Source organism: Sinohyriopsis cumingii, chromosome 7, assembly GCF_028554795.1.
Source record: "Sinohyriopsis cumingii isolate HCF-2022 chromosome 7, ASM2855479v2, whole genome shotgun sequence".
In the NCBI taxonomy this organism is placed as follows: Eukaryota; Metazoa; Mollusca; class Bivalvia; order Unionida; family Unionidae; genus Sinohyriopsis; species Sinohyriopsis cumingii.
In genome coordinates, this window is record NC_142967.1 from 58,189,761 (window position 1) to 58,333,939 (window position 144,179).

At 37.9% G+C, this 144,179-nt stretch overlaps 1 protein-coding gene across 1 annotated transcript; it reads right to left on the reverse strand.

The window, feature by feature from the left end:
* Window positions 1-128,266: 128,266 nt before the first annotated feature.
* Window positions 128,267-129,490, reverse strand: LOC149795330 (leucine-rich repeat and fibronectin type III domain-containing protein 1-like protein). The gene has a single exon (XM_089963778.1). It carries the CDS (start codon window positions 129,488-129,490, stop codon window positions 128,267-128,269), a length of 1,224 nt encoding a protein of 407 aa, XP_089819904.1.
* Window positions 129,491-144,179: the final 14,689 nt, after the last annotated feature.

Genomic DNA, 144,179 nt, shown 5'->3' on the forward strand with positions numbered 1-144,179 from the left:
GTTTAGAGCGTCCGCCTCGGATGCGAGAGGTCGCGGCTCGAACACCGGCCAGGTCACACCACGGACTTATAACAATGGTATTTACAGCTGCCTCGCTAGGCACTCAGCATTAAGATGTTAGGACTGGTCGGCCTGGTGTCAGGATAATGTGACTGGATGGGACATGATGCTACGTGTCTGCGGCATGATGACCCATTGCCAGACATCACTACAAACTGCCACACTGCAGACATCGCAGCGATATGACTGCAAAATTGTTTAAGATATGCTAAAAATCCAAATCTCTCTCTCTCTCTCTCTCTCTCTCTCTCTCTCTCTCTCACACACACACACACACGCACGCACGCATGTGATTCGCCGACAACTGCATCACACTGTCGCAGAGAACTAGCATGCTCCCTCTCAGTGAAAGTATTGTATATCTAAACCTTTTTCCTATGAGACACATCACCCATTCGTCTTAAACCTGCTTCATATGCTTTCTAATGTTTAACTTCACGATTAACTAATTGGGAGACTCAGATTTTACAACATACTGGTGCATGGTACTGGCTTGCCAGTTTAGGCCGTGCACAAGCGAAGTGATGTCATTGTTCCGACAACAGTGTAACTGAGCACCAAGACCAGATCGACTGTTTCTGCGAGACATATACAATAAACTACAAAATCCAAAACATACCTCTGATTTTTGTTGGCGTAGTAATTTACAGACAAATGACAGTTTGTTCTTCAGAAATGTCTTTCCAAAACGAATCCTCAATCTATTCGGACCATTTCGGCTATAGTAACGATTAGATTGATCGAGAATTTGCGCATACAAAAATAATTCACAACTTCTTGGTCAATCCTTGTTTTTTCTATATTGCCGAGGTGGTTAAATTGGCTGCTATCAGCAAACATTCAAAGTATGATCCGTAGGATTGAGCGAAAAGTTGTTTATTGTAATCGAAGTATACTCTCTGCTCGACAGTAGCAATATGGCGGACAAAGGAAACTGCTAATCTCAGTCTTAATATATGATTTAAAGTAAGATGGCGGACAGGAAGTTACTATGCTTGTCGATACTCTACCGAAAACAAGAGCATATTTCAGGTTAACAATTCTTGATAAATCACCTTTTGATTGTGTTTGCGACAGATCACCTTCCAATTTTTTTTATGCCAACGAATTGCTTATTTATAATAACAGTTTGGCTAAACTTTGTTCCCACTCATGTGCTCTTTATTCCACAGGAGATATAATCCGATCCATCGAGTGAATATCACAGTACAGTTTCCTTTTCCGAAATAGAAAGATCTTGTTTAAAGTTACAATTTAGCTAGTGAAGTGAAGAGCAGAACAGGAAACGTCAAAAGAATGCACTACTACTACTACTGCTATTACTACTTCTAAAAACCAATACAAAAGAAGAAAAAAAAAAAAACGATAAGCATGGACTGATGGAATCATGACAACAATACGTTTGTACGTCTGGTGACATTGGTTAGTATTTAAATTTTTAATATGTACAATTGTTTCATTATCTTTGCATGTAATTTATGTTTTCATTTTGTAATGGGAAATTGAGGGGTTATTGGGAAGAAAAACAGTATCTTATCAGCACCCATCGATATTTTAATAAATGTTTAATTTGTATTTTGCGTTGACTTTTGTCCATTATTAAATATTATATATATTTGATTTGTGTTGAGTGATCGACCTTTATCCATATTTGAGGGTAGGAGTTTGGCCTACATGTCTAATCTCATTTAAGATAAACGCGTTTACAATGTTTGAGTTCTAGATACAGCACTGATTCTGACTTTAGAATTTCTAGAAACAAATATTACAGTTTGATGGAAATTTCCTTTAAAATGACCCTTGTCATGCTTTTAAATTGTCTTTTTATATTGAGGCTGATTATATTAGAACTACACATTTTATATCTTAACATTATTCTTAGCGGAATCAACTTTAGGTTTGTGCAGTTGAGGACATTAACGTTACTTATTTAAATTATTCATTGGCATTACACAGTGCTCATTGATTTAGGTCTGAACAACTATTTTGGAACTATTGTGAATTCATTCAAGGACATTATGGAATATATCATAGTGATACATCAAGACTGTTGGCACATTGCACATTCGTGACTATTGGCAAATCAGCACATTCAGTATTGAAATTCATTCGGAACACCTATGGAATTTTTTAGGAGTACTCTATATTTTGGACTTATGAATGAACTTTTATGACTATTTGGGATTCAATTCACAGTAGTGTAATTGTTTTAATGTTCACTTTTTATTTCTGGGGAAAAATTATTTGTAGCATTTTACAAAACTTGTTGGTTTTAGCTCTTTTCTCTAACTTACTTTAAGACCATATATTCGTACCATACTAAGCAACAAAAAACGGTTGTAATATATATACACACACATGCTCACAAAGTGATCAACACTCATTCATCCGAAGATCAACACCCATACGTACTAACCAACAAACCATTTGAGTCACCAACACCCATCCAGCTAGTGACCAGCACGCACTCCTACTAACAAACGAAAAGGGCACGAAGATACATACGTTATATTCACATAAATCAGCCATTTGAATGACCAACACTCACTCATCTGCTGACCAACACCGCACTTAATCAAAGGTTATCACGTAAAACAAGTTGGATTCAATAGAAATGAAAATCCTTATTAAACAAGCTAAAATATCTCCTACTATTCTAATTCCTTAACAACTTTGCTACCATCTCCTTTTTAGCAAAATTACCACCCGTACATTCTTATAATCTATAGAACTCTAGTAGTGAACTGTAAGTGAAGTGGGAAGGAATATACATTCACTATACACACTAACAAACTTATTTATTATCATGCATATAGGTACTGGTGCTTCCACATACACTTTGTACTATTACCGCTAAGAATGGTGGGAGTGTTTAAACACATATAAACATATTCATATACTACCATACATGGGGAAGAAATATAAATTGAGCCCATTATAAACAAAACAAAATCCCACTAACCCTATCCGCTATATCTTCCTTTCCATCCTCTTATAAACAAAACCGCCAACCCCAAGCACCCCTATAACCCCTACAACCAGAGCAATGAAGTGAAATGGGCGAAAACGGTAGGAACATGTATACACCATGCATACAAACATAATTATATACTATCACTTATGGACCCAATATTCTGTTTCAAATATTTTCTATTGACAACATATGGTCCCATTTCAAAATGGATATCTAAGGTTAATTTATTTTGACCTCTTACAGTCCCATTTGATGCAAGAGTATTCCCTCAATGCTACTGGTAGAGGTAATCTCATAGAACACGGGTCTAATGAAGAGTTCACACTGATAGAAAACGTCCGAAAGAATGTATTTGTCTTTCATTCACCCAGTATTGGAATATGTGAATATTGTGAGTTGTAAATGCACTCAAGAATAATCATACTTACTACAGAGAATACAGATGGATGCATTAAAATTATATCAATAAACATACTATTGAAACTTTGTGAGTGTTATACGGAGTCTATTTGGTCTTGAGCTGCACATTAAATAGCTTCAGTAAGATCACATGTGGTGTGTACGTGCATACGTATGGATCTTTTATACTTGCCTTTAATTATCTTCCATTTCTTTATCAAAATGTGATCAAACTAATCTGTAGTTAATACATTGTTTAACTTTTTAAAGATTTTCGAATCTGTTCATTTATCTGTATGGAGATTGTCAGGTAAGGTTATTAGCCCCACTGCCACATTTTCCCTAAAATAATCACCCATGGCCGTGATTGAATATCATGAACGCCGAATCTTGAAGCAACAACTACTGTTTCACTTCTTATTACATTAAACACAAGGCATATAGGTCCTTGGAGTAGATCTAAGGACATATCTCTCAAATGAAGTGGAAACATTTTATTGTCACGAATAACTAAGTCAAAAAATGGTTCCACTTCAAGAATGAAATATGTCCAGATGTTTACTCAGAGAAGTAGGTTTTAAATTTATTTTATGACTTGCATGTGGGTTTTTTCTCTGTGCTAGTAAACAGTATTTGAGAGTTTCGAAACAGGCAAAAGAAATCCAGTTTAAAACCACTCCCGAAAATACCAAGAACTTTGATAAATGTCTGAAACGCTCAAAGGGTTTAAATATCTTATTGTTCCTATACAGTATACAAGAACATGCATTGAGCACTGACATTTATAAAACAGTCCGGTCAAAACAGGTTTAACATCCTCATATCCCCTACACGATAAATGTCTAAAACAGTCAATCGGATGAAATCAGTTAAGACATTGCCACACCCATACGAAAACATACCTAGAAGATTGTTAAAACACAACTAACACACTCATAGCTCCTAGACCATATATTAATCTCCTGACATGACATTGACTAGAGGGGGAGGGGTAAATACACTTTAAATCAACAAAAATAATTTCAACAAGCTCTTTTATGATAGATTTGACAAATTTCACAGAGATGGTCTAATGTTAGGACTCTATGGTCATAAACTAAGTAACAGAAAGAAGCAAAATCAACAAGTTTTGTAACACTTAACAAACAATTAAATTGTCAATTTTATGAAATGAAAATTGAATTTGAAGTTTCAGTATTATGATTTTGAATCTAAAATTATCCTGAAATAGTTCTATTAAAATTCAAAGGTATGAAATGTTACGTATAAATTTCAGATCCAAGAATATACTGGTCCGCTAACAGTCCTAACGCGTCAAAATGGCGTTATATAGGATTCCTTTGAATAATTCACAATGGTTCCCAAATAATATTATAATCCAGTGAGCAACTTCCCATTTCCACTGAATAATCCAAAAAATGTCTCCTCTCAAATAACTTCTAAATACAACATAAAAATACGTCCGCAGACTTAATGTTACAACAAGAACACAAGAAATAAGAATGGGAAAATTGTCCGACAACATACACTTATATACAGACGTAATGGTAAAACCCGCATTTCGTTCTTACTTTTTATGTGAAAATTTGCAAATCTCCAATATCGTAAAAAAACTCACATGATCTAACCCATCCAATGTGAAATAACTTAACTCTTCTAAGAACCCACCTGACCCATCTGTCCAATGATAAACAGCGCGAAACTTGTAAACATATTTACTTATAATTTTATTATTAGTAACAGTAAACATGTACGTAAGCATTTATTTATAGATCCCATGCAATTTTACGTTCTTAATATTTAAACCTGTGCACGTATGAAATTTCACCTAATGATAATCACTACAATTGACAGTAATGAATTACAGGAATTACAGATATACATAACAGCTAAGACTCATCAGCATAATAAAGAAGCAACAATCTCAGTATGAAGAGATAACGTATATTTGTTTACAAGATTGGACGATTACAAAATTTCAAAGTAACTGAAAAAAGAATAAAAATACTTAATTGTCAATTTCGAAAATAAAGAAAATAGATATCATGCAATGTTGTAGAAAAAAATAAACATTGGTCACGTTTAACAGCAACCTTATACATACATACATACATACATACATACAAAACACAATATATATATATATATATATATATATATATATATATATATATATATATATATATATATATATATATATATATATATATATATATATATATATATATATATATATATATATATAAAGTATATCTAGGGGTTACAACGTCCGCCCCGGATGCTTGAGGTCGCGGGTTCGAACCCTGGCCGAGTCGAAGACTTATAAAAAGTGGTACTAACAGTTGCCTCGCTAAGCGCTAAGCATTAAGAGGTTAATGTTAGGACTGGTCAGCCTGGTGTCAGGGTAATGTGCTGGACATCATTATAAATTGGTACACTGTAGAACTGTAGCAATATGACTAAAACAATTGTTAAAGATTCGTTAAAAATCAAAATCACACACACACACACACACACACACACATTTCGTATGGTGTGTACACTTAACATTGCCACCAATTTTTAGTACTCTAATCCTTCTTTCAAACACCTGGCGTCTAAGACAAGTAGGCAATTTTTCATGACTGCTTAGATGGTCTGAAAAGAAGCATTTTGCATGTAACCCATCTCACCCATATAGACTCCGGGGACGATGGCATAATTTAACTACACATGTTCTAGAAGGTTATTGACCTCTCAGATGAGCGTTGCGTCTGTTAAGCAACTGTTGCATAATAGACATTTGTATGGCTCGTGGACCAGTGGAAACACACTTAAGTACTGAACTTTCCACTATGTACATATCATAAAACTCATATGCTAATCTAAAATTCATTCAGAGATGAATTTGAGTGAAGTTCTTTACATAGGTTATCTGGCATTTTTTTTTTAAATGCTGGAGTGTAAACAAACCAACATGCAATTGATCGCCTCTCGATCAGCATCAGTACCTCACGACTCACTGTCCATTGTCGCCGAAATACACAAAATGTTCCGATTATAAAGAATTTTTTTTTTATACTTTGAAATCAATAACAAGAATGCCTAAATCTAACTCTTGTATCACCACGAAAATGAGACGAAATTTTTTTCTCTGAAAATAGACATGGACTATATCAATAGGCATTGAACCGGAAGTGATAACTGTGATCCGAGCCCTGTCAGGCCAAATTATTTATGTCTAATATTAGTCAAAAGTTTATATTTGCATGCCACACTAATTTCAACTTTGCACACAAATTCTGATTAAATTTCAGAAAGAGTATAACGTTGCACACGGTGCTAGTTTTGAGTCAAGTGTTTTTGAGAAATCAAAACTAAATTTGCTATATTTTCCTTAATTATTGGAATTTTGTAATGCAGTAAACACATTATTGCAATACAAATTCTATCTTAACTATTTTTGAAAGTAAAAACATTGATAATTTTTTTTTTATTGAAATGTGAATAAACATGTATATTTATAAAACTAAAAAGTAATTTTGATACAAATTTTAAAATTCAAAATGACAAATTTTACGTAGCAAATTTGACTCATGAATGGCATGTAAAACAAGTGATAGCTTGGGTCTGTACAACTTATGAAAAAATCAGAAGTAATTAAGCAAGATAGTTCACAATGATTTTAGCAGCAAACTGCAATATATCTGTGAAGATGCATTAAGGTGTACACAATAAAAAAACAATGACAAGTGCTATGTTCAACATTTATTGTGTCAGGTACTCAGCCAGTTGTTAGTACAAATAATAGTGCGTTAAAAGTTCCCATTTCGATGGGATCAGTACCATGTTTTACAGAAAAAAACATTGCGTTTGAATGTCAATAACCACAAAAGGTGACAATGAAATAGGAAAATACTGCTCCAACGAGGGTCTGCCTTACGCAAACAATAGTGGTGATCTCTCTCGTGAAGACATTAGGAATTGGATCACAATTAGGACTTCCAGAACAGTACCCAGGAATGTAGTTATAGTCTAATTTTAGAACTATTTTTCCTCTCTCATTTTGGTGGTGATAGAGGTGGCGCTCACCAGATAATATGTACTTTTGAGAGAGTGACGTATGTAAGGTGAAGTAGTTCGCATTTAAAACATGCACAGTGGAGAGAATGTTTGCATACCTCTATGCTACATTAATGTAATGTGGATGATATTTCTTTTGGATATTGTACTTTTGGAAATTTTACATGATTTAAGCACACTGCTAACTAAAATGACTGCTCCCTTGTGTTAAAAAATCAGTCTGAATTAGTCTAAAGTACACTAACCATAGCAGCTATTAAAATAGGGAAAATGAATTTTGCCAGACTAGACAATACCAGCTTCTGAAAGTACAATGAATGAATTACCAAATATATAAAATGTAAAAAAAGTTATCGGCTCTTTTTTATACAATTGACCTCTGAAGTTCAGGAAGTGAAAATGACCAAGTAGAGCTAGCACTTTTTTGAAAGGTGCACATTTGAAGTAAGGCCAAGCTGTATACTCTATAACCCATAGTACACCCATCAATCATACACCAAAATAAAGGGAATTAAAGGTTCTTTGCATTATACCTAAGATATCCAAGGTCTCTTTTAAATAGCCAGTATAACCAGTGAGGAAAGCCGGGGACATTCTTTTTCTTTAAATTCCTAACCCTATGCAAAATGCGAAACTGTATAGCGCCACCTTAAAGAAAATAAAAAAATGTTTGCAATTATTTTTTTTTTTTATTTTCATATAATTATGTATGATGTTCTGAATAAAATGGTACATTCATATTGCATTTAAGCATGAAAATAAGCTAATTATGATCATTTTTCTCTTGCTTACATAATTTGCCATGAGGTATGTTTGTGTGAGTAGTGACCTTAATTATGGGGAAATTAGAAGACTTAGAATATAGGAATAGAGTCAACTTAAATTTAAAACTGTTGCAATAAGTGACAGAAATATATGGTGAAAATGTTTCTTTTCATTTATTTGCAATGAAATAAAAAAATAAATGAAGAGAAAGTGAATTCGCTTCTTCCATATTAAACAATAAGCAAATATTTTACACTTTGACCTTTGACCTTTATGAAGCTGATGAGTTACCTCCCTTTTCTAATTGTAAAATTCATTGTTGATATCTCAGAAATAATTCTGGCTAGTTTCATGTTCCTGTCATTTAGCATAACATTGGTTGCTATGTTTACAAAATGTAATGTGCATTCTTAAAATAGCTCACTTTTATCATGGGGGGGGGGGAGGCTGGACTTGTTAGAGACTCTGACACTCATAAATACTGTTCTGTGGGGAAAAATGCAGGAGAATTATTCATAAGGATTGTTTTGATGCTTGCGACTTAAATGTTTCAGCCATATAAACATAATTAAATCATACAAAAATAATACCTACATCTTCTTTATGGTGGCGCTCACCAGATAATATGTACTTTTGAGAGAGTGACGTATGTAAGGTGAAGTAGTTCGCATTTAAAACATGCACAGTGGAGAGAATGTTTGCATACCTTTATGCTACATTAATGTAATGTGGATGATATTTCTTTTGGATATTGTACTTTTGGAAATTTTACATGATTTAAGCACACTGCTAACTAAAATGACTGCTCCCTTGTGTTAAAAAATCAGTCTGAATTAGTCTAAAGTACACTATACATAGCAGCTACTAAAATAGGGAAAATGAATTTTGCCAGACTAGACAATACCAGCTTCTGAAAGTGCAATGAATGAATTACCAAATATATAAAATGTAAAAAAAGTTTTCAGCTCTTTTTTATACAATTGACCTCTGAAGTTCAGGAAGTGAAAATGACCAAGTAGAGCTAGCACTTTTTTGAAAGGTGCACATTTGAAGTAAGGCCAAGCTGTATACTCTATAACCCATAGTACACCCATCAATCATACACCAAAATAAAGGGAATTAAAGGTTCTTTGCATTATACCTAAGATATACAAGGTCTCTTTTAAATAGCCAGTATAACCAGTGAGGAAAGCCGGGGACATTCTTTTTCTTTAAATTCCTAACCCTATGCAAAATGCGAAACTGTATAGCGCCACCAGAAGAGTATTATGCACTTTTGGTAGGGATTTAAAGGTAATTGTTTATTCTTGAGAATATGAGCTCAGGGTATGGTGTTCCATGTGTATTTCGGTGACAGTGCACAGTGAGTAATAAGGCATTGGTGATGATCCGGAAGTGAAATCCGTGTTCTGTTTACATGCTGCTCTGTTGACAGTCCAGCCTCTCCAAAAAATGCAGGTCAACCTCTGACAAGAACTTCACCTTGAAGTCGTCTTTGAAGGTATTTTAAATTAACATATGATTTGTATTGATTGTCACACAGTGGAAAGGTCAGCATTGAGAAACAAATGTAGAGAACATATAGTAACATTAATTGTGTTCTATGTCCTGTCAGTGCAGTATTGGGGTAAAGTTTAAATTGGTATAAAATCTTTATTATTAATGATAGACACATGAAATTTGATTATGTTATGCATATTGACTTTGAAAATATAAGAATGAAATTATAAAAAATATTAATTTTTATGTAAAAAATTTAAATGAAATTTAAAAAATAATATACCCCCCTCCAAATGCACATATATAATATTTTTGGGAATGATATTAAATTATATCCGCATGTATATATTCCTACACCATGTACAAACGCCAGTGTTGGATATTTGTCACATTTTGTCAGAGAAAATATCTTTTGAAGTCAAAATGAGACATTCATTTAAAATACACGAAGACAAAATTATATTTTGTATTGGCCATTCAAACTATTTATTAGGGGTCCAAGCAGTTAATTTATGTGTTTATGATGGGGTCACTTCCTGAGTAACACATATCTGCTTGTATAGCCTCCAGTAATTGTTTAGAAACATAGTTATAAGGTATTTAGTGAGAGGACAGAGAAGAAAACTTTATACTAGAACCACCTACTCAAGTTCTCTACTAAATCATTTTAAACTATCTGAGAACGAAATATAGGTCAATGGGACAAACTATACTTTCCCCAGGTATATTTATTCGTGGATGTAAGAAAACAGCAAAATGTTGAACACAAAATGTATTCCATTTTATTGTTCAGTTTGGTTAAGATATTGATTGGTGTAGTGCGGCATTGTGGCCTATACAATGTTACGGGAATTCTAATGATCCATATTGCTTTATGCATTATTAATTACTAATAATATTTGTTAACTGACACTCTAAAGATTACATAAGAAATATTCAAACAGATTCTTTGAATTTAACTTTGTACAACTGATCTTAACATGGTTACTTATCCCACATGAACAAATATCCATACATTTTAGAATGTTTGGGATCAAAAGTTCACATTCAGTACATATAGGCTGACATTATACCTCTAGTGAATCTGTAAGGCACATTTCTGGCTGTATGCACTGAAAATATCCCAAAATGTTATTTTCATATGAATATGCCTATGTATGGTAACATATTTCAATTTAGTACTTTGACAGAGTGCGGTATTGTAGCATCAGCTGATATCTGATTCCATTGAATCAATGAGCTTAATAATTGGTAACCAGCACTCTTAAAAATACACTATAAATGTTCAAACAGATCATTTGAATTATGTTTGCACAATTGATCTTAACAAGTACATTGTATATGTCTCACATATGCAAATTTCCATCCTTGTTTACAAGTTTTGGGATCAGAATTTCACATTTAGTTGATGATATAAAATTTATTGGTACCTATAGTTGATCTGTGACCACATTTGGTTGTATTCACTTGCAATATCCAAAATTGTTATTTCCCTCATGAATAAGATTGCTTATAGTAATATATTTTAATTTAGTACATTGTCACTTGACTTTCCTGTATACTGGTATGTACTAATGTTTGTATCAATGATCAAACCTCACCGCCCCAACATTGCCTTAAACTTTATGATACACAGTCTACCTGATTAGTTTTTTAACCTGTAAATGGCTAAATATGCTTCCGGAAACCTCATATATATTTAGGCTGAATTTATCGCTTTAATACATGGCCATTGCTTCACATTTCTGAGTGTCACTCTGTCAAGTTTAATATTTCCCCCAATGCTTGCAACCTTAATGTTATTCTGAAATCACCATATCTAACACATTTTAACTTTATTTACCTAGATCTTACTGTTTTCTAGAATTAAGTGAAACATATTGTATCTTTTCAGGTCTAGCCTGGTATCTGGAACAAAGTGTTAGAGTTGGGTCGGCTTTGAAGCTCTACAGTATTCCTGTGGTGATAGCAAAGTTTCATAAGGGTATGTGCAGTGTACTGCCATAAGTGACCAAGACTAGTTCATATCACCACACTGATATATAGCACCTCAAATACATGGCTTAGGTCTTCATGAGAGAGATTAGCACCATTTTTTAGTATGGTAGAGCCTCCCTAGAAACTATTTTCCTATCCCATTGTCACTTTTTGTAGTTATCGACATCGAAATGGAATGCATTTTTTTGCTATAAAACATGGTAGTGGTCCCATCAGAACTCTAAATCTGAATGTGCTATTAGTTATGCAAACAACTGCCTAAGTACCTGACACAATAAATGTGGAACATAGCACCTGTCATTGTGTCATTAGTGTGAAAACCTATATGCATCTGGACAGGCATATTGCGGTTTTCTGCCAAAATCATTATGGGCTATGCTGCTTCACTAACCCTGGGAATTTTTTTTATCAGTTGTACAGACCCAAACTACCATTTGTTTTAAATACCATTTATTATTCAACTTTGCTGTCTAAAATTAGTCGAACTGTGTTTTAAAACTTGTAAGAAAATTTAAGTTTTCAATACAATTTAGTTTTTAAAATTTAAATGTTTATTTAAATTACCATCAAAATTTAATTTATCAACATTTTTAAATTTCAAACATATTTTCAGACAGGCATTATCTTGTATTATAATTAGGTTTTTACTACATTGAAAAATTCCTATAATTAAGGAAGATATAGCAAATTTAGGTTTGGTTTCTCAAGAGTACTTGGACCAAAACTTGCACCCTGTGGAACACCAGCACTACATACTTTCTGACAGGTGTCACATGTTTTGTTTGCAAGGAAATTCAAAAAGACTTCATGTATAAAGCTGAAATAGGTGTAGCATGCAAATATAAAAGTTTCACTAAAATTGGCTTACAAGTTGGGCCTGTCGGGAATCGGGTCACAATTAGTACTTCCACTTCAGTACCCACGAATGTAGTTCTAGTCTATTTTTAGAACATTGTTTCCTCTCTCATTTTGGTGGTGATAGAAGAGATATATTTATGCATGTTTGGTAGGGATTTAAAAGTAATTGTTTATTCTTGAGAATATGAGCCCAGGGTGTGGTGTTCCATGTGTATTTCGGCGTCAGTGCACAGTGAGTAATAAGACCTTGGTGATGATCCGGAAGTGAAATCCGTGTTCTGTTTACATGCTGTTCTGTTGACAGTCCAGCCTCTCAAAAAAATGCAAGCCAACCTTTGACAAGAACTTCACCGTGAAGTTATCTTTGAAGGTATTTTAAATTAACATATGATTTGTATTGATTGTCACACAGTGGAAAGGTGAGTATTAAGAAACAAATGTAGAGAACATATAGTAAAATTAATTGTGTTCTATGTCCATAAGCCGTGTCTTTGAGATGCTGTATATAAGTGTGAATGAAACCGTGGTATCCTAACCTGACTACTGGAAAGCTTCTAGAGTAATCCAACTCTTCGTGAAACCGTGGTATCCTAACCTGACTACTTTAAAGCTTCTAAACTAATCCAGTTCTTCCCCTCGATCCAGATACCAGGTTAGACCTGAACAAGATATAACGTCTCACTTAATCTTATGGATCAGTTTGATATAAGAGAAAAGTAAATGAGGTTAAAATGTGCTAGATACGGAGATATCAAGATGACATTAAGGATGCACGTACAGGAAACAATCAAACCCCCAACCCCCCCACATAAAACTTGACATAGTGACCCTCAGAAATGTGAACCAATAAGCGTATATTAAAGTGACCATTCATGCCAAAAGTATACGAGCTTTCTAGATAATGTTCAGCCGTTTACAGGCTAAATAACCAAAAAGGTATACTAATTACCATAAAAATCAAGGTAATGTGTATAATGGTGAGGTTGGATCATTTGTGCAACAACTAAAACATACCATTATACAGGGGAGATAAGTGAGAATCTACTAAATTAAAGGATATTATCATCAGCAAGCTAATTCAGATAAAAATAACATTTTTTTTATATTTCAAGTGAATACAACCAAGTATGTGCCTCACAGATCAACTACAGGTACTAACAGATCCTATATCATCATTTAAATGTGAAATTCTGACCCCTAAGACTTTTAAACAAAGATGGGTATTTGCATATGTGGGACATGTACAATGTACTTATTAAGATCAAAGGTGCAAGTATATATTTAAACATTTCTAGTGCGATTTAAAAGTGTCGTTTAACAATTATTAAGTTGAATGGTTCACTGGAATGTGTTATCAGCTCACGCTACAATACCTCACGCTGTCAACGTACTAGATTAAACTATATTGCGATACATAAGCAAATGCATGATGGGATACAGCCAGATATGTGCCCAACAGATCAACTATAGATAGAATGATATCCTCCTATATGTGAACCTCTGATTCCAAATATTCTAAAATGGATGGATATTTGTTCACATGTGGGATATATAACCATGTTAAGACCAGTTGTACAAAGTTTATTTTAAATTTGTTTGAACATTTCTGTGAATATTAGAGAGTCAGTTAACAACTATTATTAGTAATTAATAATGCACAAAGTAAAATGGTTCATTAGAATGGGATATGAACTTTATGCCACAATCCCGAACTTTGTTAATCAATATCTTAACCAAAATAAACTATAAAGAGGAATGCATTTTGTGTTAGACTTATTTAATTTTGCTGTTTTCTGACATTCAAGGTTAAACAGAAAAAATTAAATTAGTCAGTAAATAATGCATTTAAATATTATACAATTAAATTTTAAATTTTTATTTAGATTGTTCTGTTGGAACAGTCAGTATACACAATATATCAAAATTTCATGTGTCTTTAATAAATAATACACTTTTACTATACCAATTTAAACCGTAAGGCATATACCACTGACAGGATTCGGGTCACAATTATTTTTTCTATATAATCTCTTCATATATTTCTCAGTAGTGAACTTTCCACTGTGTCCAAATCAATGCCTAATTCTAACACTTGTATCGCCATCAAAATGAGAGAGGAAAAAATGCTCTAATATATTCTGAGACTACATTCGTGGGTACTAAATCGGAAATAATAACTGCAGCCCGAGTCCAAATAGGTCAATCTGAACATCCTCGGCCTTTCCTAGCATGTCGCGAAAGAATCATCTCTCTGGGTTCATCTTTTGAATTAGTTAGCCCTTTCCCCGCCCTTGAGTGGAATATATCTCAGTATGTTATACAATTTGATTGTTAATCGCTTTACCACGTTGTAGTAATATTTCTAAAGACTCGTTTCCTATTTCAAACAACGCACTAAGTTCAAAAGAGTAAACGAGTCTAATATTGATTATATAGATATGTTTCTCATTTCTGCTACATTTCTCGAAGTTTAAAGGCGATATAATAATAAGAAGACGAGATCAACACTATAAAACCCGAATTTTCGATTTAAGAAGTTACTAATGTATGAAGAGCTGCAGTTTTGGTGTCGTGTATAAAATCTTAAACTTCTGTAAATGGTCTGATTCGCTGTCGTCGGATTCATTGTTAGCATAGGCGAGTCTACTTCTGAAACAATTTCACATTTCCAGAATCAATAGCGAATATCAGCCGGTATTATTGTTTGTTGTTAAATCCGAAGGTGTGTAGTTCATACCATCTGGCGATTATTTACGGGCAAGTGACTATTTTTTAAAATTGATTTTGAATTAGAGGTAACGGGTAAGTCCTGTATTGAACAAAGAGAGCACGTGGTGTCATCGTAGAATGTTTTAGACGGTTCAAGGTGAGGAAACTAAATATGCATTGATCCAGTTGGGCTGAAACGGCTCTGAAGTGGCGTCACTAGGGGTTGAATTTTTGTGCAGGAAGGAGGTCCACTGGGGTGACACCATGAGTTACCGCACTGGGTGACACCAGCACTAGTGACGCCACTGATGTGGTTAAGTAGTAAACAGAAAGGAGTGTTTGTGTGTGTGGTTCGATTTAGATTTTTAATGTAGCTTTACAAAATTCAGTTCTATCGCTACGATATATGCGGTGATATATAGTGATGTCTAGCACTGGGGCATCATGCCGCAGACAAGTAGCATGATGTCCCACCCAGTCACATTATCCTGACACCAGGCCGACCCGTCCTTACACTAACCTCTGAATGCTGAGCGCCAAGCGAGGCAGTAGTTGTTCCAGTTTTACAACTCTTTGGTATGACTCGGCCGGGTTTCGAGCCCGCGACCTCCCGCATCTGAGGCAGACGCTCTAGCGGAAAGGACGATAGTGTTTTATATTACGTTTATAATGAAAAGAAGTCAATACAGGTTTTATTATTTTATTATTCTTTACGAAAATTTGCACACAATAAAAATAATTACGGGTAATACTTGAGTGCGTGTTATACTTCGAAGAGTGTTATATTCGCTAATTTACGTTAAATAGAACTTATAGTTATTACCGTGCAAGCGTTATCAAGTCAGCAGATCGTCAGGAGAGAGAGAGAGAGAGAGAGAGAGAGAGGAGCTGCTGCATTTTGAAGATAACGAATATATCATGAAGATCAAAAAAAAAAAAAAAAAAAAATAAAAAATAAAAAAAAAAAAAAAAATTAACAAAGTATAAATGATATCCACAATCGTTTAAAAATAGTCTGTCACATGCTGTGAGTATGCATGACGAGACAAGTTCCCCATGTCAAATAACGCGTTCTAATTTTTTTCTTCAATCTGTTAACCCGTTTGTGAATTGCGATTTAACATCTGAGATCTTAGGAATATAATGAAGAAACACATTATTAACAGTATATTTTATAGTTTGCATGTGTACATGAAGTGATTTAGCCTGATATTGCAGCCTGTGTTGCATATATTTTGGGTCGAAAAGAATTGAGTTACCTCTTATAAAAGTTGCCTATATTATGTTTTTTTTAAACAATATCCATCTTAATAAATATGAGCGCTAAAGTTTATTAAATAAAAAAAATACAGAATCGGAGGAATGTCGACTTAGATAAAAACGTGTACACCTTAACCATTATCACGAGCGATATGTGCCGTTGATAGAGATATATGGGTTTAATTAACTTCGTCTCGGAGTGTCCTTGATAGCGCAAAGATGGCGCGACTGTGTGATAATTGAATTTCGGCCTATATAATGATTCTTATGATTTGCCAAGAGTTAGAAAAGTGGTAAAATAACTTAGAAATGAACGAGGATTAATATAGTGATAACAAGCTGGAAGCCGGAATTATAGCACATCATGTAAATAATAATGTTGCACTGATTATGAGGGTTGCATAGTCACATGACAAGTGTGTAGTTATTTATCTTATCAAATATCCACAATATTAAGGCATGAAAAATATAGAAATTCCAGGATGTATAAGGATGCAAAAAGAAAAGAGCCATTTTAAGTTAGCCACATAAAAGAGCCATTTTAAGGTAGCCACATAAAAGAGCCATTTTAGCCACATATGAGGTTAATTCTTTTCTAAGTCAGACCAGAGTTTTTGAAATTGTTCCAGAGAGAGAGAGAGAGAGAGAGATGGTGGGTGAGATTGTTTCTTTGTCAATAAATATGACACTTGGCAAAAACTGTCAATAAATGGATATACTTAATTCTATAGGTATAAACTAATCCAAAATTATTTCTATATCATTTATAAATATTGGTTTATCTAATTTGGCTGAAATCCAAGAATAGAAGCTTTGCCAAAAGATAAACCACGATTCTGCGACTAGAAGGAAATCTGATAGAGGCTCTCGAAATTATATTAGCAGAAGATACAGGCAGATGTATCAAGATACATGCAGATGTATCAAGATACAGGCAGATGTATCAAGTGGATTGGTTTTGCATAAAAGGTATTTGTGGCGATAAGTCTGTGAATTATTCCATAGCAGATAGCACTATAGCTAGACATAGTTTGTTGAGTTAATCGGATCGTCACCATATTTTATTTGTATTAATATTTATAATATTAATTCTAATAACTATTTTGCTTGATAATTGCTTGATAATAAGCGATTCTGTGTAGAAATATGATAAACATGATACACATATCAGCTCTGATTGTTGGTTATATATATATATATATATATATATATATATATATATATATATATATATATATATATATATATATATATATATATATATATATATATATATATATATACCCTAGACGCTGTGGAAGAACCATGTATTATTGTAATTTCTTCTACGGACAGAGTGTCACACTAGGACACAAAAATGGTGAGTCGGAGTAGGTTACACCACTCATTCGTACGATACATGTCCGGCAGAGGCAAGGGAGTCGATTCTAGTGGAGGGAGGCGCCTTACATCCGGGATCATTTATTTTTGCTCCCAATGTTCCGCATAACAAATGGTGTCGTCTTGCCGCATTTATTTATTTTGAAAATCATATTTTGTGTTGTTTGTAGAAGGGTGGATCTGCCTAATCTATTTTGGGGGTGTTAATTTAGTATATAGTCTTATACTATCCTTAACGTTTCCGCCTTTTGCGGTGGGCCTGGTGGCTGGGTTTTAGCCACCTTATAATCCTTAATTTTGGGGCCTTACATATTAGTTGTTTAACTTTGAGTGCCACATTGTGCGGCTGGGCCTGACGTCTTTGGGCTTTTAGGCACTTTATAGAACTAATTTGGGGTCTTACTGTAAACTTAGCAAGTTATAGATCAAATCGTTCTCGCATTGTTCAGCGGTTCCTGATGGCTGGGATTTAAGCCACCTTATAATAGCCAATTTAATACGTCAGTTTTGGTTTCAAAGTTTTAAATGATCCACCTGATTACAGTTGTAGAAGAGAGAAGTAGTTGATTGTTAGGAATTTTATTAAGAGGATTCGGGAATTTATATTGTCGGCCGATTTTTCTATTTGCCTTTACACTGCTTTGCCTTTTAGATAATAATCCAAAACGACTTATGGCACTGTAGTGGGTCATAGGCGCAGGTGCAGCATCGGCCCGCGCACAGGCTGGAACACATCCTTACTTGGGTTGTAAACCGTATACCACTCCCGCGCCCATTTCCACACCCAGACAAGTCCGTAAGAGCGTCCGGGGGTTCATGTTTGTGTGAAAAGTTGGGTAGTTTGTGGGGGAAATTGTGAAGTTTGGCTACCAACCATCTCAATAACCCGTCCCTGTATTTCACTGGTTAGCGAATCGCACTCCTGACCGTCCCATGTTGCTGTGGTGGGTGATTGGTGCAGATGCAGTACTGGCCCGCGCACTGGTTGGAACACCCCCCCCCACCACTTGGGTGGTAAACCGTATACCACATCCGCACCCACTTCCCCACCCAGACCCATCCATAAGGCGTCTGATAAATCCTAGCCAGTCTTGTGTGGGAGGTATCAGTCGTATGAACCGCTTTACCTTACTCTGCTTGCTGTGTAAGTTATTGAGTCTAGCAGTGGGGTGGTGGAGTAGGTTGGGGCGGATACTTATGGGTGTATTTGAAAAGGTATGTGAGTCAGAAAGGTTGCGTTGCATTGCATTATAATTGATTGATTAAGTGTCAGCCCAGTCCAGATGTGAGAGGTAGTATTAGATTGATCCAATTTTATTCATCTCCTTAAGGAAAATCAATATGGCTTCATGAGTTAGATTGGTGTATGGGTTGGTTTGGTATAAAAATTCGGGATAGGTGTGGGGAGAGCCAATGTTCTTAAGAGAGTTGGCAAGCTTGTCTCTTGGTGTTATGTATCTAGGGCAGATGTTGAATATATGATGGAGATCATCAGTAGTGGGATAATAGGGACATTTTGCTCTGTTTTCCCCATTTGCTTGATTGTGTTTCTCCATACTACCTACATGTAGGGTTTCGCCAGTTTTGATTCGGTTTAAAATCCGTTGATTATGTTTATTGTTTGTAGTCGGGGCTTTGACCTTGCGATTCACTGTTTTTGTGTCGAATACAGCGTACGATCTTTGCTGCATAAATCCCGTTCTGCTTGCCATTTGGAGGTAATTTTTTGGATATCACGCTGTATCATTCTGGTATACTGTAATCGATCTGGAGCGGGTTTGGATCATTGAGTTTGTTCTTTGCTGCTGTGTCTGCTTTTTCATTGCCGGGGATGTTGATATGAAATGGTACCCACATGAATTCTACAGTTTGGTGTTGTTTCTCCATGGTTCTGAGTAGCAGATTTGTTTTTTTTATTTATTTTTATAGGGTTTTATCTCTCCCTTTGAATTTCCAGTTTCTAAGTTTAAAGAACGGTGAATCGCTGATTGTTAGTGTTTCCTGGAATTTTTGGTGGTTTGCCCGTTTCAGTGCTTCAAATATGGCCCGAAATTCTGCTGTGTAAATGGAGCAATTATCCCGGAGTCTGCTTCCCAATTCCTCACCTAATTCCGGGATAGTGAGTGCTGCATCAGGCCTGTCTTTACCTTTGATTTTGATCCGTCTGTGTATATTTTGATAAATTCCTTATATGAATTGTCAATTATTGTCAAGATTTTCGATCTTATTTCTAGTGGTTGATCTTGTTTGGAGAAAATGGTTTGTTGCTAAAGTGTTGATGTCTTTGTTTGCTTGCCCATGGTGTGGGGTCTGGATACCGGATGGGCTACGCTTGCAGGCAGTCGATCTTGAGTTCTTTGCATAATGTATAGATCTTTTTACCGGATGGCGGGTGGGGGACCAATCTCTGACTAGATGGAATGTTGCATTTGCTGATGATGTCTCCTGCAGGGTGACTTGGGTTATGTACTGAAGTTCTGGATGCATATCATTGGGCATGTTCTTCTCTTCTCAGTGTTAATGATGTTTCACCGGTAAGGATTTGTAGTACTTTGGAAGTGTTGTTTAGTGAGCTTGTACATATGCGTAGTGCTTTGGCTTGGACTGTGTCAAAGCGTTTGAGGAGTGAAGGTTTGGCTGAGGCGTAGATCTGACATCCATAGTCCAGTTTTGACCTAATTAGGGCTCTATAGAGGGTTAGAAGTGTATCTTGGTCTGTTCCCCACTTTAGTCATTTGATGTTTTTAAGAATATTAAGAGCCCCAGTGCATTTGCTTATTAATTCAGTAACGTGGTGTTTTCATGTGAGGTGATGGTCAAAGTAAATTCTCAGCGTGTGGTTTAACAGGATCGTAGATATTAAATATTTCAATTGAGAGTTATGCGATGCGAATGAGTAACGTTTGGTTCTCAAGGGTTACGGGGTTTTCAGACTCAATCTGAGGATTAGAGTGTTATTCAAAGGATGTATTTGGGAGTAGGTCGTTGACAAAGATGGCTATCCTCCCCCTTTTTCTTATTTTCTCTCATGATAAATTTACTGGTTGAGAAAACGGGGATTTTTGGTAGATATTTCGAATTTTGAGTAACTAAGGTTTCTTGGATGCAAATAATATCGGTTTGTGATGGGATTTCTTGAGTTTGATCATTAATTCATTTTCGTTTATATTTAATCACCGACTATTCTATTGCCAAATTATTAACTTGTTTTTAGTAGTTTTTCCCATTTTTGTACTTGGTTAATTTATATGGGCTGATAGATTCAATGGTCATATTAGAATGCAGAAACAAGGTGTTTATCGAGCAAGTCTGCTAACAATTTAAAAAAAGGAATGCATGGTATGTATCGGTTTTTAGAGAGGGTAGTGATGCCCACCAGTAGATCTTTTAAATAGTAGATAATAGTGGTGTGTGAGAAAACCTATGGTGATGGCATCGTTGTGTTACTTGCATTGCTTTTACCTTCGTCACATTCATTGCTTGTCATTTGGTATTTAGGTTTGTGGGAGGTTTCGTTCTTTTGCTGAGGTGCATCCTGATGAGGAGTTGGTGGTCTCTCACGACCACTTCCCCCAACGCATTCATGCGTTCGCAGAATGCTGTTTGATTACCCGACATGTCGCGGGACAATGTGTCCCTTTAGACCTGTATGAAAGGCTATCTCGAGTGGGATTGGACCCAACACGCACTCAGGGTAAATAAACGTCAGTGTGTCTGTATTACTGCAGGATAAGACGTCTCACATGATTGGGCACTGATCTTATGACGTCACACCGGTTCCGTGCGTACACGCTCATTGGGGCAACTGACGAGTGGGAATCGGCCCTCACACTTGCCTTTTAAAGTCCGAGCAGGCAGGGAGGGATGGAACCCGGAAGGAAGGGACAAACGTCGCCGGAACGTACCTGAAACGCCATGGCTTACTTTATGTCAAATTCTTCCCAGTTTTATTATTATTGGGATTCCCTATAACTAATTATGTGTTAGCCATAATTGTAATTAGAGTCACGCATTATTAGGTAGAATAAAAGTTTCCTATCGCCTAACTAACCGACTTAACTAGTACATAGTGTACATAATGTAGTACCCTACTCTTACGTATATAATTTGTCTAAGCGACAAAATAAAAGTTTCGTCAATATCAGGTATCGGTTTCAATTTTGAATGGTGAATAAAAGATCATACCAGTATTTGTGGCTTAATCGAATTGGGATTCCAAGACAAAATGAAATAATGAGGCATTTTGATAGCCCTTAAAAGGGCTGTTTTATAAAGGCAGTTTGAAAGTTCTACGGCGGTCTTCTTCTGTTCTGCATCCTGCCGCGCTTTGATTTTTTTCGCTGGTCTGTACAGGGAACGCCTAGTATCCGTGTAATTCTGACAAATAGTCAGCAGCTTCTATCAGACTGGAAAGAGGATGTTGTTGCCACCCCCGATGATATAACTGGGCAAGGATTCTGACTCCATACTGCCATTGCTGGGGTCTTGGCTTCCTGGTTTTTAGAGTTCGACAGGCCAGATATTGACAGCATTGATGAAATTGCCTGCCTTCTTTGTAAACTCCAGTGCTTCTCCTAGTCCCATGACTAAGAGACGCTGTCTCATTGGGTCAAATTCCTCTTCCTCTTCTAACATCTCCGGATCCATTTCTTCTTCATTTTCGTCGTCTATCTCCTCATTCTTTTGCTCTTCGATCTCTTCCTTATTTGAGGAAGACGAGATTCCCAAGTCTGATTCAACCGTTGATTCAGCTGTTTTTGCGGTTCTTCGGTGGTGTTGTATGATGGTATCCTTACTAATGTCCGTTTGTACCTCACGGTTGGTATTCTGCTTTTTTGGTGGTGTTTTGCTTTTTGGAGGTTGGGATACTATGCTGGCAAACGTCTCCAGTGGTTGGTGTTGCTGTTGTAGTTGTGGTGGTGGTAGTAATAATGTTAGTAGTTTTCCTGGAATGTGGTCCGGGTTTTCCTGGGCAGTCAAGACCTTTGGCCTGGCCCCTAAAAAAAATTTCTGCTCCTTTAATTGGGGAGGTTGTTATATGTGGCTCCGTCGGCTGCTGAGGTTTTTTTTCTTGTTGGGTCGTTAATGGCGGGCTGCTGACTGACTGGGTCTGCATATATTGCTCCCACAGTCGTTGCTGCTTTTTTCCACCCCTTCGACTCCTGTGCTTTTTCCTTTCTTCAGTTTGTTTGTCCCATATTAAGAGCAATGTTATTCTGCTTTCCTGTGCTCTTAAGCTCCAACCGGAGGCTACTAAGATGTCAAGGCCTCTTAGAGCGCTCAACGCTTGGGCGGAAATTATGTCCGTCGCTAGCTCCATTGCTGTTTGCATTATTTGCTTGCTGCTCTGTTCGCCGCAGACTGTCGGTCGGTCGTTTCAATTATAGTCGTATTCGCCCATACGGGCATGCACGACTGATTAATGCCGTTTGGGGCTGATTGATTTTTTCGAAGGGTACGGTATGGATCCACGTCCCCCAACACATTATAGCATATAAAAAGTGCTATTTGATTAGTCTGATTTTCGAGACATTGATGTCTCACGGGACTCGTGGTGAGTGGGAATGGCCTACACGCACTCACTTATACAATACATGTCTGGCAGTGGCAAGGGTATGTCAGACTAAGTGGGAGGGATGCGCCTTACATCCAGGATCGTTTCTTTTTGTTCCCCATTTTCCGAAAGTGAAATGGTGTCGTCTTGCCGTATTTATAATTTGGAAAATCATTATTTGTGCTGTTTGTAGGATAGAGGTGACATAATGGATCTTCCTAGTCTATTTTAGGGGAATTTATTTAGTCAACTAATATTTTTGGGTCTATACTCTAGTTATAAGTTTTTCCGCCTTGTGCGGGGTGCCTGATGGCTGCGTTTTGGCCACCTTATAATTCTACATTTTGGGGTCATACTTCTTAAATATATAAGTTTGGTGCCACATTATATAGCTGGTCCTGATGGCTTTCGGGTTTTAGCCACCTTATAATTCTAATTTTTAGGTATTTACATTAAATTTAACCAGTTATTGATCAAGTCGTTGCCGCATTGTTCAGCGAGTCCTGATGACTGAGATTTAAGCCACCTTATACTGTCTAAGTTTATAGGCCTGTTTTGATTCTTATATTTAAATAATCCATCATGCCTTAAGTGGAAAGAGAAAGCAGATAGAGGTTGTTAGTAAACGTGTTGAGGGCAAGTTGGTACCAACCATCTATTGCATTGCTTAGCGGGTCATACATCCGGACTACCCAGGTTGCTGTAGTGGGTGACAGGTGCAGGTGCAGCACCAGCCCGTGCTTGGCGGTACACACCCCTACTTGGGTGGGTATACTACCCCTGCACCTAATTCCCCACACAGTCATACCAAGAGGGGCGTCCGGTGGCTACAGCTGTTTTTGTAAATGAGGAGTTTGGGAATTGACCTACTTTTCTGTCTGTTGCTCCATTGCATTGCTTATCGATTCACACTCCCGATCCACCCACGGTGTCGTAGTGTGTGATAGATACAGGTGCAGCATTAGTCCGCATTTCGCGGTACACACCCCTACTTGGGCGGTAAACCGTATACTACCTCAGCAATTGGGTGATCGGTTTGGTGAAGATGGATACTTTGTAGGTGTATAGGATAGTTATAGGGGTAGTCTGTTAGTGAGGTGAAATATCAAACCGGTCTAAATGGTATAATGGGCAGGGTTAGATCTTTCCAGTTTTATCAATCTCCCTGAGGAAGACTAATATGGTCTCAATAGTTTGGTTTGGGTTATGGATATTGTGGTAATTCGGGGTAAGTACATTAAGAGCGATTGTTTTCAGCGAGCTAGTTATTTTTTTCATTGGCTCTCTATATCTCGGGCATATGTTGAATACGTGCCGGAGATCTTCGTCATCAATGCAATTGGGACATTTTGCTCCATTTTCCCTATTAGCCAGAACATATATCCCCATACTGCCTGCAAGGAGGCTTTTTCATGTTTTGATTCGGTTTATGATCCGTTGATGATGTTTCTTGTTTGTTGACGGTGCTTTGATCTTGCGACTCACTGTTTTATGAATCGAGTACAGCAGGCGTCCTTTGGGGCATGTGTCCCATTCAGTTTGATATTTTTAGGCGAATTGTTTGGATATCATGCTGTATGATTCTGGGACGCTCTAATCGACTAGGGCCGGTTTTGGTTCGTTGAGTTGGTTCTTTGCAGCTAAGTCGGCCCTGTGATTGCCTGGGATGCTGATATGGGACGGGACCCACATGAATTCTACAGTTTGGTCTTGTTTTTCCATATTGGTAAGCATCAAGTTTGTTTCTTTTAGGAGGTTTTCACACCCCTTTGAGTTGCCAGTTTCCAAGGTTTTTATTACACTAAGTTAATCGCTGATTATTGATGTTTACCGGACATTTTGTTGGTATGCTATCTTCAAAGCTTCAAATATGGCCCATATTTCTGCTGTATATATTGAACAATTATCCGGGAGTCTGCTTCCTATTTCCTTATTCAATTTTGGGATAGTAAGGGCTGCAGCAGCTCTGTTCTGGGTTGTTTGATTTTGATCCGTCTGTATATATTTTGACGAATTCCTTATAAGAATTATCCAGAATAGTCAGGATCTTTAATCTTATTTCTAATGGTTGGTCTTCTTTGGAGTCGAAAGTTGTTGCTAATGTGTTGATACTGGGTCTTTTACTTGTCCATGGTGTGGGGTCTGGTTATCGTGTGGGTTCTGCATGAAGACAGTCGATTTTTTATTCATTACATAGTGTATGGATCTTTTTTCCCGGATGGTGGATAGGGGACGAGTCTCTAGCTAAATTGGATGTTGCATTTGTTAATGATGTCCTTTGTGGGATGGCTGGGGTTGTGTATGGAGATTCTGGCTGCATATCTTAGTGTTAATTCTTCTCTTCTAAATGTTAACTATGTTTTGCCTGTAAGGATTTGAAGTTCGTCTTTGGAGGTGTTTTTAAGTGTGTCTGTACATATACGCAACGCTTTAGCTTGGATTATGTCGAGGCGTCGGAAGAGTGATGGTTTGGTGTGCCATTTTCTAATACGTATTCTTCTGAATATTGATCACCTATTCTAGTTCTAATATGTCTATCGTTTAAGAAATATTTGATCCATTTATGCATGCAGCCGTTGATTCTATAGTGATTCAATTTGGCGATGAGACCATCAGTCCAAACTACACCAAAGGCTTTCTCAAGGTCTAGAAAGATCGCTGTGAGATGTCGATCGCATTTTCGTTTAGCATTGAAATCCAGTTTAATGCGTGTCTCAAACCTCATTAATTGGTCCAGGGTAGATCTTTTATTGCGGAAGCCACTTTGGTTTTTTAAGAGAAGATTGTTACTTTCGAGGTGGTGTTTAAGTCTATTGTTTATAATTGTCTCCTTTACCTTATATATAGTGTCAGTGAGGGAGATTGGTCTGTAGGATAATAGTTCTGTTGAGTCTTTACCATCTTTTGGGATCGGAATAACTATAGTATGTTTCAATTTTGGGGCATTTGTCCTGTCTACCATGATTGATTAATCATGTGTAGTAGGAGTTCTTCAATATTGGGTGGAACGTTTTTGTATATTTCATATCCTAGATTGTCTTATCCTGGAGAGGTGGATTTCTTGTTTCTGAGGGCAGGTTTCCATACATCTAAGGTGAAAAGGTGGTTAAGAGGGGAAATCCTGGAGTCTAGGTCAGTAAAAATATGGGGATATTTACTTTCTACTGTTGCTCTGTGTGCTTGGAATTGTGCAGAATGGTTATCGTTCTTGCTCATTGCGGCGAAATATTTTGCTATATGTTCAGCTTTTTCTTTGTTGGTTGATGCACCCTTGACATTTGGGATCATGTTACTACTGTTGCCTCGCATTGCTTTTATTTTGTTCCAGACCTGTTTGGAATTGCATTGCATGATTTCAAGGGTGAAGCAATATTTTTGCCAAGATGTTTCCTTTACTCGTTTGATAAAAGTTTTCGCTTGTTTTTCTTTGGTTATGTATTCAATGTAGTCCATTGATTGTCCTGCATGACGAAATTTATTGAGGACTTTCTTTTCTCCTTGATTATAATTTTGCAGTCGTTATTACACCATGGAATGGGTTGTTTTGTATTTGATCGGGTTTCAATTCCAGTAATGGGGATGTTTTGAGTGGCGGCTGCATTTATCGCTTCAAGGATATTTTGGTTGTATATGTCCATGTCGTCTTCTCGTAAATTGGCTATAGTTATGCCGGTAAGTAGGGAATTGAATGCATGCCAGTCAGCTTTGTCAAGTCTCCATTTGGGTACTTTTGAGGAGGTAGCGACTGGATTTGTAAGGTTTATAGTAATAAGTATAGGGAAGTGGTCGCTACCCAATGTGGATCCTCTATCTACTTCCCAATTAGTCATAGATGCTAATTTGGGTGTGTAAATTGTTAGTTCAGTTGCTGATAGTGAACCATCCTCTGTGAGATTCTGGTTTTGGTACCGTCATTTATTATGACTAGTTTGTTGTTCAGGACCGATTCTTCTATCAATAAGCCTTTCTTGTTTTGATGATTTCCAGCCCATCTTTTGCTATGTGCGTTGAAGTCGCCACAAATCATATACTCACTCGTAGAGCTAGTTAATTGGGCATAGTTAAGAAGGGAAATAGCATGAGTAGTGAATGGGGGCGCTTTACGGACAATGGGAATTAGCATTAAAAACACCCCTGGGTCACTTTACGGACAATGGAAATTTAACATGGCGAAAAATCGTGGGTCACTTTACGGACAAGGGAATTTAACATGGCAATAAATCGTGGGTCACTTTACGGACAAGGGGAATTGAACATGGCAATAAATCGTGGGTCACTTTACGGACAAGGGGAATTTAACATGGAATTTTTTTTTAAAAATTTAAAAAAAAAAATTAAAAAAAGGGGTAGGCAATTCAAAGACTATCTCTTTTCGAGAAATATGGCTGGCCCTGAAAAGGGCCTTTGGGTTTTATGTTAATGTATTCATTAACATAAATGGCACCGCATTGGTCTTCTTCTTGTCCTTAGGCTGCGTCTTACTGTTGGTCCGTACATCAGCACTCTTTTCAGGCATCCTTGTCTTTCGACGTAGATCCTACGTATCCACAGGCTGGTGTTTGTCCTGTGGACAACGGTCCACTTGGATCGGACATACATGAGCAAGTCTGTCCGAAACATCATGGAAGACACAAGGGTGGATGACTCAACTGTAGTCCACATCTTGAAGCGACGAGAACAGGTGAATCAATGCATTGAACGGCGCTTATTTATAGGTACAGAAAGGATTGAAACGGATTGAGTTCATTCACCAATCCGAACACGCGTTACAGAATTCAGTCAGCTCGCATCCAATCCGAAGAGAGCAGTCTGTGACGTCACCTAGTCAATATAGATTCGCTAGCGCTTGTGTGCATTCAGTCTATGCGACAGTGATTCAACATGACGGAAACTCAGAAAACGATCCATTGGGGTGCACCAGCAGGGGAGACCGCCCAAGGGAACTCGGACTTACTTTCAGAAGAGGTGAATTGGGATTTTGTGGATTTTCTCTCCTCGCAAGAATTTGTTCCGGAACCTTCGTTACCTTCTTCATTACCGCAAGTGGAGAATTTTAGACAGAGACAGAAAGAAGAATTGGAGAAATTTATACAACGACAAAAGGAAGCGGAACAGGCTTTTCTCCTACAGCAACAGCAACAAGAAGAAGAGGTAAGAAAAAAACAACAGCAAGAAGAAGTAGCAGCAAAGAAACAAGAGGGTGAAAATCAAACGGTCACGGTACTGTTGGACATTTTAGCGGAGTTAAGAAGTCTGAAACAAATGTATCAGACTTCTTTATCACGACCGAAGAGAATACGACCTTCCCGAGCTAAACACGTCAACCCTGTGACTAAGCCTACCGTACCACCCTTAGTGATTTCAACCCAATCATTATCATCATCATCAACATTACGCAGTCCAGAAGTAGGCCTTGGTCGTGGCAAAGGCTTAAGGCAGTTAAAATTGATTGCTTAAACTCACCCCTACACCATGAATAAAAAGGCCCTTTTCAGGGCCACCCACATTTCTCGAAAAGAAATACAATTTCAATTTGCCAATAACTCAAAAAATAACTCACCCATGTTACCCTTATAGTACGTGTCTGTGTATGAGTGCGTGAGTGTAGCTTCTTATTTTAAAATCAAAACTCAAAGACTCTTACCTTATATCATTCATTTATTCTTTTCTCCATTTTTTACAATCCAATTCACAATTCACAACACAACACTTTAATCAAAAGTTCATTGATTTCTTCTTTTCTCCTTTTTTAGTCTCTCTGTTTTTTGAATTTCTTCACCGTCACACTCTTTTCCTCTTCTTCTTCCTCGCTTTCTTCCCTTCTTCTTTTTTTCTCCTGTTTCTTTTTCTTCACCTGTCTTCTTTCTTCCTCAGAAGAATCCCTCTCTTCCTCTGAAGAATCCCTCTCTTCTTCTGAAGAATTCCTCTTTTCTTCTGACTCCTCTTGTTTCTTTTTTGGGCAATCTGGAGACCAATGTCCTTTTTCTTGACAATAATAACAGGTATCTTGACTTTTGTCTTTTTTATCCCCTGTTTTTTTTCTTTTTTGACGGTCTGGACACTCTGAAGACCAATGCCCTTTCTTCTGACAGATATAGCAAGTATCTTGACTTTTATCTCTAAAGGAAGGAGAGTAGTCCGTAGGCTGGTCTGAAGAGAATTTTCTAATGACCCCTCGCAAAGCTCTGACGAAACGTTCCATCTGGTTAGTCTCTTCCATCGTTGTGCTCGGCTTGAGAGTGAAATGAATAGTGAAAGGACAAGACACACACCCTTTTATATACGCTGGTCTGCTATGACTATAAAGTAGTTTATGGTGTTTGAACTTGAGTCATTTGACTTTTTGCTTTCAAGATGAAACGATCCCATTCATTCGAGAAGAAAAAAGAAGAAGAAAGTAAGAGGCAGAAACGTGATCTCTCGCCTCGTACCAGGGCTGAAATCTTGGCACAAATTCATGCCAGTGATTTTGAAGAGGACATGAGTGAACCAGAATCCCAACCCTCTAAACCAAGTTCACCACCCTTAGTCAACCCTGAAAATTACTATTCCATTCGAGAGACGGAAAAGCGCTCCTCTAGAAAATTTAGAACCACGGCTTACAAATACACGGTGAAGTTTAAAGATTTCAAGGCTGAAGTGCCGTTAGAGAAAGCAGAAGTGTTCATCACCGAGGTGTGGGATTCTTTGCTCACTGCACTCAAGCGACAATGTCAACCCAAAGAAGACGATCGCTTGAGACTTTCCATACAACACGACGGTTTGAAATCCCCTGTTTGGATCGAGTTTAGCACCCCTGCAGAATTGACTGCTTCCAAAGTCATGGACAAGATTCAACACGTACAACAATCTAATGATCAGTTTGACATCACCGATGGTAAAGCCACACTGGACATGACCCACGTCTCTCCTCCTCAAGGGACAGGACGCAAAAAGATGTTATTGGTGGACGACCTTCGCAACACCAAAAAGAGTCTCGTCCGAATTAACAACCCTCATGACCAGATGTGTTTAGCCCGTGCCATCGTGGTGGGACGAACCTATGCCAACAAGAACGACACGGTAGAATGGAAAAGAACCTGGGACACTATTCAACGTTCCGACCGAGCCAAACAACGAAACGAAGCAGAACTCCTGTTACAACAAGCTGGCCTGTCCAAAGACACACCCTGTGGTATTCCTGAGATGCAAAAATTGCAAGATGCCCTAGCTCCACGATACACCTTGAAAGTGCACCCTCAAGAAGTGCGCGGACCTCTGTTGTTTCGAGGCCAAGATTTTAAGGACGGAAAATACATTCACCTTTATCATCACGATGACCATTTCGATACCATTACCAGTATCACTGGATTCCTGAGATACTGTTATTATTGTGAGAAATGTGACCATGGTTATAACAATCGAGAGCAACACAAGCATTGTGGATCGAAATGCTCAGGATGTTTGGCCTCTTCACCCTGTCTGAGCGAAGAACCAGTGCCTTGTTCCACTTGTCTGCGTACGTTTGTCAGTCCTACCTGTTACCAACAACATCTGAAAACGCAAGGTTCACAGAAGAAATGCGCTTGTCAACTCCTGAGATTGTGCCCTACGTGTGGACAAGGCATACGTACCAATAGTGCCAAGGCACACGTATGTTCAGGAAAAAAGAAATGTCACATTTGTCATCACATCGTGGACTTGAAACACGAATGTTACGTGCAAAAATACCAACCCCCACCAGAGAAAGAGGACGGCCACAAGAAGAAAGGCAATTTCATCTTTTTCGATTTCGAATGCATGCAAGAGACCGGCATTCACATTCCTAATTTCTGCGTGGCTCATCGAGCGTGCGAGAAGTGCATTCAAGAACCTATCTTCAGTCATTACCCTCACTGCAGCAAGATTCCCGGAGGGCGTGAAAAAATCTTTCGGGGACCCAACACGTTAGCCGATTTTGCCCAATGGGTCTTAGACCCCGTCGACAAGACGTGGAGCCAAGAGGACATCGAACGTTACGGAGATTGTCATCGTCATGCCACGGTGATGGCTCACAATTTCTCCGGATACGATGGACAGTTTCTTTTGAGGTACTATACGGAACAAGGCACCGAGCGTCCTAAAGTGACTTTGAACGGAGCCAAAATCATTTTCATGCAAGTGGGACAAGTACAGTTTAAAGATTCGATGAGCTATTTGGCCATGCCTTTGAGTCGAATGCCTAAAACGTTTGGAATGACAGAAATGGCTAAAGGGTACTTTCCACACTTTTTCAATACGGAAGCCAATCAACACGCCGTTCTACCCCATTTACCTGAGGCTCACTATTACGACCCTGACAACATGCGTACCGAACAACGAGAAGCTTTCTACGCTTGGTACCAGGCTCACGCCTCGGACCCTTTCGACTTTCAGGAAGAAATGCTAAAGTATTGTCGTTCCGACGTGGACATTTTACGGCGTTGCTGTGGAAAATTTCGAGAACTGTTCATGGAACACGGAGGGGTCGATCCTTTGAAAGAAGCTTGCACCATTGCCAAAGCGTGTTCCTTAGTGTATCGACAACGATTCATGCCTGAAAACACCGTGGCTGTCATCAGCCCTCAAACGACCCACTTTGTCAAACGTCAATACTCGGTCAAAGCCTTACGCTGGTTACATTACTTGTGCGACAAGGAAGACAAGTGGATTCAGCATGCCCGCAACGGAGGGGGCGAAAAGACCATCGGAACGTATTCGGTCGATGGCTGGGACTTAGAAAACCCCAAGATCGTGTACGAGTTTAACGGTTGCTTATTTCACGGATGTCCCGTTTGTTACCCTGACCGTGGCACTAAAAATCAGTTTTTACAACGAACCATGGATGACTTGTACCAGGACACTTGTCAGCGACGCCTAAAGTTAGAACAACAAGGATACCAAGTGGTGGAAATGTGGGAACACGAGTACGATCACCGTTTGAAAACCGATCCCGAGTTTAAACGTGCCGTGGAAAGTTACCAGTTCATGGACCCGCTGAACCCGAGGGATAGTTTGTACGGAGGAAGGACCAATGCCACCTGTTTGCTGTACCAAGCCGACGAAGAGATAGGAGAAGAAATCAAATACTTGGACGTGTGTTCGCTGTATCCCTACGTGTGCAAATATTGTCGCTTTCCTGTAGGGCACCCGCAATTGTTCACGGAACACATCGACCTGAAAAACATTCGACAATACGAAGGCTTGATCAAGTGTAAAGTTTTGCCTCCCACGAACCTATACCATCCCGTCTTACCTCACCATTGTCAAGGCAAACTGATGTTTCCCTTGTGCCGTACTTGTGCCGAAACGTGCAACCAGGACCAACCTTGCCATCACAGCCAGGAAGAACGGGCCTTGACGGGAACCTGGGTCAGCGTGGAATTGTTCAAAGCTCTGGACATGGGATACCAACTGTTAGAAGTGTACGAAATTTGTCACTTTCCCAAGACACAACAGTACCACAAGGGTGACCCTACTCAGAAAGGCATTTTCGCCGACTACGTGGATGCCTTTTTGAAACTGAAACAAGAAGCCAGCGGCTATCCTTCCTGGTGTCACACTCCCGAAGACCAAATACAATTCAAAGAGAAATATTACGAACAAGAAGGCATCACTTTAGACCACATCGAGAAAAACGAAGGCAGGCGATCGTTTGCCAAAGTGATGTTAAATTGCTTGTGGGGTAAAATGGCACAACGACCGTGTTTACCCAAGACGGAATATTTGACAGAACCTTCCCGCTACTTCCAGATGATTCACGACAAAACCAAATACATGAAACACGTGGACGTCGTCCGAGAGAATTTGATCTTGGTTAATTACGAAGAAGATCTGGACTTTGTACAAGACGACCCTTTTGGAAATATCATCATTGCGGCTTACGTGACAGCCCATGCTCGCTTAAAATTGTACGAAGCTTTAGAACTGTTAGAAGAACGCGTCCTGTACTTTGACACGGACAGTTGCATTTACATCCATCACCCGATTCAACATCACCCTAACATCGAAGGAGACCGTTTAGGAGCCTGGACAGACGAGCATCCCGACGACAAGATTCTAAGTTTTGTCAGTGGCGGTCCCAAAAATTACGGCTACGAATACCGTGACAAAGAAGGAGAAGTGCACACGACGTGCAAAGTGAAAGGACTGACTCTGAATTATCGTACCAGTCGAGTGGTCAACTTTGGGGTATTGAAAGAAGCCTTGCAATCGGGAGAGGATGGAAACTTTAAAGTGACCACCTATCAACCGAACAAGATTGTACGTTTACCCACTCACCACATCGTCAGTCGACCCTTGGAAAAAGTCTATCAAATCGTGTACCAGAAGCGAGTTCGACTTCCCAATCATTTCACCTTACCGTATGGACACGTTGGTATAAAACATTGGTTGTAAGAGGATAGTTACCCCACCAGAAAGATGACTTCGCCACAGCAAGAATCGAGTGAGAAACCCGATGAGAACTCCAAGTTCAAACCCTACCATTTTCCAGTCTTCTTACCTGACTATTGTGATTGTGCCCGTCGATTGGACACGTTTCAGAAATGGCCTACGGATAGGGAAGGATTACCTTCTTCGCATGTTTTAGCTAGAACAGGATTTGTCTACTTGGGACCTGAGTCAGGATTGGGATACGAGGTACAGTGTTTTGCTTGCGGACTGAAGTTACGAATGGATCTATGTATCTATAAAGATTCAGCTATTCTGGAACATACTCGATGGTCTCCGCACTGTCCTTACCTTTCTATGGCCTTTCCACCCATCACACTACGGTACAATGTTGACGGTACCTTAGAGACGGTACCTTCCGAAACAAGACATAAAAAACGTAAAAAAGGAAAGATGTACAAGCTGGAGACTGCATTGCGACTAGTATAAAAAGGGGGCTATGGTCAAGATCGATAGTTCATTGTGACTACCAAGACCGAGCGAACAAGATGAATACTTTGAAAGAGACATCGTTCCAGTTTGGGGATTGTAAAAAAGCTGTATCTTTCTCTAGTGTGACTAATACTGGATGGATAAGACCCAGACATTGCGACGGAAAATGTCCGGAAGGAAACTGCGATTGTCCATGTGGTTACCATTGTAATTGCGTAACGGAGTTTGCAGACGAGTGCGATTGTGAGCCTTGCGATGGGACCGATGCTGTACCTTGTGACCTGAGCGATGCCGTAAAGCATCATGGGAACTTTAGTGCCCCTACCCCTGTCATGGAAAGGGATGCTGTGCGTGTCAAACCTGTGGGATGCGAAAGCGATGCTGCTCGTCCTCTTGGACATTTTACTGGGTTTCGTTTTAAAGGGGAATGTCGACCTTCACGTTTACCTCCCTACGGATGTCATCCAGCCCTGAGCAAACTCCTGCCCATTTCACTCAACCCTCATCGAAACGAACCTGTGAAAAACGAATATTCGTTTCCTGTGCGTTTGTCGGAATACTGCGACTTTGAAAATCGTCTTCAATCGTTCAAAGGAAAATGGCCAAAGTATCTGGGAGGACCGACCCCCGAAGAATTAGCCAGAGCCGGATTTTTCTACTTGGGCGAAGGAGATAAAGTCAAGTGCTTCAGTTGCGGTGTGTCACTTCACCACTGGGAACCGCAAGATTCGGCCTACGTAGAACATGCTCGATGGTCACCGAATTGTCATTACTTACCTTTAGTGGGACCGAGACATTGAAGTAACTTTTTACCATAATCATCTGTTCATGGATACTTTACAAGAGAACATTCGTGCTTTGCCTGTGGAGTTGAGAGAACGCATTTATCGAGAACTGGTCAAAATACAAGTGAAACGTAAAGAACAATTGCATCCGATACGTCACCGGTGTTTGAACCACTGGTACCTGAAGGCTATACAAGGACTGATTCAATTGAAAGTGTTCCATCGGACAGACATTGATCAACGATCCTCTAGTTTTAAAAAGGATTGGTTTGGTATGGACGATTCTACCTACATCATTGTAAACGTACTGCATCGAATTCCAGAGGAAGAGTTAACGAATTACCAACATCTTGAACACAATGTCAACTTAGTGAAAGAGGAAACTTCTGAACGAATTGTAATGTGTAGATTAGTGACTCAACGATTTAAATTTGACACTGAAGTAAAACCATGTTTGTGCAAAGAGTACATTTCTTGTGTCAGACCAAAGAGGATTTAGTATGACCTATTCATGGATACTTTGCTAGAGAACATTCGTGCTTTGCCTGTGGAGTTGAGAGAACGCATTTACCGAGAGCTGGTGAAAATACAAGTCAAACGTAAAGAACAATTGCATCCGTTACGTCACCAGATCTTTAACCACTGGTACCTGAATGGTATAAGAGAACTGATTCGTCAGAAATTGTTTCAGTGGTCAGACCTTGTTCAACACTTTGAGTTAGTGAATGATCGAAATGTTCATTATTTTGGTTACTTCGAGATTCACCTACAGCAATACATTGAGGAAGACAAGTTAAAGGATTATCAACATATTTTACGTGGAATCTACTTAGAGGAAGAGGAAACTTCTAAACGAACTCTGAAGTTTCGGTTACAGTATGCAAGATTTAGATTCCCTACTGGAGAACGAAGATCTCTGGCTAGAAAGTACGTGTATTGTTTCCGAAACAAAGAGACTATAAAAACAGGCTGCCATGCCACGACTTATGTCACATGTCATCCAACAGATTCCGTGGAAGGAACTCAATGACCATATTCAAACCGTGGATCATTACCATCGATTATTACAAGAACTGTATCCATTCAATTTGGGACGACAAGTGGTGTGTGTCTTAGTGACTTGTTTTTTGGGATTTCGTTTACCAGCCGATTCTTTGTGGACTCTTTACGATCAGTACTTACCACCTCCATGGCCTTAAATGGTCACGAAAAACTCCTTTTGCTCAAAGCCTTGCGTTTTCATCTGGATACTTCTCGACCTCTACGGGAAAAAAAGATTCGTCAACTTTTAGCTACCCAAGACGTGTATGACGATGTGTGTGTAGCTTGTGACTTACATCCCCATTGGACAGATGTCCGTGCCTGGAAAGAATGGGATTTTGAGGCTTGGACCCAAGAAGTGGCCCAGTATGCACGAGAGTTGTTCAAGGAAAAAAGTTACTTTTCAACCCGTGTTAGTGACGGTGCCAGAAGAACCCGTCACCCAGGACAGGACTGTCGTGGACAGACCTGAAAGACCCTTTCGGGAGGACACTTGTATGACCTTACCCCCTGTTGAACTGGTTAGAACATTACCCAAAAGATGTGATTGTTGTACAGACACTTGTGTTTATTCCACGTTCATCGTTATCATGTGCCTTTTATCCTTGTACTTAAGCCTTTGGCTTTTATGTATTTTTGTCTTTCGTATTCATGTTTGAAAAAAACATTCAATAAACGTGTTCTGAAAAAGTATATAAACTCTTGTCTTGTTTGTTTTTCGTGTCACAAGTGACATTTCTCACACCATGGCTACCTCTGCTGTCTCTGCTCCCTCTTCCTCTACTGTCAAAGTCATCGACGAACACTTAGATCGTGCCAGTTGGGAGGCTTTGTATCTTCGCCATCCCTTTAACATGCTCATTGCTGGACCTAGCGGTTCGGGCAAAACCGAATTCGTCAAACGTTTGATCGAACATAAACATCATTTGATCGATCGACCCCCTCAACAAATCGTGTGGTGTTACAAAGAGTGGCAATCGGCGTACAGCCTCTTGCGAGAAAGTCAAGGCGATTCCATCGTGTTTGTGGAAGGCATTCCTAAAGAAGACGATGGCATCGTCTCTGACTCCCGTCTAACCCATTTGGTCGTTTTCGACGACATGTTAGGAGAAGACGAAGAAGAAATTAAATTGTGGTTCACGCGCAAAGGGCATCACCGTAATGCCAGTGTCGTTTACATCACCCAAAATTTGTTTCAACAAAGTAAAGCCCATCGCACCATCAGTCTCAATGCGCATTACGTGGTCTTGTTTAAAAGCCCTCGAGATAAATCGCAAGTGCAAGTCTTAGCCAAACAGTTAGGAACGCCTTGGGTGACTCAGGCGTACGACGATGCCACTCAAACGCCACACGCCTATTTACTCGTCGATTTGAAACCTACGACCCCCGAGGATTTGCGATTTCGTACCCACTTGTTTCACCACTGGTGCCAAGACGGAGGGCCTGTCCTGTACACGTCTCCGTCCTCGACTTCATTTCACTCCTCCCATGAAAAAAATCTATAAAAACCTCAGACCCTTTTTCGTCTGTCTCACACAGTGTGAACATGACGTCCCTTCAGTCTCATCTTCCCGTCAAATTGATTCGTGCCTTGTATGGCATCAGTCGAGAAAAAGATCCACAAACACGAGCCCGTGTCTTAGAAGCTAGTCTCAAAGAAGTCTTACGATGGTTCACGGTGACGGCACGTCAATTACTCCAAGGAATCATTCAGATTCCTCATCAAACCCAACGCTTTTTCGATCGAAACAAAGTCGCTTTGGTCCAACTGGCCGATCCCCGCATCGACACTCAAACCAAAAAACAAATCATTTTGAAACCTGGAGGGAGCGGTACTCTAGGAGGGGTCATCATTCGCTCACTCTTAAGATGGGATCCTAATGCCCCCAAAGTTATCCCCAAGACAAAAGTCCAACGAAGCCCCAAGAAGAAAAAGAAAAAGACCAGGTCCCCAAGAAGAATAACTTCTCCAGTGGCAGGACCCTCCTCTTACCAGACACCACCCCGGAAAAAGAAAAGAAGCCCCCAGAAAAAGAAACAGAGAAAAAGTCCTCCAAAAAAGAAAAGTCCACAGAAGAAAACTAGTCGCAAGAGAGGCACTTCGGCCAGGACGCAACCTTACACTCGCAAGCCACGACCTGCCACAACGTCTCCGGCAGCCTCACGTTTGTCCACTTCTCCGTTGATGTCACCAGGAACTGAAGAGTACTTGGAGACGTTGATTACACCAAGAACTTCTCCGTTGATGACCCCCAAAAGAACTTCCCCAGTGGCAGGACCTTCCAATTTAGCGGCAGTGGCTGCTGCTCACAAAGTACCTTCTCCCAAAATCAAAGTTCAAGAAAGATCGGGCATGTTACAAAGTTTACTGGATTTGTCCAAGCAAGAACTGGCTCGATTTAGTCCGTTACGTACCCCTGCACGACGTGTCATGCCTGTCCTCAAACTGATAAACGTAAAGACAATCAGTGGCGACGCGTTCCAGTATAAAAAAGGCCTGTGACCGAGTAGGGTATCAGTGTTTTTAGGTGCTCCTAAAGACTCAAAGATGTCACCCTCCAGAAAACCCCAAGGAAAGAAAAGAAAAGGACTACCACCACGTTTAGCCAAACATGGGGACCTGTTATCTGTCCTGTCCAAAGCTTCTCCACCCCTACGAAAAAAACTCATTCAAACAGCCTCCAAAGAGGTCATCGATACCGTGTGCGAATGTTGTTTGAACGTTTTGAAAGGCACGATCCCTTTGTCCAAACACCAGAAACAATGCTTAGGCAAACATCGTCACGTTCTTCGGAAAATGGTTCAAAAGAAAATTCCCATTCGTCAAAAAAAGAAGATGTTGGTCCAACGTGGAGGCATTTTACCTCTCTTGTTAGGCCCCATACTGAAAGGAGTCTTGGGAACCATGTTGGGAGGACTGATGGGAGCAAGATAAAAAGGCCTTCGGAAGTCCCAAGATCTCAGAATTCACCCCTGACAACCCCATGGAAGGACGAAAACTAGCTTTAGTGCCTTACAAACGATGGATGGAATACCATCGGTGGCAAGAACAACGCACCCCGCATTTACCTCCCAATCCTAATTTGAGCGAGATGTCCCAGTTACAACACGAATTGCAATCCTTGCTGGATCGCCAAGATTTGTCCGAAACAGAAAAATCGCAAAAGTACGGTCAACTCTTGCAACGACTGCAACTCTTTCACCAGAAAGCTTTAGACGAAACAGCTCTACCCACTTTGAAAGATTTTAAGACCTTGATGAAAAGTCCAGCACCATCACCAGTACCAGTACCACCAGTACAAGTACCACCAGTACCCGTGACCAAGACAGAAAAAGGAAAAGAAGAAGAAGAAGAAGGGTTTCAAACTCCACCAGAAAAAGTACGCAAGTTAACAACACCACCTACCTCCAGAATTGGATGGATTAAAAAGATGATGGCCACCCCTTCTTCCTCACAAGAGAAAAAGAAAGTGAAGACAGAAGTGAAGACAGAAGTGAAACAAGAACCGATATCCCCCGCTCAGACATCCTCCTCCTCTTCGACACCTATTGCCGGCCGCACACGCAAAGCCTTGCAATCCAAGAAAATACCCCAAGAGAAAAAGAGTAGCCTCTTCCAAGAGTGGGTACCTTATTAACACACCAACACAAAAAATGGAAAAAGTCTTAGCTAGCATTTACTACGATCCCTCGCATCCTGCAGGTTACGCAGGAGTTCAAAAATTGTATCGTGCTGCCAAAACGCGACTGAAAAGTCTCCGTTTACCTCAAGTGCAACGATGGTTACAAGAACAAGCTACCTACACTTTGCACAAACCCATTCGACGCAAGTTTGCCAGAAGTCGCACCCGAGTGGAAGGCATCGATCATCAATGGCAAGCCGATTTAGCCGATGTCTCTCATTTGGCCAGCTACAATCGTGGCTACAAATATTTGTTTTGTGTCATCGACGTCTTTTCCAAATTTGCCTGGGTCGTGCCCTTGACTTCCAAATCGAGCAGCTAGTTAGTGCGAGCCCTGCAACGGGTGTTGAAACAAAGCGGTCGTCACCCTCTTCGATGGCAAACTTACAAAGGCACCGAATTTCTGAACCAAGCTTTCCAAAAAGAATTAAAGAAACGTGACATTCATTTTTTTACCACCGAGAATCCCGAAACCAAAGCCAGCATCGTGGAACGTTTTCAACGCACTTTGAAAGAACGCATGTGGAAATATTTTACGCATCACCACACTCTGAAGTACATCGACATCTTACCGCATTTGGTGCAAGCGTACAACCAATCTTACCATCGAAGCATCGGACGTGCCCCGCAAGACGTGACTCCTGACAACGAAGTGCTGGTGTTCGAGCGCCTGTTCGGTACGTCCCCGACGAGGGCTGTCCCCAAGAAAAGTGGAGAGTTGACCGTAGGAGATTGGGTGCGCATTGGCAAAACCAAACGCACTTTCGACAAAGGTTACTTACCTAACTGGACGACCGAATTGTTTCGCGTCACTGGACGAGTGCATGGCCGTCATCCTGCCGTCTATAAATTGGAAGACATGAACGGAGAAGTACTCAAAGGAACGTTTTATTTGCCCGAGTTACAACGTGTCACCAAAAAAGAAGACGACGTGTACGACATCGAAAGCATTCTCGAACGCAGAACCCGTAAAGTGGGCAAACGACGTGTCAAAGAAGTCAAAGTACGTTGGAAAGGATATCCACCCAGTTTCGATTCTTGGATCGACGCTTCGCAAGTCATCGACTATAAAAAGGAGAAGTGACCATCATGCCCTTTCACACAGCAGCAGACGCAGCTACGTCGACCAGTCCTTCTTCCCCTAGTTCTTCTGTGCAAGATTTACAAAAACAACCCTTGTGGGTGTGGTGTGGAGAACGTGTGCCTAAAACGCAAATCGTCTTTTTCTGCCAAATCTTCGTGGTGTATTGTGTCATCGGGGCAGCCATCGCCAATTTGAGTTTGCAACAAGGAGACAAACAATTGTGGACCATTTTATTGAGCAGTTGCATCGGTTACCTACTTCCCAATCCCTCCCTGAAATTCTCCTCGAACGGGAACGTTGTGTCAAGTGCCAGTGTCAGTGCCAGTCACCACTCCAACCACAACCAGAACCCCATTTTGGGCGGAGACACGCCTCTGACATCCAGTAATATCCCCTCGGACAGCCACAGAACTCTAGAATTATGAGTCACCAAAACCAATTTTACTTAACCTTACCCAGTGACAGTTCCATGGAGGTGTTTCCCAACAACACGTTGTGCTGTTACACGGCCAAATTACCTCAAGCCATGCAGTTAGATCACGAAGCCCATTGGGAAGTGGCTTTAGTGGAAATGATTCACCCGACCCAAGTCCACAATGTCATTGCCCAGCAAAATAAATTCGATGTGGAAGTTCATGACGAGCCATTGCAAGAGTACTTGGATAAGAATGTCAAATATGACAATAAAACCTATAATGAGAAAACTAAAACGTGGACCTACCACTTCTTCATTTCCCCAGGCTATTATTTCAGTGGTCATCATTTGGTCAGCGCCATAGCCTCCAGGTTTAATGGCGTGTTTGGGAAAGCTTTTGACATTGTCAAGAACAAAAGTGTCACCCTGGAGTACCACAAAGTAGCTCGTCGCTTCTTGATGAAATTTGAGCGAAGTAAAATCGTGTCCATTCAATTTTGTCCTGAATTGTTTGACATGTTGGGCGGTAACACGGAGATGAGGAAGAAATTAGAACAAAAAATACCACCCGAATTACCCATCATTTACGACAACGTGACTTTTGGCCAGTATTTTAATAGCCCGGTAGAACTGAACCAAGGACTGAATTTGATCTTTGTGTACTCCGATGTGGTGGAATACAACGTGGTGGGACACACCTCCGTGCCGTTACTGCGTGTCATTCCTTTCAAAGTGGATTCTGCCACGAACGCTGACGAGGAAGGTGGAAACACTTACCACGTCCATCGCGAATTTGTCCATCCTCACTATTTGCCGGTCAGCAAGTCGTATTTGGACACGGTCAACATTACTATAAAAGGAGATTTGGGACAAAATATTCCATTCACCAAAGGAAAAGTCACGGTGAAACTCCATTTTCGAAAACGGTTCTCTCACGACTCGTAAGTAAGTCATGTATCCAGTGTACCGAGGGGTGGCTCGACAGCGAGGACACGGTTTAGGAGACATGTTAAAATCGGCCTTTCGTTCGGTGGCCCCAGTGTTGAAACCGATGGTGACACGCGGATTGCACGCCTTGAAAGATGCGGCACTGACACAAGGCAAAGAATTTCTCCAAAATGTCATCATCGACAAACAAAACCCTAAAGAAGCCTTCATGAGGGCAGGTAAAAATGTCTTGCTGCAAACGGGCAAAGACATTTTGGGCCGACGAGAAACACCTATAAATGCCCTGCACGCTACCGAGTCAAGCATTCAGCAAGGACAAGGCAGAAAGAGACGACGAAGAAGAAAACACCCTTTCACCAGACTTCAAGCGAGAAAGGCCAAGAAAAGAAGAACCGTTCGAGACTTAGACGTTTTCGATTATTGAAACACAGCAACAACAAAAAATGATGCACCGAGAGTCTTGCGCTTGTTCCAAGACGGAACTGGATCTGTTTGCCATGCCCCCCACCATGATGACGATGCAAGAATCCCAATGGGTGGAATTTAATCCCATCTCCTCATTGACCGATTCCGCTCCCATCGAGTTTGAAATCAAGGGGCAGCCCGAAGATTACATCGATCTGAATAGCAGTTACTTGTACTTGAAAGTCCAAGTTCTAGATAAGGATGGTAGTGAAGTAAAAGACGATGACGAAATAGGTCCCGTCAACAATTTCATGCATTCCTTGTTCAGTTCAGTGGATTTGTACTTGAATAACAAACTAGTCAGCAGCAGCATGGATACATACCCTTACCGTGCCTACTTGGAAAATCTCTTGACGTACGGAATAGATGCCAAGGATAGTCATCTCAATGCCTGTGTGCTGTGGGTAGCTGACGAAGCGGGCAAGTTAGAAAAAACAGATACATCCAATTCCAGCTTTGAGGCAAGAGCAGACAAAATCATAAACAAGAAAAGTTTAGAACTGATGGATCGTTTGCATTTGGACATGTGGTTGCAAGAGAAATATTTGCTGAACGGAGTCAATGTCCGCTTGAGACTGAATCGCAGCAGTACCACTTTCCATTTGATGGCTGCTGATGCTACTAAGCCTCCTAAAAGCACAATTTTAGAGGCCAAACTGTACGTACGACGCGTAGAAGTGTTACCTAAAGTGGCAAACGACATCAGTCAGACGTTGAGCAGAACGACCGCCAAGTATCCCATCCGACGCGTGGAAGTGAAAACGTTCACCATTTCTGCTGGACTGCAATCCATAACCGAAGATCATCTGTTCCAAGGACAGTTACCCAAACGTTTGATCCTTGGTATGGTCACGAATTCAGCCTTCAACGGAGCCTTCAATCAAAATCCTTTCAACTTTCAACACTTCAACGTAAAGAAAATCGAAGTCAGTCGTGATGGCAAGACCTTGTGTACCCGACCTTTCGAAACTGACTTTGCCAACAAAAATTACTTGAGATCGTACTTGTCCCTGTACGAAGCCACCGGTCAGTTAGGAACCAACACCAGTCACGGCATTGAGTATGACGATTATGCAGGAGGCTATGCTTTGTGGGCTTTCGATTTCACTCCAGACCAAGGCAGCGACGAGGGACATTTCCACCCTATAAAATCTGGCCAGATTCGTGTGGAACTTCAGTTTGCAGATAAACTATCAGCGACAGTGAACGTCATCCTGTATGCAGAATTCGATAATACCATAGAAATCAACAGTTTGAGAGAAGTCATTCTAGATTATTAGAAAGCCATGGAAGACTGTTATCCCTCTTTACCTAGTGGAGAAACTTTGGAGATGGAATGTAAGGAGACCGTGGAAGGAGAAGAATCTCAAGACAAAGACGAAGAAGATATCATGATGAAGTCGAGATGGCCAGAACAAGAAGCCCATTTAGTCTCCTGTTTTGCCAAACACTTGGTCGACAAAATAACGGAATTGATCAAGAAAAATTGCTATGGATGTCAAAACGATCATCCCAGTCAAATTCAACACGATAAATGCCTGATGTTAAGTCAAGAAGAAAAATTGGACGAGTATCTGGACGAAGCTTGGAGTCTCATCTCGAACAAAGACGTGTTGCACCAGTGGTATAAAGACTTGCGTGAACATTCTTGTCCAGCATTAACCACTCAAGAGATCCATCGTATCGAAGCTCTCCTGAATCAGAGTGAGGAAACAGAACGAATAACCGTTTATTCGTCAGACATTTTCAAGCAAAAAGTCAGGATCGAATTGACGACGTATTATTACCTGTGAAGAAGAAAACAAACACAAAACAATGGATACCTGGGAACTTTATTACCTTTTGAACCACAGTTCGTATACGTCTTCTTGGAATCCCGTCGTCTGTGCTAAAGATGAACTCCCTCATCGCAAACCTCAAGACCATCAAGCTTACGTGATCAACACGGACGACAGTCATCTCCCAGGAACCCACTGGGTAGCCGTCTACTTTCCTCAAGAAGGCTGTGTGGAATATTTCGATTCGTACGGATTGCCCCCTTTGGAAGACGATATCATCGACTTTATGAGAAGAAATGCTCAAACCACCCGATTCAATAACGTGAAATTACAAGGCACAGATTCCTTGGTGTGTGGACAATATTGTGTGTATTTTCTGCATCATCGCAGCCTGGGCTATTCCTTAGAACATTTAGTGACTCATTTCGATCCTCGTTCTTCTGCTAGAAACGATGTGAAAGTAGATCGATGGTTTTGTGACCATTATGCTTATCTTTTGTCTCAAGCTAGGAAACGTAGTGTCCATCAATGGCCTAATGATTTCCAACAGTGGAAATCACAATTTCATTCACAACGTTGTCAGCCTTGTTTAAAGTAGATTGTATTTGAAGAAAAGAATGTTTGTCATTTGAAAAAATTGTTTGATGTTATCATGTTGGATTATTGTTAGAGTTGTTGTTAGTTAGTGTTAAGTGATTTTTGAATAAAAAATGTTGTGTTTTGAAAAAAATGCCTTTGTGGTTTGTTTAGCTATAAGAATGTTGGATTGATGCTCTTTCATTTCTTACTATCCCTCTCATGAACGTTGCGGCTCGAAAACCGTGTGGGGGATGTTTTCCTTCACGTCCGCGCTTTCACTTTAAGAACCGGGTTGTTCCCAGTCTAGCCATCCATTGTCGACTCATCCTCCTAAGAAGATGTGCTCCAAACTAGCTAAGCTCAACGAAGCCTACGTGAATTTGCATAGGGTCAGACACAGTCTGATACCGAAACCAGAAGAAATAGAGAATGTGAGAATGTTAAAAATCACTGAAGACCTGATAGAAGAGCTCTTCAGAGAAGAAATGAACAAGGAGAAAGAAGAATGGACAGAGAAGTACAGACTTCAGAGACAGCAGCAACAGCAGCAACAACAGCAGCAGCAACAACCTGAAGCTGACAGAGGCTTTGTCGATTGTCGTATCGACACCAAAGAATTCTTCTTCTCTTTCCGAAGAAGCAGATCTATTGCCAGAAAGTCTATCCTCAGAGGACATCGCATTCTTAGAAACTAAAAAAAAGAATGCCATAGCAAAAAAACAACAAAAAAAACAGCCCTTTTCAGGGCTATCCAATACTCTAGAAAAGAAATAACCATCAATTTGCCAATGTGTGTAGGTAGAGTAGTGTGAAAATAAACACTAACTCTTTCTTAAAAATTTTGAGGGTATGTGTTTGTGTGATTGTGTTTGTAAGTGATAAAGTAGGTTGGTGTGGATAGTAGATTAAAATGATGTTTGTTTTTTTGGGCTGCTTGAGGTGTATATTTGGGGTTAGATTGGATTGCTTTGCGTATGTGGATAGTCTATTGAAGTGATGGGTAGCATAAAAAAGTAAGCGAGTGTTTCTTTTAGGTCCGCGCGTTGTTGTTGTTTTTTTGGTCATGATCTAGGTAAGATGAATTTTATGTTTTTAGGGGGATGTTTTCCTTCACGTCCGCGCTTTCAGTATAAATTGAAACCCGTTCGGCAGTCCAGCTACCCTTGTTGATTGATCAACACCAAAAATGAACACGAGACTGGAGAAACTGTTGGAACTTCATGTGCATCTGGAATATGCCAGGCGCATATTAAATGAACTGGCCGCTGAAGCCATTGTCGAGGAGGGAAGGATAAGAGAGGAGGAAAGAAGAAAAAAAGAAGAGGAGGAGAGAAGATATAAAGAAGAGGAGGAGGAAAAGGAGAGAAGAAAAAATTTCAGAATCCCAGAGAGTGAAAATTGGGATTCTGAAGCGACATATCCTGCCTCTGCTCTCTCCCCCAAAAAGGTAAAAAGTAACTGGGGGATAAGATGCGTATGTGGCGCCAGGCCTGGAAGGTGCCACCATTAACCAGGTGTCCATGAAGTTCCAAACAAAACAGCCCTTTTCAGGGCTACCCAATACTCTAGAAAAGAAATAACTATCGATTTGCCAATGTGTGTAGGTAGAGTAGTGTGAATATAAACACTAACTCTTTATTAATAGTGGAAGTGAATGTGTTTGTAAGAGCTCAGGTATGTTTGTGTGAATAGTAGATTATGGGTTTCTTAGCGTATGTGAAGAGTATAGTTAGGGTTATATTATATGAAAAAAGTAGGGGGATGTTTTCCTTCACGTCCGCGCGTTGTTGGGCCATGATCTAGGTAAGATCCATTTTATGTTTTAGGGGGGATGTTTTCCTTCACGTTCGCGCTTTTCGTATAAGAACCCACAGTATTCGTCGTTCAAACCATTCTTCATAGAAGATGGCTTCAAACCACCTGGATAAATTTCAATCATTGCAAGACGTCCTTGACAATTTGGGAATGATAGAACAAATGCTCGTACGACTAGTTGAAGATCACTATTCTTATAGTCCGCATAGAGTAAAAATGGAAATTAATAATTTAAGAAAAGCAAAGGATATGATAAGTGCTGTAATGAAGGAAATAAAGGAGGAGAAGGAGGATGAAGAAGAAAGGACAAGGATGAGAGCATGGAATGAAAAAATTGAAAAAGAAGAAGAAAATGAGAAGAGGAAGAAAGAAGAAGAGGAGGAAGAGAAGAAAGAAGAGGAGGAGAAAAAAAAGAAGAAAAAGAGTGTAGGTGAGAAAATAAGAAGTTGGTGGAGGAAAAGAAGAAATTAGAAGCAGAAGAAGAAGAAAACCCAAAGGCCCTTTTCAGGGCCAGCCATATTTCTCGAAAAGAGATAGTCTTTGAATTGCCTACCCCTTTTTTTAAATTTAAATTTAAATTTAAATTTAAAAAAACTTTTTAAAAAAAAAAAATCCCATGTTAAATTCCCCTTGTCCGTAAAGTGACCCACGATTTATTGCCATGTTCAATTCCCCTTGTCTGTAAAGTGACCCACGATTTATTGCCATGTTAAATTCCCTTGTCCGTAAAGTGACCCACGATTTTTCGCCATGTTAAATTTCCATTGTCCGTAAAGTGACCCAGGGGTGTTTTTAATGCTAATTCCCATTGTCCGTAAAGCGCCCCCATTCACTACTAGCATGTGGTTTACCAGGGTCATATATATTAAATATTTGAAATGAAAATAGATCACTGTGGATGAGTATCGATTGATACTCAAGAGTTATGATACTGTCGGGGTCCATTGGAGATTTGGAGTGTTGTTAAAATGTCGTATTTGGGAGAGAGTCGCTGACAAAGATGGATAAACCACCCATTTTCTCATTATCTCTCATGATGAGTTTACTGGTGGAAAAGCCGGGGATTTTTGGTATATGTTTCGAATTTTGGTGAATTAGAGTTTCTTGGATACAAATTTTAGTTGGTTTGTGTTTGGATTGTTGGAGTTTGATAATTAATTCTGGTTTGTTAATGTTTAATCCCCGGCGATTTCATTGCCAAATTATTAATTTGTTTCTCATGATTTTATCCAAATACATATCTTTATAATTAACGTATTTATATAGATTCTAGTGGTCATATTAGTGTGTGGGGTCAAGGTGTTTCTCCACTAAGTCTGACAGTAATTTAAAGAATGGAATACACGATATATGGTGGTTCTGAGAGAGAGTTGTAACTCCCTCCGGGAGGTCTTTTAGATAGTATATAATGGTGGTATGTGAGAAGACCTCGAAGGAGGGCGTCCTTGTGTTATCTACATTGCTTGTGCCTTTGTTACTTGCATTACTCGTCATTGGTTTGTCTACAGTCTTGCTTTTTGATTGAGTTCGTATCTCCCGAATGAAGGTTGATTGATTTGATGGTATACCTATTAGCATTGCTTTCATTTTTTAATGGGTCTTTTACCTGTTTTCTATTATCGCTTGAGGGCAAGGAGGAGGGTACCTTTGCCAGCCGTTTCTGGGGATTGGGTTGGGCGTTGGTAGGGGCAGGGTTAGGGTTGGAGATAGCTGAGCGTTGTAGCGTTGGCTCCTTTTCCTTCGAGGTATTTTGCAGGTGCGTTAAAGCTTTTGCTTTTGGGTATGATAATTTCTGTTCAGTCATGAGTAGGATTATTTCTTCTTCTTTCCTGGTGTATGGGCAGTTATTGGAGATGGGTTGATGGGGGTCCGTTGCAATTTGCACATTTCTGGCCTGTGAATGTACATTTGCTACTGAGGCTACCGCCGCAGGTATCATAACGGTTCCTGTTCTTTCACCTGTTAGCGTAATGTCCCCATGCTTTGCAATTACTGCAAAAGCGAGACTTATTTATGTACTCTAGGAGGGGGTAAGAGTAACCATCGAAGTAGACAAATAATGTGGGGTTGGGGTTGTGTTGAATTCCAATAGTATTTTTGTGGTCATCTGTCCACGACTAGTACTAAACCTGGAAGCCCTGGAGATGTCAGCTCCTTGGGTTATTAACTCTAGGGCGAGGTCATCATTGCTTAGTGAGTTGTACTTCGCATGAAATTTTATGACCTTTTTGTAGGCTACAGTTGCTTTGAATACATATGTTTGGGTCGGTCTGGTCTTTGTTGTTGGGGTTGTATCAGTGTTTTGCTCCTTTTCCTTGTTCTTGGTCATGTCCTGCTGGGTCTTGCTCGAAGGGTTTGTTGTGAGCGCACTGTGTCTGGTTACTTTAACTTGGATTGGTCCAATTTGTTGGATTTCCATTTGTTTTGCCACCTGTCTGAGGGTACTGCACCTGACTATTATGTAATTAGTTCTTGGTCTGATGATTTCAAAGGCTCCTCGAGATCGACGCTGTGCTTTTGTTGCTGATGCTTTTAAAGCTTCCGCAGGTGATAAATATCGTGTGTTCATTACTGTGGTATTTATTTGTTCCTGTGGGTATCCTCTTGTTGTTTGGTCATCCTTTTCAGTCTTTTGTTTGGTTCCTTCTTTCGTAGAATTTGCTGCTTGTGGTTAGGGGGTTGGGTATTCTTTTGTTGATCCGTGCGAGTTTTGGTTCACTGTTTTGGAGCTGTCTGTTTTGGTCTTCTTCCCTTTGGGTATTCCATTCATTGGTGTTTTACCATTTCTTTGGTATGTTTTCTCATCTTGTGATGTAGTCTTCTTCTTAGCAGGTGATAGCATATGCATGAGTTTGATCTTCTGCACTTCTTCTGTTCCTGATCGTTCTGGTGTGTCCTCTGTACATATTTCCTTGGAGGAGTCTGGTATTTGGCTAGAGTGGATTACTTTTGCCTTGGAGTTGGTTTTGCAATTTGTTTTGGAGTTGGTCGTCTGTCCGTCTTGGTTTTTGCCTCATGGTAATGGTGGTATGTGGGACATTTGATTTGGTTTGTCATTCCTACCCTGGTTATTGGTGGTAGTGGGAGGGTTTGGGGCGTCTGTCACATAGCTTACCTGTTGGCTTTGGTGATTTGGGGGTGACGGGTTGTTCGTGAGCGGGGTAATGTAGATAAGCACTGCGGATGATAATTAATTGGTGATGGAATAGAAGTTGATGGTGGGTGTGTGTTGCACGTTGAATACGGGATGAGAGTAGGTGGTTCAGTTGAGTTAGAAAGTCGTGCTCGTGTTGATTGGGTTTCTGGTTTGTCTGGTAATCTGGGTGTGTTTTGTGTATCCCATTTTGTTTGGTGATCAGATATCTATGGTAAAATGGGTGGATATTTCTGGTGCCGATCCTTTTATGGTTGCCATTGAATTCTAATTGAAAGCAAGTTTGATGGGGGTTTTCCTGTTGGGAGACAAGTTTAGCATTTCCAGGATGTGTAGGGTTGACATGGTTGTTTGGGATGTGATGTTTGCTGGTGTGCCCCGATTAGTCAGTCTTGGGCTGCTTTGTATGGGTGAGGGCATTTAAAAGGTTTTGATAATCCCTTCTGTTTCCGAAAATTTGTCATGGCCTGGCGTAGTAGCTGTATTAGTATCTGTAAGATCGTCGCATGGTATGTGCGAGATCACGTCCAATGGTCGTTGGATAATTAAGCATGATGTGGGGGTGGATTTAAATTGTCCAAAGTTTGTCGGAATTGACCTGTTACTACTGTCAATGCTAGTTGTGATTTCACCAACCTTGCACGTATTATTTGGGCTTTCTAAGGGGTTGCTAATGGAACTATTGAGTTTGTTAACCATACCGAGGATGTTGTTTGTTTTCCTGACTGTATATCTATTGGTATTCATCCTGACTTGGGACATAGTCACTCGTGACATTTTTGAAAAAGGGCGCCAAGATCTGAATAAATAGAACTGGGTCGGAGGTTGGTATTCTCTATATGTCAACTACTAAGTTGGTTAAGGATAAAATAATGTTAGTTGTTGAGCAAAAAGAGAAGTATGAAATAGAAAGTATAAATTTCCAAACAGCACAGATAGATAAGTACCCGAAGGTCTAACGCCAAATGTATAAAATTTATCTTTTGATTCCCTCCCTGATCATATTTGAAAAATGGCGGTGTTAGCGTAGTTTGGATATCCCCTGTGTGTGCAGCTAGGCCTCTTCTGCAGGTCGAAATTGCTTGGTGGGCTGGTAGGCCACGTCTGCAGGTCGAAACTGCTGGTGGGGGGGGGGGGGGGCTGCGAATAGAGATGTCATTGTTTTTGTTGATTGATGGTTGATTTGACAGTTAATGTAGCTTGATGACCAACACTTCCAGCAACAATTTTTGAATTGTGGATCTGACACTTCTTACGAGTGACAAGACTCAATACGTCACCTTTGCTCTGCGTCCAGTCCAGGTATGCCGCAGTCTGAATTAATAAGAATTATAGTCGCCTACGTAACTAAGTACTTTCGCGACTGGTTAATTCCTGATAGTTAGGATTTTTAATTGGTCGACGTTGTAGGAATGGGGCCGCTACAACTCCGTGTTTATGTGTGAATGTCACACTTCTTACTTAGTCTGTCTGGACGCGTCAAGGTACCCAGGAATGGCGCACGAAACCAAACAAATAATTTTCAATTTGCCAAATAGTAAAGAGCGTTTTGGTTTTCTCCATGTCATTCAATTACCATTTCCAATTAAATTTAACACAAAACATTTCCAGCTAAAGAACTGAACAACTAGATATTAGCCATATCTGACCATTGCAAGTTAGAAATCAACCAAAATAATCAACTACCAATCAAATTGGAGTTTACATAACTAACACTACCAAGTTAGAAGACTAGCCAAAGAATACCACCTCCAATCATATGCAGCCTTTCATAGCAGGCATGTGCAAGTTAGCCCAAGTCAGAAGAGTAGCCAAAGGATTCAACTTCCAATCAAATTTGATTTTCATACCTGTCACAACCAAGTTAGAAAACCGGCCGAAAATTTCAACTGCCAATCAGATTTAGCTTTAGATAGTCAATTCGTAGATCTTGCAACTTGCAAAGTTAATCAAAACACCGAACTCAATACACTTGCATCCCCAAAGCGCCAGGTCGTATTTTTAATTCAAATTAAGTCCAGTTATACTAATGGACAGTAAATAGACCCAATAATGTGTAAGCCACCTGTGCAATTATGTCAAATCAATCCAGTCTTAAAATTTTCCTTCATCCTAACTGTTCAAAATAATTCTAGTACATATTGTATGTTGTAAATACCCTAAAAGTTATATTCATTAATATGTCTAAGCGATTTAAATTAGATTGGTCACTATGAGGTGGAGTGAGATTTTAATTTAGAAGCGGTTGATAAAGGGTCGACATTAAAGTGTAATGGTGTTATCGAATGGTGATTCCAAGCCAAAGTGGATTCACTTTTATAAAAGACAATTTGGAGCCCTGATAAGGCAGACTGGTGACTACCTCGCTTTATATGGTTCAAGCGCGGACGCGATAGAAAACATCCCTACGAATTGTTTTGGGTCAGAACGCTATGATAGTTGATTTTAGGGTGAGGGATAGAGAGAAGTCAAAAGTCAAAGAGCATGCATAATGAAAAAAATTGAAAACAAACGACAGACACATTTGTCAAAACACAACATTATTTTTATTCAAATAACTAACAACCAACAATTAACAATAAAACAAACAATTTGCAAACAAATAAACTATTTTTGACAAGGTTGACAGTGTTGTGAAGTGAAATGAGATTTCCATGAATGAAAGCGATTGGGCCGTTGATGTACACTACCTTTCCTAGCTAAAGACAAAAGATAGCCACAATGGTCACAAAACCATCAATCTACTTTGGCATCGTTTCTAAAGAGTGACGATCAAAATAAGTCACTATATATTTTAAAGAATATCCAAGACTGCGTTGATGAAGAAAATACACACAATATTGTCCACACACCATGAAATCTGTGCCTTGTAATTTCACATTATTGAATCGTGTCGTCTGGGCATTTCTTCTCATAAAGTCGATGATTTCTTCTTCATCTTTAGCGCATACCACATGATTCCAAGAAGCAGTGTACGAACTGTGGTTTGATAAGGTAATAAAGTTCTCAGGTATCCATTTTTGTCTTGTTTTGATTTTTCTTGATCTTTCGCTTCGTCGTCGCACTCTGAGCCAAGAGAGCTTCGATGTGATGAATCTCTAGAGCAATCAGTGGAGAAGAATGATCACGCAAGTCTTTATAGCACTGATGCAACGTGTCTTTTTCTGAGATGAGACTCCAAGCGTCCTCCAGATACTAGTCCAGTTTTTCGTCGTGACTCATCAGACGTTTATCGTGTTGAATTTGACTGGGATGATCGTTTTGACATCATAGCAATTTTTCTTGATCAGTTCCGTAATTGTTTCTGCCAGGTATTTAGCAAAACAGGAGACTGAATGTTGTTCTTGTTCTGGACTTCATCAATATGACCTCTTCGTTTTTTGTCTTTGGGTTATGTTTCTACCGCATCCTTCCATTCCGTTTCCAAGGATTATCCACTATTCAAAGAAGGATAACAGACTTCCATAGTTTCTAATAGTCTAGAATGACTTATCTCAAACTGTTGATTTCAATGGTATTGTCGAATTCGGCATACAAGATGACATTCACCGTGTTGTTTACGGATATTGGCTTTGCAAACTGAAGCTCCACACGAATCTGGTTGGATTTTATATTGTGTAAATGTCCCTCGTCGCCGTCTTGGTATGGAGTGAAATCAAAGGCCAACAAAGTGAAACCTTCTGCATTATCCTCCTACGTAATGCCGTGACTAATGCTGGTTCATAACTGTCCAATGCCTTCGTACAGGGACAAGTACGATGTCAGTCATTGTTCTTCTCGTCACTAAAGTCAGATTCGAAAGGCCTGGTGCACAAGGTTTTGCCATCTCGACTGACTTCGATCTTGGACGCATTGTGGTGCTGAAACTCAAAAGGATTTTCCTCGAAACCTCCAATGAATGCTGTATTTCTGACGTTACCAATGATCAAACGTTTGGGTAACTGTCCTTGGAACAGATGATCTTCGATCATCAGATTGATGTCCAGCGGGAGTGGTAAACGTTTTCACTTCCACGCGTCGTATCGGATACTTCGCCGTCGTTCTGCTGAAAGTGTGACTGATGTCGTTTCCAATTTTGGTAACACTTCCACGCGTCCCACTTAGAGCCTGGCTTCTTGAACGACTGTTTTGTAATAGGCAGACTCAGCTATCAAATGGAAAGCGGCACTGCTGCGATTCAGTCTCAGCCGAACATCCACTCCGTTCAGCAATTACTTCACTTGAACCACATATCTAATTGCAAACTATCCATCGGTTCTAAATTTTTGTTGGGTCGTTTGATTTTGTTTCGTTGAATCTCAGATTGTGGTTGGGTTCTTTATCTGTAATCAAATCGGTATCGTTGAATTTGCCTGTTGTGTCAGGTTTCCGTACCACACAGGCATCCAGATCGGTAAGGGTAAGTGTCCGTGCTGCTACTAACCAGTTTGTTCTTCAAGTACAAATCCACTCCACTGAATAAGAAATGCATGTAATTGCTGACGAGGGCTACTTTATCTTCGTCCTTTATATCGGGACCGCCCGTCGATGTGTCGATCACTTTCACTTTTAAGTACAAATAGCTGCTATTCAGATCAATGTAATCTTCGGGCTGTCCTTTGATTACAAGCTCCATGGGAGCTGATCCTGAGTCCTTTACAGAGGAGACGGAATGAAATTCTACCAATTGAGATTCTTGCATCGTCATCATTGAGGATGTGGCATGGCAAACAGATCCAGTTCCAACTTGGAACAGACACAAGACTCTCGGTGCATAATTTTCTTTCCTTCGTTGTTCTCTCTGTTTTTTAATAATCAAAGACGACTAGGTCTCGGACGGTTCTTCTTTTCTTGGTCTTTCTAGTTCTAGGGATGTGAAGGCGTCAGGGACGCAGGAATGCCTGACTCGGTAGTGTCCAGGGCATTTAAATGAGTTTTTCGTTGGCCCAAAATGTCTTTGCCTGTTTGAATCAATACATTTTTGCCTACTCTGAAGAAATTATCTTTTTGGGTTTTGTTTGTCGATGATGATATTTTGGAGAAATTCTTTGCCGTGCGTCAATGAAACATCTTTCACAGCGTGAAATCCTCGTGTTAACATCGGTTTCAAAACCGGGGCCACCGAACGAAACGCTAATTTCAGCATATCTTTTAAACCATGTCCTCGCTGTCGAGCGACGCCTTGGTACACTGGATACATGACTTACAATTCGTTAGAAAATCGTTTTCGAAAATGGAGTTTCACCGTGACTTTACCTTTGGAGAATGAATGTCTTAGATCTCTTTATATAGCAGTGTTGACAGTGTCAAAATACGACCTACTGACGGGTAAATAGTGAGGATGCACATATTCGCGGTGAACGGGACAGGTGTTTCCACCTTCCTTGTCAATGGTCGTGGCAGAATCCACATTGAAAGGAATCACTCGTAGTAACGGTACGGAGGTGTGTCCCACTACGTTGTACCCCACCACATAGTGATATACAATGGTCAAATTGACTTCTTTGTTCAGTTCTACAGGGAATCCAAAAGCCCTGTAAAAATCCATATTGCTGTTGATCCTTGGGATCAGATTATGTGCTACCATCTGTTGAAATACACCTAAACTTTCGAGCAACTTACCATCAAACCTTATGGACAACGTGTCACTATCCTGAAATGTCACCAGATGGCGACGAGCTACTTTATAGTACTGTATCTTAACACTTTGATTTTTTTCTGTTCAGGGCTTTGCCAAACCTTGTCTTGAACCTATCAGCAACTGTGTCCACCAAATGTTCACCTCTAAGATAATAGTCTGACGGAATTTTCAACGTGTAGATGCTGAATGATGAATTACTTGCTAACTTTATTTCACCTGAAAACCGGATTTTATTAATCTCTTCTTGCAATTGGACGTTCCGGATTTCGAGCTGGAATGTGTTTTGAGTTTCAATGCTGTTTTTGATTTGTGTAGGATAAATCGTTTCCACCAAAGTCACTTCCCAATTGTCTTCGTGATTTAATTGGATGGCCTGAGTTAATTGACCGTGTAAGAACACCTTCATGGAACTATCACTGGGTAATGTTAAGTAAAATTGGTTGTTGTTCATCATCATTCCAGAGTTCTTCTCTGTTCGAGGGGTCACTCGAAGTCAAAGGAGTGTCTAAAAGAGGATTGTGGTTGTGGTGATTGTTGGAGATGTGACTGACGTTGGAGGATATCCTTTCCAACGTATTTTGACTTCTCTGACACGTCGTTTTCCAACTTTTCGGGTTCTTCGTTTGAGAATGCTTTCTATGTCATACACTTTGTCTTCTTTTTTGGTCACGCGTTGTAACTCGGGCAAGTAAAACATTCCTTTTAACACTTCCCGTTGATGTCTTCCAATTTATAGGCGGCAGGATGACGGCCACGCACGCGTCCAGTGACACGAAACAATTCGGTGTTCCAGTTGAGTAAGTAACCTTTGTCGAAAATGCATTTGGTTTTGCCAATGCGCACCCAACCTCCTGCTTCCAACATTCCATCTTTCTTGGGGGGGGGGGGGGGCACATCCGATGCTCCGACGGTAAGATTGGTTGTACGCTTGTACCATGTGTGGTAAGATGTCGATATACTTGAGAGTGTGTTGATACGTAAAATATTTCCACATGCGTCCTTTAATGATGCGTTGAAAACGTGCTACGATGCTGGTTTTGGTTTCGTGATTTCTCAGTTCTAGAAAAAATGAATGTCACGTTTCTTTAATTCTTTTGGGAAAGCATGGTTCAGAAATTCGGTTCTTTTGTCGGTTTGCCATTGATGAGGATGACGACCACTTTGTTTCAACGCCAGTTTGATTGTTCGCACAAACTCACTTCTCGATTTGGAAGTCCATGGCACGACCCAGGCACATTTGGAAAAGACGTCGATGACGTAAAAAATATTTGTAGCAACGATTGTAGGTGGCCGAATGAGAGACATCGGCTACATCGGCTTGCCATTTATAATCGATGCCCTCCAGTCGGATCTTCTGGAAAATTTACGTCGATTTGGGTTTGTGTAAAGTGTACGTTTCTTGTTCTTGAAAACCTTCGTTGCACTTGAGGTAAACGGACACTTTTCAGTCTAGTTTTGGCAGCACGATACAACTTCTGAACTCCTCCGAAACCTGCAGGATGGGCTGGATCGTAGTAATGCTGGCTTACATGTTCTCAATTTTTTAATAAGTCATCCACTCTTCGCTGGTGCTACTTTGAAATGGGGAGATGGTGGTTTGGAAACGACTTTACGTGTCCGACGTGCCAGGAGTGAATAATCGAGGGTTGTGGTGGCGGTGGTGTGGTAAAGGAATGGCGCTGGTCACTTTCTTTTTCCTTCTTTCTTTTTGGCTTCTGTCGAAGGAGGAATGTAGATCATTTTTTAACCCAAGCTTTGAGTTCTTCTCGTTCGTTGAGGAGTGGGGGAATGGGTTAACAAGGACGATGCAATAATGCTAGGAATGGGAACTGCTGGTGGTGTTTGAAAGCCTTCTCGCACCTCTTCTTCCTCTGGCATTCGTGGGGCTGCGTCTGTCTTGACCACTGGTGTTGGTGGTGGTGATGGACTTTTCATCTGGGTCTTAAAACAATTCAGATTTGGTAGAGATCTTTCGTCTACAGCTTTCTAGCGAAAGAGTTGCAGACGTTTTAACATTTGACCATACCTTTGCGACATTTCCTTTTCGGTCAATTCGTTGCGATCCATCAACGATTGCAATTCGTGTTGTAACTGGGACAACTCGGTAAAATGAGGATTATGAGACACATGTGGGGTCCGTTTTTCTTGACCACGATGGAATTCCATCCATTGTTTTAAGGCACTAAAGTTAGTTTTCATCCTTCCATCGGATTTCAATGGTCACTTTTGATATCTTTTAACTCCAGATGTCTCTTTTATCTTCCTGGAACCATGGGTAAAATACATCCCAGAAGTCCCAACGCAGGCTCTACTATTGCTTTGGCAAGTAATGCTAACAGGGGTTTAAAAAAACCGTGATGGACCAACATCTTTTTCTGTGGACTGATAGGGATTCTCTTTTGGACCATTTGGAGAAGAATGTGTCGATGTTTGGCTAAGAGTTTATGTTGTTATGGAAACAAAGGTATCGTGCCTTTAAAGAAATTCAGACAAGGTTCGCTCACGGTATCGATGACGCCTTCGGAGGCTGTTTGAATGAATTTTTTTCCCCGCATGTGTGAAGAAACTTTGGACAGGACGGCCAACATGTCTCTATGTTTGACTAAACGAGCAGGAAGTCCTTTCCTTTTCTTTCCTTTGGGGAGTGAAGAAGGATGTTTTCTGGGGGTGACGTTGTTTGTTGGTTACGGGGCACACACCAAAAGTACACACGCATAACATCACTTTCCATGGAAGGTGTAGTGGTAGTAGTCATAGCAAAGTTCCATGATGTGGTACTGAGTCGATGTAGTTAGAGCGTATGGCACCCATGCAATCGCAAGGCACAGCATCTCAATCCACTTGTGAATCACCGAACTTGAATGATGTCTGTTTAAAAGTGGACGTTGTCCCTTGTTTTATTCTGACCAATATCGACGTGTCCGGACGGCAAAATGAAGTGATTGGGAAGTTGCACTCGCTTCTGGTATACGATTTGATACACTTTTTCCAAAGCTTGACTGACGATTTGTGTGTGGGTAAACGTATAATCTTGTGTGGTTCGTAGGTGGTCAATCTAAAACCTCGATCCTCTGCAGATTGCAAGGCTTGTTTCAAGAACCCAAAGTTCACCACTCGACTGGTGCGATAACTGAGAGTCAATACTTTCAGATTACACTCCGTGTGCACTTTTCCTTGTGGGTCCCGGTATTCATAGTCGTAATTTTTGGGACCGCCACTAGCAAAACTTAGAATCTTGTCGTCGGGAAACTCATCCGTCCGAGCTTCTAAACGGTCTTCTTTAATTATATGGTAACAGTGACCCAGGCGATCGATGTAGATGAAACTGTCATTGTCAAACTACAGTACACAATCTCCTAACAGTTCAAAAAACAGTACAATTTTAAGCGAGCATGGGCTATCACGTAAGCCGCAATGATGACATTTCCAATTTCTTCGGCTTCTACAAAGTCCAGTTCTTTTCGTAATTGACTAAGATCAAGTCCTCACGAACGACGTCCACGTGTTTCATGTATTTGGTTTCATCGTGAATCATCTGGAAGTAGCGGGAAAGTTCTGACAAATACTCCGTCGAGGGTAAACACGGTCGTTGTGCCATTTTACCCCACAAGCAATTTAACATCACTTTGGCAAACGATCGCCTTCCTTTGTTTTTCTGGATGTGGTCTAAAGTGATGCCTTACTGCACCCAGTATTTCTCTATGATTTTGTTTTGGTCTTCGTGAGTGTGGCACCAGGAAGGATAGCCTCTGGTTTATTGTTTCAGTTTCTAAAAGCCAGCCTAGTAGTCCGCACAAATGTATTCCTGAGTCTTGTCGACCTTGTGGTTCTGTTATGTCTCGGGAAAATGGTAAATTGCGTACACTTTAACAGTTGGTATCCCAGGTCCAGATCTTTAAACAAGTCCATGCTGACCCACGTTCCCGTCAAGACGCGTTCTTCCTAGGAGTGCTGACAAGGTCGGTCTTGGTCGCACGTTTCGGCAAAAGTACGCCACAAGGGATAAATCAGTTATCTTTGGCAATGGTGAGGTAAAAAGGGATGGTACAAGTCCGTGGGATGCAAAACTTTGCACTTGATCAATCCTTCGTATTGTGGAATGTTGTCCAGGTCCATGTGTTCCGTCAGCAGTGGTGGGTGCCCTGCGGAAAAGTGACGATATTTGCACACGTAAGGATACAGCGAACACACTTTCAACTATTTGATTTCTTCTCCTTTCTCCTCGTCGGCTTGGTATAGCAAACAGGTGGCATTCGTCCGTCGGGTTCAGTGGGTCCACCAGCTTGTAACTTTCCACGATGCGTTTAAAGTCGGGATCGGTTTTCGAACGGTGAGCGTACTCGTGTTCCCACATTTCCACCACTTGGTATCCTTGCTGTTCTAACTTCAAGCACAGATGACAAGTGGCTTCGTACAAGTCTTCTATGGTCTGTTGTAAAAACTGATTTTTAGTTTCACGTTCAGGGTAGCAGATGGGTCATCCGTGAAATAAGCATCTATGAACTTTTAAAGTGTTTTGTTGTGAATTGAATTGGGTTGGAAAATTTGAAACGGAATAGACCGGACAGAAAACGCAAGTGCTTTTTTGCTTTGATGTTTTAGAATAATGACAAACACTCACGCACTCACTCACACACATACATCATGGGCAACAAACGAATTTTGATTTGTAATTGATTTTGGCAAAATGAATGACATTTCTTTTCGAGAGAGGTGGGTGGCCCTGAAAAGGACCGTTGGGTGTTAAGTTTTAAAAAAGTCTAACTCAGGAATGGGAAGTTATCAGCTTTAACTGCTTTAAGCCTTTGCCACGGCCAGTGCATGCTTCTGGACTTTCTCCTGTCGATGATTTGGTAGAAAACACTAGGGTGGGTATCTCAGGCGTAGTAACAGGGTTGGGCTCTTCGGGTCGGGAAGGTCTTTTCTTCTTGGGTCGTACTAAAGAGAAGTATGATACATTTGTTTCAGACTCCTTAACTCTGTCAAGATGTCTAAGAGTACCGTCACTGTTTGACTTTCACTGTCCTCTTTCTCTTCTAGACCTTGTTTCTTCTCTGTTGTTGCTTCTTCATTCCGCCGTTTCTTTCTTCCTGCATCTTCTTCTTCTTGCTGTTGATGTTGAAGGAGAAAACCTTGTTCTGCTCCTGTATGCAGATGAAAAAATTGCTCCAGTTCTTCTTTCTGTCTGTTTAAAATCCTCGACGTGTGGTAAATAAGACGAAAGTAGCGAAGGTGCTGGTTTTAAATCCTAATTACAATCGGTCTCTTCCGGAAGCAGGAGTGTGTTGACTTTGGTAATCGATGCTATGCCATCATTTCTCGTCTCCACTGCCAGTGCACCCCAATTCATCGTCTTCTTAGTTTCCGTCATGTGTGAAAACTTTGTCGCATTGATTCACTGCCTGCAGACGCTAGCGCATCTTTATATGGAATGTGACATCACAGGCATCTCTCTTCGGATTGGAAGACAGACTCCATGCTGTGACTGAATTTTGTAACGCGTGCTAGGAATGGTGAAAAAAGTCAATCCGTTTCGATCCGCTCTTCAACTATAAATAAACCAGTTCACTACATTCCCTTCACATGTTCTCGTCACAAGATGTGGACTAACGTTGAATCATCTACCTTCGTATCGTCGATGCTGTTCCGTACGGACTTACCCATGTATGTCATATCATCATGGATGACCATCCGGATTACCGATATGAGCGTTTGGAAAAGACGAATCTATGTGGAGAGACAAGGCTGTCCGAAGAGAGTCCTCATCTACGGTCCAGAAGTCAGAAGAAGTTTGAGGAAGAGAAGAAGACCTATGTGATGCTCTCTATATTAACGGAATGATGTTAACACGCACCCCACAAGTCCCTTTTCAGGGCCACTCATATGCCTCGAAAAGATATTTATTCTCTTTGCCTAACAAATTTTGTAGTCGATTTTATAGTTTAGGTGTGATTGATTGATGTTCGTCAATTTATGCATGTATGTTGTATGTGTTATATATGTCTATATCTGTATTTGTCTCTCCCTAGAGTAGCACGTATTCAGGTCACACCCTTGCCACATTGTTGCCAATGTCCAGTACCGTGACGTCACCTCACCTGTTCCATTCCTATTCACCCTATACAACAACCCAGTTTTCTCTTGTCCGTATACAGTCCCAATATTCTCCATGTTCATGCAATTTACATTGTCCGTAAACGTTCGCAGGGTGATCTGAATAGTCTTGTCCGTAAACGTTCCCACGACATTTTCACTGTGATTTCCATTGTCCGTTGGGTATCCCCATATAATACTTATCTGTCATTCTAGAATTCTCATACAGTTTTACTTTCAAACCACTTGAATGAAAAGTAAAAATTATAGCATAAAAGTAAGAACTGCTATGCGATCTAAAAGTAGTTTCGATTTTTATACCCAAATGGGTGATAAATAATATAATTGCATATTATTTTACTGAATTCATAAAAATTGATCAAAAACTCTTTTCCAGAATCAAGTTTAATTTTTCTATTTTTATGTTTTAAAATTTAAAATAAGAAAAATAATTGAGACATGTTTGGTCTGTCGAGTGCTCAAGTGCATAGTTGCAAGATATATTTGAAACTACTATTAATTTCCACCGTGATTGGTTTGGATGATGTTATGAAGGAACGTTAGTTTATTGTCTTTAAGCTCTCCTTGAAGGTAATTTTGAATTATCCGATTGCTGGTTTGTCAGTTTTATTTTCTATATAAATAACATTAAGCTACTTCGTGAATGTTTGAATTATATCCGCATTTAGTTTTATGAAGTATATAATTTATATCATTTAGAAATACTGGTTTATCTAATGCGGCTGAAATCTAATAATATAAACTTTGCCAGAAGGTGTTTATATTAATTCTAGTATCATAATACATTAAGCTGCAATAATCATTCCATGTGCACTGATGGACTTTTAACTCGCCTTGTATCAGTAAGGTTATTTATTCTTTTCCATTTAGTTAATCTTAGAAAGTCTCTTAATACTGAAGTTAATATCCAGGAGCGTAAAAGGTTCATGTGTTCGTTGCAAAGTCTGATCTTGGTATTATTTCATGTTTTTATTGTCTTTAATTAATCCATATATATTTTGTTTTATAGAGTTACATCGGTCAAGAGCAAAACACTATTCTTACATGACAGACAAAGATAATAACAATATTGAAAAAGTACACACAGGTTATGATGTAGAAAGAGTGCTTATTGACTGACGAGGACAAATACCCAATAAAGAAAAATTAGAGTTGTATATGTATGACAGGAGGTTTTTGGTTGACAATTTAAAGGCATGGCCTTATGGTCTCATCGGTACCTTGAATTAAAAACGAAACTTCAACCTCATCCAATGTTTTGTAAGCATTGTTTCTAAATATTTTCAATCTCGGATTTCATTTATTCTGGAATTAAGCGAGACTCCTCCAACACCAGTTCCATTGTCTTCTTGTACATGCTGCAAAAGACTAACAAAAAATCCGTGGGGGCCCCGAGTGGCCGAGTGGTCTAAAGCGCCATCCGTTACGGATCACTGCCATCTCACCTCTGTCTGCGTGGGTTCGAGTCTCGGATTCAGCCAATGTGGGTATGTGAGAAAGCTTGCCAGTAGCTTCTCGTGGGTCGGTAGTTCTTTCCGGGGTTTTCCCGGGTTCTTCCTCCACCATTAATACTGGCGCCATGTATAGCCTATCTTGTGCTGAAAAATGGCGTTAAACCCAACAACAACAACAACAACAATCCGTATATTCTTTCTGAGTCTCATATCACAAAGATGTAATTCTGTACAATTCCCTTACATGATTTCAAAATGTCTTCACTACAACTAACTTGGTGAAATGAGTTGCTTTCTATATTCCACGTCAGGAACATTTTCGCACTCACCAGTGTTATGAATATTTGATTTCATTATATCTGATTTAATATATATTTATTTCAATTTAATTGTTTTTCAGTTTTAATTTTTTTATTTTTCATTACATAATATTGTAATGTAAATTTATTCACTAGACGATCTTAGAGATGTTACGTGTTTAGGCTCGAATAAACAGTAACACGGAAAGAGTGAAAACAACAAGCTTTTTAAAATTTAACAAATAATTTATTTTCCTGGAAAAACTCTGTAAAAATGAAAAAAAGGAGAAGAACTTTCAAGAATTAAATCCAAAAATAATCCAAGAATAATCCAAGAATTAAATTGCAGAAGTCCTGGTAATAAATATTCTAATATTTTCAAGTTCGAATCCTGATGGAAAATCCAAGATGGGTGACGATAACGTATGCTGTAGTCAGTACTGTGCTTATCGACAGTTCCTTGTAGAAATAAAAATAATAGCACTCCGGTGTTGGAAATCCAAATTAAATTTGTAAGCAATGTCTTTCCAAAATTTCTGTGTGAGCACTTCTCAAAATATTTCCAGAGAAAAAAAAAATTGATCCTTTTGAAATCCAACCGATCTGAAGAAAATTATAACTCAAAATCTGGCTACAACAAAATAACTTGTCATCAGTGTAAAAAGTCAAAAACTGAGAAATATCTCTCTACGCATCTCTATTAAAACTAACAAATGAGCAGTAATGGAAAAACCGGAATTGCGAAATCGAAAGGGGAGTCACGTGATCGTGTTTATGTCACCGACACCAAAAATGACCCTGACGAAAACCAATCAATTTAAAATAAACGAAGGTTGCTACAAATTCTGAAACAAGGTCAAGATTTAGATCAACACCTGGTGTTTACGAAAGAATGACTTAGGTCAACTAATTTTCTGGAAAAATTATATCTCCAGTGAATACATTTACATTATAATAGCATATAATAAAATAAAAAATTTAAAACTGACAAACATTTAAATTAAAATAAATATGAATTAAATCAAATATATATAACACCTTCCCCCATAAAAAAGAAAGATTTCTATGATAAAACTTTCTTTTTATCATAGATAAGACATGAGTTTTAAGAAAAACATAAGAAGTACTATTATGAATTACAAACAGTGTACATGAAATAATACATTTCTATACACGGGAAAGTGCATCGGCTATTAAATTATTTTTTCCTTGATGTGCCTGATGTCAAGATTATATTCATGTAACAACAAACTCAACCTTAGTAGTCTTTGATTTTTATTTTTCACCTTGCCGATGAAAGTAAGAGGTTGTGGTCACTAAATACAATAATCGAGGAAGGAGCTGAACTAAGGTAAACCTCAAAATGTTGTAATGTCAGCATCAAGGCCAAACATTCCTTCTCGATTATTGAATAATTCCTTTTGTGCTTATTTAATTTCTTGGAAAAATAGCACACTGGATGATCAATACCACTTTCATCTTCCTGAATCAAAACTGCTCCAACCCCAGCATCACTTGCATCAACAGACAATTTAAAAGATTGGCTGAAATTTGGAGCTGTAAGAACTGGCGCGCTTTTAAGTATGGCTTTCAACTTGTCAAAAGCCTCCTGACATTTTTCAGTCCAAAGGAACTTGTTTTTGTTAGTAAATTTGTCAGGGGTTCAGCAATTATAGAAAAATTGGAACTAAATTTTCGATAGTATCAGGCCATACCCAAAAATAGCATCAGTTGCTTTTTATTAACAGGCACGGCGAATTCAGAGATAGCCTTGATCTTAGCATCTATAGGTTTAACTTGTCCAAATCCCACGATGTGTCCAAGAAATGTTACACTAGCACGACAGAATTCACTTTTAGAAACATTAATTGTCAAACTTGCATCTGTGAGTCTGTCAAAGAATTTCCGAATTGTTGCTAAATGTTCATTCCAGGTGTCGTTGTAGATGATGACATTATCAATGTAAGCATTGCAATTGTCTAGACCTGAGGTAATCATATTCATGGCACGCATAAATGTACTTGGCGACACTTTCATCTCAAACGGCATTACTTTATATTGGCAAAGTCCATCTGGAGTCACGAATGCCGAAATTTCCTTTGCTCTTTTCGTTAGTGGAATCTGCCAAAATCCTCTGAGAAGGTCAAATTTGGTGACATACTTGGCATTCCAGATCTTATCAATACAGTCATCGATTCTTGGTGATGGGAATGAATCTGTTTTTGTCACACTATTCATCTTCCTATAGTCAGTACACATACGGAAAGTTTAATCTGGTTTTGGAGCAAGTATGTATGGTGAACTCCAGTCACTTTTAATGGGCTCTATAAAATCATTCTCTAGCAAATGTTGAATTTCTTTTTCAATTATTCATGTTTGTGAGGGTTCATCCTGTACGGGTCTTGTTTGACAGGTTTAGAATTTACAATTTCAACGTCATGGAAGATTTTGTTGGTTCTTGTAAGAACAGCTGGAAATAAGTGATCATATTCAAATAATAACTGTTTAAGTTCATTTTTTTCTTGCTCTTGCAAATGTGAAAGTTTCTGGTCTAGATCTTTCATAATTTCTGAATTCCGAAGATTTGTCACTCCAATATCAGTATAATCCGATGATATTCCTTCACTTAAATCTTCACTGAGTGGGACTGGTACAACTAAATTAATTACATGTTTAACCTGGCTATCTCTTTCAATATACTGGTACTTCTATAATATTTTTAGATCTCAGGAGCACTAATATTATTTAACTCATTCATTTTCTTCTTAACTTTGTAAGCTTGTAGTATCTAAACTGAAGAAAAATTTGAAGAATGAGCAAGAGAGACAGAAACTATTATTACAAAGCTCAAAAGTTCTCTCCATTGATGTTCTGTCAAACCGTAATTTTACTTTTAACTTGAATTGCTGAATGTCAAATTCAAGCATAATAGGCTGAAAATTTCCAGACCTAAAATATGACCCTTGACCCGATTGGATAGATTTGGGAAGGCCAAATTGAGTAAAAAAAAACTTTATCAAAGCTTTTGCTCAGTGAATATTGGTATACCAGTTATTATATTCCTCAAGAGAATTGCCTCTGGAAACCTTGTTGACGCACACATAATGGTCAACAGGTATTGGTTACCTGACTTGGTCTTAGGTAAGGGACCAACACAATCTACCACAATTTTACTAAATGGTTCGTGAAAGGCAGGAATAGGTTGTAGATTAGCCGTGGGAATTTTCTGATTTGGTTTGTCTACCATTTGACAGGTATGACAAGATCTACAGTATTTACCAACATCACTTTTGATTTTTGGCCAATAGAGGTGAGTTAAGATCTTGTGATAAGTTGTATTGATTCCTAAATGACCAGTCAATGGAGTTTCATGTGCCAGACTAAGTATTTCCTGTCTGTAAGTTTTCGGAACTACTATTTGATAGTTCACTGACCATTCGTCATCAGCCGGTTCCTCAGGAGGTCTCCATGTTCTCATAAGAATTCCATTTTTAGTCCAAAAACAGACAGGAACTTCAGTAGCTTCATTTTCACCAAAGGCTCTTTGAAACAAACAGATCTCATGATCTCTTTTTTCTGTTCAACGACAAGTGATTGTCGTAAATCACCCTGATTAGAATAAAGAGAATGAGTCGTTAACAGAGGATCACTGATCAATACCTTCTGATTGATCCAAACAAGGAGTGAAAGTGACCTCATCAAAAGCCTGACCAATACATGTGTCAGCTAAAGGAATACTTTCCTTATCTACATCATTCTCAAGAGCTTTCTTGGACATATCTCTGGTAACTGCACAAGCTGGAACTAAATCAAGGAATTCTTTTTCAATTGGATCTACTTTCTGATCCAAGCAAGGCTGGCAGTTACAAGTGGATTAACCACAACCTTCTATCCAGCTAGGTTGTTGCCTAGTAATAAATGAATGCCTTCAACGGGTAAAACAGGGACTGTTCCGACTGTCAAGGGTCCTGAGACTAAGCCTGATGACAAATTTACAGAATGGAGAGGAACATTAACAAAGCCGCACTCTACTCCCTGAATAAAAACACTCTCATTAGAAGAAGAGTTCTCAGAAAAAGGTAATGTACCTGACAATAAAATACTCTGAGAAGCTCCTGTGTCCCTTAAAATTTTAATAGGGATATGATAGGCCGAATGACCCAAGAGTGATATAGAACCCTTCGATATATGAACGGTTCATAATTCTCAATAATCAAATCAGACTGGGGTTTCTTAGACCCAACAGATGTATTGCTTTCAATACATGACCGTGACCTTGACCTCTTAGAAATAAGAGCATTTGGAATAGGTCTGTCTTGATTCTGATGCCTATTTTTCAATTTTGTAGCAATCAGAAATAACGGATCTTGAATCAAGCTTTTCTGAAGCTTGATTGTTAGAACTTGTGCCAGTTTGAGTTTTAGAAAGGCTGAAATACTTTTCTGCCAGAAGACTGTTGAGTAGAAGTCTTATTTACAAAAGAAACGTTATGAGCTAAAGCATAATTTTCAGCAGCACGAGTAGCATTTTCAAGGTTTCAATCTTACGCTTGTCAAGATAAACCCTAATGTCACTATGGACACAGTTCTTAAACTCTTCAACCATATTAATATACATTGTCTGAGATTTTCGTAATCTTTATTAACCTTTCTAGAAGAGCACCGCCTATCATATTTTGCTTTTTCCCATGCAAATTCGACATAGGTCTGGTCAGCTTCTTTTTATAGTTTCTGAATTTTTGCCGATAAACCTCAGCACTAACTCATAACCCATCAAGATATAGTCCTTAACTACATCACAGTCAGCGCTCTGCTCTAGTGACAGTGAAATGTAAATATCACGAGCTCTACCAGTGAGTACACATTGCAATAGTCCAGTACTCTCTTGACCACCTAAAACTCTCAGCAATTCTTTCAAAACGAAAAAAAATATCCGTCTACTTCTTCTTTCGGAAAAGGAGGCACTAACTTAATATTTTTTTAAAACATCAAAAGTAGGGGAGTGTTTTCATTTTGTTAGCTCTAATTCTTTTAACCGAATTTGAAATTCTCTTTCATCCTTTTTCTTTTGCGTTACTTCCATTTCTTTTAGTAACTGCATTTGTTCATTTGTTATATATATATATATATATATATATATATATATATATATATATATATATATATATATATATATATATATATATATATATATATATATATATATATATATATATATATATATGTATATTTGTGCGAATTAAACAATTCTGTAACCTGTATGAAGGTATAATTCTCATTAAATATTAATTCTGCCCAGTGGTATCATTCTTTAGAATCCAGGGATAGTATTAGTATTTCTGTTCTGTTTGGTGTATATATGTACACACACACACACACATACACACACACACGCTATGACGAAACTCGACAGCAATTACTACTATAAAGTACTGTCATAGTCAGTACTTTAGTTTGCAAAATAATTTTTTACGTATTTTGCAATTATTTGGAATGCAAAAGTTTCTTCATAGTGGAGGTTGAAAAGGGTTAGAATTCCTTCAATCGAACAGAAGGTTATATCATTAGTCGCTCAATTTATCAATAAGCCAATATTGGTATACCAGTTATTAAATATATGTACAGTGTGCGATATCTCAGAATTTCTCATGAACTCGGTCTATATTTATACATACATAAAGTGTTGGCAAGTGCCAAACAGTATACAAAGGGTTAGAGGCTTTGATGACAATTAATGTAAATATAATTTAGATATATGTTTAATTTACACCAATATGCAAATTTTTCAAGCTGTGTGCACATCGTGAATATTGTGTCAAAGGCTGAAGGCTTGTACACAAACGTCTTCTAATCGCTCCCTTTTAGACAAACAGTAAAGTAAAAGTGGATCTTGGATTTAATATAAAATAACCGTCTTAATGTCATGGTTATTTTAAATGTATTCAGCAACTAAGGATGAAGTATTTGTGATATCGTAATTTGTGAAGTCTTCGAAATGTCAGGAACGGTAAGTTAATTTCAGTTTTATAGATAAAGAAGACCCCAGTCAGCTAAGATATGATCAGACTGTATGTTGTTATCAGTAACGTTTTTTTAAAACGATTTTTTTTCAGTAGAATAAATAAATAAATAAATAAATAAATAAATAAACATTAGTTCCTGACCTCTCTATATACACTTCTCTAACATTATAAAAGCAAACAACGTTAGAAACAGTAAGACTAAACTTTGCCTTGCTAGGAGCAGAGCGAACACCTGCTACGGTATGGTAATATACAACTATGTATTATTTTTTTACGATGTTAAGTATAGCCGTAACTCATAGGGCTACAGATAATTTAAGTATCAGAATAACATATGCAAATTTTCCTGCACCATGAATATAATCTGCTGTATATGTAATGGTTTACGTACAAACCGTGAATATGTGGTAGAATGTTTAGTTGTCAGGTGAGTTAACTTTCTTGCGAATCCAGAAGCAGCTAGAGAGTTGGACACATGACCGCCTTGGTCACAGTGAGTTGAAAAGGTCCCTGATGAGTTCTTTAAACGGTATAATACTAACAATGAATACATTACGCATTTTGATCCAGGTAATACACACATTTGTATTTCTACAAATTTATTGTACAATCTAAATATCTCATGTTTTTCTCAGGGACCATCTACATTGATTCTGCGAAAACAGATATAGAATTTATGGAAAACAAAGTTCGACCTGTAACAGTATATGACTCAATAGAATATTTGTCGGTGCAGATTGAACAATATGGGTAGTAAACTCGGACATACATATGAAATATTTCTGCTGTTTGAAAACATTTTAGAAACGCTGCAAATTGTTGAAAATAAACATTTCAATTAGAGACAGATGCCATGTTAGCTTCTTGAGAACGCCTATTGACAGCTTATCAGGTTTACTATATTCTTTTGATATTTGCAAAGTTATAAATCACTGACAGATAATAGTACTGAGGGCATCTTAACTTTGACCCTCATTGTTTAGTCGCTTGCATCAGTTGGCGTAATAAATTAATTGGACAGTACATTCAAACCAATGATACATTTGGAACGACTAAATTTTAAATCAGTGAGACAGTTGAAATTTGATATCCATCACCACATCGCTACCATAAAGTGTGATAATATAGCGCACATGTTTTAATGGCAAGATATTTCTCTGTGTGACAAAGAAGATGGCATATGCAAACTTGAAAATATTGTCAAGAAAAAAACAACGTGAACGGCGTGAGGTAGGTACTTTTGAAATTTAGTGGTTACGCTGAATCGCTTACAAAAGTTTTTCAACGATAACGAGATTATGTAATGTGATAAATGTAGGGAAAAAACATGACCGCATTAGAAGAACGGAAAGGAATGAAAACATGCACAATCTGAAAATGTGTACTAGTCACAAAATGACGGAGAAAAGGAAACATCGCTACTAAATAATAATAATAATAATAATAATAATAATGATAATGATGATGATGATGATGAAGATGATGATAATAATAATAATAATAATAATAATATACGTGTAAATCTTGAATAGGATTCATCAATTTATATAATTTTATTGAAGGGTAATAAATAACCGTCAAAAATATGAGCACTAGTCTAACTATATCGCAAGAAAGCAGAAAACAGAGATAATGTAACATGATACCAGCTCGTTTATGAGTTCTTCAGGAAGCGAAAGGGTACACGGAATCATATAAAATCGTAGGGATAATTTTTTTGGTCCAATTTAAATCACAAAATGCGAAATTGCACTATAAATCAGATACAATAATACACACTATTTTTCACTGGACAAAGTTTAAACCATATACAATTTTGACTCTCTCTCTCTCTTTATATATATATATATATATATATATATATATATATATATATATATATATATATATATATATGCGGTGAATGTTCGCAGAAGTAGCCTAATTACCTAATTAAGCTGATGTGCGAATAATCGTTACAACATACGGATGAAGCAAAACACAAGTTCACCGTTTACAGTGTGTAGATATACAGAATATGAAAATACAGGTCTTCGTGTTAATCTTTCGAATGATATTTAGTAATGATTGAAATTATGCTACAGAGTCAAATTTCGCATGTTGTGGACACTCTATGGAGAGAGAGAGAGAGAGAGAGAGAGAGAGAGAGAGAACAAATAAAAGAGACTCGTTGTATTTTCATAAGAAATGTCAGTATCACATTGGATGAAAATAATGGATTATGTCCAGTAATGTCTACGTTGATACTTTTGCAGACCGTAGAGAGAGACATTGTAGGATTCCTGTACAAGCGTTTAAATTCTAAGCAACTATGCAATCACTATACATGTAAATAAGAATCTGTCTTAAGGTTCACTTCAATTTTCAAATACAACGTCCAATGTACAATGCACTGGTGTACTGGCTTAAAGATAGGTAGATAATTTCATATACCGACTGCTTTGCCCAAAACTACGTTGGGGACAACTTGTCTGAGAAACATGCAGAAAACTATGAGGCGCCGTAGCGGACAAAAGCTGGTCCAATCAAAACGTTGCCATTGAAATTTTAATGTCATGTCCAGAGTTCCAATTTCACGTGTTGTGTCAAAAAAGCTTGTCCTTAAAGTTCCATTTTCTAGGTCGAGATTTCATTTGTATCTGTTGAGTTACACAGCGGTGATTCGACCATTTATTGTACCTGTCAGAATTATTATTTTTATATGGTGAAATGATGTGTTGGTGTTAAAATTAACATTACACTATGTCCACTTTGACAATTCAAGATAATATTAAGTATTATGATACATCATTCGTGTATTCGATTTTGAGACGCCTTTACATTTCATGCGTTTACAGTTTGAAAGTTATCATTCACAGGTCGAGAATTACTATGAATTTCTTCGCTAGAGGTCGCTCTCGTGAACGGACCGCGTTATTTTTAAACAAGGAGGCTGCTTCTCGTTGTTGTGAAATTCAACAGATAAAATCTAAATACTCGCCATATGAAATGGAACTTTCGTCACAGACAGTTGCATACAACGTCTGAATTTATGATTCTCAACGTATGATATTGAAATTTCAACTGCCGTTGTGTAATTCAAAGTATACACTGTAAAACGTCGACATAGGAAATAGAACTTTAAACCACCACTATATAATTCAGTATATAAATTCTAAAATCTCGATCTAGAAAATGGAACTTTAAGGACATGCAATTTGATCCAACACGTGATCTTGGATTTCTCGACATACGACATCGAAATTTCAACTGGTATGAGATTTTCGGCTGTGTCAATTTATGAACATTTTTGAGCAAGGTCTTAGGTCGAATGAAATGTCTAGTGTGTTAACACTTCGACTACTGAGTTTACTCATTTTCAATAAAGATGAACGCAAACTGCATATTGAACTTGCGTACAAGTAAAATTCAATAAAATTCAGGTGAATCGTGTCTACAGTCGTTTTAACAAACTACCAATGTCAGCAGTATTGAACTTTTGCACCTACTCAACTTTCTGCACCGACCCATTGCAATGTCAATGATGGAGATTATACCACACCCAATAATACAATACAGGTTTTTATTATGGAGGGGTATTACCGTTCTAATTCTATTCACTTATTTTAATTATATCCATGTGTTTATATTATTATGTGCTTAATATTCTATCCTACATTATTCTATTTTCATTTTCTATTAGTTTCGTTCTGTATGTTCTAATTTGCAAAACTCTATTTTGCATTTTCTGTGTGTGTTTCATGCACTTTGTTAATGGCATATTTACGTCGGCCAATATTTATTACTGAGTTTGTTAGATATGAAATTACAATACTGCAATTACATGCCTTCAGATTCCATGTGAATATTTCTATGTGCATTTTTAATAATAGACACGTTAAAATTCTTAATTGTGACTTTCCAACCCAGGGTGGCCGAGTGGTCAAAAACGCTCGCATTTACAGATTACTGAAATCTCACCTTTCTTCCTGGATTATAGTTTTGGACTAGGCCTATGTGTATGTGAGACTTCTTGCCGGTTCTTCCCGGGGTTTTCCTCCACTAGATATACTGAGGCCATGTATGTGTGCTGAAAAATGGCGTTAAGCCCTCAAAAACAACGTACTGTGGCCTTTTGATATGCATGTGTATTAAATCAGGGGCATATTTTAGCAAGATTGGTCCTTGTTGAAATATATGGTCAACATGACCAACAGTACTGATAAAATGCATTGGACGCATTGTTTGTTCAGAAACAAATGATTTTATTTCTATAAGCTTGTGCTAGCCTGGCAAAACAGCCATTTAACTCCATGTGCCCATCAATTGTCTACATAGTATGTTTCAAACGAAACAATATGCGTGGGGCTGATTACGTTAATAACTTCACAAAAGAGCATCGTGTGATATATTTTTATATAAAAATTTTTTTTTTCGAAAATATTGATTACTCAAAGTCGTTTAATCGTTTTATGAAACTAAATGAACGCCTAGCAATAACACTTCTGTGGCATGTGCTGATCTGAACATTTCTGCCAGGTCGTGAAATAACCTAGAAGTGATTGTAGGAATACATTTCGATTTGATTCTTTTTCTTGACACACCTCTGGTGGAAGGCACCAAATATGTTACTACAGTAAAGGCCGAGATGATTCGAATGTGACTGCATCTTTACGTTGCTATACTACTCCATATGAAGGAAAGTAGTTCAGAATGTAGTTCTAAATTTGCCACGAAATGAATCCGAGGTTTATTTCACGAACTGACGGAAATGGCTGAGCAATGTTACGATCGCGTTTTGCACCGTATCTATTGCGAAAAAGAAAAGGACAAGGGCTAGTAAGTGTTGATGAAGTTCACAATAGGCTAAAGTTTTGGTCCTGGAATTTTGTATTCTATCTTAAAAAATTGCTCGGATCCATACTCTTATATCATTCGACGTAAAGCAATGGTCGCATATTTCGCAGTCACAGAACTGAGAAAAATGATATATTATTTGAGTTTTCACATTGATATTCTTCTGACTCTTGAAGAACACATATATACTACCCAGAATAACGAGTATCCTTGTCACGGGGCCAACCCCGTTTATTGACTATCATTCTCACCAATTTGTTTTGCCAAAAAAAAGTCATGAATGTACATCGCTCCATATTTTAGCATCATTGTTGAAGTGTTTTGTTCTAATATCACAGATATACGATAGTATAGCTGCAAAAAACAAACAAACAACAACACTTTTAATGCAATTTTTCTGATTCTAGGAACCAAAATTTTCCCTGATTCTATGCACAAGAATTTTCTCTGATTCTACAAACTAGAATTTTCTCTGATTCAACGAACCAGAATGACTGATATAACAAACGTATTTTGACTGGGAACCAGATGTACAAGATATTAATCGCTTTACTGACATGAGCTCCTGGGCCAGTTTGGTGTTAATGAAAATAAGTTTGACATTCAAACCCACACATCCCTTGTCAGGCTACAACTGAGCTGACCCTGGGTTACACATGTTCAACGTCTATGCTAGAAACATGTATCGTTATAATCATCTCATAATGTAAGTGGCTTCTTAACAATCATCAAACTATCGCATCGACTCAGCAAAAATAGACCTGAGATAACCGGACAGTCAAGTAAAGGATCACATTAAATCCTGATGTTTTTTCTGTTGCATTGGTCTCGTAAAATCCTGGATATTTCTCTGTTGCATATGTCACGTAATATCCTGGAGATTTCTTTGTTTCATGGGTCACATTAAAAAATCCTTGATATTTTTATGTTGCATGGGTCACATAAAATCCAGGAGATTTCTTTGTTTCATGGGTCACAAAAAAACTGGAGATTATTCTGTTGCATGATTCACATTAAATCCTGGAGATATCTGTGTTACATGGGTCACATCAGATGTATTTGATAAACAGGGTCACGGTGTTGTAAAGGCACAAAATAGTTGCGATGTCTGAATTTCATCGAAACTGTGAGGGACAAGTAATTTATTTTAATTTTAAAATTACTACTTTAAAAAAAATATTTACAGATTTCCTGATGCTGATTTAGAACAGACAGTTGTTATTATTGTTATTATTATTATTATTGTTAGTATTCTTCTTCTTCTTCTTATTATTATTATTCATGCCTATTCGAGTTAAAGTCAAGATCATTAAAGACCATTTTGGTGTATCGTAAGATCGCTTATGTCGCATTAAAGAGAATTAATTCGTTGATACATATGTATTATTGTATTCTGTCAACTGTCACGTTGCTAAGCACTCAGCTAAAGTCATGTATAAGCTAAAATCCACCTGTCTTGTGAATATTATCGCGGCCTTGTGTTTGATCTTAAAGATTGCCGTGGGGTTAGTGTTGAACTCTTACCAGCCCGAGACACAGCTAGAGACCGGAAACTTGAATCAGCAAAGGTGACCGGTCGCGTCACTTATTAAAAGTTTGCTGTTATATCACCTATATGTTAAAGGATAGTGAAAGGATCAAAAGGATGGTCCACGGGGTGAACGGGACGTATTCTTATCCGTCCCCACATTGCCAGACAGCGAGAGGGACATTATCCGCTAAGTTTGATTGGATCGGCCCACAGTGATGCTTAATAAAACAATTCTGATACAGCGCGTGATTAAAAGCCACTTGTAATTTGGCGGCAGAACTTCGAGGTAGATTCTAAGGAAAGACAAAGCTTCGAGAAGGTCAGTAAGCTATTTGTTCGATTTTTGCAAAATATTACGGCACCATAATTGTAATTATTTGTAATATGTACACTTAATTACTAGGATCATTACCTTTGTAGTGTTTTATTTATATGCGTAGTTGAGAAATGAGCTTGAACATTACGTAGAGATCTATGCAGATTGTTAACTTGTGGTCACAATATATTTTGTAATTAGCTATTAGGTTACTTCGTAGTAAACCAGTGTATTTATTAATGCGTTATGCTTGAATGTACACATGCTTGAATTGTGAATTTGGAAGCATGGTTGAAATAAGTCAGATTAGTTAATATGGACGTATGCATATATCAGAGCATGGATATTTGAATATTTGTATGAGTTTTGAGGTAAAGAAATGTGTCTGATTATTGTGATATTATTTAGTATAACGAGATTACGAATATGTACTGATGTGACGGGTATCTCGATGTGAATGAATGCGTGACCGAAGAAATTTAAGAGCCGTTATCTGATGATAGTCTGTGTGTAGTGTGAGAGGACAGGGCTAAGGAAAAAGACTGTACCGTCCTTGTGTTTTCACAGTAAGCTCTTTAGGGAACAAAACTTCCGATTCCATTGGGTCCCAAGTCTTCAAGAGTTGGAGACAGAATTGAGACTGTAGCCGAGACAGTCGAAGTCGACAGAAGTGTAGTCGTAAGAGAGAAAGTGGAGCAAGAGGAGAGGGAGTCTAGAGAAAGTCGAAGAGGAAAAGGAGGTGAAGGAATTTGGAGAAACTCTGGGGAGGAAGAGGAGAAAGAATTGGGAGAAATAAGAGAGCAAAAGGATACAACAGATGAGTAGAAATACAAGGATATGTGGAAATCAATCTCACACTGATAATCAAGTGATGCATTAGGCTTATTAAAAGGTTGAGCGGAAAGAGTGTAATTGGAAATTTGAGTCATTTGATTATTTATTGTTATTAAATTTGTATTCATTGAATTTCAACCTTTCTTGTATATTTAACCATCTAGCCGTCTAATTGCTGACTGAAGGCTCGCAGCTTTACATCTCTCTATCACTAAATTTAGCTTCCAACAAAACAGAGTCTGGGTGGGACTTCTATAATAGTTTAAATAAAATATTGGGAGCACCCTACCCCAACCATATGCATCGTCACATCAGCAAACTTCAAGATAAAATTGTATCGTCTACGGTATTTTATAAACGTCATTTGATATATTTACTTATAGATAGTTACTCTAAAGAGTGAGTTGAAGTAAGTAGACTCCTAGAAATATGTCTCAGAGATTCAGATCATAACTATACTGAGGCAAAGTCTCCTTATTGTTTTTACAGGTCAAACTAGAGGTCATCTTCGTGGCAATTCTCTTGCAAAGTAGGTATACAATTTACATTGTTAGTGTCTGTGTGGGAAAATAGTGAAAATATGAACATGTTCTGCTCTAATGTGGAATTTTCAAGATTTTATTGGGTTTGGTTAGGTTCTTTACGGCACAGAAGCACCCATAATTAGCGTCGAAGTCAAATTACCAGTCATCAATGGCACACTTTACTGTGCGTGTTTTACTTCAGAAATGAAAGAGTTCTTGCATATAGTCTGGAATCCAATAAAACTTTAATGGATATGATCGGTTCCGAAGAACATCAGAACTGTAGAAATTTGATTCAATATCCTGATCAACACTGTTGCGTAAATGTTACAATTGTGAAATACAATGTATGGTTTTGTTGCAGCCCGGAAAATCGACGGTTCACTTTCGCCTTCATTTTTCAACAATGTGTCCTGTACTTGTGATTCCACCAATGTTCAATGTAAGTAGCTAAAATATATTTGCTCTTCTCGTTGCAGTGTGCAGTAGCGCATACAACAAACCATAGGTTTATAATACAATATTGGTCAATGGCAACGAAGCCATTATGGCGGTTTCAGGTAAAGAAAGTTAGCTCTCACGTACATGTATAACTAGAACACAAAACTGGGTATATCGATAGGTCACGGTTCTTTTTCAATGTTTCTTTTTCGCCTAACCAACAGAACACCCGATTACCATTTCCGTGAACACAACTGTCACAATTGCAAGAGAGTTTTAGAGATAAATAAATTATACTTATTACCAAAGTCATTATCAAATGCAATTATTGCTTTCTTTGAAGGGTTTTCAGACTTATTTGTTTACGAGTTTTATCTGGTTGAGATCACCTTGTCGATTGTCTGAATGTCTCATTGAATTCTTAATCGACTTAATTTAATTTCATTATCATTTGATGTTGTGGGTTATTATTGCTGATTTGTATAAATGTCTTGGCATTGTTAACACCACTATATCTTTATTTAATTTGTAAAATGATGATACCAAACGCTATTATCTGTGTATGTATGTATGTAGGTAGGTAGGTAGCTAGCTATATATATATATATATATATATATATATATATATATATATATATATATATATATATATATATATATATATAACCTGATACTGGAAAAGCTATATGAAAGGATGAATACAAGATTTAATGGATACCTGGACAGATAGATGAATATGATCCGCCTCAGAAATTCCTACGAAATTCAAGTAAATTTATTTTTCTTTAATAAGGTGAACATATTCAAGCGGTGAGTAATTTCTTCTGTTGTAATCTGGATTTGAAGTGCGATGGTTTAACTTATTGTGGTGAAGTTCGCTTGTAAAAATCTTTTTGTATGCCATTATAAATGTATATGTGCTCAATTTCAGACACAAGCTGGCAAACTTGTGTTGCAGCAACAACATATGTGAACACGACATCCATTACAACAAGTGCCAACATCTCAGAAACAACTGGGACGGTTCAAGCAACAGTACAACCGACCACAAATGCAACAGGTATCACCACAGGTATGACTTGCACAGCATGCATATGTACATATAGACACCTACTCTGTGTGTGTGTGACTTAGATTTTTAACGTAGCTTTAAAAAAAAGTTCAATCATATCGCGACGATGTCTGCAGTGTGGCAGTTTATAGTGATGTCTAGCACTGGGCATCATGCCGCAGACATGTAGCATGATGTCCCACACAGTCACATTATCCTGACACCAGACCGACCAGTCCTAACATTAACCTCCTAATGCTGAGCGCCAAGCGAGGCAGCTGTTAGTACCATTTTTTTTTAAGCCTTTGGTATGACTCGGTCAGGGATCGAACCCACGACCTCCCGCATCCGAGTTGGACTCTCTAACCACTAGGCCACCGGAGCGGTAGACACTTACTCTAAAAAGTGAGTTGAAGTAAGTAGACTCCTAGAAATATTTCTCAAAGATTCAAATCATAACTATACTGAGGCAAAGTCTCCTTATCGTTTTACAGGTCAAACTAGAGGTCATTTTCGTGGCAATTCTCTTATCAAATGCAATTATTGCTTCTTTCATATAACAGTGCTGCAATGGTTGTCCATTGCGGTGACATATATACTACCAATGGCGAACCACACAGAATATACGGTATTAATAAATCAGAGTCAAAGACAATGTTTTAAGCAGGACTATGTTCAACAGAGTATGTCTGGACAAATGTCTCTACAATATATCCAGGGTGCGCAGAGTAAATGTGACCAATGAACGTCAGCGACTTGTCGATGACTGTACTAGGGGAAAATCAAGTGAGCGAGAGATTGTAGATTTGCAAAACAACAATTCCATGCACTTTTCCAATCTTTGAGTCAATATTGAGATCTACCATTAACAAACATTCTGAGCTTGAGTTACAAGCATTAGATAATTCAGTGTCAAATGTCTCAAACCATAACGATAGTGGATATGAGAGAGAGAGAGAGAGAGAGAGAGAGAGAGCACCTAAGGATGTGCCTGAACGATGGTTATTTTAGTTCGATCCAAATGACATCCCACTCACATGACTCTATATCCATCATTCTTGTAAATGTAATGATTTTTTATGTATAGCCAGTGATTATTAGCGTCATAGTTAAGAAATGTGTCGCAAAGTCGTAGACTGTCAGTCGGAAATATACTAAATACAATATAATTGAGTTCATTTAGTTTTGTGTCTAGGTGTCGAGAGTTGAGATTGACTACATGTAAGCCCTTTTCTTTAAATATATGTTAGAACTAGAATCAAAATGAGAGGTTTCCTGGGAATATAAATCATTGTTTGGAAAAGGTATGCACTGATCCATAAGTTTAGCCAATGTTGTGACATTTTCGTGAACCGATTCTTCAATAATTGTCACAAATTAATACCATTTTAATGAAAAATATACGAAATAAGTTCTTTCCAACTCCATAACTCTCTCTTGAATTTTATTTTTTGTTAAAAGCGTGCAAGAAATCCAAGTGCTTTGCACAGTGCTTTTCTCATGGCAAGACTTCCTTTAAATAAACGTTTCTTCCATAATCTCTTTCAGCACTGTGGTCTTCTAAAAAGATGAGTTAAATCTTTCTTGAATTTCAGCAAGAAGGGTCCATAAGTACAAAACTATTCTTCAAGGCAAATTTGATATCATTTTAGTCCAATCAGTACATTGCTTTTGCTGTTTTGCGGTGCTCTTGTACACATTTTGAAACATGATGCTATGGCGATTCAATATTATACAAGTACATTACAAGGCCCCCTAGTACGTCTCATGTTGTTTTCATTACTTCTTGCTGTGTAGGAAAAATCTAAAATTTGTGTTCTTTACATGTTATCTGTTGATATTCAGTTCTTAATTTAACGTAATTTTGGTACAGTTAGCCCGTAATAAAATTATTTGAACTTGAAACTATTGCTGACAATATTATTCTTTATTAATTTTAAACCATACTGTCTTGTTTGGAGTTATTTGCTAATTTTATGATTACGGCAAAAGCGAAACGGCACCATATTACCTCCTTACAGATACTCCCATTATCCTCGTCTGTATGGAGAGTGAGAATATTCCAGAACACAGGATTTATAGGTTACTGTATTGGTATGGAAAAATATGAACGAGTTGTTTCGGGTGGATGCTGCACGACCTTGTGGAGTGCAGTATCACTACGACAAAACGAGCTCATATTTTTCTATATACATGCAGTATCCTTTTGAATAATATACTGATTTTCTTATTCTACTTAAGGCTTTATTATATATAAAAAATACGCTACAAGGAACATAGTAAATGAATTTATGCTGCATTCCAAAATAAATACACAATCACAGATTCATCGATACACAACAACAATATTAATGCGCACATAACTCCGCCCAGGGAAATTTAAAATTCCCGCGCGCTCGTCATCACTTTAAAAATGAATTGTCGTTTTGTTTTACTTAAAAGTGAAATTTAGAGCCATATCGTGAATGAATGAGCATTGCAACAACTTTTCCATTAGGTCTGGAATGAATGGACTTTGGTCTTTTTGTCTATTCTAACTCATTTCATGATTATGGACTGGATTTGTCTGTTTCAATTCCGCACGAAGTATATCATATTTGACATGTGAGGGTGGCGTCTTGACTCATCTGCACGCGTGTTTCTATTCTGTCATTGCATGTTGGAATCATACATAGTGAAAATATGAACTCTTTCAAATGTAAATATCCAAAAGACGTTATGGAATATAATGTTTATTTCCTTTTGAGTGCAGTAATGAGGATATTATTGCACTTGGAATGTAGTCGAAATTACAGTATAATTTCGAAATGTGTAATCAGGGTTTGGAACCAATGAAATAGCTCATGTAATTCGGATTTACAAAACTAAGAAAGTACAATTTGAGGAAATTCAAGATGCATAAATGTAAGTATATGTTTTGACATTCTTATTACCAGCTAAAGAAGACATGCTTATGCCTGGTCACTTGCATGCTCCCTTAGCTATGTTATGATCTTATAATGTATGGCGTAGATTGTGAGCCTAAATCCGAAACATTGTATCAAGAACGTTAACGCGCAAATTGTCGAGCATCTGGTGTGTGACAATCCATTCAGCTAGCGAAAATATGAAATCTTCGTCGGCTTTGCTTATTGTTTCTGAGGCCTTTGCTTTATCTCGATAACCCGCAGTTTCATTTTTTTCCCAACGAATTTAGTACGTTCACTTATAAAATGGTACATATCTGATATATATGCGATTGCACTTGCCAGCAATATCATTTTCGATGCTATTTTTATATACTCAAGAGAGCACTGGTCATAGTCTGAACCATTCCATTTACGAAAAGTTACGAACATTTCTCCTAAATAACAGATTAGAATGATATTTTCAATACTGCGTTTCTCACGTTTGGTGTGGGCATTGCGAATATTACGTTCATTCATTCACTTGTTTGAAAGTTTCATTTGTAACTCATTAAAATCGTCCACATTGTTCACTTTATCATCTCTACTTTAAAATAGATGAAACAGCTGTTGTAGTTAATCCAACAACAAATCTAGTAAACTGAAACCTAAAGTCTGCTACATGAGTGTACATGGTTTGTTTACAAAGTAGTTTCTAATGCACTTTAGTATATGCTCATTTTTTCCTCCGTTAACTTTACATTGTCAGAATCGTTCAATATTACTCGATACTGAACTCGCATGCAAATACACATATAGCATTCACGTGCATAAAGTTACTACTTTTTATTGTAAACAAACGATGGACGCAGACGCCAGCACTTTTGATCTGTAAACAAATCTTGCACACTCGCGTAGTAGGAGCTTTACGTTGTGGATATTTAAATTTCTTTCTGAATGAACTAAAGCAGATGCTTCGTGGACTCCCACATACCAGCTGATTTGGCACATTCCTCGTTAATTGCGTTGATACAATGTTTCGGATTTAGGCTAGCTATACAACAAACGCAAGAAAGGGTCCTTACAAATAACATACAAGTGACAAGTCATATAATGTCTTCTTTAGCTGGTGATAAGAATGGCATAAAATATACTAACAGTTTTACATTCTGAATTTCCTCAAAATGTACTTTCTTAGTTCTGTTAATCCGAATTACATGAGCCATGGCATAGGTTCTCAATCTTGATTACACATTTCGAAATTGTACTGTGATTTCGAATATAAGTGCAATTACATCCTCCTTACTGCACTCAAAATGAAATAAGCATTAAATTCCGTAGCGGCTTTTTGATAATTGCAATTGAAAGACTTCATATTTTCCCCACATTATGATTTCAAACATTCAATGGCAGAAACAGAAACACATTTGCAGATGTCAACACGCTTCTCCCAAGCTTCTTCAATCCGATGTATTTCATGAGGAACTGTCACATAAATCCAATCCATAATCATGAAATTTCGTAGAATCGAAAAAAAAAACCAAAATCTATTCATTCCAGATCAAATAGAAAGGTTGATGCAATGCGCATTCATTTACAATATGACTCCAAATTTCAATTTGAGCTAGACACGCCATTTTCTTTCGAAAGTTATGTCGAGCGCGCGTCTAAGTTCAAATTTATCTGGTCGGAGTTATGTCCGCAGTAATACTGTTGTTGTTGTGAAATGATGAATCTGCGCTTGTGTATTTAATATGGAATGCGGCATACATTCATTTACTTTGTTTCTTGTAATGTATTTTGTTAATATAATTAAGCATTAGGTAAATTAAAAAAATAGCATATAAAAAGGTTACTGTATTTGTATGGGAAAATATGAACTCGTTTTGTCGGATGGATATACTGCACTCCTAAGGTCGTGTAGTATTTCCATTCGAAAAACTCGTTCATATTTTCCCATACAAATGCAGTAACCTATAAATACTATTTTTATTCACACGTGTCGTAAACGTGCGTGCAATATCAAGGTGCTCAGCATCGTAAAATACTGAACGATTCTGACAATGTAAAGTTAACGGAGAAAAAAAAAGAGTATATAATAATGACGTCATTTGATCCTTCTGTGGCGTCAGCGATAATTGTTGATGTATACTTGTCTTCAAACGAGTGCAATATGGAGATGCCGACTTTTATCGTGTTTATGATTCTGATACAGTCTTGCACACAATTTGTTTATGAAATTAAGTAAGAGCTTTAAACAGTACTGTTCTTTAGGAATGTCATACTTTTGGTAGCTTAGATTACCTTAGCTCTGCAAGTCCGTTTTATTTGACTGATGTGGGGACATTTGAGTAAATGTTAAATTCATTTATTCAGCAGAGTTACCAGTTCCTGTTGGTCTGATATTTTAGGCTGGCTTAAAGATGATCGCGTGTGAATACTGAAACATTTAACTTCTTAAGAAAATAATATTTATAAGAAGTTAAGAATCTGAGCAATCAAAAATCACAGAAAATGTATGCGTTGGCGTGCATTGTCTTTGCTTCTCACAAATGAATATCTATTGTCAAGTCAGTGTCATTACATAAAAACGTTTGAGAGAAAGTATTGTCATTAATTGTTCGTAACATCATAACTAAACGAGTATTTAAAATTTTGATTATTGAAAATTATCATTCCTCTTATTACATGCCTAAGGGAAAATGTAGTTTGGTGTGCAATTGTTTTAAGTAAGACAAGTTTACTGAGATCACACAAGCTTTCTGCAACACTAAGCCAGCTCGTCAATCCATCGGTCTCGTATATTCTTTGTTGATTGTATCGTGTTATTTCAGTGAACTGTTATTGCGATTAATAAAAATTGAATAAGAAATTTTATTTTTCAATGTTAAATTAGAAACAGAAGTAGCAATCACGTGATTTTGCGTATTACTCCTCCAGGAGTTCACAGTGCAACATTGTGTCTAGGTAAAAAGTCACGTCGTATCGCCAACGACTTAATATAATGATCACATCATTTCAAGCTGCGCCTTAAGCGTTGATGTTATAAAAATGGATTTTTGTTACGCCCTTTCCACAACGATTTTATTAAAATAAAGCTCGGTATTATACAAAACAAAGATTTACTACTGGTTTAGAGCAGGTTAAAAATTCGTGTGAGAGATCGAATAAGTCGGATTAGCAATGCACAAGTGGTCATGATCTGTTCACATACCGACGCATTCGAAAAAATCTGGCAAACGGAGGCAGGCTTTTGAAAATATTGAACTTTCAATTTGTAACAACTTTCAGAGTTATTTGTTGACGAGTTTTATCTGGTTAAAATCAATGCATAATACCCGAAAGTCAGCTTTAAGTGCCAGTGCAACGGGATCTGGCAAATTCTTCTGAAAAAAGTAATTTCTTATCTATTCTTATCTTCAAAGTCCTGAACATACGAAAAACAGACATGTGGCACTAAGATGACTTCAAGTATACCTTTACACATATAAATCAATTGGTCTTTGAAAAATTATTACAGTGGCGGACGATGTTTCTTTTACAAACACTGTGTAGTTGAAGTGCTCTTAACTAATATCGAAGTCCATTTGTACATAAGCAGTTTTCTAAATGTGTATCCCTTCTTTGCTACAGGTTGTTATGTCTATGTTGGACAATATGAAATAACCAGCAGCAATAAATATGAAATTAGTGGAACTCTCACCTTGGATCAATGCAAATACAATTGCAACGCATACGCCGATGGCAATGGTCGTAAATGTTGGGGTCTTGTGCTAATCGGTACAACATGCATCTTGTACCCTGCTATAAACGAGACTGAACTGAGGGATCCAAACAAATACAATCCATCAAGTGGCAAGGACAGTTACATAAGGATATGCGTCGGTATGTTTATTGTTCTATTTTAAATCTGCAGCTATTATTATGTGATAGGTTAAACATTATACCTACAATAGTTTACGATAGAAAGACATTAAAAGTCTGGAATTTAAAACAAATAGCATAAAACTTTAATCAATCATATCAGCAGGCTTCAGCCCACAGTCAGTTTTTGTTGATGCTAGCAGTAACTTTAATAATAATAATAATAATAATAATAATAATAATAATATTATTATTATTATTATTATTATTATTATTAAAAAGAATAGAAAACTCCAAAGTCTCTCAGAATCAGTTGTACAGTATATGATATCTACTTTGTCCAAGAAACATACGATATTTGCTCTATATTTCACCTTGTCGATTGTGTGAATGTCTCATTGTGTTCTTAATCCACGTTATTGTTTACAAGATGGCCGCTATCGCTTAACCGGCTTGATGCAGCTGTTCGTTTTTTTTGTGTGCCGTTTTCATGATATTTGTGCTTGTTGCCTGTCTTCGTCTACGTTATTGTGTTCATTATGTATTGGCTGTTCAGTTCGTATGTGTTTTTTCATCTCCTTGTTTTGCAAACGATAACAATTAGACATTTTCTCAGCTGTCTTGCTCCACTGCTACATCTTCCATTTGAACAAACCGCCATCACGTGATACTCGCCAGTCAACCCGTTTATGCTATGATAGACCCTCATTAATTGCTTTAAATGACCACTCCTTGGCTCTCCACACTACATTGTGCTCTAGACTAAACGAACTGGGACTACATTCATCATTACCTAAATGTAAACAGAAGCAAAAAATAAACGTTGTTTCAATGCTGGCAGGCGTAGAACAGGAAGAAGAATTCCAGTTATCTCCCTTATGCCCTTTCCAGTTCGACAATTTAAAAATTCGACCGTTAATTTAGATAACCTAATTCAAATCCCTATTAATTCGTCAACCATCGTGTCAACTATACAAGAGATACCTCTGCGTATTGCATTATTCAATGCCCAATCAGTAGGACCACCGGAAAAGCGCACAGAAATAGTTAATTTTATCAACGACCAGAATATTGACGTCTTTTTCCTGACAGAAACATGGCTAAAAACATCAGGCGATGAGCCCAAGAGCGCGGATCAAACACCCACTGGTTACTCAGTCAAGTCGTTCCCCCGTAACACTCGCAGAGGTGGAATTGCTGTCATCACGAAGAACTCCATGATCAGACGTCTTAACCACACCACAACATTCAATTTCGACCACACATCGTTTGAACTAGTCCAAACCACACTCACACTGGAGCAAAGGTCAGTCCATTTTTTCTGCCTATACCGCCCTCCTCCTAGAGGAAAAAACAAGCTGACTGAATCTCTCTTTTTGGAGCAGTTTCCGAATCTCCTTGAGTATGGTAATTCGATAGGTGGCAACCTGATTATTCTTGGAGATTTCAACTTTCACTTTGACTGTCCTAGAAACCCAAACACATCAAAACTCCTAGATTCCATTATTGTTTTCAACCACAAACAGTCAATTAACCAACCCACTCATAAAGATGGTCACATTTTAGACTGGATTCTTCATAGACCTGATGATAACATTCTACGGTCCTCCCTGGTATCCCATGAACTTGCATCAGATCACCTCAGCATTATATGCCATCTTGACGTATCAGTCCCTAACCCTCCACCTTTATCTGCTACTAAGAGAAACCTCTGTATGATAAATAGAACCAAACTAATGCATGACATCCAAGAAAACCTAAGAACTTGCTTACCTCCTACAGCAGAGCAACTCGAAAACTGCCTGCGTTCATTGCTCGACAATCATGCCCCAGCTACCAAGTGCAGATTATCAATTCAAAAGTGTTCTCCATGGTATAGCAGTGTTAGGGACCAGCTTCGCACTGCTAAAAGAGACTGCCGTAAAGCTAAGAGGCTTTGACTTTCCACCAGACTCAATATTCATAAGCAAATCTATGAAGCCGCTAAGAATAAAGTCACAAATATAGTCCATGCAGCGAAATCAGCCCACTACTCTACTGAGATCATGGAAAGTTCCAGCTGCAAAGAGCTCTTCGAGATTACTAACAAGCTAATGTCAAGGAACAAATCTACACCACTTCCACTACCTTCTCTTCAGTCGACTTTCCGGACATGTTTGTAAATTTCTTCCGTGACAAAGTACAAACCATTAGAGATAAGCTTGACACCACAAGTTCAATTGACTCGTCGTCATCATACAGGTGGGATACAGAATTTGAGCGGCAACCATTAGCAGCATTTGAAACTGTCTCTATGGATTTCGTACGTACAATCCTGATGAAGAGTGCACCAAAGTCATGTGAACTTGATTCAATTCCAACATCACTGCTGCTTGAGTGCTTAGATCCAGTATTGCCTTCACTAACTGATGTTATTAATACCTCTCTCATACAGGGAATTCTCATCATTTTTCAAAACTGCCATTGTAAAGCCTCTGCTGAAGAAACCAACACTAGACCATAATGATTTAAAGAACTACCGCCCAGTTTCTAATCTCCCATTCATATAACAAATCTTTGAAAAGGTTGTTCTATCCCTGCTTGTACCTCATCTGAATTCAAACAGTCTTTTTAGCAATGTACAATCTGCATATCGCCCTTGCCACTATACTGAAACTAATCTTCTAAAAGTAGTTAATGACAATCTCTCTGCTTTGGATAGCGGAAAGATTACAGTCCTCACCCTCCTTGATTTGTCTGCAGCATTTGACACAATAGACCATGATATATTACTTCACCGTCTCCAGCATGTATTTGGCATTCATGATACAGCATTACTGTGGTTAAAGTCCTACTTGGTCAACAGGACACAAATTGTGTCTGCAAATGGAATACACTCCAGCCCAGTTGATCTATGTTGTGGTGTTCCACAGGGGTCTGTTCTTGGACATGCTCTCTTCATTCTATACACTCAGTCGCTCTCAAGTGTCATAGATCATCATCCAGCGTCTCACCAATTGTACGCTGATGACACCCAAATATACAAATCTAGCCACCCAACTGAAGTTAAAGTTGAAGCTACCATCCAAGGTGTAGAGATGTGCATTTCTAATGTGAAATCATGGATGACATGTAACAAGCTGCATATGAATGATGATAAAACTGAGGCCATTCTGATTACAACACAAAGACTTTCTCATTCACATCCTTTACCTCAAACAATAAATATCAGCAGCACCAACTTAAATTCTCACAATCAGTACGAAACCAAGGTGTTACTCTCGACAGTACTCTCACATTGCACCAACAATTTGTTCTCTGTGCTGCGTTTCACTGACGGACTCTTGTCCAACATCCTTCTCCGACCTCACCCATGTGTACACACCAGTAAGATACTTAACGCTCCTATTCTGACAATCGTATACTCATTATTCCCACTATGAAAACAAAGTCATATGGACAGCGTTCTTTTGCATACCAGGGCCCAGCAACGTGGAATGAATTGCCCACTGTACTTAGACACAAAGACACTTCGATCACATTTATGAGTGCTCTCAAAACTCACTTATTTCGACTGCAAGAACAAAACGTAAAGACCTAATAATGTTTCCTACCTTAAATATTCTCAGCATGTTTTTCTCTCTATGTTTTCTAATTTCATGGTGTTTGTGTTTGTAATCATATCATTATATATGTTGTTTTTTTTATCTTATAGGTGTAACGTAATCGAGCTGACCCTTTGAGACCGGGCAGGGTTTTAAAGAAATAATAAACACGTTCGTGGATGACAAATGACAATATATTAAACACTGATACTAATGATATGAAAATAACACAAAAACATATAAAATGAATATAAAACACATATGAAATATACTTTGACTACTATGTCACATTCATGTAGTCAAAAAGTTCTAGAAACTCCATGTAAACTTCACGTACACAAATATCTCTAGCAAACGTTCATATAAACAAATGCTTGTTGCAAACCCATATAATCAACTACTGGTTGCAAACATTTATGTAGTCAGACACTACTTTCATAGTCCACATGTAGTCAAACCACTACTTGTTATTGTACTTGTAGTCAATACACTACTTGGTATTGTACTTTACTTGTAGTCAATACACTACTTGGTATTGTACTTTACTTGTAGTCAATACACTACTTGGTATTGTACTTTACTTGTAGTCAATACACTACTTGGTATTGTACTTTACTTGTAGTCAAAACACTACTTGTTATTGTACTTTAATTGTAGTCAAAACACTACTTGTTATTGTGCTTTACTTGTAGTCAAAACACTACTTGATTGGAAGATATACGTTGACACGGCCTTCTCTCTGGCACGGCCACTTTCCCCTCCGCACTTGTACCTGTACGCTGGCACTGAATTGGTGGGTTATACTAGTTATGGCACACCAGACGTCATGGTATTCACAAGTCCATCCGGCTGCTCATAACCGGCGAGCTGAATATGGAAAATAAACACACCTTTCCAATAGTCTAATTTAATTGGAATGGGTTTTGTTGCAACTACTTTAAGAATATACGATAGGTACGAAGTATGACATAGGAATGCTATGCAATAAAAACAAATATACGTAATGCTATGACATTAATACATACATAATGTTTTCGAAATTGGTCGTGATAGCGACTAGATGAAATTAACTCGTTACCACATTGCCTAGGTTACATCTTAATAAACTGAATTGCAAATACGATAAACGATGTGACCACAATACAGCAATGAATGTGCTTTTACGAAACTGAATTATTGCAAATAATAAAAAGAGTTGACTAAAAAAACATTCGACTCACCTAACTGTTTGGCTTAAACGAAATTACAATGGCACCTGCCCGACAACTGAATATGTTTAAGAGCTTCCCTCTATATTGGCTATGCCCTTCAATATCTCTACCCGATATATATATAGTAGTGCGCAATAATACATTTCGCACGTGCCGCGCGAGCAATAAAAGCGTCACGCGATACGACGAAAAATTACATTTACAGAAATATTACGGCGCGTGAAACAAGACAACCTGATTAAATGAAAAGTATGGAAGACTAAATGAGCCATATCGGCATTTCGTAACACACCCCCCCCCCTTCAGAAAAGTATACCTACTTTCCAAGACGACGAAATCACACGATATGGTCAACAGAATGGTTCAATTTCTACTGAGATAATCTGCACCTACATTTTCCGTGCCTTTGATGGCTTCAATCCGGAACCTGTAAGGTTGTAAAGATGAGGCCCATCGCATCAACCGTGAATTATTAATTTTGGCCTTATTGAGGTAAAGTAGAGGCTGATGGTCTGTTTCCAAAATGAATTCTCGGCCATGGAGGTAGGTTTGGAATTTATCTATTCCCCAGACTACTGCCAAGCACTCTTTTTCTATTACCGAGAAATTCCTTTCTCTCGGGAGCAATTTCCTGCTGCCGTAGGCGACTGGGAGTTTGATTCCATCCTGTTCCTGTAATAATACCGCCCCTAGTCCTAACTCTGAAGCATCGGTTCTCAGAATGAACACTTTGTTCAGTTCTGGCAACTTTAGTATGGGGGCTTCTGTGAGCAGCTTCTTTAAAGTATTAAAAGCTCTGTCCTGATTCTCCCCCCACTGAAATTTATTCGGCTGTCCCTTTCTGGTCAGGTCTGTTAAAGGACTGGCAATGGCCGCGAAATTAGGGATGAATTTACGATAATATCCTGCCAGGCCAATAAATGACCTAACTTGCTTCTTTGACACAGGTGGCACTGAATCCCTGATTACTGCAAGTTTCTTGGGGTCGGGTTTCAACTCATTTACCCTCCCAACTACGTGTCCCAAACATTCTAAACTTCCATACCCCACGTTGCATTTGGTAGGTTTTACAGTTAACTTAGCTTTACGTAATCGATCTAGAACCCTGGCAACATCGCACAGATGCTCTTCCCATGTGTCGCTGTATATAAAGATATCGTCAACATAGGTTTCCACATGTTTCAGCCGTTGCATCACTTTCCGCATTAGCCTTACACAGCTAACCCCAGCGTTTACCAACCCGAATGGTAAAACTCGAGACTGGTATAATCCACTCTCGGTGGCGAACGCAGTCATTTCTTTCATTTCCACCGACAGCGGTATCTGCCAATATCCCATTGTCAGATCCAGCTTCGTAATATATTTGTGCCCTGCCATACGGACGAAGATGCTCTCTACGTCCGGTATGGGTTCGGCATCAAATACCGTTCGCGTATTCAATTGGCGAAAATCAATGCAGAACCTGTTCGTGCCATCTTTCTTTTTAACTAGGACGACAGGCGATGCATAAGGTGAGCCTGACTTCTCTATGACTCCTAACTTAAGCATTTCTTCAACTTCCTTTTCGATGATATCTCTGGATGCATGAGGCATAGGGTAACCCTTGACCCGAAATGGTTCATGTGACATAAGTTTAACTCTATGCTCTAGAACATCTGTCTGACCGGGTTTGTCCGAAAATACGTCTGGGTATTTGTCAACAAGATCCTGAGCCTCCTTTCTTTGATATTCCGTCAAATCGGGACTCATATTGACTCCAGTCTTACCCATCTCGTAAATCAGTAATCCATTCAAATTAAGTCCTGGAACGGACTCTTGTTCCTCATCATCCTCGATGATGGCTACACCGACTACGTTTAAAACTCCCCGTTCTGTATTTGCATTCGCTCGATCGTAATAGCGTTTTAATAAGTTAGCATGGAACATGCGGGACTTCCCACCTACATCAATAGTATAATCCATACCTCCCTTTTCATCTACGACGGTATATGGACCTTTCCACTGTAACAATAACTTGTTTCTATCAGTCGGAAGTAAAACCAAAACTCTGTCCCCATTTTTGAATTTTCTATCGCGCGCTTTTGAATTATAATAGCGAGCCGCGCGACTGCTAGCCTGCCTTAACGTTTCATGGGCTATTGCACAAGTTTCTCTCAACTTGTCCTTCAAATCACACACATACTGGTATGTGGTTCGAATCTCGTCATCTGTCTCGTCATCCGACCATAATTGTCTTAGAATTTTCATCGGCCCTCGCACCGTTCTGCCATATAAGAGTTCAAAAGGCGAAAACCCTAGACTCTCTTGAGGAACCTCTCGGTATGCAAACAATACTGCATGGAGATATCTGTCCCAATCGTTCGGACGTTCTGCACACATCCGTCGCAACATTTGTTTGAGTGTTCCATTGAACTTCTCAACTAGCCCGTTGCACATTGGGTGGTACGGAGTGGTCCATAATTGCTTGATCGATAGAAGTCTGCTAACTTCTGCCATGAGTTCTGATGTGAACTGTGACCTACAGTCTGTCAGAATCTCTTCCGGTATCCACAGCCTACTAAACATTTCCACTAAGGCTTCGGCCACTCGCTCAGTTTCGATGGATGGTAGAGCGACGGCTTCCGGGTACCTGGTTGCATAATCGACCATGGTCAAGATGTACCTATTCTTACGATCTGTAAGAGGTGATAACGGACCAAAAATATCTATCGCCACACGTTTGAATGGAGTTTCAATCAAAGGCATTTTACCGATAGGTACGCGCTTGACTCTCCCTTTATATTGCGTTTTTTGACAAATGTCGCATGATCTGCAATACCTAGTTACATCACCGTGAGCCCCTGGCCAGTAAAATTCCATAAATACTCGGTCTTTGGTTTTTGTAGACCCCAGATGACCCCCCATCGTCGACTCGTGTGCTAACTTCAACACATGCGGTCTATAGTTCTGTGGCACCACTACCTGTGTAAATCGTCTGCCTTCATGAGTAGTATGCTCCCTATGTAGAATATTGTTGTTATATTTAAATCTATGGCAACCGCCACCTTTACATTTCACGACTTCTCCCGACGCGACTTTATTTCTGATTACCGACAACGACTCGTCTCTAGTTTGCTCCTTAATTAATGCACCTTTATTTATCATTGGTATAGTATCGGGTACTTTTAGCTTTGGCAAAGGTTTCTCTCTCTCAGCAGCTTGCCACCTAGTTTCAATAGCCATGGAAGTTGGAACATCGGCCATTGTTATCCCTGGTGCTATGGGATTCAATACCCCTTCTATGTTACCTACAATTAAATCATAACGGTCGCTTTACGCAACACGCTGTCACTGCGCCTGTCCAATAGGGTGTTTCGATATGGACGCATGCAGTCGGTAACTGTACTGCAGTATTATTCATCATTCTGACAGACACTGTTTTTCCAAGGGATTGATCTGGCCTTACCAGACTCTGCTTAACAACAACAGTATTAGATCCAGTATCTCTTAAGTACTGAAGCCCTAACCCTATTCACTAACCCCTCGCTCTGTATTGCTACGTTTGGCACATTTTGATTGGAGCTACTCCTATTGCTCTCTACACGAGCTGACGAACCTACCATATACGAGACCCCTACCGTTTTTGGTAAATCCCTCTTACGCTTCGGACACGCACTAGACATATGGCCCCATTCTCCGCAACTAAAACATTGTTTTCTCTGTCTATCCTGACTTCTAGGTCCCATCTGATCTGACCTAACTAATTCCCCCTTTCGGTTTTGTGGAAAACTCTTCCCGAAACTACTCTTATCTGAATTCACCTGCTTACTTTCCTTAGGACCCCTCGTGTCCCGGGCTACCACATTCAGAACCCCTCCGTGTGCGTCAGCGAATATATCTGCTTGTTTAGCCATTTCACTAGACCTATCAATAGTTTTCTCTTTTAAGTATTGGAATAGTTCCTTACTACATACTGCTAGCAATTGATCTCTGATGAGAAAATTACATACTGCATCGTAAGTCTTTGCGACTCCTCTGCAAGCTAACCAACGGAATAGGTAATTAGATATCCTATATACAAACTGGTCAAAGCTTTCTCCCTTTTCTGGTTTACTAAATCGGAATTTTTCCCTAAAACCCTTTTCAGTAAGTTCAAACCTTTTTAGCAATGCATCCTTTAACAAATCGTAATTAGTTGCCTCTGCGCTCGGTATCCTAGAGTACACTTCTAAAGCTCTACCTTTCAGCAAAGTGCTAAGGTGTAATGCCCATTCTTTTTTGAGTTTTTGCGCAGTAGCATATCTTTCGAATCTTACAGGTAACTATCCAAGTCATCTTTATTTTCTTCGAATGCTGGAAGTTGTGGTTTTTTGAATTTACCCAGCTGTGATACCCTATCGTTCTCTAGTCGAGACCGTTCTAATTCTAGCTTTTCCCTTTCAATACGCGCGCCTAGTTCTAATTTCTCGCGCTCTATTTCCTGTTCACGTTGAAACCTTTCTTTTTCGGCTTCCTTTTCCGCCTGAATTCTCTCGAGTTCGCGTTGAAACCTTTCTTTTTCGGCCTCTCGTTCTTCCTGGATTCTTTCCTTTTCAATGCGCGTGCTTAATTCTAGTTTCTCGCGTTCTTCCTGGATTCTTTCCTTTTCAATGCGCGCGCTTAGTTCTAACTTCTCGCGTTCTGCTTCAAACCTTTCTTTTTCGGCTTCCTTTTCCGCCTGAATTCTCTCCTGTTCGCGTTGAAACCTTTCTTTTTCGGCCTCTCTTTCTTCGACGCGTCGCTCTCGTTCTCTATTTTGTTCATCCTTAATAAACTGTCCTAAGGTTTCCCCTTCATATCCCAATTGCTTACCAAGCTCTGCCAATTGGCTAGTGGACGACATGATTTTAAATACTAGTAAGTTCTAAAACGAGCGTCAATAAATTAAATGCTTCTCTGATTAAAGATAAAGTTCAGTTTCGTTTACAATCAAATATACAATATTATTTCTCAAAACACTCCTGTCTCAAAGGCTTTCCCCGACACTGTTGGATGTGCAAACTCAAATTAACAATCCAAAAGTTTTCTCGGATAGAAAGTTGAATCCCACCGCTGCCACCAAAATTGTAACGTAATCGAGCTGACCCTTTGAGACCGGGCAGGGTTTTAAAGAAACAATAAACACGTTCGTGGATGACAAATGACAATATAGTAAACACTGGTACTAATGATATGAAAACAAAAGCATATAAAATGAATATAAAACACATATGAAATATACTTTGACTACTATGTCACATTCAAGTAGTCAAAAAGTTCTAGAAACTCCATGTAAACTTCATGTACACAAATATCTCTTAGCAAACGTTCATATAAACAAATGCTTGTTGCAAACCCATATAATCAACTACTGGTTGCAAACATTTATGTAGTCAGACACTACTGTCATAGTCCACATGTAGTCAAACCACTACTTGTTATTGTTCTTTTACTTGTAGTCAATACACTACTTGGTATTGTACTTTACTTGTAGTCAAAACACTACTTGTTATTGTGCTTTACTTGTAGTCAAAACACTACTTGATTGGAAGATATACGTTGACACGGCCTTCTCTCTGGCACGGCCACTTTCCCCTCCGCACTTGTACCTGTACGTCGGCACTGAATTGGTGGGTTATACTAGTTATGGCACCCCAGACGTCATGGTATTCACAAGTCCATCCGGCTGCTCATAACCGGCGAGCTGAATATGGAAAATAAACACCTTTCCAATAGTCTAATTTAATTGGAATGGGTTTTGTTGCAACTACTTTAAGAATATACGATAGGTACGAAGTATGACATAGGAATGCTATGCAATAAAAACAAATATACGTAATGCTATGACATTAATACATACATAATGTTTTCGAAATTGGTCGTGATAGCGACTAGATGAAATTAACTCGTTACCACATTGCCTAGGTTACATCTTAATAAACTGAATTGCAAATACGATAAACGATGTGACCACATAATACAACAATGAACGTGCTTTTACGAAACTGAATAATTATTGCAAATAATAAAAAGAGTTGACTAAAAAAACATTCGACTCACCTAACTGTTTGGCTTTAACGAAATTACAATGGCACCTGCCCGACAACTGAATAAGTTTAAGAGCTTTCCTCTATATTGGCTATGCCCTTCAATATCTCTACCCGATATATATAGTAGTGCGCAATAATACATTTCGCACGTGCCGCGCGAGCAATAAAAGCGTCACGCGATACGACGAAAAATTACATTTACAGAAAAATTACGGCGCGTGAAACAAGACAACCTGATTAAATGAAAAGTATGGAAGACTAAATGAGCCCTATCGGTATTTCGTAACAATAAGTGTTGTCTAATGTTGTAAAGCGCATAGAGCTTCTAAAGATCAGGCGCTATACAAAGTTCTCGTTATTATTATTATAATTATTATTATTATTATTATTATTATTATTATTATTTAATTTCATTATTATTTGACTACTGACTTGTATAAATGTCTTTGGCACTGTTAATACCACAATAACTTTATTTAATTTGTAAAATGATGATACCAAGCGCTATTATCTGTGTGGGTAGGTCGATAGGTAGGTAGGTAGGTAGGTAGGTAGGTAGGTAGGTAGGTAGGTAGGTAGATAGATAGATAGATAGATAGATAGATAGATAGATAGATAGATATGTAGGTAGTTAGGTAGCCTGATATTGGAAAGGCTATATGAAAGGATGAATACAAGATTTAATGGATACCTGGACAGATAGATGAATATGCTCCGCCTCAGAAATTCCTACGAAATTCAAGTAAATATATTTTTCTTTAATAAGAAGGTGAACAGGGTTCAAACGGTGCGTAATTTCGTTTGTTGTAATCTAGATTTGAAGTGCGATGGTTTAGCTTATTCTGGTGAAGTTAGAAATCTTCTTGTATGCCATTATAAAAGTATATGTGCTCCATTTCAGACACAACCTCGCTAAATTGTGTTGCAGCAACAACATCTGTGAAAAAGACACCCAAGGCATCCAAAGCACCCAAGACAACAAGTGTCAACACCTCAGAAACAACTGCAACTGTTCAAACAACAGTGCAACCGACCACCAATGCTACAGGTATCACCACAGTTATGACTTGCACATTAGCAGCAAATAAACAATCTTAGAATATATTGCCATAGTAGATCCATGGACCACGATATAACAGAGAAATTAATGATAACTTTTCTTGAAGGTCGAATATACCAATTAATATAAATGTTAACTGCGCAGATATATATATATATATATATATATATATATATATATATATATATATATATATATATATATATATATATATATATATATCGCTCACAATTTATTGCCTCATTATCAGACTGTATTTAGCAGATGCTAGGATGACCACTACTACAATACAACGATGGCAACTACTGCTACTACCAGTAACACTAGTAATAGCATACTACTACTACGAATACTATCATTCGACAACTTCTTCCACTAGTAATAGAAGCAGTAACTTTGAAACGAAACGTCCTACATGATGCGGCAAGCACCAGTGACGTGCGAATGTTTGAAGACCTTGATATCTAAGGCCAAGGCTTCCACTCATCCCTCAAGATAGGACATTACGCGTCCAAAACTCCATGATTATCATCATGACCACCTCCACCATCGTCATCGTCGCAGTCATCGTCATCAATATAATTAAAATTTATACCAACAAACAAAAAAGTTATTGTAGTTCTGTCAACAAGAAGACGTTTATTAAATATTCATTCTATTCACCGTTTTCCACGTGCAAGGATACACTATTATTATTATTATTATTATTATTATTTGCTTAAATATGTAAAAAGTTATCACAACAAATACATCCAACTCATTATAAACCACTAATCCCACAAAGTTCACAAATTCTTTCTAAAATTGTTTCTTTTTTAAACGAATAAGTGCCAAGAAATTAATTTATATGAATAGATCCTGCTCTAAAATTACACGCAGTGTTATATGATAAAGTATATGCGCTATGGTTAGAAAAAAAACACGTATAAAATCTTTTTATTAGCCGCCATGAATAGCCTATCATGTGCTGAAATATGTCAATAGCCTCAAAACAACATTTGTTATGATTTAAATTTTAAATAATGCAAGGACAAAGAGTTGTATAAGACAATTCACTGCTATACATAATCCACCAATATATCGTTAGTGTTACTGCATTGTGTGAATAGGAATCATAAAAAAACCCAATAGACGGGAAAATTGGGCAGAACTAATACAGTTTGTTCAAATATTTATATTACTTTTAAGACTTATCAGAAAGAACACTAGAATAAAAAGTAAGAACTAAAATCAACTAAAAGCTATAAGCAAAACAAAAGTATTAAAACCCCAAACATTACACACGCGGCGACAAATCTAAACTAATTAATAAATGTGACATCTTAAATGGGGATGAGAATCCATCTAAAATCCATTTTAGGCAATATAGGCCAGCAAGTTAGGGTGTAAGAAAGTGTACAAGCTTAAAACTAAAATCACTAAACATGCAGCTGATTATGAGAGAAGTATAATTTTATTTAGTAGTAGGGTTGTGAGCGTATAATAACATTTGAAAAAACAACGGTTCATTTTCCTTCCTAGCCTTTTGCGAAATCGGCCAAAAACCATCGAACTACCGTCTCTGACAAGCCATTAAACTATGTATCTTCACCAAACAATCTGTCCGTAAAACTGTATTGTTTCCGATTTTAAGTAACATGTTTCAACTATCAACGTTTCCCTTGTTTAGTGGAGAATTTTGCTGGTCGAATACCTATTATCCCCGAAATGCCACATCCTGCCACCTACCACCTCTTGCCGGGGATTAGGCTGGCCAGACCACCAATTTAGAAATTACACTAGGGATTTCGCTGGTTTGACCTGTAAGTATCCGTGACGGCACCGTTTGACTGGCGAGCTCATCGACATTCACGTTTTCCTGCAAAATATCTACCAAAAAGACAACGACTCTACACAGGAAGCTGAAGACGACAAACTATCAGGACAATCTTGTGTCCGACACTTCACAAGTGGCAGGTCGGCCGCCCAGACGAACTCTGCGAAAGTCCAACGCTTCAACTGTTGTAAGACTACCCACGCACCATGTTCACATCGTCTCCAGGACATCGTAATGCAGTCATGCGCCCTCTAGGAATCGTAATATTGTAGCGCAGTTTATCAGAGCCCACCCCATATCCTAGAAGTCTATGTCCAAGACAGCCACTTTGCCCAGAGCCCAAGCATTCCTTGTGGCGACGCTAGACTCGGGGACTGGACCTCTTCCAGAAACTTCCCTGAGTCCCTTTCCAAACGAAGGCATCGGAATTAATGCGTTTATTATCACACGAGACTTCTCTGGGTTCTTGATCATGAGGCTCTACTCGATTTCCTGGTATAAATACGGTTATCAGGAGAAAGGTTCACCCAGCAAGACCTGGACACCGAAGATAGCGGCGTCCACAACTGTTGTACTTTTTCCTCGAAGAACCGCTTGTAGGCTCCCTCTTTTATGGCAAGTTCTGCAACAAATTTTTAACTGTTGGAAGGTCCCGGGCATGTTCCTTAATTCAGCGACGACCCTTGCAAAACAATGGGAAGCTTTAGCGACCGCAGTACACTGCAACATTATCTTTTTTCTTAGATCACCACCAAGACGCCCTAAGTGACATTCTGGGGGCGTACGGAAACCAAGAGCATCTGTAAAGGCTCGAAACACTATAAAGACAAGGACGTCAAGACCCTCAGAAAGAAGATCATGCAATCGTTCTGCGCACGTAACGCAAGAGGAGCTGCGATGTTTGGACCTACGTGGCACAAGGCACCATTTGCACTACATAGGGAAGACGATACAAATATGTAGGAATCCTGCTTGATGACAGCTTTATAAGGTCAAGGTAAGGTGTGGAATTGCTACAGTGATCTGCTACCTTTGCAGATCCAGAAGCTTCAGACTACTCGAAAGGTTTTCATTGTGTCGACCATGGAACGGTAACGGCTGATCACCTAGGAACATTTCCTCCTGCAAGAGAACAATTGGCCAGCCCAGGTTGACAAGCTTCAGGAAGATACAGTATAGATATATGCAGTGAATAGCTCGGCTGCCGTCCCGTGCAGAGTAGGACCTGGCGGAGATACAAGCAAAGAAATATGCAAACCAGGAATATATAGATAAATGTCAAGTGCCGCTCAAGGAGGCCAGCCAAGAGTTTCACTCCAGGAAAGAGTCTCGGATATTTCTCCCAATTTGGACTCTCCAGAGCAAATCGTTCTTCTCAGCCCAAAACGAGGTGTTTTCGTTCCAAACCTCTAGTGGACAACTCAATATGACTACTATGCTGACATTCGTGTATGGCAGGGTTCTAAAACGAAACAATTCTATCCTCAGCGCCAAAAACACTTTCTAAAGGCCGCTACAAGCACGAGGATTCTAGCTTAAGGGTATTTGCCACCAGTACCACGCAACCACATTGTTCGTTATCCAAAGTTTTAGTGCAGCATTTAGAGCAAACAGCTATCGATGTCTCTTCTTTTCGGGATTCTGCGCCCGATGAAAATGGCTAATAGCTTGCCCAGCAGATGCACATAGAGAAAGTCATCGAAGAGATCTGGGAGCATGTCCGCATTGCAGATGCTAGAATCGGTACAGTAGATGCCAAGATAGGGGAATAGAAAAGGATTTCAGAAAGCTCGATGATATACCTGCAGACATCGTGTTCCTAGTAAACGTTTCTTCTGACTTCGAGTGTAGCGGCAAGACACACTACGCTTTTGATCTCGCATAAATGCCAGACATATTGTATATATATATATATATATATATCCTACAAGTTTTTATAGACCCAGATACAGGCTAACTTGTGCGGCTCAAAATACATATCCTGTTGTTAATCCTAAGTGTGGAAAATCCAAAGACACAAAACAAAGCAATGTGTATCGGTCGTGAGCGTTCATCGGTTGCCGCAGCATTCTAATGCTGTGCCCTTTGCGGAAGAGATCATCCAGGACCACTCTAGAAATCGTGGAAGAACCAGTAGAGTCTTACGCTTGTGTGCCTGCATCAGCACTACAGAACAGCATATTCGTGTGCCAGAGCCTGTATATTCTTTGCTTCAAAACAGCAGACAAAACAGTTAATATACTACTTCCTCCATACTTCGTCATCCGCACTGTAAAAAATCCATGTGCTGAAGAATTGGTAGCAGTCTGCTCTAGATATGTTTTCGCTTTTGTAGTTGCTTGTTGGATGAGGTCATTCTGGTTTCGTATGTCTTCGATCGTCGGGACTTCATGTACAATCTTTGTGTGACAAGGGTGAATAATTATTGCTGTAAATTTGGTTTTAGTTATCTTGCCGTTAGGTATGTCGGCACAATTAGCAGATATATAACTTCAATGGTATCCTTTGGTAGTATTAGAAGTCGATCCGATTGTTTCATCAGAACCAACATGGTCGCACCTAAGCCACCTGTACTTGTCCCAAGAATTGGAGAATGGGTAATAATACTACGATCCTTCATCGGTGTGGGATAGTAAACTTTCACCTAGGGTCAGCAATTTGAGTCAGCCACGAATTTTTGCCGAGTGTCTGATGCACAGTTTTGATATCGGGGGTGGAGTTGCTTTACCTGGCAATGAAGCATAATGAAAGATTCCTTTTATGACATTTCTGACTAAAATAACTAGGTTCGAAATAAAACCGACGTATTGAGAATAGAGATGTAACTTTTGAAGAGCAAAATATCTATTGAATTTTTTAACCTGAAGATAGAGCGTAACAAGTTAATTTTAAACTGAAATTATATATTGTGTACTGCAGATAATTTGCGCAATGAACCTTGAAAACATGTCCACCCGTATTCATAATATTGATTGAGATAGAAAGCAAAATACGGAAATAGTCATTAAGTCAATTTTATCTAGAATTGATTTTCCCATCAGAAAATATAACGAGAATAAGATTTTTTAAAAAGACGAATTAACAATCATTAAGGCGATTTTTTCTACTCTAATTTGGACTACAGACGCCGTACATATAGCTAGGTTGATCAGTGGGAAACGGCCTGATTTCATGGTATTTAATATCAAACACTGCTCGTTTTATTACGTAAATGTGTTGCAATTAATGTATTATCTTCATTGTTGTCAAAGAATGTTCAAAAGATGATGAAAATGGGGCTGTTTGTTTTTGCTTATTTGTACTCTTTATTGTCACAGTATAATGCGAAATAGTCCACTAGTACGGGTAAAGGTTACGTGTAATGTAGGACAGGAGTATCCTGCACCGGTGTTCCACACTGAATAAACACGATTAAACACATAGCAAGGTGAGAAACTCCAAGGAACCACGATGCCACCCAGACGCGACCTTTCCCCACGATAAGTACATGAAATCTACTCCCTCTATGGACACATATTTATGCAGGCGAATTGCTGGGTAAATCTGAGGGTTGCTGTTCTCCTTGTACGGATAGTGGTTTTAAAGTCAGCATGTGGCAAAGTCTCCTGTTTCAGCGGTTTTGAGAGGTAAAAAATCAAACACTGTATCAATCGTCAGGAATAAAATCTGCGGTAACATCTTTCGCTGTGGAGACCAAACCCATTCTACATGGAATTGAGCAGTCTAATTGTCTCAGCGGACAAGCAAAGCAACTTATTCTGCACCGGAACATCAACCAGGATGTTTTGACGTCTCGAGCCTCCCATGCAGGATCGCTGCTCTTTGGTGGAGGTTTACAGGAGAACGTAGAGGTCGGCGCGTTCGCCATCTGAGCAGAGTCACCATGTCGCGGGCAGTTGTATAAGCCTGTCTTGCCATAGTAGTCTGTTATGCACACCTCGAAGTGGTAGACGGAAACAGGTTTGGTATACAACTACCAAAACCTTTTCTCCAAATTGAAGTTTCGATTACCGCGCAAAGCCTGTGCAGTCGACTCGGCAGCAAAAAAGCTAGTAGTCTGGCAGGCGAGGAGATAATACGGTCCAATCAATCCCCGGCAAGGGTGTAGTTAGGAACATGGCGGTCCGGCTAGCCTAATCCCCGGCAAGAGTAGCTAGGTGTCAAGGCGTTTTATTGGGTGAATATGGCGATTCTGCCTTAACAATTCCAGTATACAAAGGCAGTTAAATATGGTAGTTGAAATGGGAGGTAATTTCGGGACGAATTTTACAAATGTTTTTTGGTCAATATGCATCATTTAATGGCTCAATAGAGGCGCTGGTTGGGAGGTTCTGGCCGATCTTGTGAGAGACTTGGGGGCATAGCAACCCAGGTTTCAACCGTTGCTATATTTTTCCTTCAAAACGCATGGTACTCACAAGGTATACCACATTATGTGCTTCATGTCCACGTTATGGTGCATTCATACAATGTACCTTGAGAATCTGAAGTTGCTCGAAAAGAATTAGGAAGAGAAGTCCAGATATACTGTTACATACCTAAACGATTGTAGTCCATACCTTGATGTTCTTACATTTGGAAGCTCCAAAGCATTTGCATACGTAGAAGAGAAAGATAATGTTTTAACAACTACCAGACAGTTTACGTATGTTGGAGATTTCTTGTTAAAATGTCTTAAAAACTTCAAGTACTATGGTCTTCATCATTCGGATGTGGAGAGTTGATACAGTTGCCAAATCCAAGATGTCATAATAAGATTTCTTCAATTCGTTTCAGACAAATCTCCGAGTTCTAACGTTGAGTTTGTTTTAAGTTTGTTCATATAAGTGAGAGACTGCTAATATGCCGGTTTAGGGAACAGTAATGACGCCTAGTCGGGAAAATCATCACACCCACATACTTCATATGATAACTGTGTGAATTTAAACAGATTTGACCTATATTGGATAAATAATCAAATGACCTAAGCGCAATATCATTTCCTATTTGTTTAATTTGTGTCCCAATATTTATGAACGTCGACATTAGGGAGCAACTAAAACCACAGAAAGTCAAAGGGCCTGACAAATAAGATTGATTTAAATCTTAAAAAGCCACGGAAACAATCATCTAATAATTGACGTCAAATTGTTACCTTTATAATGGAAGTGTAAAAATAGTTTGAAAAAATTCTAGCACTGAAGATTTCAATTTTATGCTTTTTTTTTGCATTGAAATGTGACCCAACCATTTCACTTGCAACTTCAAAGTAATTCCAAAAGATCAAACCTCGAACGTATGTGAATAGCTGCCATTCGGATCATTTCGATTATTTACGAAACAGTGACCTTGAAGTTACGATTAAGTGAACTTCATTCGTATCGTCTGGAATCTTCGTCGGTTAGTTGCAATTTCTGTCCTTTGACAGTTGATCGAAATATGCCGCATGCACTTGATGATACACGGAACCATTCACGTTATTTCCTATGGACCTAAAGTGACTTAAAGTGGCAATTTATCTGAAAAACTGGAAGTACTTGTAAAATACAAATAACACTGATGGATGAACTATCACAATTACTTTATACAATCGACTACGAAATCGTAATTAGAGAAAATGGAGAGTAAAAAAAAGAGACTAACTTCCCTCGAAATAGATCCCAGTGATCGCAACCTCTCTGGCATTAAACTGCGGTATACTTTTCTGTGTATTAGGTACACTCGTATGATTTATGATGTGTATTTTACTAAAATAAATCATAATAAATAGAAGACATTGCATTTTCCTGCTTAAATACTGGATATATTTTATCGTGTGGTAAAACAACGTGATCTGTTAGCAAACGGCGAAGCCAAGAGTTAAAATGTGTTGTTTTTGGTACACAAAATGAAGTAAATCAGATATTTACACAGGCAAAACAACTTTTCTTTGTATTATATACTAAAACTTATATTTGCATTATATACATAATAGAAGCATAGAAGATATATCTCGTAAATTCACTTCTCATTCATGGACTGATCATATAAATATCAGTGACTTAAGAGAGTGGTAGCATAGGGAAGACCTAAACTGTCGCAGTAAATGACACTTTTGAGATTTTGTTAACTGTGTGATCATATATGACCACTAAACAAGTCCTATTCAGCAATACATCACTGGTTTTATTACTATTGTCAAGTTACGCATGGGGAAGTAACTTCCTAGAGACACAAAAGGCGTCTAGGAAGATTTCTTTAGCAAAAATGAATTTCATTGTGATACGATTTCTATTTTTTGCTCTAGCGCACAAGGTGCTCGTTTTTCATTGCATGTATAAATTCTGTAGGCACACATTATCAAACATTGCATGGCATACAGGGATATCTTGTGTTTTTACACGTAAAAATATAAAGATATATTGGATTTCACCAATAAATTTCCATATTTTCACATAGAAGTATACAAGAAAACACATAATGTAGCATTTACTATTTCCAGGAGTTACAACACAAGCTGTCACAGTAAAGAAATTGAAGCCACTCTACCTGGTTCCTTGCTTGTGCCCTAACGTGGCCTTTAGACAGACAATCGAAGAAATCATAGAGGAAATTACTATCAATCCGAAAGAGACGTCTAAAACTAACCGTCTGTTAATCAGTGCATCAGACACCAGAAAAAGTGCAGTTGGAATCGGAGCAGTTGCAGTTGTTGTGCTGGTTTTGCCATTAGTTATCATAGTTTGCTCAGATCTTCATAGCCTTGTATTGCATGTTTTCAGTGTTCGTAAGACTACGCGAAAGGCTAAGATAAAGCCTTGATAAAGTTAAGAACATAGATATACCGTTCGGCCAATCGGATCCCACTTCTCTGTTTGGAAAAATACATACAGTAGTGACCACTGCATATACATGTATTTAGTTTACCAATTTACATCATGTTCACGTCACATTACGGCAACATATCGAGTGAGATGACTTATTTCGTTGCCGAAACAATCACATTTGTTACAAGTTTACTATATAACGTTACTAAAAAAACTATATATTACTTAACATTACAGATAATTACAAAAATATAAGATAGTGCTTTCAATATCGTTATATTTTGAATAGCATACTTCCGCGTGCGTTTTGCGGCGTTTTGTCCCGTTTTGCGCTGTGTCCGTGGAGCTCTTCAGTTTCGTATCTAGATTAGATTAGATATGTTTAGATTTTTTGAGAAAAAGAATTTATCCGTTTATCCTCACTGGTTAAGACCTTATCTATCTTAGGTATTGTTAAAAGAACTTTTATTTCACTTTATCTTGGTGTATGATTGATTGGTGTAATATGGGTTATTGAGTACTCAGCTTGGCCTTACGTCAGAAACAAAAACCTGTTTGCTTTGCATGGTTAGTTTCACTTCCTGGACATCAGTGGCTACTTGAAGAAAAAAAAGAGTCGAATACTTATTTTTTTCACATTTTATATCTTTGGTAAGTCATTCACTGCACTTTCAGAAGCTGCTATTGTCTATTCTGGCAAATTCGTTTTTCCAATTTCAACAACTCCTAAAGATAGTGTACTTTAGACTAATTCATGTGGCTCTTTGGAACACATAGAAGCAGTCATTTTGGTTAGTTGTATGCTTAGATCATGGGCAATTTCCATAAGTACAACTATCCAAAGAAATTTCAAGTACAGTACATGAAAGTAACATAGAGATATGTAAGCATTCTCCACACTGTGCATGTTTAAAATGCAAGCAAATTCAGCCTGCATAACTCAAAAGTTCATAATATCTGAAGAGCGCCCCATCGAGGTGAATTTTCCTAGAAAAGTCATAAGGTGTTCCGATTGGCAGGCCGGTATAAATTAGTTGAGTGGGAGACAATATATTTCGTAAACTGTCAGTACTGTCTAACAGATTGACTGAATTATATTTTCAGCTCTCTGTTATTACCTGAGTCACATGTTTTCCTTGGGCAGCTCTGTCCCTGCACTTCTGATGACTAATCTCCCATCATCTTTTAACTTAATGCAGCTAATAAGTTTCGACTGTTCACTTGATCTTATTCGTATGTGTTCTAGATCATCAACATATGTCCGTTGCACGTGCATATTTGGCACAATCAGAGTTTTCTCAACCGTTTCCCACAATGACAGTTATATTACCCAAATATCTAAATGAGGTAAGAAAGCTCAGATTAAAATCGGAAAGTGCTTTGCTGTTGTTGAAACAAGACTATTCTACAACTGTTTTTCTTCTTCACGTTTTGGATCATTTTGAAGGTAGAGCATCGTCGCAAGCCACGAGTGAATATCCACTATGCTCTTTTCACCTATGCCTGTCTGGGGTAAGTTTCCTCGTTTGTCGTAAAAATGAATCAACAAAAACACATACTTTCGGAGCTAACGAAAAAAATATTAATTCATGAAAGAAAGCGATTTCCTATAGATAAATAAGTGACCGTGTTTTTCAGTGCATGAAAGGCCATACATAGCGTGCGCGCGCGTGTCTGCCTGTGTGTGTGTGTGTATCTATCCGCATGCATTTTACCGACACAAACATATCGAAATAACGATAATATCACCAATGGTAGATGACTAACTTCCACTGTCAACAATGCCCACCATGCTGTATCTGTAAGTGCAGTCTACTCTCGTTTTTGATTGGTCAATATTATCTGTGACGTAAGTTATGTGACATGTTAAGTCTGAGCCCGTGTACTTTGCAGACAAAATAATCTTGTAGATGAATTTTCCTTTCTCATTTGATTGAATGTTAAGTATAAAAATAATGTATCCCAGGATGCTTCAGACTGTAGTATGTGAAATAAAGAGACTTGTGTCTTTCTTTTGTGAACATGATACATATTTGTCGTACACTGGAAGACTGAATTGTTGTCAGTATTCTCGGTATCTGTTTTCTTTACAAACGCTACTTCAGTCAGCTGCGCTCTGCAAAGATAAGATGTTAATAGGCGTCTAGAATTGAGATTTCCAATTTCTGGTGTTCTAAAATGGCTGCCTGTTGCCATATCAGATGGTTGAGGCAGTTGAGGAACGAATTGTTTTTCATTATTTGATTGTAATTACTTTATATAATAATGTAAAAAAGTCTTAGGAAGATTTTTTTTCAAGTAAATACTCTGGAGTTTGGGGTGTAAAGGCAGCCTCCAGAAAAAAATGGCCTAATTTAATAATTATTTTGAAATTTAAAATCAAAATCACTCATTCTCACATAAATTTTATTGTACTCAATAACTGTCCTGTTCTCATGCTCGATTTCAATAAAGAAATCAGCCAAATTATTAAATTCGCTGAATAGTGAATTAAATTAATAATTAATTACGTCAAAACAAGGTAACCTTTTAAATAGCTCACTAAGCCCTTTATATATTTCCACTGAAGAATATTAGCCTTTTTTATATTTTTACTGCACAGTAGCAGTTCCTCCAGTCTGTACCGCCTTACAGCAGCTTGTACTGCAGTGCTGATTAGCAGTTTTCATATCATTTTACTCAGCCAAGCAAATAATTTCTTATCCAAGGAATAAATGTATTGCCACTAACTATAACAGATAATGAAAGTAACGATGGAATTTTTGTTTGGGTAACTTTGTTTACTTTAAATGAACTTTACCTTTTAAGAATCATCCATGGACTTTCGTGCAGCATTTGATTTTTCAAATAGTTACCAATACAGTTACTTGAATAGTTAGAGACTAATGACAATTTTCCAGCATGCATTACAAATACTTCATTATATTTCTGAGATTCACTGCATAGTGAACAGACGGTTTAAAGGTGGGTTAGGCAAAACTGATGCATATCATTTACTGCGTGTACGATAGGCGAAATGGTGAAAAGCGTTCATTGCGTTAAAATAAGTTACATTGCTGCATATCATTTGCTGTTTTATCATAGGAGAAATACTGAATAGCATATCTATAATTGAAAGTGGGGCTAAGTCGTTGCATAGCGAAGTTTGTTCGGATCGCCCGCATAGCATATCTATAGTTGAAAGTGAGTCTAAGTCGTTGCACAGTGAAGTTTGTTCGGATCACCGGCATAGCATATCTATAGTTGAAAGTGGGGCTAAGTCGTTGCATAGCGAAGTTTGTTCGGATCGCCCGCATAGCATATCTATAGTTGAAAGTGGGGCTAAGTCGTTGCATAGCGAAATTTGTTCGGATCGCCCGCATAGCATATCTATAGTTGAAAGTGGAGCTAAGTCGTTGCATAGCGATGTTTGTTCAGATCGCCCGCGATGTCAACTTTTCTGTACAGATTTCGCGTCGATAGCTTATGATAATGTATAATAAAAAGACGATGCAAAGTGAATTATCTCCCATTCATATGATAGAGAACTTGTTAGGTTAGGTCTATTATCTGTAACATTTGGAGATGTACGGTATATCCGAAATTTCCGTAACGAGAAAGAGCTGCAAGAATGTCCAGCTTCATACTTTCCTAACCATTTGACGAAATGTAGTAATGGCATGGGTTTAACTATTTTTGTGGTTAGATTGCATTTTTAATATTTTTACCAAACACTTTTATTTGAACTACAAAAAAATTAAAGTCGTGATGTCCCACAAACGTTTATGTAAACAAATTCTAACAGATCTAGTCAAATAAACGTATAATACCTTACTGTTCCGTGTAGAAGTTCTAGCGATTGGAAATATGCAATTGGATGTTAAATTCATGAACTGGATACACAGCAAAGTGTAACGTTAAATACTTGATTCGGATTTCACCATAATGGAGTTCAACTATAGTCAAGATTATTTCCTTGAAGCAGATTCGGTATGTTTATATGGGAACACATTTCATTGATTTACCTTAATATAAATCAAATATTTTAAAATCAGACTAGAGTTAAGCGATGAATTATAACTTCATTTGAGAACCTAAAGTGCCTTTTGTGAAACTGCACAGTAATTAACAACATTTTTATTGGTTCAAGACAGGTTACTTGAATAACATTCAATCATTTCAAAATCATTTCAACTAACCACGGCCTTAGAGAGCGATCACGGACCATGGGGGTAAGAAACACCCGGGCCTCTCCTAGTTCTTGTTCAAACAAAAATTTTCTTTTATAAAAGTAAATTGTGTTGTTCGGCGCGGGCCCCGGAGATATATCCCCGGTTGCTCCCCCCCCCCTTGTCGGCCCTGCAACTAACCTGGTCATGAAAATTGTAAGAACAATTATTCTGAGGTTACATTCCCTGTAAGATTTTTGAAATAACAATGTGAGTTACTAAGTACTAACAATAAATTTCGTCGTCCTCTCTGACTGTATATAAAATGTCAAAGGTTATTCCCAATGGTTAGTATATCGGATAATCACCGAATATCATTTATAATATTGAAATGATGGTAATTCAACTTTGCGACTCGGTACAGACGGATTGTATTGATAGTTGTAAGATTTAATTTATGAATGTGAATTAAATTTTTATGGTTTTAAATTAGCTAGGTAAATATACAAACACTGACGTTATAAAATCGGAATGAAAATATTATGATAATGTACTCAAAGAACTATGTTTGGTAGTTTTGTAAAGGCTTTTAATAATTTCTAAACGTTTAATAAAATGTGCTGTTGAGTAACCATTTTTCACGTCTTAGATGAACCATGATTATAAAAGCTTCCAATCAAACAGTATAGGGTTTTCCTAACAAGGAAACTAGCCTCCAATGTCCTTACACTGTACATATGTGAAAACTTTTTACACATTTATGTAGGTGTAATGAAAGTAATATATAACTTTGTGTACTTTGGTCAGTTTTTGAATTATATGAAAATTCTTTAACTTGGATTTTTTTTACAAAAAATTTCGTGACTCTTATCCATTTTCGGGAAGAGCCTTCTCAGTGCCGAAAACCTGAATATTTGCGATCTACTCCTTTGTAAAGGAAAGGGAGTTATCGGTGACCTAGCATACGTCGTACGAATAATAACCACTCGCCCTCTGAGAGATGGGCTACGTCAAGGTGATGTGGAGCCCCTAAACTCTATGGGATTGAGCAAAAATTCTATATATTGATGACCCAAATGATAGTATGTCGTGGCATGGCCTTGACAGAAGGCATTACTGGGGGCAGAGAAGTATAGATCTAGCAAGGAATCAAGAAAATTTTCCCAACTGTACGTGCTCATAACGTACATAATTCAAATATTGCGTTGCTATCAAATACTATTTGTACAACTTTACAAAGAAACTCATAGAAGGTAATCACCAAGGGATGGAAAGGATAAGATGGACAAAGACAAGCTTTATCAAATTAGTATTAAAATAATAATCTCTTTTTAAGAGTTCCATAAACACATTTATTATATATTTCGTAATAACATATATATAATAAATTTATTATATACACGTATTTCGAAATAAGATACAGAATATATATCAGTGGGAAAAAATCATATCACCACAGTGGCGATATAACTTTTAGAACTACTTTCCTTTTCCTATCGGGAAATATATCTACCCATACGTATGTCATTAAAATCAGTATTTCCATATTTATGACTATTTCATTTTTCTTCTTTGCCTTATCTCTCTCTGTCTGTCTGTTTCTGTGTCTGTCGGTCTGTCTGTCTGTCTGTGTCTGCCTGTCTCTCTGTCCGTCTCTGTGTCTTTCTATCTGTCACTGTGTCTGTCTGTTTGTCTCTCCGTCTCTCCGTCTGTCTGTCTGTCTCTCTCAGGATTACCTCAGTGATCCAGATCACTCTTACCTGTGGCCCCATCAGTGGCAGTGTTCTCCCCGAAAATGAACTGGGTGATTAGCTTTCGATTATTCCAACAACGTCCGTGCATCTTCCATGCCACAGACTCCGGATGACATGCCTTTCTTTTACTAGTGTGGACCAGGACGGGCACAAATTAAAGGTCCTAATTAGCTGGACGATTCAGAGGTTGGATTTGTCAACAATGGCATGATGCACGAAATCTCATCGATGGAAAGGAAATCAAGGCAATTCTCGACAACGTTTACATTGCAACGACGATTATAGGACTCGCCAGATACAGCGACGATTCTGCAAGATCCACCGGCCCGTCTATTAGGTTTTCGCATGGATTCATCAGCTACTGCAGATTATTGTTACGAGTCCATGCTCTTAAAATTAGTAACAGAAAAGAATGAAGACAACAAGCTTTGTAAAATTTAACAAATAATTTATTTCCCTAGAATACAAAGCGAAAAAATGAGAAAAATGAACTTACGGTTTTACGAATTAAATCCAAAAATAATCCAAGAATTCAAACACACAAGTCCTATCAATGAAATGTTCTAAGTGAATCACAGTTCAAATCCCGATGAAAATCCAAGATGGAAGGCGATGACGTTTGTAATAACTTGCGAAGTGCAGATATGTCAACAATCTCTTGTTGAATCACAGAAAATATTATTCCAGGTTTTGAATTCCGTATAAATTCCAGCAAATGTCTTTGTCCAAGAATTATCAGAGCGCTATTGTATGTTCAGTGAAAACAATCACTTGAATTCAATAATTTGAAGAAAAGAAAAATTTAGTCCAAATGATCACAACATAATACAACTTAACATGTCAATGTTTTAAGCCTGACTGGTAGAACGTTTATCAGAACATAAGTTATGCACCTAATTAAGACGCAAAACAGATTATCGGGGTCAAAAGTTCATCCTTCCGGAAAAATATAGAAGTTTGTTTACCAATTGACACATGCTTAATAACAAGTAGTCCAGGTTTGACCTTGACTCAACTTACTGATTCTTACTCTGAGAAAGATAATTTAAATTTTTTTTTTTAAAAAAAAAGAAGTTTTTTTCCAAAACTGTCACTGATTTTGAAAGCAACTAGTTACAATGGTTCAATTCTGGACAATGTCAAATCAAGTAAACAATGTTACATTACAATAGCATGTAATGGAATAAAAAATGTAAACTAACAGACAAACAATTAAATAAAATATACATAACATCATAAATTGTATATACGTTCGCGACTTAACAACACACCAAAGCAGCATAAGGTGCACATGTAGAAACCATACCCGTTAACACCAACCAGGATTCTAACCTTGGATTTTCACAGCACCGACTAATACATCGCGAAGGCTGATTGATATTTTCACGTGCTATTCCTCTTATTCACATAATCTGGTTTCTCAGAGATGTTCGCAATGTTATTTTCGGAGCCAAACACACAGTCATGTTAATCCGTAAAGGTGTCACCGACGATACAATTAGGCGTGATCATGACGCCGCTGCTGGCAACGTTGAGATGTCAACATTAACACTGTGGATGTCCTCGCCGATCCCTGTAAGAACCATACAAGGACCAATTCTAGTCGTTCATGCAGTCTGGAAAGCTAGTCATCTCTATCGTTTCTCAAGCTCACCAAATACTCAACACCTGTCATTAATATACAGGGACAGTTACCTGACAAATAAGTACTCAACATGTTCTCAGAGCAATATGGCACGTGTTTGTTGCGTTTCAAAATGTAGCACGGAATGAAAATTAAAATATTGTTACGATGACATCTGACCAGCTCTCAATCTCTGAAATATCTCTGCGCATAAAATGTCACCAGGAACCCACTGATGACGTTTTGCTCAACATGGGATACAACCAAGTTGCACGTGCATATAAAATTTTTTGGTCTTACTTTAACAAGCATGTAAACATTGATACATATCTGCAGAGTTGCCAGCACGACTTCCATAAGTAGTATAATATTTATTACTTTTCTTTGGAACACCTGGAGTTGCTCATGCAGTCTGTGGTCGATTTGTACTTTCATGCACGTTTTACTGCTCCGGCTAGTCCATCGCTATCGACTGTTAATGATGTCAGGGCTAAATTGATAGCAAATGGCGTTACAGGCGGTGCTGGTAAAACTATTTTGTTACGGTTACATAAACGAATACTTGTCTATTCGAAACTTCTCTTGGAGACACAAAAGCAGTCTCAATACAATTACCAAGCTGTACTGGATGGCTATTGATGAGATTCTGTGACGTATTGAGGGTTTAGAAGGCGTTGACCCGTATCAATAAGGCCTGTTCAAACGTTCCAAAGTCAAACTAGTCCTTTCGATGTTGATTCAAATATTGCACTCTCTTCCTGTATAAATAAAGAAAATTCAAGACGTGAAGCTCTTGATCTTAGTGATTGAGGGTTACGTAGTGATGCTTAATAGAATGAAATTAAAATCTTTGTAATATAATGAAACCATTCGTAGATGAAACCGGATTGCATATCATTCAATAAGATATTGCATTATTTTTGGAAACGCTGGAGTCTAATAAATTGTAACCCCAAATCCAATCATGTGACATTGAATATAAATGTCAGTTGGTTTTCTACCATGCCTTGAATATGGATAAAGTAAATGGTGTACTCCATCTGATTTATTTTATATTGTTTTTATAGGAATCTTAGGAATTGAATGTGAACATTTATTACAAATTTTACATCCACACAGCTAACTAGGTACTATAGTGTGATTGAACAGTTGCAGCTATTGGAATGTGCAGATTGTTTATTTTTCTGGAGCGGAAATATGTACTTTGTTTGCTCAACTTTGTTTTATAGCCTTTAAAAATCTAGGATTTTTGGAGAAAATAAAAGATGTGTATTTATATTCCTCACAAGTTGAACTTCTATTTCAACCTAGTTTAAATGTGAATTTATTTTAAAAAATGGATAAATTTTGTTTTGGTTAAATTGAAATTAGTTTCCTAAATTTTAGTGTACTGAAAACACTAAAGTTTCGTAGAAAAGTCTCCATCGCTTCCAGATATAACATTGTCAGCACAGTAAGGCCAACAGTTTCTGGTAAATGTCATTATCCGACACTTGCAATTGCTGTGCACTCGTTTTCTTGCAGAAAACGTTCCAGATTGTTCTGAAACTCTGCAAAAGAAGTGTTTATAAAATCACAAGCTGTAACTGTTCATCCCACTAATAATGGAAATAAAAACGAAACAGAAGTAAAAATAAAAAGGGGGAAAAGGAATTAAGAAAAAAGGGAAAAATGATAAGGAAAAGGAGAGGATAAAGGACAGCTTGTTTAGAAGTTTAATTATTAACATTTTACCAGCAAACATAATTTCTTTCTCAGGTATATTAATAATTAGAATCCTTTTTTCTTTAATCGCTTTCTAGATCATATTATCTTTTTGGAAACTAATAATTTCATGCAAATGTAAATGTTGAAACTATTCTTTATAAAGAAAAATCACATTATTGAAGCGAGTTTGTGGTCTGTAGTGTACCAAGGGAGGTAAGTTATGCGAGATTCATCTTGAAGTTTGTACGACTGGGTGCTTACAACCAAGTTTCAATATCGATAACTTTAAGCATGGACACGAATAGCTTTTCTGACTGTCTTGCTCTTTCCGTCAGAGTTTTCATTTGATTAAGCGTTGTATTTTTATGCCAATAATATGTCGCCTTGTAATTATTAGATGCAAATAATAATAATAATAATAATAATAATAATAATAATAAACAATTGTATTTAAATCAGACATTTTAATCGGAAGTGGGAAAGTCTGTTTAACGATTTTGAATTATATAACTGATTGTTAATATAAACTGAAAGAGATTTGATATTCGCATTTTTGAAGAAGGGCTTTGATTACAAACTCCCATGGAACAAATTTTCTTCACAAAGAATAACAACCGTCGTGGCATGGCATCGGTAAAACATTATTCCAAGAAATAAAATTGAATCCTTTAAGTATTCCTTGCATTTTAAGTGTAAGATTTTCAATCATTAATGGATAGAACAAATTTCTCAGAAATGAAACATCGAAAAGGTATGGACAATTATTGCAACGTTTGCAACTGTTTCACCATAAATCTTTAGACCAAAATGCGGATCTAATCTGAGAGATTCGAAGAATGTCACACAACTGAAGAAAGAGAAACAATAACATCTCCAAACACGACCATAGACACGGACACTGGGATGGCAGAGAAAAGAAAATACTAGAGTAAGAAGAGTTCCAAACTCCCTCTGCTGAAAGACTTTTGAAACATTGTTTCCACCTTCACCTACTCCGAGGAGAGAAGAAATGAAAGCCTCGGTCAAGACGGTTATATCGACAACCTTTTCACCAAACCTAGAAATGAAAGAAGTCAAGAAACAAGTAAAAAAAGATTGACTGATGCCTTTTGTGGAAACTTTCTATCCTAGTACTATTGCTCGTCGGTCACGTCAATCATCACAATCCAGAATACAACACGAACCTAATAACATCGAAAAGTGGGTGATTTCTGAGCAGCAACAACATGGACACACCTTTATCAATAATTTAATGCAATCCCGCCCATGCGGATGGCTCTGGAGGAATTCAGATATTGCATCTTGCAACCTAAACCAAGTTCAAAAGTCTACGCCTGCAAAACGTCCGACAATATTTAAAAAAATTCGACGTATATCACATAAATCCACTCTCTCTAAATTTCCAGAAAGGTAAACCAAAGTAGCGTTAATCGATAATCAAGGACAAGCCGACTTAGCAGATGTTCGATCGATTGTTTGGCAAAAAAAAACTCGTATAGGAAAAACACAATGCACTATTGACAAAAACAATTTCCCAAACTGGAAAACAGCATTGGTTCTTGCCACAGGACAGTTGAGTAGATGTGATCCGCCTATAAATTGGAAAATATAAACAGAGAAGTGTGAAAGAAACATTTGTACTTGCCCAAATTACAACGAATGACCAAGAAAGACGACGATGATATGTACGATAATGAAAACATTCTCTATCAGATATTATTTTAAGTGGGGAAAACGTCGTAACCAAGAAGACAAAGGGGCCAAGATTGGAAATAATGGATCGTTTGATCACGTAGTTGCATGACTGATATTTGTGGAAGGGGGAGTGAATGTACGTCAGAGTCTGATATAATACTGTGTTCCATTTGATGGCTCATGCGAACGAATACAAAGCCAACGTCGTAGTAGAGAAACTTTACAAGAGGCGTCTGAAAGAATAACCTAAAGTGGGAAAAGGCATCAATCACCACTTAGTGTCCTGTTTTGCTTGTCACTTGAATGAAAGAATTACAAGCCTGACAAGAGAACAGTGGTATGGTAGTCAATCGATCACCCTAGTCAGAAATAAAACCCACAAAGATACGGTTGACGATGTGTCAAGAAGAAACTCTGAAGACTAGCTGGAAGATATAAGGACTCTCATTTTCGATGAAAAGAGTTTGAAATATATTGCTATAAAGGCTTATGTGACCATTTCTTACATCCATTGACTTCTTTGGAAACGAAACGCACCGAAGCGTTCTTGCAGCGACGTTCAGACACCTCCAGCTCATCGACCTACTTAACAGACTAGTTTAAAGAAAACGGCAAGTGTGAAATCATTGCTTATCATTACCCGTGAAGACCAATATATGGGAACTTCATTACCTCCATCCACAGTTCCTACACAGCTCCCTCGAGTTCAGTAATGTGTGCTAAAGATGAACTTCCTCAACGAAAACCTAAAGACGCTCTAGCTCATGTCTTCGACACGGACGACAGACATCGCTCATGAACCCACTAGGTTGCCGTCTACTTTCCCAACAACTAGAATATTTCGATCTCTAATGATTACCTTCTCTCGAAGGCGATATCACAGATTTTAAACGAAGAAATTCTGTATCCTCGAATTACAATAATTACTGACATGATTTGAACGTGATTTCTTTAGAAATGACGCAAACATATCAATGTAGTGTAGTGCTCATTATGGCTGCCTGCTTTCTTTAGCTCAGAAATGAAGTGTTGTCCATCGATGGAAAAATTACACTGCTTTAGATCATTGATCAGTGTCAAAATTGAAAAAATAAGTTCGTATGTCAAATGCCTCGTTTAAAATACAACAATATTTTAATGTTTTGTTAAATGCAGACAAATGTCTTTCCGCCTCCCTTTCTTTGGTGGAAGGTGGGGCATGGAAAGGGGAAGGATTACCGCCCCACTTTCCTTTTGCCGGGAGGGTGGAGCAAGAGGGGATGGAGTTCACTTTTTAATGGAATTTGCTTTCTCCTTTTCTCACCAATGATAACGCTACAATTTTGTTCTATGAAAATAAAATATATCTACCTAAAACTAAGAAAATTAATGTAAACATGTTTTTTTCTTCCAGTTGAACAAAACAAAATATATTTGTTAAGGAAAGCTTACTTTCGGTTTAGCACGCATGCGCATAAATTTTTTACGATCATAAAACTAATGTTTTTTCAACCTCTAGACATAACGCACTAAAAATCTACTTTGGTTTAATCTACTTTCGGGTATCTGGCGATACACAGAAGAAAAGGAAATAAACCCATAGACATGACATTATGGACGACATCTTAAACTTTAGGGTAATGGGCGCTACAATGAAAATTAAAAGTTCAACGAATTAACATTATGGCCGCCAAGTTGGATTTTTCAAAGTCACTCGCTAAGCATGATGGTAAGCAAAATAGTAAAATCTATCGGCGCCATGTACATGTTTAGATAAGTATACTAGTATAAATATTTTAGTGACAATTTATTTTGCTTTATTTTATGTTATTTTTTCACAATGGAATGGAAAAGTTTTGCAAATTAAGAGCAGTTACCTCAATACCTGGCAAAAAAGAGCATTCGAAATAAATGGGATTATAATGAAGTAATGCAACACTTTGTGTGTGAAACGTTTCAAATTTTTCTGGTAGAAAGTATTACCTGATTAAGCAGTTGCTTTTTATTAAAACAGCCCAGCTCAACTGCAAACTTGCAAGGGCATCCACTCTGTCGGAGATATTTTAAAAACATGTTTCTCTGGTCTTGGCTGGGTCTAAGTCTGCCGTTGACCTCTCAGTATGGACTCTTAGGTCTCACTGGATAGTTTCGTATTTTGACACATCCTAATTTTTAAGGAAGAAGGCATGAACCTAATTATCATAAGCCTAGTATTTATAAATTCACACAGAAGCTAAATCTGTAATGTGGTTTCGATTTACATAGTTAGGCTTGAAAATGAGTTGGCTTGTTTGGTGACTGCCTGTCACAGTTATACTATCAATGGAGATCAAATACGTAACTTGGGCTGCAAATGAACAGCAGACTAGGCACACGTATTTATGTATGTCTGCTACAGAGGTAAACATCTAAAGTTCGAGATGGTTGACGGGTGATGAAAATTATTCTAATTTGTTATAGTACTAGTGAACTTTATTCATGCAATAGGCACATATTGATTCTTTTAGCTGCCTTGTCACAGAGAAATGTTCAAAATAGCTATTTGCTGTCAGAAATTAATGGAAAAAGAGGGGTTGGTGGCAGTGTTGGTTCAGTATAAAAGCCACCAGTTGTAGAAGGAATTACCCTGATTACCGCTGTTCTTATGTTACGTGTTTAGGCTCGAATAAATAGTAACACAAGAAAGAGTGAAAACAACAAGCTTTTAAAAATATAATAGTTTATTTCCCTGGAAAAATTCTGTAAAGATGAAAAAAAATATGAACTTACGGTTTTAAGAATCAAATCCAAAAATAGTCCAAGACTAATCCACGAATAAAATTTTTGAAGTCCTAATATTGAAATGTTCTAATGATTCCAAGTTTGAGTCCCGACGAAGAATCCAAGATGGAAGGCGATGACGTATGTTGTAACCTGTACTGTGCTAAAGTCTACAGTTCCTTGTGGAAACACAATAATTATTCCTCCGGTTATGGAAATCCAAATAAAATTTTTAAAAGAGATGTCGTTTTTCAAGAATTCTGTATGAATACAATAATATTTCCAGAGAAACAAATTAATCTTTTAGAGTCCAAATAATCTGAAGATAAATTAACATATAACTCAAAAACTCAAAGCTAGTCACAACGGAAAAAACAACAACTTGACATCAAGTGTTTAAAAGCCCGCCCCCCCCCCCCCCCCCCAACATCACTATTAATACTAAGTATTTCGCAATTTGGGAAATGCCTAATTGCGAAATATAGGATCACGTGATCATGTTTACATATAAAAATCACGTAGCCCCTGTATGTCCTTGATAAGAACCAATTATTTTACTCCGAGAAAAAAGTTGTTTACTTGACCCTCAATCAAGGCCAGGAAATAAGTCAAAAATGGAAACAAGTGTTTCTTTTATTAGGTATTTATAGAAAGATTCGGGTCAAACTGAATTTTCTGGAAAATATTACATTCCTAGTAAACAAAATTACATTACATTGACATGTAAAGAAAATAAAAAGATTCCAAGACTCACAAACAATTAAATCAAATCAAACACAAATTAAATCAAATATAAATTAAATCAAATTTTGTTTTTATTTGTATCTTCAGTTTAAAATTATTCTCATTTTTCTGCATTTGGTCATTGTCGGATGTAAATTTACCAGAGAAACTGTCCAATGAGATATTAGAGTTAGCGCTTAGGTTCATGGCAGATAACCCTACATGATGCGGAAGTTTCCAGTACGAAATTTAATATGACCTACATCTACACAATTAGATGGGCTGTTCTCCATCTCCCTCTCCCCTCCCTCCCCAAGTTAATTATTCCCGCTTCACTTCATTAGAACAAAAAAGAGCTACGGAATATTAACCCGAACTCAGGCTGTATTAACTTTTCTAAGAGCAAATATGGTAAAATGTGAATGACAATGTATTTCTTACATTAAAAAAATAAACACAATAAAACGAAATGCTAAGATAAAATTTAATAAAATGCTTTCACATTGAAATAGAACGCCCACAGCTCAGTATGTGGTTAATGATACGGTGAAGGCGTTTGCACAGTAAAGTTGCATTGGGGATCCTGTTAGTGACAGGTACACAAATCAACAAACCGTCCAAGACAAACTTCTAAATATTTCATCCCAAAACTGCCGTTGTAGAAGTCGCAATTTGATTCCATAATAGGAATGAATGTTTACTAATTGCAATCTTTTCTTGGTTTACTATAAAAGGTATGTCTCAGTCGGGTAATTTCTTTTGGTAAATCAAATTGTAAAGTTACATTTGAAAGCGGTATCATGGTACTTTGAGGGTCCGCTAAAAGATCTAAACCTTGGGAGTGTTGAATATCAACTATTTCGTAGCTATATCTTATCACTTTGTCGAAAATAATATTTATTTCAGCCGTACTTATTTCATAAATTAGTGCTCATGTATCAAATGAAATTAAGCACAAATGTTTGGGTTTTGGATATAAACGTTCATGTACTAAAAATGTCAAGCAAGTTTTGTTCTGAAAATATGCAGTACAGAAGTACCCTAAAATTCTGCATTTTGATTGAACACCATTGCTGTTAAAACTGTAGATTAGGATAGTGCTTGCATATAGACAAAGCAGCTCAGTTTGTAGAACATCAAAACCAGGCATCAAATGGCCAGCGATGTGATGACGTGTCGTAAAACCCCATTACTGTTATTTCTTGAGTCGTAATCCAATGAATGCGTGTTTGATGCCCGTCCAGGCCAGACCGGGTCGGCTGCCTCTATGTCTCCTTGTGAAAGGCACTTATGTCCCATCTCTTCTCATTATATATCTCGGGATATGTTAAAAGTGACATTAACAACCAACCAACAACAATAAAATCCAGAAGAAGAATACATTGCTAGAAAAATACTTCAGAGTGTGTCACAGAAAGACTTTATTCCCCGAGGACAGCTATTTGTGCTTCTGTGTTCCGATTTGATTCCCTGCTTTTTACATTATTCATGAAATTTGATACGCGTATCGATTTTTGGGAGGTCAGTTTTACAATGAGAAAGTGCATCTTAATAACCATGGTGATGACAACTGTTGCCATTGTCAGAGAGTCCATGTGAATCTTTGTACGTGAACCTTTGGCACTCAACGCGCCTGCGTGAATGACACAAATCGGACACAAAAAGAGGCAGTCCAATTAATCTGTTAAAATTATACAAACGTATATTTTATTTTCTCATGGATCCCTCATTCAAAGTAATTATCAAAACTTTTCTTGTGACTATGCCTTCGGCAATTTAATTTTATACTGAAGTGGTTTCCATACAACGATTAATTTTACTTTTAATAGAATCTCAACAATATGTCTGATAGACAGCAGCGCAAAACTAAAATAAAAATCGGCGCTAGATAATATTGACACAACGAAATAAACTGTAACTCAGTAAGTTGTTTATGCTGATGTGTATATTTAAGCACTTGTGGGATTCAACGAATGTTAATGTTTTATTTCAAGGTGACATAATTTTGTACGATCAAGATCTCTGTATTATATATTCACTGCATTTCCATACACAGCCAAATGGAAACTTTTAATCCAGTCATGCAAGTTAGAGAAAAAGAAAGAAAGTAAAGGGACTAGGTACGATAGTGATAAAGTATTAATGGCTATGCAGACATTAAAGAAGAGAAGTTGATCAAGAGATTTACATATGCAGCGAAATAATGTAGTTTTGAACCCAATATGAAAATACTCCAGCTCGCAGCTTATTTATAGCATTTTCCTCCAATAATGTAGCGTTAAGCCCAGTAATAATTAGACCACAGCTTGCAGCTTGTTTATAGAATTTTCCAAAAATGCGTGATACCCAGTAATTTTTATCAATTCATCGTCATTTTTTCCCTGCAGCGCTTTTGTATGAACCACTTCATATCTATCGGATGACTGTTTTCAAAAGTCCATACATAAATCTTTTTTTTATCAAATATTGGTATTTAATGGTGAAACGCTTAGATAGCTAGGATTGCCAACTTTTCAACTTGCTGTTTTTTTTTTTTTTTTAATTAAGTGATACACCACGATCGAAAGTTTAACGCAAGCCAGGAACACGTAAACAGGAAAGAAACAAGTGAGTAAAAGAGGTAGAGTTATTGATCAGTCACTGCATCTGAAATTTAGTTTGAAAGGTATTTACAAACGACTGCTGTATCTGATGTTTCATTTTGCAACACGTTTCCGGTAGCTATCATCACTAGGTTTTCTAGCATCTTATTGTTCGTTCTGTTTAATATTCTCAGATGCTATCATCCAATTTTAATAAAATAAAAAAAATCTTAAAATATGTGTAGCATGGCAATTAAAATAAGACAAAACAAAGAAAAAAATGACACGAAGATATTCACTGAGTAAAGCACTCTTCAAATAAAGAGGCAATAGACTGCTTTTCCTTAAGTGTCTATCGATTCCACAATAAGAGAAAGCGTTTCTGGAGAACCAGTCTAAGCAAGCAGTTAGAAATGGTAGCCACTGTTTGGTTGAGAGGCAGTAACAGTATGAATATTCTATTTACCCCTTCATTAAATATTGTAATACGACATCTTCCACTCATGTATTCTAACTTGGTTTGCTCCCATAGTGCTGTACAAAGAACTTGAAATTCATTTTTGCAAGTCTTGATTAAAGAGTTTCATGTTCATGGTGTGTACCTTTATATTTTGGAAAGAAAATTTATCTGTCAACAAAATACTTGTCAAAGTTATAGATGTTTATTAGGCATGCAGGAAATGCTGTTATTTTATAGCATTTTAAGGCATTATATTAAGATCTTTCTATCAGATTATTAACTTCATGATAATTTATTACATATACAAACTAAACAGACGGCTGAATGTGTATCATATATACAGCTAATTTGGGATGGAAGTAATTGTGACATTCAGGCGGTGAATCAACTAATGTCGGCCGTGAGAACGATATATACATACTAATAACATGGGATATTATGAAAATCTGGTGTAAAAACCCACGCTATGCTCTGAAAGGGCACATATACCTGTACATAACATAACATCTGATATGAATATATTCACGGTGTTTTGTATCCTAGGTGAATATTAAATACGTACTCTTAATCAAATCCGACATGTAACTGTATCTGACGCTAATAGACACCTGTCATGGTCTGGTTTACAGAAGCTTTGCTGAATATAAATGCAATATTTTATTTTAAAATTGTTTCTGGGCATTTAAAAAGTATTAAGTTGGCTAAACACACTTCAAACTCCGTCAGTGCCAGGGATATTTGTATCCATTTCATCCACACCAATTTGAAATGGGCGTCCGTACATAGGGGTAATGGGGGGGGGAGGGGCATTTGCCCCCTCCCCGCCCTGGATTTCACCTCTAAACATGTCTGGCCTTCATCCGTTAAACTTAATAACTGACCACTACATGTTTGTCCCTCCCCCCGTTTTAAATAAGTCTGCTGGCGCACGTGCAATTTGGGCTCTATCAAAACACATGCATTCCGCAGCAGAAATACTGGCAACCATGCATAGCCTATCGTGTGCTGAAAAATGGCGTTAAACCCCACAACAACAACAGCAGAAAACGTGGTTGGGTTTTACTGCTGAAAGTGAACTAAAAATGTAACGTGCCTCGATCCACTGTCTTATTAAAGGTAAAACTGGTGTGTACAAAGTCACGAGCTATTCCCTAATTAAAGTGGAAGTAAAGTTGTAAAATGCGTCAAGCCGTTGTCTTACTGAAGGCGAATTAACTGTGAAGCGAGCCTTGCGCAATTGCTTCTCTGAAGGTGAACAAAGGGTGTTAAACATTGAGTCGTTAACTTACAAAGGATAAACTTGAGGCGTAACTAAACATGAACTTTACCTTACAGAGGGTGAACGAGACATGTTACGCGCTTTGAGACTTGCCTTGCAGAAGGTGAACTAGAGGTGTAATGAACCTTGAGCCTTGCCTAATAGAAAGTGAACAAAGAGTGTAAAGAATCTTAAGCGTTTTCCCACATAAGGTGAACTAGAGTGTAACAAGCTTTGAGCCTTGTCTGACAGAAGGTGAACTAGAGGTGTAGAGAACCTTTAGCGTTGTATTAAGAAGGTGAACTAGAAGTATAACAAATGTGAACCTTGCCTTACAGAATGTGAACTAGAGCTGTAAAAAAACAACTTTAGTTTGCTTTACAGACGATGAATTAGAGGTATAATTAAACATGAACCTTGCCTTACAGAAGATGAACTAAAAGTGTAAAAACTTCACCTTTGCCTTACAGAATGTGAATCAGAAGTGTAACAATCTTTGCCTTTCCTTACTTAAGGTGAACTAGGGGTATAACAAGCCTTGAGCTCTTGTCCAAAGTGAAGGTGAAATAGTGATATAACGATGTTTGAACCAATGTCTCACTACAGATGAACCTTCAGCCAATTCATTAAGGTGAACGAAGGGTGTAACGAGCGTTGAACCTCTTGTTAATAGTGAAGTAAGCATGTTGTAAATATTGATCAAGGCCCTCTACACAAAAACAAATGTTCCTTTAGGTTTAATACGGATACGTATTATCCTAGTCCACACTAAAACTTAAAGAATTCTGACATAATGCAGTACTCACCATGAAATAAATACACTAAAAAATATTATAACAACTCTGGAAAAAACAGTGTATGTTGGATATTTTGCGATCCCTAATACAGGTATGTAAACACAAACTACTTACTATTGATAGCTCTATAGGTTACTGTAAAATTTACATCTGAGGGGCACAGAACAATATATGAAACGGATGAATGAATTCTTATTTTTTGTAAATTCCCTGCGATTCAGGGACGTAGAATAATCCACATGCATCCTTCTGCGCGATCGTAAGAGACAATTAATATACATAAGAGCTGAGGTGTTTCAGTTCTTAGCGTGTTGTCATTGAGAGCGATCAGTTTAGGTGTTCATGGGTAATGCACTTGACTCGAATCGCCTCGGCACTGAATAGCCTGCTTCTGTTGCTGCGCCATAAAGTACCACGCCAAAACATTCATTTGTTTGAACGCATGGCGTTGATATTCTGGACATAATATAAAGAATTCCAAAGTAGTACTGAAACTTCATGCAGAAAGTTGACCTTTTTCTTTCCTTCTAAATTTATCCATCTTGGAAAATTGAGTCTATATCGTATACGTGGGCAAGACATCCACCGTACGTATATATCTGAAAAAGCCGGTGTGATTCTTGAGCTGTCATGTATAACAGTTATCGATCGTTTTCCTGTTACTGGTTAGTATGTTTGCTTGTTTGTTTTTGGTCTCTGTGGTTTCCTACCCATAAAATCATTATAGATTTGCTTTAATCACCTTTTATCGCCACCTGAGCTCTTTTTCAAATCATTCACAATATCAACTATGACGTGAACGTTATCTTGTATTGTCCTGCTTTTTTTCTATACAAGACGAGACAGTTTTAGATGGAAGCGTTTATATGGTGAACAACACTTGCACGGCGGAATGTTTCTTAATATTTTCGACAGGTTCTCTGTTCAGTACATCACTATACTTTCAGAAAAGGATAAGCAGATAGACGTGTCCACTATTTTGCTGGCACCGAACATTTTAAAACAATGTCCAGACTGACCGGTCCGTTTGAATCTTATTCACCGTATTGTAGGACTTTGAATACTTAGAAAACATGGATAAAAAGAACTAGAATAGAAACCAACAAGTTATTTTTTCAAATAGAATTGTAGAGCTTCTAAACATATAGGTTTAGGTTTAAACTGACATGTTTGATGCCAAAAATACGTGGTCTTCAAAACGCTTGGTATTACAAAAATATTTACAAAAATACTTGATCTTCTTACACAAATACTTAGTCTTACAAAAATAATTTGTCTTCTTACACAAAACACTTGGTCTTCATACAAAAGTAATGGGTCTTCTTACAAAAACACTTGGTCTTCATACAAAAGTAATGGGTCTTCTTACAAAAATACTTGGTCTTCTTGCAGAAATACGTGGTCTTCTTAACAAAAATATTGGGTATTTCTTTCATTCATAAATTTTTGGTCTTACACAAATACTTTGTCTTACAAAATACTGGGTCTTCTTACTAAAATACGTTGTCTTCTTACAAAATACTGGGTCTTCTTACTAAAATACGTTGTCTCCTTAAAAAAAATAATGGGTCTTCTTACAAAAATATTAGGTCCTCTTACAAAAATACTGGGTATTATTGCAAAAATACTTGGTCTTCTTAAACAAAATACTGGGACTTCTTAGATAGAATAAGTCCTAAAAGCAATGCAAAAATAAATAAGTTTAATTGTCCAATTTTCATGCATAAACACAACTTTATAAAGTCAAGCTCGTAGCAGTCTCTGTATTTTTATAATTATTCCAGGTGCAAAATTTCTAAACAAATAATAAACATTTGATTGTAACAAATAGTCTCCAAATCAAAAATCGAAGAAAATTAAAATGGCACTAAATTTCGAGGAAATTTTCAATAATGGAGAGGTCAAGAAATTTAGCTACTCTTAGGCGTGCCCTAATGGCAATATGTATGATATATGACCTTATTTGAAGGGCAAGGTACTTAATTGATGCATTATCAGCAATGTCCTTGCCATGTTACAACTAGCAAACGTTTTACGTACACACAAAAAAATCATTCCATGGATATTGATGAACAAATTACCACTAATAACATCATCGGGTCAACATAAAATAAAATTAATATCTTACCAGAAAAAATGCTAATATATATTGCAGATATGATATACAAATGGTGTCTGGATCACAGTTTTAGTTATTTTACCTTGCAGTGAGCACATGACATGTTTGCAACATTGATTGTCGTATAATTGATGGATGAAAAACCAACCAATGCAACTGTTGTTTTCCAATCTCTTCGTTTTGGAATTCCCGTAATTCGGCCATTTCTGTAAGCATAATTTACCCATGATTCTTTGGTGGACAAATGCACTTTGATTTGTTAAGAGATCGTCTCTTGTTTCTTTTCAATAATTTTGCTTGTCGCAATAAAGATCTCATTAGCGTCTGACAGACCCCGGGCACATCATTCAAAATGTTTTCACTAATTGGACTTAACTGTGGCCAGACGATATTTAGGGATAAAGTCACATTTCCGGCTTGATTTTCTGCAACACATTGATACTTTCGGCTGTGAGGCGACCCGGGTCTCCTAATATACAGGACCGCTTCGTTGACATTGTCGAGCAACCTCGCATTTTCATCTAACCTGGGTTGAAAGACTTCCTGGTTTCCATTAGGCTTTATCCAGGTTAAGGTCGGGACTGGGTCACCGGATGCCATGCATGTGAGAACACCTTTGTAGGATTCAAAAATAACATCTACGTTCTTAAACACAGGAAGGTCACAGCGAATATCTTGGTCAGCCACATGTTCAAATGAACGTCCTTGAAGATGTCGTGGAGACTTACAAGATGGCGGTTCTCCGCCTTCAAACGTCCTTCGAGTCCTGTTAAAGAAGTTTATCAACCAGTTCATTTCACAATTACAATGGATTGGATTTCCTCCTAGTCGAATATGACTTAAAGTTCCAAAAAAATAAAGCCATTCCTTGCTGAAACTTGTAAAATCATTTTGATGTAGCCACAACGATTTCAATGTTCCATTTAGTGGCTGGAACACTGTCAAGCCCATATTCCGGAGCCCACAACTGTGCATATACAGTCCTTGTAATGTTAGGCCAACGAAAGCCCTAGATGAGATTGTAATTCCTGGGTTATCGTTAAGAAATAGATGTTCTAGATTCAAATTCCGAAAAGTATAATTTTCAATTACTCTCATTTTATTGCTACTAAGGTCTAACCATTTCAGTCTCTTCAGATCCACGAAAGCGTTGACGGCTATTTGTTCAATACCACAGTTCCGAAGATACAAATGTTCCAGTTCTATTAAACGGGTAAGGTTCTGCCTTTGAAGTTCTGGATTCTGGAATTGATTGTCGTTCATTATGAGCTGAACAGAGTTCATTGGAACACCATAGGGAATGACGGTTAGATTCTTTCTGTCACAGAACACAATACGGCTCACTGCCGGACAGAAGCAGACGAGAGGGCATGCTTTGGTAACAAATGCCAAGGTCACCAATGTCAACACGAAATTCAGAAAAGTAAGTGTGCATGCCATCATTTTGACTCATTTCTTATCGCCAACATGCTTATAGCGGACTACTTTATAGGTATTGCAAATGTTATTAGCTAAACACGTGATCCGTGAAAGACAACTTTTATTTGCGAACTGTCATCTACATTGTCATCTTTCATTCGAGAAGGACTAACATTGTCACCTTTCATTCGAGAAGGACTAACATTGTCACCTTTCATTCAAGAATTACTAATGTCTCTCGTTACAAATTTTATCAATGAATTGACACTCTAGAATGTGAAACCTTTCATACAGCTTTTAAATTGCTTGTAGCATTTTGATAAACAGAAACTTAATTACACCAGAGTTGATATCTGTTGGATGCGGATTTATCTCTGTTTCCTGATCACAGTGAAATTTGCAGCTAAATCCCAGTCTAGTTCAAATCCACATTGCAGAATAAACTTTATTAAATCCCTCAGAATCACATCTTTGGAAATATGCACTAATATGCCAGATTTTGGGCGTATGCGCAAACCTGTCAAAACAATAAGATTTGCTACATGTCCAGCAGTGTCCAGTAATCAATTGACGCAATGTCTCATGAAGATAATTATTCAGAAATATGTCCATATTATGGCTAAAAATACAGAAAGTTTCAAGCATTCACCAATAACTGTTTTATAGATGTCAGTCACATTCCATATAAGAATATAACATTTTTAAAGTCTCCCAGGCTACCTATGCTGATCTGTTATGTCGATGTGTCCATTCAAATCAGAAATTAAAGGTAACATTTGCTCTCCGCACAAAAGAACAAGAAATAAAAGGAAACATTAGGTTTGCACCCACTTTGACAGAACAGAATTTTCTCTTCATTCTTATCCATCGATGAACGGGTTACCAACAATTGTATATAATTGAAATTCCATGTATTCAAGGAATGTAGTAGCACAGTTGTGACATTGAATCGTGTTTGTCAATTCCACTTGCCTTTTCGAGGCAATGTGACCCCAATGGGTCTAAATCTAGCAAATGTAACTTGACAGATATTTAATAATCTCGGCTGTATAACTACTGAAATACCGCTGATTCATTGGAGTGAAGAGCTGTCAACAAATCATATACTATCTCACGGAGAATCGGCGATAAATGAAGTGTCAAAAGTCTTCAAATGGAAAGTTAAATCTATCACACATCTATGCTATCTATCCCCTCCGAAAATCGACCGCTGCGGGAGAAACGTACAAGATATCACGAAGCACAGATTGAAATTGTAACTTTCCCTCGCCTCATAATACAAGCTGATTTGAGCCGGGTAATTTTCGCTCTCTTTCGCTTTGTGTACATTTGTAAATATATGTTTAAACACAATAGCAGGAATGGTCATAACAATGTATTTGCGTGTCACAGGTAGAATGCAAGAGTCAAGGATTGGTTACATTTGCAAGACTATATCCCGTATCCGCACTTAATGGCCCAAGAAAATCCACGCTACCTTTCATTCATACAGTACTAGTATTTTACCTCGAATCTGGCAAACTTCAGTTGTAAAGGTTTGCTGATGAGGTACAGGTGCTTAGTTTTCCCTTATTTCTACCAAGGTATCACGTGAGGTAATACACTAATTAGGAATTAGCAGCCGTGTATTCTCTTACTGCAAAAGTGCTTGTGCCGTATATAACCACGCACTTCTCCCATCAAATTAAACTAGACTAAAATAGAGTACTCGTTTCGCATGATTCACGCTCTTGTAGCTGTATATTGTGATAGGTTCATACAAGAAAGAAGTCTAGGTGTCGTTGAGTAAACAAAACGAAAAAAAAAAACAAAAAAAAAAAAACAAAAAAAAAACAAAACAACGTCGGTGGCTCTTCTTAAACTGGAAAAGTTTTGCTTTAAAATAAAGGACATGGCCGGACTTAATGTGCATTAGTCCCAAGAGAGTCTGGCAGATACAAAGATGTATCAAAAACATTTCCAGATGACCTTTGTATCTATTTCTATTTACACACACACACACACACACACACACACACACACGCACGCATATGCGTGCAAATGTGTTTCAGTTTGGTCAGAATCAATTAGATTTAAAAGGGTTATTTTTGTTAAAGGTTTTAAAGTTTAAATAGAGGATTATAGAATGCCCAGTATGAGTTATTGTTACCTTTAAGTACTCGCAATTAATTTGCAGTTTGTTAATATGCTGTAATTGTTGCTTGAAAGAAAGAGAGAATAGACAAGAAGTTATAAATAGATACCAAAATGCATAGGCTAAAGATATGAACTAATTACCCCATCAAAAACAAAAAGACAAGCCAGTAAACAAGAATATAACCAACAAGCACCTAAGTTCTGAAGAAAGCGTCAAAAGTTACAGTTTCTAGTCTTCTATGAAAAATACAGATATAAAGAAAGAAGGAGAAACGGAGGAATGGAGAAGAAAGGTAAAACAGAGCAAAAGAAGAAAGAAAGAACGGGAGGACGGGAGGATGGCTGAAGGAAGGAACTGTTCATTATTAATGGGTAAAGGCACTATTTAAATAAACGGACAAACCAACCTAGGAAATTTCAAATCAGAGTGACATGAATGTGAGTCTCAGCAAATGTGTAATTTTTGTGAAACGTCTATTTTAATTGTATAAACAAGGTTACTGTACTCGGACAGAATGGCACCATCCTGACATGACCATTGATTTTCTAGACGAGGAAGCCATTTAAATGCATTTCCTTTATTATTATTATTATTATTATTATTATTTGTAGACCTTAGCCTGGCATACTCTGAACATATGTAATGAACCAAAGACGAGTGGGGTTTTTTGAATGTTAAAATAACACTATTTAAAAATGGATTGTATTGTTATCTGGCATAAAAGACAAAAGATATCTCCCGACAAAGCTCGAGTTGATATATGACTTGTTTATATATTAACACGGTCAATCTGGGGTGGTCGCGGAAGTGGCTCATTGGCTACACAATACGCAGTGCTGATTAGAACCCCCCACATAGAAAATTAGGACAACTAGTCACGTTTATGCCCATTCCCTTGAATGCCATTTGTTTTATGTGTAATTATCATGTTATTTGATTTGCAGATGTACTTTTAACCATATGAGGTTTTGTTGCCGTCGTAATCAGGGCCGTAGGTCAAGTGTTGGGGGTGTGGTTCCAAAATTTCAAAAGGACCCTGACTTTCCTCGAAAGGGCAGCATATCAAAGTCTACTTATTTATTTACTAACAGTGTGCCTGATACTGAATAAACCGAAGGTCAAATTTCAAGTGACAAATGACTATACGTTTGTGTGTACGGGTTTTCAAAATCGGAGGTATGGGGTCCGGAAACCATGCCCACCCCACTCCCATCAATTCGGCCCTTGTACTTTATAAATCCTTTTATGACTACACGTAATCATCTTTAGTAGTGGTTGTAATAGTAGTAGTTAATTGGTGTTTTCATCGTCATCATCGTCAGGCATCGTAATAGTAGTAGTAGTGGTGGTGGTAGTTATTATTTTGTTGTCGGTATTGTAGTAGTAATTGTTGTTTTCAACATCGTCATCATCGTCTTTTTCTTCATCGTTGTCGCACTAGAAGGTATCAAGGAAGTTGCAATATTAAACATATCTTCGTTAAAATTCGGACAGCTCCGGTGGCCTACGAGGTAACAATGTCCGCCTCGGATGCAGGTGGTCGCGGGTTCAAACCGTAGCTGAGCCATACTAAAGATTTACAAAAATGGTATTAGCAGCTGCCCTGCTAGGCACTCAGCTTTAAGAGGTCAGTAGGTTAGTGTTAGGACTGGTTGACCTGGTGTCAGGATAATATGAATTGAAAAAAAAAAGATTCCATGCAATATTATTCATTTATATACACAATACTGGATATTCAAGAAAAGCAATATATCAGAATTCTTATTTCCAATGACACCAACAAGACTTTAATTTTACTCGCTTCTTTACCCGAAAATCAAATTCATAGCAATACTTTCATAAATATATATACAGGAGAGTTAAGTCAGTGCAACTTCTCTGTATATCATATGAAATGAGAGAGAGAGAGAGAGAGAGAGAGAGAGAGAGAGAGAGACTTATCACCAGGAGTGATTCGGAAAAAGACCGGATGCACCAGGTGATGCTGACATGCCTGCAATCTGAGTTCGATTAATCACTCGATTCTATGATGAAATGTGTTCTAACAGTATAACAGAACGCCTAATTTAATTTCACTTAAGTCATAATTATTATTGTTTTTACATAAGAGAACTCGCTTTGTTCTGTTCTGTATCTCTGCTCTGTTATTCCATCCCTAATTTCATATTTTATCTTATTGTTTACTCGATCCGGGTATTAACACCGTGTTTGATCATCTTCTTGATAACGACCAAATATAACTCTAAGTAAGAATTGTGTATCTAAAATGTGTACATGCACACATTTGTGTTAATTTGTATTTGTAGACCACCACGAAAAAATGTGTATACTGGAGTGCTATTTTATAGTGGGTCTTAAAGTTATCGTTTTCATTGTAGAAGTGTTAACCCTTATCGGCCATTGTAACTTGTGCAAAATAGAATGACTTGAGGGAGAACGATATACAAGCATCTTCGTCACTAGGACTATCACTTAGCATAATGGAAATACGAAATCCTGTCACTTTAAGTTGTTCCGAAGTGTACTAAATTCTATATAGTACGAGACTGACTCCCGACGGTATCAGAGAAAACATAATAAACATTAGAACACAATCAAAATAAATAAACAAATAAATAAACATTATCTACGTATGTGTATGTATGTTTTTCCTTACTGAGGGGCAGTAAGTAGTTTTCCATCAACGTATTAAGTACAAGGTAATATTCAGTTTATATTAAGTCATACCAGTTTAGTGAGAAGCCGCTCCCTCCAAAAACTCCCTAAGAAAACGTTGTTTCTAATGTGCATATCATTTAATCCATCCCAGATTCCACTCCCTGAAAAAAGGTCTATATTTCTCTCTCACCTTGTATTTTAAATGCACTGTGAATAAAACGCCAGTTTCTGTAAAGACCATTAAAAAAAGTCCAGAATCGTATTATATGTTTCATCTATAGGTTGGCTGTGCCAAAATTCGTTTCTGACTATTGTGGCTCAGTACATACAATCTTTAATTTTTGTTTGCATTCAGACTCCGTCATCATCATCATCATCATCATCATCATCATCATCATCATCATCATCATCATCAACAACAACAACAACAACAACAACAACAACAACAACAACAGCAACAACAACAACAACAAAATGCCAGATTCTATATATAATTTGATTTGTTGTGGACAGTTTAGACATGTGCATTTCTGCGTAAACAAATAAAACTTCAAAATTAGAAATTGAATGATACGACAGTTTATCATCAGAGAAGTAGTTTCAGGTACTGTATAAAATATTGTCCTTATTTCCTTTGAAGGTCTAGACAGACTGGTTTCTTTTTCAATTATAATGACAAGCTGTCACATACTTATTATTCTTACCAGACTTGATCACTGATATAAATATAATTTTACAGATAAAGTAATTTATCTACCAATTAACTGTATAAAAACAGAAAGTTGAAAAAGCAGATGGGTAATGATAATAGATATATTTACTTCCAGTTTCACTCTTAGTTTACGGAATTCGACCAAGAGTATCAGATTTGTATAGATAACAATGGTATGCAATAGTTAACTAAATATAGGAGAGCAAATAATTTGCGTGTCTGTTCAGATATTTTTTATATTACTTCCTGAAACGTTTTACCAGCGTCACGTAAATTATACAGAGAAATACGTTTTTCTTTGGCGTCTTAGCGTCATGTTATAAACATTTATTACATAACCATTTAATCTTACACTTCTGATATGGCGTTTGATACAGATGTTCAGTCTGTAATTCCGTATCGCACTTTCCCCATTCCGTATGGCACACCCAAAATTTCTGTATAGCACACCCAGCTTGGAATTACTTTAACAACTTGAAATACTAAATAATAGTCTACTTACAAAATATTCCAGAGCGATTAATTACAATACATTTTAAATTAATCAAAAAGGACAATACACATTTGTAATTTTAAGAATGCAGCCATATTTGCTGAAAATGCCCGTATTTGTCGCTGGTGTTAATGGACGAGTACCGCAAATAACGAAGGGCAGTTTATGAGTATTTTGACGCTATCTAGGCCGAGAAATCAGACTTACCTGAAAGTTCTCAGTAGAAGCTGCAACGTAAAGGTAGACGCATCATGGTTCGATAACTCAGCTTCTCATCCGTGATGATATCACTTGGCGGTTTAGGGGTTGATAACACCAATACATTAAAAGATGCAAAAATATGCAGAATTTTTTGATGCACACATCGGTTTACATGGAGCTCCCATCGGCTGAAGGGTTATTTTGGAGGCATGGACAGTATATTTCCGCAGGAAATCCTTTGTTTGTTGACTTGTAAATCCACGTGGAATGGCACAACCCTGTCATAAGGTTATTTTGAATTTCGCGCTAGATATGGCTGATACCAATTACAGCTATGTATCTAAAGTGTACGCAGGTTTGTTCCAGAATGATTTGCATGCAACAAAATTGCACATTTTACTCAACAGGTGACATCAGACCTACGTATCGTCCATCAAAATCAACACAGATTTGGGAGAGCGATTTATCGGACTAAACGTATCTGTTTTGATTGTGGCTCAAATTTATAAGAATTACACCTTGTAGCAATGTGTTTACTTTTTCATTGCTGTGTCACACAGAACAAACTTCTCATAAAATTAGTGCGACTATTTTAAGTAGAAGAGAGAGAGAGAAAGAAGAAAACATAAAGATAGCGCAATAATATTTAGAATTTACTTCTTAACTATATCCCAGAAAATTAATAGGCCTCGCATAAACTAGTTAGAAAGAGACAGACTTTTCGATTTCTTAAAAATACATGGTTAAAGTATTGCTTTTAGTTCAATACAACATCAATTTCTTGTATTAATGAAAACATAAAAATAGACAGTTTGAATGTACTGTAAATTCACTGAAAAAACTTGAATATACTTAATAACTGTAAGTCACTAAATTCTGCCTAGAAATTTACTTGGAATTGGAGTGTCTATTCAGTAAGCAGAGTATTAAAAATGGACCCTTACTAGTCTAAAAGAAACCTATGCTTTATCTGAGATAAAAGGAAAATATTGACGTGCACGTGATTGCGGATTAAATCCGTCCATTATGTTCCATACAACATTTTGAAACATTCAAATCTAATCACCATATATGTAATGCAGACGGACCAATAACGTACCTCCACAGTAGTTATTTAATCCTGTCCCCAGATACGTACACGTGACCGGGTTTACACAATAGTGCATACAACGCCCAATACCTAATTCGTCTGTTTTAAAAGTTTACATTAAAAATAAAAAAGTGTGAATAATATGGGGACATGTAATAAATGCAAACCCACATAAGTGTTTTTGTTCAGAGTCGGAAGAAAGAATTCGTTTGATACGGCGTACGAACATGGTCTCGACCTGACGGCCTAGACATTCCTATGGAGTTTTGTTTCTGTTCGGCACATAGTTACATAAATTAAATAAATAAACATCAACGTCGTGTTGCAATTTATTTCTAGATCACGAGGTCAAGTAATGGAGGTAATCCAAAACCTAGCTCATAAGCTAAGAATTTCATGTGATAACTCCAGTAATCCATTAGCAACGTTGTATCGGAACATGTACACCTGTTTAATGTAATCTATGTTGTATAATATGTGTTATTTCGGTTTGCTGTGCCGGTGATTGCTTTCCTTTGATTTTATGCAACGTTTTGTTAATTCTTTTCCAACAGACTGTAATTAAGACCGGAAAAAAGTCGTACTTATATACCGGAAATACAGGCAAACACAGTCTAATACTGTCATCCCATCACATTGATTCAAGTGTAGGACGAAACTCATATCTGGGATCGCAAAAATATTTACTGCCTCCTGGTCAGTATCCGGCCAAAAAGTTCATATCTACATTTAGAACTTTTCTTTCGGCTGTGCATTTCATTGTGAAATATTCACAACAGGAACTGATTTTTTTTCCATGGAATAAGTTGAAAAGAGTAATTCTTTGTTTTGAGATGCATTTTATTTTGGTTGTGAAAGCAATATGTAAAATCATGTAAAATCAGTTGAAATGTGGTCAAAAACTATGTTTCGATAGACCCGAAAATGGAACTATGTCAGCCATTAAATGTAATTGTTATGTTCAGTTACAACTAACAAGTCATGGTATGTTGTAACGGCCTATAATGGAACTGTCACCCCTAGGAACCACAGTGAGATTGAAATGTTGGTTTAAGTTCTGCTTGGTGAAATGTACAGAATATACGGGAAAGTTAATGGTGGTCTAACTCCTGTCAGGCACATGGCTTGTTGAAGTTAAATAGCCATATTATCAACAGTACTTCACCCACATGTAATAAACTTCGCACATTTATTCCTTAGAGCAATAAAAACACACGGAAAGTTTTAAAGTTTAAATATTTGTGTTCTAAAAAACTAAAAACTTCAAAATTCCTGCATTTAAGATGCAGATCTATATTTGGTATGTAATCATATAAAACAATGAAGTGATACTATTGTATTAATACACCAGCTTCACATCGAGGGGGCCCCGGGACAAACAACACTTTTTAATTTTATAAAAGAAAATTTTTGTTTCAACAAGAACTAGGAAAGGGCCCGGGTGTTTCTTACCCCAGGGTCCGTGATCGGCCTCTACAGCCCTGCAAAAATCCAAGTATACAAGAATGGCCAAAAAAATTCTTACATGTTGGTTTTTTATTCAGAATTTGAATGTACCTTAATTGTTTAATTTAAGTATGAAATCTTCGTGGCAAATCTTTGTATACATTTTATCTTAGTAAAAAAACTGTTTTGATCAATCCATATTGCATCTTTTCATTTTTAATATATACCATTATTGAAACTAGAACTATACATTTATCTTTATATTATGAGCTCTCTTTTATTTGTACTTTTATGTATGTATCTTTACAATACCCTAATTATTTCAATCCCTCCATGGATCTCATTAGGCAGTGATAGCACAAATCAAAATACTTGACACGTGTTACAAATGGCCGGCTATACCTGGGTTGATTTTGTTGTTGCTTTTCTCATTCAAGTATTCTTGGTTAGTTTTAGGCATACGTGACGCTTGACGTCAGGTCTGGCACGGTATTTTTTGTAATATTGAATTTGATCCAAGGACCTCAGGTTTTTTCTTCAAAGAGAGGCTGAAACCCAAATTGTCAAACTTTTGTTCTTAACCGCTGATTGGGCCAGTTTATTGATGGTTCTACAAACAGTTGCTACATATACCCCTTTAAGGTTCCAAAGAGTAGATGACATTTTTAGGAAGTGAAACACCTAGTGAACCTCACACGTTTGTGTCTTTGTATGAAGTCTTATCGTCATTACTGCACTTTCACCTATCTTCATTTTCAGGAGTGTTTTGATAACTGCTTGTCATTTTCATCCATTTTCAGGATGGTGATTTTGCTTGGACCGACACATTTGGAACTGAGCAGGCAGTTATTTGTGATCTTCACCATATACAATAGAGAATGGACCGCACCGGTAGCAGTCGTTGTCAAAGCAACGAAGAGCTGAATCATGAATTTTGGGTAACAATATTTGCTTTTCTGTAAATTACCTCCAATTTCTTCCATTATGTTTTGTTTACTTAGCTGCAACATGCCTTAGGGTCTTGACTAAGGACTACTGAGCCGGTTCTTGCTTTTTTTGTGTTCAACAACTAGATAGGAAACATGGCATCATTTTAAATGGCTAATTTACATTTATTATACTGGGACTTTCAAACGAGTCGGGTATGCTAAACGTTCCACTTGCCACATGGGATACAATGTTTGTATTCTTTTTGAAATCCACAAGTTGAATCTACATCACCGTTTGTGGTCCCAAACTGAAATATAACTTCTTGAAGCACAGACTGTGCCCCAATTTCACGTACCATTTCAAACTCAGAGTAGGTGCTACATATGGATAATTCGCAGTACAATCTGCATCATCATTAGAACATACAATAGCATATATTCGTTTCCTCTAAGCCAAGCTACAATACCAACACAGCTTGTTCTCACATACAGCTGCAGTGATGAAACTTTTAAGTCATTGTTTCACAAGCGATTCTGACAGCATGTGAAGATGCTTGTCCTGGGTTCTCTGCTTCGTATATATACGAACGTAGTTGTAACGTGCATCAAATACAACGCTGATAGTGGAAGGGGTTGTATTGCCACGAACTTTGTTCTTGTCACGTACCAGTTTGAATTTCATCAGGAGTAACGTTTACTTATTTGTAGTCCTTTGCATGCCGCTCCGAGCTGGAGAAGGAACCAATGGCAGCCAGCAAGAGTCAGGCCCTTTTATTTCTTCTAGGTTTCTCTTGAAGTTCCGCTCGGGATCCCAAGTTGACTACAGCTGAACTACACCCGGATTTACTGGATTGAACCTCTCTGGACAGTTTAAAGTTGGGTGAAATGACTCCACAGTTCATACATTTAAGATCATCTTCCAGCCCAAGCCCCGCTCAACTTCACGGCGTATGTATACATCAATTAGCGGACAATGTGTAGCTGCCTCATGATATAGTCCTGGCATCTGGTTGATCATTTCCACCACTTTTATGCTTTCCAATAGTCGTGTTTCCTGTAAACAGAGATAGAATATATTTAAAAGTTAGTTTTAAACATTGCATACAGGAAATAGCACACACTTACACCCAGATGTTAAGCTGAGCTCATCTGTGTCAGGATTACCTGAGTCAGGATAGTTTATTGTTAGATTGCTGTCTGTTTTTGGAAAGTTTTTTCATAAAACTTTCAAAAGACTGATCGGACAATACCGTTAACTCAGCATGACTTTTTTAAAGGTCTTTAGTGTTTGGAAAGTTTCGTGTCTTTGTTATGGAAAAAATATATGTGGTGGGAACGGTTTGGGCCCCATTTTTTTTATAAGCCTAGGCACAAATTTCCATGTGCTTGGGTCCCATTTTTATAAGCCTAGGGACAAATTTCCATGTGTTTGGGCTCCATTTTTATAAGCCTAAGGACAAATTTCTATGTGTTTGGACTCCATTCAGATAAACTTCGGCACAAATTTCCATGTGTTTGGGCCCCATTCTATAAGTCTAGAGACAAATTTCCATGTGTTAGCTTCAATTTTGTGACTACGTTTGAACATCTTCATCTCAATTTCAATAACCAACGACAGAGATCAGTAAAAACGATACTCGGGACTCATGAGGAGTCTTAAATATCGTCGTTGGTGGTATGGTCCCAGTTTCCAATTTGCACCACATTGACCGTATATATTTAGCTCTAGCATAGGAAAGCAAGCCTGTGTACTCTGTGTGGGATCTATACATGCAGTTGTTCAATTGACTTAAGTTTGCTTCTTCTTGCACTGCTTTTGTCAAATTACATTTGCAACGGATTTAAGAGTATACATTTAAATTTAAAAAAGTAATTTAAAACTTTAATTAAATTTAAACTATTTCCATTTTAATTATTTTTCAAGAGAATTGGCAACTATGCATATTTTCATATTTCAGATTGTATTAAATATATAACTTTCTTATCTGGGATCAAAGTCTTTAAATGTTTTTCATTTTGTCGCAGTTTTAAATGGTGTGCTCCCGTGCACATAGCCGAAATTGAAACAGTCGTTTTTCAATAATGGATGGGAAGAGATTTTGGTCTGTAACTGCAGGATTTATAGACTAACTTTATCGAAAATTTCCGGTATTTTTGTTTCTCGTTGGTAATATATTATTATGGTATGGTATCAGTGTAAATGAAAGCATTTCATGCCGTAGGCAAGGATTAGAACAGGATAAACTGATTTCGGGTCATACCCAGCTATGCAGTTTATATATAATTTTAGAGATTTGTTTTGGGTGTGCCTTTCATTGTGAAATATTCAGGACAGGTTCTGATTTTTACCATGGAATAATTTGGAAAGGATCGTTGCTTATTTTGAGGCGCATTTTGTTGTGAAAGCAGTGGGATTGAAGTGCACATAAAAACATATACTTGATATATGGTCAGAAACTATGTTAGGATTGACCAGGAAATGGAACCAATGTCACAGTAGGGTTTGATCAACTGTTAAATGTAATTATGCTGGGCAACGGCTAACACGTTTTGGTACGTGTAAGGGTATATATTGGCACTGTCACCCTTAGGAATCCTAGTGTGATTGCAATGTTGGTCTGGGTTCAAATTGGAGAAATGTGTGGAAGTGTATATATATATATATATATATATATATATATATATATATATATATATATATATACACACAAAATAATGGTGATCTATTCCTATCTAGTTAACACTCAACAGCTATTTTGCTTGGAAAACCAGAGGGAGGTTTGGGTACATATAGTATATTAGTATAGGGCTATTTCTCACTCAGGGCATTAAGTAACAATTGGGCCTGATACTTTGGGTGAGTGGTAACCTTTTATCCGATTAATTAAAGAGCAGTGTTCGCCAAGTTAAAAATATGGACAATACATCAGTTCATATGTTTTAATAATTCGGGACTTTTCGGCCCGTACATGGTAACCTAGGATGTACCCAAAGAAAAGTCCATTTCCGAGTGTGTTCGATGGTCTTAATAGCCATGCTTGAAAACCTCGACGCACTGACGTAATCTGTCAAACTGCTTTTGTATTTGGCGAAGAATTGTGAATCGATGCTATTTATACATTTCCTTGATACATCCAAAGTTACAATGTAATTGTCCCAGGAATTCCGAATGTATATTTGACAACATTTTCTTAGAGCTACGGTGTTGTTATGAATGAAGGGATTGGACTTTGACTAGAATGACGCAGGTTTGATACTCACCATCGGATTAACCCAGATGGCTACCACTGTGTGTCCTCGGGCAAGGCATTTTACTTGCTTCGGCACAAAATAACCTCCATATGTATTTTTGCCATGTAACATGAAACCAACTGAAATAAATCATGTTCCAGAAATCACAATGCTTGTATTTATGCAATCAGCTGTTACTGCATACTTTTGTAATACGTAAGAAAACCATTAAAAGGTTTTTTGCTTGAGTCTTGCTAGCAATTTCCTCAGCAGTAAAGAATGTTACTTACATTCAGTAGAACTCAGCATTAAAACCTAAACGTAAAATAAAACGTGTTAAACCCAACCTTTTGTGTAGGATGACAGATCAAACTGGTGTGACTCAGCCGGTTTTGGAAAGATTGCTTGTACTGAAAAATTCCAGTTATTTATTTCAAATGCAATTATTTTAAGAAAATGTAACATAAATGAATTAGTATATGCCATGCCCAAGTTAGTACGTAACATTAACTATGTTTTATATATTTGAGCGTATAACCAATGCACCGGTTGATATACAATATATGGGAAAAGGAACGAAATATATAAAGAACTTAGTTTAGTGATTCATTCATTTTGATCTATTTACTACATCTTATTTTATCAATTCAAAACATTTCAAGATAAGTATGACCCGATGCAAAAAATGATGTTTTTTTTACGAAATAAAACGATCCGGAACTAAAACTTATTGGACGTTTATAAAGTGCAATGCTTCTTTTATAGTAAAGTAAACAAAGATATTGATTAGATATTTTAAAAAAAATACTTTGAAACATATCTCCTTAAAAATAAACACATATTTTTATTCCGCTGTAGAAAGAATGATAAATAGATGAATTTTTCAATTTGGATTAATGTATTTGAACAGAAATAACTCTCTTTTGGTTTACAATTATGTATAATTTATTTTATTTTAAATGCCGTATGGGACGTAATGATTCAGTATGTTTCGATAGATTGTAAATCAGTTTAGATAATACATAGTTACAAAAAGATGAACGTTTTCGTACTTTGCTTAGTTTGTGTATACTTATTACCTTTTCTTGCATTTATCTCGTACCTAACTTACGACCATGCTATGCTCTTGTTTACTATAGACAGAAATTAAAACATCGACGTTGTTTCCCCTAAAAAACTCAAAAAACTCAATGACAGTTTTCATGATGCCACTTTTTTCTATCCTTTCTTCATCGGAGCATACAATTTCCCAAAACACTCATAAATGCCCTTATACAACAGTATCAGACGCATCTCTCTCTCTCTCTCTCTCTCTAACACACACACACACACAAACACACACCCTTAAGGTACAAGCGTACAAATTATAAATTCTCATTTATGATTAAAAAAGTAATTACCTACATTTCAAACTGAAATATACTTTAATTACAGAAGTTATATTTTCGTCTTCAGAGTCAGAAAACTAATTAAAAAGTAATTGACTTGCTCTTGTTATTTTAATTTATGGCATTTTCTTCGTTCCAGCAATGTGGAATGCTTACTGCTAAATGTTTTCTTTTCAAAAACACATTTGCTGTCTACCAAAATCGTTACTACCAGCACGACAAATGTACAAACAAAACAGCAGCAACAGCGACATAAGTAGCAACAGCAGCAACAACAACAATACTAATAAAAACAATGATAACGACGACAATAGCAATAATATTTACCGTATTTCCATGCATTCGCTGAAAAACGGTTAATATTATCTCTATTTGTCTCTATTCCAGATATAGGGCTGTTTAATTTTTTTCCACAAGGATAACAAACG

What these genes read in the sequence shown, in the direction of transcription:
- LOC149795330 (XM_089963778.1), bottom strand. Translation starts at nt 129,490, where the DNA reads ATGATGGCATGCACACTTACTTTTCTGAATTTCGTGTTGACATTGGTG.